The 143,272-nt window shown below is 38.7% G+C and overlaps 9 protein-coding genes across 9 annotated transcripts in view; 7 read left to right on the forward strand and 2 right to left on the reverse strand.

Annotated features, from left to right (window-relative positions):
• Nucleotides 1–19,353: 19,353 nt before the first annotated feature.
• LOC134839146 (vesicle transport protein GOT1B-like) lies at nt 19,354–51,982 on the forward strand. The gene is made up of 7 exons (XM_063854596.1): nt 19,354–19,363; nt 47,213–47,245; nt 47,314–47,405; nt 47,695–47,794; nt 47,864–47,942; nt 48,019–48,100; nt 51,658–51,982. The coding sequence occupies exons 2-7, from the start codon at nt 47,224–47,226 to the stop codon at nt 51,694–51,696; spliced, it is 414 nt and encodes a 137-aa protein (XP_063710666.1). The 5' UTR covers nt 19,354–19,363; nt 47,213–47,223; the 3' UTR covers nt 51,697–51,982.
• Nucleotides 41,083–42,331, forward strand: LOC134839145 (uncharacterized). The gene has a single exon (XM_063854595.1). It carries the CDS (start codon nt 41,279–41,281, stop codon nt 42,059–42,061), a length of 783 nt encoding a protein of 260 aa, XP_063710665.1. The 5' UTR covers nt 41,083–41,278; the 3' UTR covers nt 42,062–42,331.
• A 199-nt stretch (nt 51,983–52,181) lies between the features above and the next one.
• On the forward strand, nt 52,182–57,672 carry LOC134839144 (NADP-dependent oxidoreductase domain-containing protein 1-like). The gene is made up of 3 exons (XM_063854594.1): nt 52,182–52,638; nt 56,178–56,797; nt 57,240–57,672. The coding sequence occupies exons 1-3, from the start codon at nt 52,383–52,385 to the stop codon at nt 57,549–57,551; spliced, it is 1,188 nt and encodes a 395-aa protein (XP_063710664.1). The 5' UTR covers nt 52,182–52,382; the 3' UTR covers nt 57,552–57,672.
• Nucleotides 57,673–62,720: 5,048 nt separating this feature from the next.
• Nucleotides 62,721–76,348, reverse strand: LOC134839705 (collagen alpha-1(I) chain-like). Its single transcript, XM_063855326.1, has 28 exons — nt 76,184–76,348; nt 74,183–74,285; nt 73,599–73,850; nt 73,362–73,424; nt 73,218–73,274; nt 73,045–73,143; nt 72,904–72,966; nt 72,662–72,829; nt 72,314–72,529; nt 72,135–72,203; nt 71,856–72,057; nt 71,578–71,754; nt 71,392–71,505; nt 71,112–71,287; nt 70,342–70,548; nt 69,966–70,227; nt 69,742–69,855; nt 69,458–69,661; nt 69,223–69,387; nt 68,173–68,493; nt 67,972–68,097; nt 67,706–67,884; nt 64,871–65,249; nt 64,556–64,789; nt 64,235–64,489; nt 63,532–64,163; nt 63,331–63,456; nt 62,721–63,065 (listed from the first exon to the last, which is right to left on the reverse strand). The coding sequence occupies exons 2-28, from the start codon at nt 74,273–74,275 to the stop codon at nt 62,814–62,816; spliced, it is 5,205 nt and encodes a 1,734-aa protein (XP_063711396.1). The 5' UTR covers nt 74,276–74,285; nt 76,184–76,348; the 3' UTR covers nt 62,721–62,813.
• On the forward strand, nt 65,328–66,576 carry LOC134840751 (uncharacterized). Its single transcript, XM_063856772.1, has 2 exons — nt 65,328–65,859; nt 66,011–66,576. The coding sequence occupies exons 1-2, from the start codon at nt 65,399–65,401 to the stop codon at nt 66,462–66,464; spliced, it is 915 nt and encodes a 304-aa protein (XP_063712842.1). The 5' UTR covers nt 65,328–65,398; the 3' UTR covers nt 66,465–66,576.
• Nucleotides 74,396–75,948, reverse strand: LOC134839540 (E3 ubiquitin-protein ligase TRIM8-like). Its single transcript, XM_063855131.1, has 2 exons — nt 74,872–75,948; nt 74,396–74,696 (listed from the first exon to the last, which is right to left on the reverse strand). Exons 1-2 carry the CDS (start codon nt 75,742–75,744, stop codon nt 74,490–74,492), a joined length of 1,080 nt encoding a protein of 359 aa, XP_063711201.1. The 5' UTR covers nt 75,745–75,948; the 3' UTR covers nt 74,396–74,489.
• A 1,716-nt stretch (nt 76,349–78,064) lies between the features above and the next one.
• On the forward strand, nt 78,065–79,299 carry LOC134839587 (small nuclear ribonucleoprotein F-like). The gene is made up of 2 exons (XM_063855190.1): nt 78,065–78,287; nt 78,883–79,299. The coding sequence occupies exons 1-2, from the start codon at nt 78,094–78,096 to the stop codon at nt 78,941–78,943; spliced, it is 255 nt and encodes an 84-aa protein (XP_063711260.1). The 5' UTR covers nt 78,065–78,093; the 3' UTR covers nt 78,944–79,299.
• A 14,169-nt stretch (nt 79,300–93,468) lies between these two features.
• On the forward strand, nt 93,469–98,954 carry LOC134840225 (PHD finger protein 10-like). Its single transcript, XM_063855963.1, has 5 exons — nt 93,469–93,822; nt 94,139–94,449; nt 96,107–96,317; nt 97,404–97,682; nt 98,030–98,954. The coding sequence occupies exons 1-5, from the start codon at nt 93,558–93,560 to the stop codon at nt 98,815–98,817; spliced, it is 1,854 nt and encodes a 617-aa protein (XP_063712033.1). The 5' UTR covers nt 93,469–93,557; the 3' UTR covers nt 98,818–98,954.
• Nucleotides 98,955–104,909: 5,955 nt separating this feature from the next.
• The window catches only part of LOC134839707 (uncharacterized), a 46,199-nt gene continuing 7,836 nt past the window's right edge, over nt 104,910–143,272 (forward strand). Inside the window, exons 1-5 of the mRNA XM_063855328.1 lie at nt 104,910–104,974; nt 110,426–110,534; nt 111,453–111,590; nt 138,283–138,475; nt 140,815–141,013. Coding sequence (XP_063711398.1) covers nt 110,457–110,534; nt 111,453–111,590; nt 138,283–138,475; nt 140,815–141,013 — 608 coding nt within the window. The 5' untranslated portion in view covers nt 104,910–104,974; nt 110,426–110,456. The remainder of the gene's footprint in view (nt 104,975–110,425; nt 110,535–111,452; nt 111,591–138,282; nt 138,476–140,814; nt 141,014–143,272) is intronic.

A 143,272-nucleotide genomic window follows, 5' to 3' on the forward strand; every position in this document is an offset into this window, starting at 1 on the left:
CCAATGAAACCTATGTAAAACTAATGATCCCTATATATCGTTAATGATGTTTGACAAATGATCCCTAGAGGTATTATAATGTTGACGAACTTAAATTGGAAAGCAAATTGTGATAAAAGATGTTCCAAAGCCTGGAGAGCTTTCTAATTTCTGAAACGCAACGTATCGAAACTAGCAAATTAATATATGAAACTGAACGCATACAAAGGGTATATAGTCCCTGTAATAGGATACGCATCTCAGGCATGGTCAGCAAATAAAGTTGAAATGAGGGATATCGAAAAAATCCAAAAACGGGCCACCTCATGGATACTTGGCATATGGGAAAATTACAACAATAGATTAAAATAACTAGAACTCCTGCCTCTATCTATGTACTTTGAACTACACGGTGACCTACTCTTACTATTCATCTTGCAAGGAAACTAAAATACCTATGTTTCTTAGTGACACGGGCGACGGAGAAGCGGCACGTGGACCCGGAAAACCTAATCTTGTCCTTGACGAGATTGAGAGACTTCCTCGTGGAAAGGGATGTGAAGGAGCTTTCGCTTCCAGTGTACGACCCGAGCAGAGGACGACTGCATCCTCGAGAACTGTACGCGCTCATACACGTAATCTACTCTGATACTAATATACAAGTATACTTACAAGGGGTTCAAACGAACCGAACCATGCAAGATCTAGATGGGATGAAAGACGAGCTGGAAAAGACCAGAAAGGAGCTGGATGAGATGACTAAGACCAGGCTCAGTACGGAGGAAGATAAAGACATGTGGAAGAGATTGTTCGAAGACTGCAACAAAAAGCAGGGTGAAGAAATTGAGCGCTTGAGGCAGGATTACAAAGAACGGATAGCGTTGGCAACAGCCGTGGAGAAGGTGATACTTGCAAGGAGTGTTCCTCGTGGGCAGTCCCCGATGGAGCTCTTGACGCCTCGAGAGATGAGTCAGACAATGAAAACGCGACTCCCGACAACAACAGGTCGAGTGACAATCCCGGACCCGAGTGACACCTTGGGTGAGCCAGTCGTGGAACAAACGGTGAGGAAGCTGATAGAGACAGCTGGACGACTAGTCACCGACAAGAATGCGCCAGGTTCCGAGGTGACTGCACCCTATGGAACGATCGATGATACGGGCAGAGTACGGCTCTCCCAAAGCGTGATGACCAGACAGGGGGTTAGCGACACAACGCCACCAATGGGGAGCTCTAAGGTACCAGAAAGGAGGATACGAAAGATGCCGGCGAAGAAAGTGTCACGTGTAATAGATGTACAGAAGAACAATCAGTTGAAATATAACTTCACAGGAGTTCCGGAGGCGGATCTGAGAGCTTGTTTCAATCGAGCGACCTGGAACCCAGCAGTGAACCTGTAGCAACCACCGCTGGGGACATCGCATCTGATACTGGAAGATAGCTTAGTCAGAGTACTCTCGAACTTGAGGACCTCTTGGGTCACAACGGTGATGGTCTTCGGAGGCGCGACCATAGCCCAGTTATTTCGGTTGATGGAGTTGATGAACCCAGGGAGAATCCCTAATGTAATGATCCTAGCTGGGACAAATAACATCTCGAGAAGCTCGGATGAGGAGGAAGTACTATGGGAATCAATGATGGTGTGCTTGTTTACTACTCTCTGGCAGAAGTTCAACTGCGCTGTACTGACCGTTTGCACTGTGCCAATGAATGCGAGGAGTTTGACTGCAACAGGGAGAAGGCACAACGAAGGAGTAGTCGGATGGAATAACATCCAAAGGAATCTCGCAAGTCGGAATGCCGGAAGGATGATCCTCATGGACATCGAACATGAGTTGAGAGCTATGGATCAGGTCAGGCTGACTACGGACGGCGTCCACTTCGATAGTATAGAAGGACAGGCTTGGTTGAACAGAGTCTTCCAAGAGCGATTGGATTGGAAGTAGAACTCTTTGACACAGGAGTGCTAAAGGAGGAGGGAGCATTGAACGAACCGGTGATTAACCTAACCTGGAAACGCGCTTGGGAACGGTTCCGGCCGTGACGAACTATAGACAGCAGAATTCTAGCGAACCAGGTCAAAGAACAGACGTTCAAGATCGGTTGGGAGAAGCGCCAATGAGGAGGACCATTAATCCTAGGAGAAGACTAGGGCCTGTCAACCCGATGGAGTAGACAACCAGAACCTCTAGATCGGACAAGAGATCGGAGACGACAATGACCAGTCGAGGGGAAAGACGCCCTAACAGGAGCTCTCTAATGTGGTCGAGGCCAATACTTTCTCTATGGCACATATACAAGGATGACCTAATGAAACTGAACCTTCAGACGGTGAGCTTTGCAGCGGATGCCATGAGGATGCTGAACGGAGCAAGGTTATCGGTCAGCGGATTGTAATCGATGACAGGAGTGGACTGGTTGATAGCGGCTGGCATAAACTTCAGCTCTACAACTGCCTTGAGGTTTGCCGACCTAGAGGGACTGCCCTCTAATAACGCAATGGGCCCAGTGAATGCAAGGCCGTTAGAAGACGTAAAACTGAATCACGATGAGGGGAATCGAGAACAGAGACCTGGATGATTTCTGATGACGAGGGCACCAATTGGACACCATGTGAAGATGTTCAGGCAGCTGAAGACACCCCCAGGTCAAGTGAAAGAAAAAGTATACCCGAAGCAAGTGAATCAGGAAGGTGATGCCGAAAGATACGGCGAAATGAAAGCGATAAAGAAAGATGAGACCATCTTTGCCGCGTACGACAAAGCACAAATGAGGAAGGCCAAGATTATGATAGTAGCGAATTCAGAGTTTGTACACTTCCAAGTCTCTGTTTTGGCCGGACGTCATAATGTTGGCAGCGGCCGATCTGGACCTACTGCAATCCGTGTCAATGGCTATCGGAGTACAAAGACAGACGGAGATGAACCCAATCGCGATCGTGTTTGCTGGCATCAATGACCATCTACACAGTAGAGGTTTCCTGAGCAGACTCAGAGAGCCTACGACGGCAGAAAATGCTGTATGGCCAGCAATAAAAGACATCCTCGAGTCAATGGGTGAAGTGATGGATGCGATGAAGGAGGAGTCCATCACCAAGATGACACCGAGAGCAGTGTTCGCGCTGTCTCTGGGGTATGCACATCTCCCGGATGGACTGAAATTCATGTATGCGATCGTGGCCTTGCTTTCGGAAGGGAAGTATGATGTAATCATATCGGCCCCAAATCGCATGATAGAGATGGAGAACCTGAGACCACTCAGGGCTGAGCTACCTGCGGTGTGGTCGGATATCTCGAACGCAATGAGAAGACTCAAGGACCATGCGCTGCACATGCTAGTGTTGGACGAGGTGCTGGGGTTGGAACTGTCCAACTTCAGTCGACAGCTCAAACTGAAACCGGGAATAGGCGACGACAATCGAGTGATCGTAGCGATGTTGAACGACTTATGGTTCCGAGGAATGGAAGCAGCAGGAGAAAGAGAGAGAAGGAAAAATTCCCAGGAGACTAGAGCTCACTTGGAGGCGATGGTTTTGAGAACCAAACCAGAGGCTAATCAGTGGCTACATCTAATTCCTCGAGTAGCGGCATTGGGTGCGGATGCTTTTGAGCAACGCCCAGTAATGATCAAGAAGATCAATGCCTACTTGTTAAAGGAGGTGAACCTGGCGGAAAATGCTGAAGAAAAGACAGCCGAATTTGTGAACAGAATGTGCCAAATTACCCTGGAAACCTTCTAGACCCAGAAAGTGAAGGGGGAAGAAGGCTTTGAACGGAAAGATAGCATGCTGGAAGGGTTGGGAGCCGGATGGACCGCGTTCTTCTTGGCAAAAGTCTACCTAAAACTCTCTCGATACTTGATAAAAGAATTCCTCCAAGCAATAGTTGAAGTATCAATCGTTGAACAGCTAGCCTTGTTCGTGACGTTTGGAGCAGAGAGCTTCGTGAAGGGACCGGTGATACTGCTCACCGAAGGAGTCCAGAGTTTGCGGTTGGATGGGCTTCTAACATTGATTGCGATTACCCATGGAAACTTGGGAGGACTAATGAAACTGACACGTTACCCAGAGCAGATGAGAGAGAGTGTGAAGAAATTTGATGTGAAGAAAGCCACGGATTCGTGGAATAAGATAAGAGATCTGAGACATACTCTTATCCAGTACCTCCTGCATCAGAATCGCTTTGGAACAGGAGAGGATGAGACGATTGAGAGGGAGGAAGACGTGAGACGACATGTTGAGGGCATGCGGCTACTAACTGATCTAAGCTTGGCTATGAGGACCGATCCCTTAGCGTTGATCAGAGAAGCTACTGAGTTTGTGACAGTGATTTCTGGACCAGCAGTCACGTTTGCGTTCCCTGATGTCAAGGTGGTAGCATACAGGAGGTCGGTGCTGCACCTGAACCTCATATCAGCAGTGGACGGTAGTGCGCTGAACTAGTGTGAGCAGCATGTATTGCGGGAGCTCATGAGCGAAGATCTGTTATTTGCGAAAATATCAGAGCCAGAAATGACAGTCATCAACTTTGACGATCACTTCCGTGATCGTATGGGAGCAGTAGAGAGAGGGCACATCGAGGTGTTTCCGAAGCTTTGGAATCTAAGACCCTATGATAAGACGAATGGTGAAATAACCAGAGTTCCTCGTCTCACTGCAGCATATCACAAAGTGAGAGAAGAGACAAAAGATTGGGGTGGTTGCGAAAAGCTGCCAGAGGAAATCCCTGAATTCCGTCTGATAAGAAGGATGTTGCTCGGAGTAGTCTCTGTAGTTCAAACTCCTAGACTAGGAGCGTTTGAAACCAATGAAAGGAGGACAAGGAATTTCGTGGAAACGATGGATCCAATTTTTTATGAGGGGGAATGCCGCCGTGCTATAGTACACGCGTTTTGCCTACACGGATCCAGCGACGAGAAGGCGAATAAGCAACGCCGCGACTCCTAAGCCTGGAGCGTTTGACACGGAATGGGATGAAGATCAACGAGATGAAGATGAAATTTGGGCAGCAAAGTGATACCGAGGAGAGCAGGAAAGGCGAAGGTGGATTCGGAGATATCGATAAAAGCTGTCAATTCAGCGAAAAGAAAACGAGTCGAAGAGGTCATGGATTTGGGACAAGGTAATTAACAATTGCAAGGTGATTATCAATGTTAACTGATCTAGCAATGGTGCCACCCATTCTCATGGCAGGGATAAAGTCAACAGGTTATAAATCCAAAAGGAGTGACCGCACTCTGACTGGAGCAACCTTGGAAATGGAGATACCCAGCCAATGTGGAGAAAGTACCATGAAAGACTTTAAACCGTCTCCCAGGAACCACGGAAAGGGAAGTGTCGCAGGACAACTAGTACCATTGGAGTATAACCGACTGACAGTGTCGGAAACTCTGTCAATAGATGAACCCGACGGTAGATACATGGAGATGTTGGAGTACCGAAACTCGGCTAGAGCATATGTGATGGCTCTGGAAGACAAGAGTGCCATGGAAGGTTATCTGGAGACAATGTTGCAAGGCACCACCCTCAAGCAGAAGACGTACGGGACTCTAGCGTCGTCTGAGATGCGATCGGAAACGATTGAGCACTTAGTGAGCCTTCCATGGAAAGCAGTGGTGTTGAGGTACTTTGAACAGGAAATGAGGACTACGCCGAGAATACACGCTCTCATGGCAGTACCTTACGTGAGAACCGAATTACACTTGAGGTTCGCCTGGTGCATGATAGGATTGACTCGCGGGGAATATGACTCAGAAGAAAGGAAAAGGTCAAAAGAAGAGAAGGTATTCCTGATGACGAACCTGAGGGATCTGATAATCCAGGAGGGAATGGCAGTAGCGTGCGCGAAGCAGAGAGACGCTCTCTGTTTCATTCGATTCCTGATAGAGCAGATTTCAGTGCCAGCATTGAACACCTGTGTCAAGATGCTGAGGGAGGGCGATGAACGAGTAAAAGCCTTACTCTTGCTAGCACTGCTGGATATGCATCAGAGCAAGCCGATGAGGGTGAATATGAAAGAACCTGAAGAGCTAGAACCCATGAGGAAAATAGACGAAATCAGGAGATTCTCAAACAAGGAGCTGAGACTCATCAAAGAATCTATGGGGGCACTGCCTGCGAAATCCAGTGAGTACTGTGGACTGATCAGGAAGAAGTCATACAGCTACGTGTCCGGAGTCATAGGGATAGCGTACAACCCTTTCCTGAGTGAAGACATACGCGATTGCTTCTTTGATTACGAGCAAGCAGTGTTGCTTAGGTTCTGGACGTCGAGAATTGTAACGATTAAGAGCGCTACTAATCCGCAGACCAAGTTGGGACTAGTCTTGGAAGAAAAGGTGACTGCACCTTCCGTGCCAAAATCCGCCAAACGAGTAGAGTTTGGATTGGGTTTCTCAGATGAATTACTGAGAACGAGCTTGATGGTAGTGTGGGAACTGATGAGACCATTATGGTGTCCTAGTCCCAATGCTGACTCGATACTACGGGCGATACAAGACGTGCAGAGGGAACTAAATCCAGACTGTAACATGCGTGACCTTAACATCATACATTAGAGTAGCGGCATTGGGTGCGGATGCTTTTGAGCAAGGCCCAGTAATGATCAAGAAGATCAATGCCTACTTGTTGAAGGAGGTGAACCTGGCGGAAAATGGTGAAGAAAAGACAGCCGAATTTGTGAACAGAATGTGCCAAATTACCCTGGAAACCTTCTAGACCCAGAAAGTGAAGGGGGAAGAAGGCTTTGAATGGAAAGATAGCATGCTGGAAGGGTTGGGAGCCGGATGGACCGCGTTCTTCTTGGCAAAAGTCTACCTAAAACTCTCTCGATACTTGATAAAAGAATTCCTCCAAGCAATAGTTGAAGTATCAATCGTTGAACAGCTAGCCTTGTTCGTGACGTTTGGAGCAGAGAGCTTCGTGAAGGGACCGGTGATACTGCTCACCGAAGGAGTCCAGAGTTTGCGGTTGGATGGGCTTCTAACATTGATTGCGATTACCCATGGAAACTTGGGAGGACTAATGAAACTGACACGTTACCCAGAGCAGATGAGAGAGAGTGTGAAGAAATTTGATGTGAAGAAAGCCACGGATTCGTGGAATAAGATAAGAGATCTGAGACATACTCTTATCCAGTACCTCCTGCATCAGAATCGCTTTGGAACAGGAGAGGATGAGACGATTGAGAGGGAGGAAGACGTGAGACGACATGTTGAGGGCATGCGGCTACTAACTGATCTAAGCTTGGCTATGAGGACCGATCCCTTAGCGTTGATCAGAGAAGCTACTGAGTTTGTGACAGTGATTTATGGACCAGCAGTCACGTTTGCGTTCCCTGATGTCAAGGTGGTAGCATACAGGAGGTCGGTGCTGCACCTGAACCTCATATCAGCAGTGGACGGTAGTGCGCTGAACTAGTGTGAGCAGCATGTATTGCGGGAGCTCATGAGCGAAGATCTGTTATTTGCGATAATATCAGAGCCAGAAATGACAGTCATCAACTTTGACGATCACTTCCGTGATCGTATGGGAGAAGTAGAGAGAGGGCACATCGAGGTGTTTCCGCAGCTTTGGAATCTAAGACCCTATGATAAGACGAATGGTGAAATAACCAGAGTTCCTCGTCTCACTGCAGCATATCACAAAGTGAGAGAAGAGACAAAAGATTGGGGTGGTTGCGAAAAGCTACCAGAGGAAATCCCTGAATTCCGTCTGATAAGAAGGATGTTGCTCGGAGTAGTCTCTGTAGTTCAAACTCCTAGACTAGGAGCGTTTGAAACCAATGAAAGGAAGACAAGGAATTTTGCGGAAACGATGGATCCAATTTTTTGTGAGGAGGAATGCCGCCGTGCTACAGTACCCGCGTTTTTCCTACACGGATCACGCGACGAGAAGGCGAATAAGCAACGCCGCGACTCCTAAGCCTGGAGCGTTTGACACGGAATGGGATGAAGATCAACGAGATGAAGATGAAATTTGGGCAGCAAAGTGATACCGAGGAGAGCAGGAAAGGCGAAGGTGGATTCGGAGATATCGATAAAAGCTGTCAATTCAGCGAAAAGAAAACGAGTCGAAGAGGTCATGGATTTGGGACAAGGTAATTAACAATTGCAAGGTGATTATCAATGTTAACTGATCTAGCAATGGTGCCACCCATTCTCATGGCAGGGATAAAGTCAACAGGTTATAAATCCAAAAGGAGTGACCGCACTCTGACTGGAGCAACCTTGGAAATGGAGATACCCAGCCAATGTGGAGAAAGTACCATGAAAGACTTTAAACCGTCTCCCAGGAACCACGGAAAGGGAAGTGTCGCAGGACAACTAGTACCATTGGAGTATAACCGACTGACAGTGTCGGAAACTCTGTCAATAGATGAACCCGACGGTAGATACATGGAGATGTTGGAGTACCGAAACTCGGCTAGAGCATATGTGATGGCTCTGGAAGACAAGAGTGCCATGGAAGGTTATCTGGAGACAATGTTGCAAGGCACCACCCTCAAGCAGAAGACGTACGGGACTCTAGCGTCGTCTGAGATGCGATCGGAAACGATTGAGCACTTAGTGAGCCTTCCATGGAAAGCAGTGGTGTTGAGGTACTTTGAACAGGAAATGAGGACTACGCCGAGAATACACGCTCTCATGGCAGTACCTTACGTGAGAACCGAATTACACTTGAGGTTCGCCTGGTGCATGATAGGATTGACTCGCGGGGAATATGACTCAGAAGAAAGGAAAAGGTCAAAAGAAGAGAAGGTATTCCTGATGACGAACCTGAGGGATCTGATAATCCAGGAGGGAATGGCAGTAGCGTGCGCGAAGCAGAGAGACGCTCTCTGTTTCATTCGATTCCTGATAGAGCAGATTTCAGTGCCAGCATTGAACACCTGTGTCAAGATGCTGAGGGAGGGCGATGAACGAGTAAAAGCCTTACTCTTGCTAGCACTGCTGGATATGCATCAGAGCAAGCCGATGAGGGTGAATATGAAAGAACCCGAAGAGCTAGAACCCATGAGGAAAATAGACGAAATCAGGAGATTCTCAAACAAGGAGCTGAGACTCATCAAAGAATCTATGGGGGCACTGCCTGCGAAATCCAGTGAGTACTGTGGACTGATCAGGAAGAAGTCATACAGCTACGTGTCCGGAGTCATAGGGATAGCGTACAACCCTTTCCTGAGTGAAGACATACGCGATTGCTTCTTTGATTACGAGCAAGCAGTGTTGCTTAGGTTCTGGACGTCGAGAATTGTAACGATTAAGAGCGCTACTAATCCGCAGACCAAGTTGGGACTAGTCTTGGAAGAAAAGGTGACTGCACCTTCCGTGCCAAAATCCGCCAAACGAGTAGAGTTTGGATTGGGTTTCTCAGATGAATTACTGAGAACGAGCTTGATGGTAGTGTGGGAACTGATGAGACCATTATGGTGTCCTAGTCCCAATGCTGACTCGATACTACGGGCGATACAAGACGTGCAGAGGGAACTAAATCCAGACTGTAACATGCGTGACCTTAACATCATACATAATGTGATGACAACAGCCTCTAGGAGCAACGGGGAAGACAGAGTGGAGTTGCCCGATTGAGGACCAGAAGACTGGGTCAAACCTGGTAGCTGTCTGGCAGAAGTCTGTGGACTTGAAGGTCACGTTTGCGGAAGTCTGGATTGCGCGAAAACCCTAGAGTGACAACACAAGCAGTTGACGATATTGTTTGGGAACGTTGTGATGAAAGCAAGGACGGAAACGGAACTGATCGCAGATTGCCATGGAGGAATCGAGGTGAATCTATTGTTTGCACTCGGATTCTACAGCATGTTTGGTTCTTTAGAGTCACTATTGAATCTAGAACAGATACATGAGATGGTCACAGCCATCAGTGTAGAAGTGTTCCCAGGAGTTTTGCAAACTGAGCAAAAGCACATAGGAAAATGGAGGGAAGCGATCGAATTGGAAATGAACATCCGACACAGTGAAACTTATCGTAGACTATCAGGAGCACGATTTTTGGTGGGATCGACATTAGCTCCAATGTGCAAGAGCAGAAACCCGGTGCATTTCGTAGCTGTGGATGTAAAGAGTACGAGAAGCTGGAAGCTTCGGGAAAACGTAATTGGAGGAGCATCATGTTGACACATGACGAGTTTCCCTGCCACTGCTTGCTGCAGACCTGGTGGTATCCCGAGCGTAGTAATCTGGTGTTGATCTGGGACTCTGGAGAGCTGCTCTCCATGGGTTTACCAGACTCATCACGGCCCATAACGATAGTGATAGTGGGAGTTATGATAGCGATACGATGGCTGGAGGCTCGTGTGAGAGAAAACAATAGACAGGAGGCACCGACGAGAGAACAGTTGCCGAAATTGGATTGTCTGAAAGATTTAGATCTTTTTGAGACGATGGGCAAGATTCTAAACATTCCGATGGAAGTGAAAAAGATATGGGCAAGAAGACGATTGATGCCAGGGTTCAGAGCTAACATGACTGCATGGTTGTACGAATATGCCAAAAAGCATATGTCGAAGCACGGCAGAGTGTACAGTGGATATCAGCTGGACATTGGAGCAGGAGCTTTCAAGCGAGCTTTCGTGACTCATCGGAATGCAGTGACCAACGCTGTGAAGAGATATTCCAGGACAAGTGAACCTGATGGAAGGGAGAAAAAAGAGATGTTGAAGGAAAATTTGGAGAGAAACGTGACGTTGTGCCTTCACAATAGCTTCTGCAGAAACAGAATCTAATGTAGATCCCCTACCTTGTTGTAAACAGAGGGTAGAAGAGCAGAAGTGTTGGAGGATTGCTTCCAACAGCGTCAGAATAGCTAACGATGTGTTGCAAGACACAGAAACTGAAAGTGCAGAGTCAATGTCGCAGGAGGAGGAGATGGAGCATTGACAAATGGCCGAAAAACAAGATGCAAAAAAAGAAAATTAGAAGAATTTAGAAGTTTTAGAATTTCTAAACAACAAAAAAAGAGGAAAAAAAGAAGTGACAAAAGAGAAGAAGTTAAAACTAAATTGATTTATGTGTGTGACGAAAACTCAAGTGAGGAACTAAGCAACCAAGTTGTAATTTAAAACTGAAACATTTACTTGAGTTTTGAACATTAAAGAATTTGTTGCATTTATAATTTTGCATTTTGATTTTAGTTTGTGGCCTTAGAGACTCTTACTATTTATTTAGAAAGGCTTGCGCAAAGTGTATATTTAAATATTCCAGCCTGCATGATTGTTTTTAATCAACTAGGAAAACTGATCACTTTGTGGTTACATGAAAGACTTGGATAATCTCTTGAAGAGGGAGATTGTTTCATTGTTCTTTCTAACCACAGAGTTCCTTAATTTTAATATTCAGGACAAAAACAACTAAAATTTCCGAAGGGAAGAAGCTTAGTAGGATAATTTTAGCTTGTTGGTTGGCAGGACTGTTCTGCAAACTAACACTTTTCAGAACCTAGGAGAAAAAGTTTTAAATCAGGTCATTGACGTTGGAAGTTAGAAAAAATGTTTTATCTCAAGTCATATCCTCAAAGTGCACGTTAGTGAATAAATTTAGAAGGCTATAGTAGTGTAGTATGATGCCATTTATATTCTGCAGTGAGTCGATATAACGCGGATAAAAGTAATTTCGTGCTTTTTGTAAATTCTGTTCGATGACACTGTACCAATTTTTTCCGAACATTGCGAGATTCAATGGGGACATTGACCGGGTTGTCCGGGGAGTATGTGACATTCGACCAGAATGGACAAAACTGCAGATTGGATGGATTCGAAATTTTAGCAGCTAACCTTCCGAATTGTCGGTTTTAAGGGATTAATAACTTTATTGGGACGATTAGTTATTGAGACGTTTTTGAAATTTTACAAATTCGAAGTGATGACGTAATAATTCAGAGAAGCGTCAAAAACGGCCATTTTGGAAGAAAATCAGATTAAAATCAGAACAACAATAGTAGCGATGGCGATAACTACGAGAATTGTGATTGAAGAACAACAACGAATTGCAGAGTTAGCAGAGACCGCTCCGAGTTGCAACTATTGTGCCGCTACAATAGTTGCAAGGCCGTTCACAACAACGTTGAAGGGTAGAAGACAGCCTTCCGGAAGGAAGATAAGAACGTTATTTCCCCGGATTCAGGAATCCGGAGGGTTCTCGGGAATTGAAATGAAACTCTTTTATATAAATTTTTAGCTTCCCGGTTATGTCTTGAATTGAATTTAATTAGTATTTGGATTCATTTTGCAAGGATGAGAAGCTAGGAGTTGGGGGAAAAGGGTTGACCCATGTGCCAGTCGGTCATATTCGGAAGTTTGACCTTGAGAGAAGCAAAAAACACTTGATTTTGGAGTGAAATTTAATTTTTCAAAATTTCGAATGGAACCTGTCATGCACAATTTTCTCGCGATAACTGAAAATCAGAAAAGAGAAGTCAGAACGATTGAGTGACAATCGCGGGAAAGTTGCTAGAAAAATCAGTGGGAAATTGCTATTAGCAATTTCAGTAGCAATAATAATCGAGAGTAGAGCTGTCCCATCTGAAACAGAGACGAGCGCATTCCCACGAACTGGATTGTTGTGACTGGAGTACTATTATTAACTGGACCAGAGTGAACCTTCGGTGGAAAGGTGGACAGCTAGAGTGTCCCAATGGTTCACGAGAACTTACAGTCTAGAGTAAAAGCTTGTTCTTGTTATTGAAACTGACTAACATTAAACTCATTTTAGTTACTTTATTGATTCTTGAGTTGCTTACCGACTTATTTACTTCCTGGTTCTTGAGCGTGCTACAATGTGAGTACTAATTTAAATTCCTAGAGTGTGTTTTATAATTGTTATGTTGAGGTAAGGCGAGTTTTAGGTTGATCCATCTGAAATGGATCAAAGTTCCACTGTCTAATAAAAAGTAACTTAACGGATTGTTCCAACCCGGTTTTTAACGGCGTTCATGTATTTTGGGTATCTAGAGACCTGAGTATGGGGACGTTATTAATTCTAGAGTGGGGGGATATTTTAGTAGTAGGCTTTAAGCTGTAACGGGTCGTAGTCTCATGTCACAAGCGAACCGAATTGGCTCCGACTGATTTGAGGTACAAAAACACAAGAGATAGTGTCCCTGACTCTTGAGCCAATGGTTATAGGGCCTATTTTTCTTAAGCCTCATGTGTGACTGCAGTAGACGAATGTTACATAGTGTTTTTATGGCGCTCCTGGGTGTTTACGACATCAAGACTACGGAGTCGAACCCACTTGAGACAGCTTCGGGCTGAATGCCCATTCTAGAGTACCGGCGGTACGGTTCGACAGGAACGTGCAAACCTTCCGGTTGTACCGTGATAGCTTTTTAAGAAAACTCAAGAAAACTTCCTGGTATGCTCTCCGAACGAGGCTTAGCTAACCGAGTAAAGGGGGGCAACTAGGGGGACAAAAACACGAGCAAAAAGACAAAAAGCGAAACAAAAACCATAAAACGAAAAAAGACAGTGACTTTGACACCAGATTAGTTGGATCAAACCTTTATATTAATTAAATAGTATACCCATACTGTTTTACAAGTTCGATCGTTTCGATCAACCTAGTAATTTAATCCAGTAACCTTAATAAAGTGCCCGAGTGTGGGGCGTTGTCAAGGGTTTTCAGATTGCTTGGAACTTAGCTGGACAACAAGGAGACTTGACTGGAAGAGGTGACCAGCCGAGTGGGAAGGTTGTTCAGGAGCACTTGATCTGAACCAATAGGAGACTCGACTGGAACAGGTGACCGGCCGAGTGGGAAACTGGTTCAGGAAAACTTGAGCTGTAGGAGACTGAACCAATAGGAGACTGAGCTGGAACAGGTGATCAGTCGAGTGGGAAAGCAGCCAAAAAGGATTTGACAGTTCTCGAGTTCTCAAGTTGGGCAGAACGGGTATCGTTACAATTCACATTACATTATAGGAAATAAGTGTAAAATTGGATAAGCGATATCCCCCGGTTTTGAGAAACGTTTTTACTTGAGCAGGCCTGGAGACAGGTCTACCGTTTTCTCTTGAGAGGTTTAGCACCCGGCGCTTAAGGTAATTTTAGGTTTAAGAAGGGGGGCTAAAAAGGGGGAGGTTAGAAGGGGGGCTGGTTAAATTAGAGGTTGGCGGTAGTAAATTGTAAAAAGGGGGGAAATTAGAGTAACTAATTAGTCGACATCGTTGATTTAGTTACATTAGTCATTTACACGCGTTGGTCATAGGAAGCGGATATCCAAAATTGGAATTAGGTTAAGGTAGGTACCCTGGTCGGATCGGTAGGGGGGAACGGACATAGACAGTTTTTGTGATACCCCATAAGATCGCTAGCAGGGGGGAAGGAAACGCGTGGCATTTAGGTACCAGACATTTTTTTTTCGATAGAAGGTAGACATTTGTCACCCTTGAATTTTAGGTGGGCTCATCTTTCTGTTTTTATTACTTTTTCTTGCTTAGATTTTTGTTGCATTTTGGTGAGGATTTGTGTTAAAATTTTGTACGAACAGGTGATCACAAGATACCTGCGCACAGGTTTTGGTCTCAAGTTACTTGGAACATTGAAATAGAGGTAGCCAAAAAGAGAAATAAGAAAAAGGGGGGTCAGCATTTGGCTTTTAAGAGAGGATTTTGGGAAAATTTTACTAGAGCTTGAGTGGTGGTACAAGGTACGGCGAATCAAGAAGTCCCCATAACGAAGAGGAAAGAAGTCCCACCACCCAGACACTTGTCAACAGTCTTGGGACAGTGCCGAAGAAGTCTTAGGACAGAGCAGTCTGGGGACAGTACAGTCTTGGGACAGTGGTCTTGGGACAGGGTCTTGGGACAGGGTCTTGGGACAAGGATCTTGGGACAGGGTCTTGGGACAAGGTCTTGGGACAAGGTCTTGGGACAAGGGTCTTGGGACAGGGTCTTGGGACAGGGTCTTGGGACAAGGTCTTGGGACAGGGTCTTGGGACAAGGTCTTGGGACAGGGTCTTGGGACAAGGTCTTGGGACAAGGGTCTTGGGACAGGGTCTTGGGACAGGGTCTTGGGACAGGGTCTTGGGACAGGGGTCTTGGGACAGGGTCTTGGGACAGGGGTCTTGGGACAGGGGTCTTGGGACAGTAGTCTTGGGACACTAGTCTTGGGACACTAGTCTTGGGACACTGGTCTTGGGACACTAGTCTTGGGACACTAGTCTTGGGACAGTAGTCTTGGGACAGTAGTCTTGGGACAGTAGTCTTGGGACACTAGTCTTGGGACAGTAGTCTTGGGACACTAGTCTTGGGACACTAGTCTTGGGACAGTAGTCTTGGGACACTAGCCTTGGGACAGTAGTCTTGGACAAGAGTCTTGGGACACGGCCGGAAAGTACTGGGACGGTACCGAACAGTCTTGGGACAGGAGAAAGAAGCCTGGGACGGTACAAAGAAGAGTAGGGACGGCAATTGGAAGTCTTGGGACAGTATAAAAATTGAAGTAAAATTACAAGAAGTGTTTTAAGACAGAATTAAGATAGAACAAGACTAATTGGAACCAGGTACGGTTGAGACCACAAATAAGGAAAGTTTCTCGAAAAGTTAATAAAGAGAACTGAAACAAGGTTTTCACCACGTTGTATATATTTTTTTAAGAAATATTTTTTTTTCTCGAAAGATTTTATTCTTAGAATAGGATTGTGTATATAGTAAAATTGTAAATAAGAGCAATTGTAAATAGAAATAATGAGGCGGAGCAGGGTACCGGTAGCTGAAAAAAGACCTACCGAAGCAAAGTATAATGCGTCGCTACGCAAAACAACATCAATGGGCCCAAAGATAACAAAGAAGAACTTTTCAGTTAACATGGTCAGCACAAGGAGTACAGCGGAGAACAGGGCAAAAGAGGGCACGGAAGGGGAACGAGTGGAACCCACCATCGAGATTGATCTAGAGACACCCGATCAAAGCGTAGATGAACTGGAGAAGAAGACGACGGAGTCAACTCCAATGCCCAATGCAGAAGAACCAAACCAGAAACCCATAGAGTTCTCACCAATAGACGATGTGGAAGATGCAATAGGCAACACCGAAGAAACGGTGAAAGAAGACTCCCAAGTAAAAAAGACATCTTTTACAGAAAGGTTGGCGATGATGGTCGGAATAAAAACGAAAGAGAACGTGACTGAAGAACCAAAAGCTGAAAGAGCACGAACATTTGGGACAGTGAGCACGAAGACGACAGAAGCCAATCCGAGAGAGGAACAAACTAAAGCAGAAGCAACGGCCGAAGAAAGATCAACGGCTGACCATGAAGAGGCTACTCTTGAGCTAGGTGACTTGATGGCAAAACTGAATCAGATCGACAAAAAGCTGAAGCACAGCGAAGAGGACAGAGAAGTGATAAGAAAAGAATTAGGATACAACAAACACGAGTATCTGGATAGTTATTTTAACCTGGCTAAGGTAACAGACGAGAGACTCAAGGAGATGACAGATAAGGTAGAAGCCACCAATAAAGAACAAGAAGGGAACATCAAAAAAGATTTGCAACAGTTGAAAAACCGATATGATGATGTCAACAGCCAAATAGGTAGCCTGGAAAAGAGGCTGGACACAATGAGCAAGAATCAGGCCGAAAGTTCAGGTGCAATACAGACGAAATTGGATGCAATCTTGAGAAATTCTACCTCACAAGAAAGACCGGCAGCGGATCGCACGCAAGGCACCAGAGTTGACTTTGTGGAACCACAAAGGGGCAAACGGCAATCGACACCGTTGCCCTTAACCCGGAATACGGTGAGCATAGCACCAACGGCTGATAAAACAATCATGAAAAGTGGGAATTCAAAAACAACGAGTGGTCCGGGGGACTCAACAGCTAGCAGCAACGCAGGTCCGGATGCCATGACATGGGCAAGCACTTTGGAGATGATGAACAGGACTCTAGAGGCCTTCGCCACGAGGAACACTAACTCGAGCGATAGGAGAGACGGAAAATCAAGGAAAACTTTCAAGAAGCCAAAAGAATTCAAAGACGACTCAGATGGATGCATTGACACGTGGGTGGAAGTGATGAGATTACATCTAGAACAAGATAACTTAAATGATGAAAGGCAAGCATGCACAGCCATACTCAGTAACCTGGAAGGCACGGCATTGAAATGCGTGGTTGCAAAGAAAGAAGAAGAACGCGATACCGCGGACAAGATCTTCGAGATATTGCTGAATCGATTCGGGTCAGGCATGAAGGGTCACCAAGCGATGTTGCGATTTGAAAAGAGAAGGCAGAGGGACGACGAGTCAATAGATCGGTTCCTAGATGATCTCGAGAGCTTGAGAAGAAGGAGTGACCCAGAGGAGTCGACAAACAGAAGAAACTTTAGCATTGCCTCGAAGTTCATTGATGGGGTAAAAAATTACGACTTAAGGACAATGTTAGCAACATACTACACATTGTCGAAAGACAGCGCACCAACCCCAGAAGAAATGAGACAGAAATCAAGGGAATACATGCTGATGAAACCCAAGAAATACTCATATACAGAAAACAGGAACACACAGGGGGGAAGTCAACCCCAGAGGTCGTCATGGTACAAGCCTAGAGATGACATGGACAAGCGCAGATCATGCGCGAACTGCGGGTCGGCGGATCACCACGTGGCTGACTGCACAACATACAAACAAGGCATGAAGAGCCTAGGATACGCACCGGATGAGGAGGACATGAGCCAGATGGAGGAACACGAGTACTATAATGGCTTAATCATCAAGATAGGCGCCAGATGCTTCTTCTGTAACCAGGAGGGGCACTTCAGAATGGATTGTCCCTTGTTCTGGGAAGCGGTCAAGGACCAGAATCACCCCAAACATAAGTTGGCATTAGCGGCGGTACAGAATCAGCGGAATAGGCAAAACGAGTTTGAATCTAGGAACTTAGGGGCACCAAACACCGAATTGCCGACGAAAACAGTGTTAACGGTACGATAGAATCCGCGGCCAGGAAATCTCTAGAGATAAATTATGAGAAAGCGGCGACGGAAGCAATTGCCAAAGTGAAACAGGATCTGGCAGCGAAAGAAATAGAGCAACGACTAAAGCTGGAGATAGAAAGACAGAATTTTAACGAAGCATTAACCGGATCGAAACAAATACCAGAGGCTGTACCGGGCTCAACAAAGACCGGGAATTGCAATACTGTGAAAATGGTGACAGGTAAGCCTTTTGGCATATCGAAAATCGGGGCAAGGATAATGTCGATAATCACAGTGGGCGGCCACGAGGTAACCAGAAACTTGAGCGAGCCGAGCGACCAGACAATAATGCACATTGACGTGTATGCAGACTATTTGAGTGGTATAAGCCCACAAACGACTTCTAGAGCACTGAGAGCACTACTCATGAGAGGGGGCAGCAAGTCGGTACGTGTTGATAGCAGATATACTGAAGCTTACGGTCCACACGAGGTGATGCTAAATATAGATGGGATTAACATCTATACCAAGACGATGATAACATGTGACGAAGACCTAATTGGACAAATCTACGTAGGGAAAGAAGAATTGAAAGTGAGATCGATTGGACACTGCGCCATGCTTGAGGAAGATGCAATGCACATCGGGACGGAGGCAGATGTGACAGGGCACGTGCTGGATATAAGTGGCAAAAAGACTCAGTTGCGTGGGTTGCTTGACACGGGAGCAGTCTTGAGCGTTATACCAATCGAAACTTGGGAGAAGATGGGCATTGACAAAGGTGACTTGATAGACTCGAGAATACGGCTGTCAGCTGCAAACAAAGAGGCCCTACGGGTGCTGGGCAGGACGCCGATAATAGCCCTCAATTTGGGGGAACGTAACCTGTGGATGAGCTTTATCGTGGTAGAAAACCTAGATGAATCTGACCAATTCATTTTGGGCAGAGACTTCATCAGGAATTTCGACGTAACGATTGATTTAAATAACGCAATGTTCAGGATACGGAACCCGGATAGGAGGTACGCAATCAAACCGGTAAATTTAATAATGGCAAATGAAAACAAAGCACCGGTATTCTTGAGTAGGAGGGTGAGGCTAAAAGCTAATGAAGCGGCAATCGTAAGTTTGAGGATGAAAAATTACAATGAACTAAGTGACAACAAGCAAGTGTGCATAGTTCCGAATCCTAATAGTCAAAGTGCTGCTGTTTTAGGAAGATCATTTTCGATAACGAAGAGCGGCCTCTGCGTCAGTGTCTTGTTGAATACCCTTGATATACCGATCACGATACAAAGAGGGAGGAAACTGGGATATGCTTTACCGGTTAAAACTCGATATGAAACAATTGAGAATTCAAAACAAAATGAAGTTGTTGATTGTCCCAATCACAGGGACAAAATTTGTATCTTGAGACGATTGCAGAAAATAAAAGATTCTTCAGGTCTTATTAAATCACTTAAGTCAGAAACGGATGATGGTCTTTCGAGCTGTTCGAACTTTCCAGAGCGACCCACACTAGATGAAATGCAAAAAGAAAAACCGGTCCTGCCGGAGATTGAACATTTGAGGGGCAAACTGAAAGATGAACAGCTCGAAGCCATCAAGGACGTACTAGAGCGGAACGAGGAAGTTTTTTCGAGGCATAAGGCGGATATCGGGTGTTGTAATTTCGTTGAGCATGAAATAGAACTTGAGGAAAACGCGGTACCACACAGGGAGGGGGCGAGGCGCATGACCCCACACAAATCGGACGCGTGTAGAAAAGAGATCGAGACGTTACTAGAGTACGACATGATAGAACCATCCAAGTCACCGTGGGCGTGTGGAGTAGTGATGGCCAAAAAGAAAGGCGACCAGTTGAGGTTTTGTTGTGACTTTCGATACCTGAACTCCGTCACGGTGAAGGATGCCTATCCCATACCTAGGATTGATGAGAGCCTCTCGAAGTTAGGTGATGCAAAATTTTTTACGACTCTTGATTTAGGCTCGGCCTTTTGGCAAGTACCACTAAGGAAGCAAGACAGGGACAAGACAGGGTTTGCCTGCGAGTTGGGTCTGTTTCAATGGAAACGGATGCCGTTTGGACTTTGCAATGCCACAGCCACGTTTCAGCGGTTGATGGCACACGCGCTGATAGGCGTAACGAAGAAGTATGGCAACCTGGTAATGTGCTACGTGGATGACGTGGTAATAGCGACGCCAACACTGGAAGACCACATTGAGAGACTAGACGAAGTGTTTGCATGCATGAAGAGGTCGGGGCTAAAGTGTAAACCATCAAAGTGCGAGATACTCAAGGACTCAATAAAATACTTGGGCAGGATGGTAGACAAGCACGGCATCAGACCTGATACGGACGCCGTGGAAGCAGTCCTGACCTGGAAATCACCGAAGACAGAGCACCAGTTGATGAGCTTCCTGGGTTTCGCTAACTATTATAGAGAGTTCATCAAAGGCTATGCAGACAAGGTATACCCGATGCAACAATTAATGAGACACAAGGGCAAGAAGTTCACGTGGAACAACGCAGCAGAAGAGTCATTCCAGAGGATAAAGAAAGAGCTATGTGAGGCACCAGTACTGGGTATGCCGACTGAGAAAGGGATGTACGTGCTGGACACGGATGCGTCGGTGGTCGCGATTTCTGGGATTCTCCACCAAGAACAAGAATGGAATGGGAAGACAGTCTTGAGACCAATAGCGTACGGGAGCAAAGTCCTGAGTGACACGGAAATGAAGTACGGAGCACCGAAAGCTGAGATGTTCGCGGTGGTTACCTTTGTCGAGAAATACAGGGCATACCTGGGCAGTGAGCCATTCAAGTTGCGAGTCGACAACAGAGCACTGAGCTGGCTGAAAACGTACTCAATGGACCAAAGTTACATTGGGAGGTGGATAGTTCGCCTGGACGGATACAACATGATAATTGAGCATAGAACGCGAGATAAACATCAGAATGCCGACAGCTTGAGTAAGAAGACGGAGTTCTATGAGAGACAAGAGCAAAGAGAAGCAGACAGACCTGAAATCAAAGATGGCTTCTCATTCATGGACAAGGAAACGTACGACAGTCTTCCACTCACGAGATGGCTGGACAAGTCAGGCAAACCGATAGAAGATCATCCTGAATTGCCTAAAGAGCCTCCAGAGAAGACCATCTTGAGGAAGAGCAAGAGGATTCCGATTGAGATTATACTCAAGTCGAAGATCGCGAAGGAGACGCTCAAGGCAAAAGGCTATGATCTTAACCAGGTGGAAGCAGGAACTGCACAGATAGATGATGACTTAATGAGGTTGCTCGAGAAACTATCAGATGATAAGCCCGTGATCCAGGAGAAGGGTCAAGAGAAACCGGAATTCACTATACTTCGGAGAAAAGAGACAGTGAACGATACTGACTCATCAAGAGGAAGCGTCACTGACAGCAAAGATGTCGTGCGGTCACTAGTTGACAAAATCCCCAAGGTTAGGATAAGGTTAGGAAAAAGAAAGTGACGTTCAAGGAAGATACTGAACACCTGGGACTAGGTCAAGAGTCCGGGGAGCGTTCCAGGTTCACGGAAGAAGGAACCGGAGAAGGAAAATTGTCCGGGGAGCGTGAAGGATGGATGAAGACTCGGATGAGAGCAGCGAAAACCAGGACAGTCTGTGCATGATACTGGCGGAAGAGAAGACAAGGCACCACGACAGGGAGTTACAGACGGATCCATCTTCAGGAACATACAACATGGACATACAGGAGATGCGAGGTGGTGAGGAACTTGAGAAAATTGCGGTCGCAAGGAAACCATTCAGGGAACTATCATGCAACTCGAACATCAGAACGAATCTGGTGCCAGAAGATGATATGAAAATCGTGAAAAGGATGATATGCGTGAAACTGAGTGATGACATCCACAACCCTGGTGAGATGAATGGACAGATCATGGCGCTAAAGGAGCATGTCAAGGCAAGATATAGGCTGTCAGACCTAATAAGAGCCCAGAAGAATGACAAAATGACAAGTAACCTCTCCAATTGGATCCAGTCGGGGGTCAAGGAGAAGGGGGAACTTGAGGAAGACAGCTACAAGATCTTGAGCCAGTTCTACAAAGAAAAGAAAGACTTACTTTATCACACAGCTGATGGAGTGGTAGCGTGCAAGAGGAGAGATGAGGAAAAGATATTACACAAACACAACCTCATCATACTACCACAATTGTACCAGACAGAGGTGCTTTTCAGATCACACGACCAGATGGGTCACCAGGGGATAGACAAAGTACAACAAAGGATACTTCACAGATTTGATTGGCCAGGAATGAGAAAAGCTTGCGAGAGATGGGTGAATGCCTGCCTGGCATGTCTCCAGGTAAAAGACCCAAGGAAGATGAAGTTTCCCCTCAAGTCCGTTGAGAGCTCGGAGTTCAATGAAGTGGTGCAGATAGACCATCAAAAAATCTGCATGACAGAGTCGGGATACAACCAGATACTGGTTATAATAGATCACTTCACAAAGTTGGCGGAAGCGGTTCCGTGCCAGACAGCCTCGGCCGAAGAGACATGTGATCATCTGATAACGCATTGGATATCGCGGTATGGTTGTCCAATGACTTTCCAGTCGGACAACGGCAAAGCTTTTGTGGGGGACTTGACAAAAGAATTGATGAAGAGATCGCACATTGCTCAAGCACACTCGACGACCTATCACCCGCAGACCAATGGGTTGGTAGAGAGACAAAACAGGACACTGGTCAACATGTTAAGGGTGTACTGCTCAAGATACATGACGGACTGGGACAAATACCTGCCACAGGTAGTAGGAGCCTACAACAGTACACAGCACTCAACTACGGGCATCAGTCCTTTCATGATGTTGACGGGCAGGGAGAGAGCAATGCCTCTGACATTCTTTTACCCGGAATACGAGGGGAAAAGGACGTCGCCTCAGGCATACGTGAAAGAAGCGATCAAAAGACAACAGGAGTTGAACGAGCTATGCAGGAGGAACACGGCGCAAGCGCAAATGAGGCAACGCAGGAAATACGACGAAAAAATATTAAGAGCAAAGCCATATGAAGTGGGCCAATACGTGTGGGTCTTCCAAAATGTAATACCGCCCAAGGGAACAAAGAAACTACTCAAGAAGTGGAGGGGACCATTCATGATAACGGAGGTTCATCAACAAGAACGGTTCTATCGCTTGAGTACTGGGCGAGCGGCACATTATGAAAATCTGAAGCCTCACGTCCCGTCCCCAGAGGATTGGTGCATACCGAAGGACATGGAGGGTCTTGAGTACCTGGTGGTAGAGCCAGCGTGTGAAGTGAATGAGAAAGGTACTCGAGAGAAAAATGATGGTAATGAGAACTTGAGTTTGGACGACAATGAAAAGATAGGAGTGGGGTCTGATGCAGGATCATTTGTAGAAGAAGACTGGAACGACCCGGAGCAAGACGAGGTGCCGAAGTGGATGGAGCCGGATCGACCAACACCACCGGAAACCAGGACTGGCAATCGTAAACGCACCGGCATGAGGTACAACAGGTACGGGGATGACTTCTTGATCGATAGGATACAGCCAGACAATTTGGGCGAGGAATTACTGAAGGCAGGCGAACTGGAAGCCGGAGAGGAATGGCAGGTCATTGATGATGGTGGTCATTATCCGCAGGATGATTACTCGACGCCAGAAGTAGAAACGGATCTCGAACAGAGTGAGATAGAGAGGAGGGAGAACACGAACTTGAGGATTCTAGAGTGGATGCGTGATGTCAAAGACGAGAGCCGCGAAGGACAAAGCATTCAGCAAGTCGATGTATCAGCAGCAAATTACATGAAGACAGAGGACCCTCTTTTCGGATGGACGGCAACAGACAGGCCACTGGACATTCCTCAGGACAATTCAGACCCGACAACATCGACGGGGACGTCGATAAATATTTTTGTCCGGGGAGTGGGGGTAGGACTTACCCACACCGAAAATTTGATGATAAAGAAGCTCAAGGAAGTGAGAGAAACGAGCGAATTGGAACTGGAGGAAGAAGAGCCAGAGCCTACTATAGGTCGGAATTTCAAAACGAAATTCGAAATACCCAACGAATACTCGGAGAACATCATGATAACGGATAGCGACTTCATCCTGTCAAACAGGACCAGCGCGATCTGCATCACGGCGGACATGAGTTTCAAATCAAGATTGGAAGCTGACTTCAAAAGAGAGTACCAGAATGTAGAGTTTCTGTTCAGACAGAGACCAGGACTGGGAGGAATGGCAGCGCTTCCACCGTCAGTGGCACAAGTCCCGGGCAAATATCTGTGCTTCCTAGTAACGAGGGTCAATGACAGGAACACAATCGATCCCGAACACGTGATATTGGCACTAACAAGATTACGAGACTTCATGATTGAAAGAGGGATAACAGAAGTCTGAATGCCGGTGTATGACCCAAACAGGGGCAAACTGAGCCCGAGGGAATTGTACGCTATCCTACATGTGGTCTTTGCAGAAACTGAGATAATGGTGTATCTTCATAAGAAGTACTACTTGAGCATCTCCTGAGTCGGGTACATGGGGGTATCGAGTCGGGTGTGAGGGAGGAGTCTTGAGTTAGGTACTGGGGTGCGGCGCAGGTAAAGGGATCTTAAAGATATGATTGGCATGACAATTGAATTTTAAAAAAAGAGTTAACGGTGCTAAAACATAAAATGAATCTGCATGCTTTTAAGGAAATTCCAATTGAATTGTTTTAAGTGATATGAGAATGATAAGACTTTAACCATATTGGTAAAAGGGGGGTCCCTAGGTTAGGAACATGACATGTCAGGTTTCAATATGCTTTCTGTTTTCAGATCAAGTTTGAAAAACAAAGTTGAGAGTCCAACTATACTCAAGCGAGAAACAGAGAGAGAAACCTTGATCGAACTCGCGATAATCGGCACTTAAAGCAAGTATTTGCAAGGGAACATTTCGAGAGAATTCTTGAGTTGGGTAATACTTGAGTCGGTAAGGTAATTCTTGAGCCGGTAAGGTAATTCTTGAGCTGGTTAACACATACCTGTATACATCCCGAAGTCACAGAGAATGGCAGACAGATTCTGGAAATCCATGCCCGCGGCCCTGAAGAAGCCTACTCTTGATGAGCTGTACAGACGCCTGAGGGACCTGAATTATACCCAAATAGACGAGAGAATGGCGATAATGCTGAATGCCATCCTCCAGTTGGAAGACCAGGGTGAATGCAGGGAGTCTGCGACGGAGGCTGTCTTGATGATCGGCTACACCACCGAGGGAATATCGAACCAAGAACAGACCAGATGGTTGTCTTGGAATGTGGATGGAGGAGTAAGGGGTTTTGACTTGGCAAGGAATCCTGGCCTGAATAACAATACCGAATATGGCGCAGGGGAATTCCCACTACCGACTAGGCCAACAGTAAGATCCACAAGCCAGAGCTCGAGTAGGGTGCCATCGATGTCACGAACGCAACAGACGACCGAGGCATATCCGGATCTAGGTGTTCTAAAGAAAGAGCTCGAGAAGACGCAGAAGGAAAGGAATAAGGCGAACCTCGATCGGGATCAGGCAAAGCTGGATCGGGAGAAGGTTCAGCTGGAAAGGGACCAGGCGGTCAACGAGCGAGACCAGGCTCTGAGGTTGCTTGAGATGCAAAAAGCTGAACATCAACAGGAGTTAAGGGTGCGGGAGAACGCCGCAAATCGTGATCAACTGAGGTCGGAATTGGACAGAATAGAACAACGACAACGCGAGCTTGATGCACAGAAGGGAGCCAGGCCGAAGGAGCGAGTGGTCACCAGCTCGAGGCCAGAGTCACGTATGGAGGTGGATGAAGCCCCCAGAGCAAGAGCACGGTTCAACCTTGACCGCGAGGCCCGAGAACACATGAGTGAAGGGTTGGAAGTCTGGATACCGAATGACGCAACGGCTTCCTTGCGTAGCCTAGAGACGCAACCCATACGCCCACTGATGGATGTGGAGCTGCCGGGATATACCCCAACCTCGACCTCGAGTGACAGTCAGGTGAGCGGCGGCTCATCGCGTCTGAAAGAACTGGGCGAGAGATTGCGACAAAAGAGTCGTGAGAGTTCGGCAAGACCGGAGCTTCCCCCGACGTGGAGGGAACAGCCGGTTAGGAGTGTCGTGATCTCGAGTTATAAGAAGAATACAGAGGGGAGGTACCACAGGCACAATCGGCTGGACTGGAGTGCGGAGCAAAAAGCTAGGAGAGACTGCTTTCATGATGCGGCCTGGGTGCAGTACTTGGCGCCACCCCGGGTACCAGAAGGTGCGGTTCACCTAATCGTAGGGGACAGCCTGGTGCGGGTGTTGACCCGGATCCGATCGCACTGGCAGACAGGAATCTTGAGTTTCGCTGGAGCTGCCACGCCACAGATGTTGGCAACGCTTGACATGCTGGGGATGACCAAAGTATACACGGTGACCCTGATGGTCGGGACCAACGATGTATCAAGGGGAGAAGCGAGGAAAATAACAAGGCTGCACGATAAGGTGAGCTGCCTTCTTGAGGAACTGAGGATTCAGATGGACCCCATCCTGTTGACGGTATGTACGGTCCCCTACAACATGATGTTTGATCAGCACGCCTTGGAGATGAACGAGAAGGTGCGGAACCTAAACAAGGTGATAAGAGACATCCACCGGAAGAGTGTGCTCCCTGTCAGACTGTTGGACGTGGCAGAGCGCATGGAGAAAGAGGGATTCCCTGAAGACACCTCCAATGATGGAATCCATTTTGATAGACCAAGGGGAGCAGAGTGGCTAAACGACGTCTTCCAAGAACACATAAACGCGCTAGAGGCGGATCTGCTAGAGACAGCCCAATTCACATTAGGACCACCTCCGAACCCACCATTCCTTGCCTCAAGGGCCTTGTCTGGTCGCTTGGGACCGAGAGTTGACACTAGAGACAGTTCAAGGAGCAGCCAGACCAGATTGCAGAGTGCCACGCCAATGGAGTCTGAGGAGGTGACGTCATCAACACCTCCAGGCTCGGCGATATCCTCAGTGGTAGTGGCAGAGAGCAAACGGGAAAAGAAGTCTATGGAGACCGCTCGCTTGAGATATCCTGAGAAGGTGAAAGAACTGGATCTAGAGAGTTTGGAATGCAGGCGAGAATTGGCGGAAACCCTGGGGATCGAACAAGTGTCACACGAGGATTTGAATAGGCATCATTGCGTGGACTGGTTGAAAGCTCATGAGGCGCACTTCTCGAGAGCGAAGTTGATGGAGACCACAGACCTGACTGGAATTCCCACAAAAGCGATCATGGGACCCATTAACTACAGACCTATCAAGCTGCTGGGGAGTCCTGGACTTATAGCAGAACCTCCCAAGCACCGAACTAGCATCGCCAGGATCAGGTTGGCAACCCCGGCACAGTTAAAGGTGGTAGACAAGCTGCTCAATCCGGGAGGAACGGGATTGCCAGATGCCGCTTACGAAGGCTCGAAATTGGCGGAAGACCCCAGGTACGGGAAGCCCTGTGGGAGTACCCAGCTGGTCAAAACCCTGGCAGTTTATGATAGAGCAGATCCAGCTGCTGCGAGAGTAGTCATTGTGGCGGGATCAGACTTCGAAGGAACGTCTCCCAAGTTGTTCTGGCCGGAGACTTTGATATACTCTTTGCCAGGAGCTGAATTAAATCAGATGTTAACTCTGGTGGTGGCAATAAAGTCGGAGATGCCCTGTGAACCTGAGCAGCTATTGTTTGCAGGAATGAATGATCACCTGCACGCGATGGGACTTCTTGAGCAACTAAAGGGCGATGAAATTCCGACATCGAGGAAGATATGGGAAGCCATTCAGGCGTTGTTTGCGGCGATGAATGAAGTGCAAGAGAGTGTTGTCTCGAGATTTGGGTCCAAGACGAAGGTGGTGTTTACCACATCCCCTGGATACGCGAATATGCCACCCGCCCTACAGTTCGTGTACGCGGTCTTGATGCTGATAGCAGAAGGGAATGAATGGCGGATTCTAATGGCAGCCCCCAATCGGGAGTTGGAGCCATCGAACCTGAGGCTTCGCAAGTCAGAATTGGCGGCGGCATGGGCGGACATATCTCATGCACTGAGGGGCTTTTATGGACTAGCCGACATCCTGATCGTATTAGACGAGGTGCTCTTGCTGGAGATATCGAACTTTGCCAGGCAACTCAAGTTCAGCCCAGTCATCGGGGACGATCACCCGGCGATAAGCAAATTAACGGCCAGCTTGTGGTTTCGGAGTATGGATGTGAAGATCACAAACTCCACCAGCTAGTCTAGAGGTCCCAGTAACGAGAGAAGAAATGTGGCCGAGACGGAAAAGCAATTAGAATCGATGAAATATCGTTTGACTCAGGAGAATGGCTGGTGGCCATTTTTGACACCAAGGCTGGAGAACGCCACGAACAAGACAAGGGAGGAAGCACCACCCCTCGTGAAACAAGTCTGGAGTTTTCTGGAGAAACAACTGGAGCTGGCCGAAACAAGAGACATGACGGTGGCTAGATTTGTCTCGGCCGCCAATGAAGTGACGATTGGAGGGTTCTGGAGAGAGCACGCCAAAGGCGAATTGAAGACTAGGAGGGATTACGAGATTCTCAAGTTCTTGAGTCCTTGCTGGGAGAAGGAATTCTTGGCAGGAATATTCGGTACCACGGCGACTATCTTTGGAGCCTTCGTGCAGGAGATACTGGGCATGCCCATCAGCCTGCTCTTGGCCCTGTATTTGGTCTACCCCAGATACTTGTTCAACATGGGCCCAGCATACATGTTTAGTCGAGGAGTGGAGACACTTCGAGTTGATGGGTACCTGGCACTAGTACTCTTGACCCATGGGGAATTGGTGTCGTTTCATCGATTAATGGAATATGGAGAGCCTCTGTCCATGGGGAAAGTCCACACGAGCATCGAAACCAGCTCCTACAAGTGTGCCGCAGGGTTGAAGACGTTGCTAGTACAATACCTCATGATGCAAAATCGGCACATCACGGGTGAAGATGAGAATCCAACTTCGAGAGAAGAATGGAAGAAGACGAACAGAGGGATGCCTCTGTTGACGGACCTATGCCTGGCAATGAGGTCGGACCCAATGGGGATAATCCGGGGCCTAGAGGAGGTGGTGACCTGCATTTATGGTCCAGCAGTGACGTACGCGTTCCCAGACCCCCTGGTGACAACGTATCGTCACTCTGCAACGCACTTGAGTCTTATCAGTATACTGGATGGGACGGCGTTAAACTGGTGTCAGCAGGAGGTGCTCAGAGGGCGAATGAGCAACACGGTACTCTTTGGAAAGGTGAAAGATGCCGAGCTAATAGTGTACAACTTCAGGGGGCAAATGCAATGTAGAATGGGAGGCAAGCGAGAGGGTCCCATCGAAATGTATCCCAAATTCTGGAACTTGAACCCATTGACGGCAGACGGACGAGAAATCTTGAGAATTCCTGCCTGGAAGGAGTGCTTCGCACTGGTGAAGAGGGAGCTGGAGACCATACTGGAGAAAGAAATCCTCCCAGCCACCATGCCTGAGTTCCCAATAGTCAGGAGGATGACCTTAGGAATGAATAGTCCCTTGGTAGTTCCCTCCATAATGGCGAGGATGACGACGGAGGAAATGCAGAAGGATTTCACTGATGGCTGGGACCCCCTGCTCATCGGCTACACGGCGGCGGTCTACTTCCATACCAGCGAGACGAAGGTAAATTCGTGGACGACGCAAGCGAAAAAGAGTAGAGGTTCGCAGCCCCCAGGATATGAGGTGCGGAAGGTCTTGAGAACTCTAGAGAAGGAGGGACTTGAGAACATGTTACCCATATGGGATGATGGCAGGATGATGGTGATGGAGGGGCACGTCGCATTGGTGGACGACATGAAATTTGCCACGAGAAAATATAAGGCACCCTATGGCTTGGAACAGGTGGAAATAAGACAGGAGGGAACAGAACTAGATGCAGCAGGTCAACTGCATGTAGCACTGACGGAATACAAAAAGCTGGATCCTACGACACCATCACCACTGTCAGTGGACACGCCTGGAGACAAGAGGAGTGGACCCGTCGAGGACCGATTTAAGAAAATTCTCGAGAGAAGGAGACATGAGTCAGAAGAAGAGAGTATGGATGAAACTTTCAGTGAAGCCGGTGAAGACATGGAAGTGGGGAATACGCCTGAACCAGGGCCATCAGGGGAGGAGCTCACCACTCAAGAGCTGTTGAAAGACTTGAGCGAGGAGAATTGGGCAGATACGGCCACCCCATCCTTGAATCCGTCCCCCCGGAAGAATCTGGAATTGCCATTGGCAAGTGAAACCTTCAATATGGGGATGATACTCTTGAGCTCGGAGGAAAGGGAAAGGAACACTTTCGAAGGGAACAGGGACATATTCCTGGCATCCCTGAAGGACGATGCTTGGCAGGAGTTCTTGGAAGAATTCAATCAAGAAGTGGGCAGCGAGACGACGCTGGACAAATTCAAGGAGGAACTGTGGGACACAGTCGTAAGATTTGGAGAACCGCTTCTGATAGGAACGGGCCTGGATGAGAAGGCGAGAAAAGAGCTACTGAGCAAGCTGGTAGAGCTGAGGAATTCACGATCGAAGACTAGAGAAGAAAAATGTGAGGACAGCTCTACTCGGAGACAAAAAACTGTAGATAAAATGGTTGATGATATAAAAAGGGATAAGGTTGGGACTAGTAATATGATTAAAAGTACTAATATCCTTAAGGCTCGAGCAGGGGGAGGCAAGAGTTGGAAGGAGTGGATGGAGAGGTCGAATCAGTGATGGTAGCCACAACACCCTCAAGTAGAGATGTGAAGACTCGCAAGAGGAAGAGAGAAGTGGAAGGATTGGGTAGTCCTTCAGTGGATGCTGTTTCGGAAGGAAACTTGAGAGAGACGGCGCCCATGATTTTGGCTCGATGCAAGACGGCGGCATACAAGAGCAGCTCGGAGCTCAGAAGACCACTTGAAGTAGAGAGGGAGATAGAGGTTTCCACCAGTTCGACATCGGAGGAAGACTTCAAGCCTCAGAAGATAAACGTGAAGAGAGGTTCAACGAACGGACAGACATGGGAGTAGATGTCGGCAAAGAATGGATCTCGAAGGCACACCAGGCCACGGGCAAGCGAGTGACAAGTGATCCATTGGAGAGGAACAAGACGAGGAACACCTCCCGGACGTGGTGGGTGGCCCTTGAAACATTGAAAGAAATGGAGGACTGCCGGAAGAAGTTGGACAGTGGAGTAGCTCGCAAGCGACGCAATTGGGCCACCCAGCAAAAGGCCGAGGTTAATGGAATAGAAATGGCAAATCATCTGAAGAGGTCCTGGCAGAGTTTGTTGAAGGATCATTTTGAAGAAGCAATGAGGACACCCTCATCAGCACCACCATTAATGGCGAATCCCTTCGTTAGAACTGCAGGACAATTAATGTTCACCTGGAGTCTGGTGGGGATAGAGTTGGAAACGCTGACCTCGTATGACAGGCTGAAGTTGGGAAGCAAGAAGCTAGATGTGTATCAGGCACTGATGCAACACGTAGCCAGGGATAATTCAGGCTTGAGCCTGGCTAGAAGAAAGGACGCCACGTGTTTCTTGAGATGGATAATGTCGATGATGTCTGATAGCACCATCCTGGCATGCCAACAGAGAGCAAGCGTAAGCAAAACCATGGAAAAAAGAGTCTCAACGGTCATCTTGAACGTGTATCAGAGCACAGGAATAGAAAAGGAAGAGGGTTCCAGACTATCCCTAGAGAACCATAGGAAGCTAGACGAGGTACGGAGGTTTTATAATAAGAAGTTCGAAGAAGAACATGATGTTCACCGTAACCTGGCCTCGTCAGAGCAGTACTCGAGGCTCAGCGAGAAGGGGGAATACCAATATGTGTCTGGAGTGATGGGAATGGCCTATAACCCCTTCTTAGACTCGGAAGCTGGAGGCGCCCACAGGAACCATGAGGTAGCGGAGCTACTGAAGTTTTGGACAGAAAGAATAATGGAAATAGACGCGGTGGAAAAAGAGGGGCCGAGCCTGGGTCTGATTCTTGAGAAAACACCAGAGGTGGTGAGCATACCGCGTTCAAACAAGAGAGTTGAAGTGAACATGGGCGATGGAAATGGCTTGTTAACCACGAACTTGGGAGTGGTATGGAAGCTATTAAGACCCTCCTGGTGTCCACATCCCCACGCGAGTCTGATCGAGGAAACCACCGAGCGAGTGAGGTTAGCACCAACGGAAGATGAAGATCTGGCAAAGTTGAGTGTGCTGCATAAGCTAATTTCACCTCAGATGCAAGAGCCAGGCGAAAAGACGAGTAATCCCGGGTCAGCAAAAAAATTGGAGCCGGGTAGCTGTCTGGATTCGACGTGTGGAAACGGAGAGCACACCTGCGATGGACGGTCATGCGTTAGAATACTGTCATTTCAAAAAGAAGACCTGGTGACTTGGTTCGAAGACATAACAGAAAGAGAGAAAAGTGAAGTGCAAATAGTAGCGGAGTGTTACGCGAGAACCACGGTGAATATAGCGACAGCTCTCGGATTCTTCTCGAGAATGTGTAGTCTGCAGTCACTGGAAAGACTAGAATCTGAACATCATTTAGTGACGGCGTTGAGCGTAGAATCATGGCCCGGGGTGTTGCAGGTGACTCAAAAACACATCCGGAGCTGGAAGGTTGGTCTCGAGGCGGAAATGGGATTTCCCATGAGCGAAGCTTATGGCTTGCCATTGAACGCGAAATCGCTGATAGGGTCAATGATGGCCAACTTGTGCGGAAGTCACTACCCACTGCACATGGTGATGGTGGAAGCATCCAGCCAGAGAGTACTGGTGGACAAGGCCTTCTCAGTGCCCAAGTGCGTGAGGTTGGCTCGGATATCGCATCACTCGCACAAGTTGTTGAGAAAAATCAGAGGGACAGTACCAAAAGAATTGAGAGATGACTTGAGTGAAATCTGGGGAGAAGAACTTTTGAAGTTGGAGAGAGAGAACACAAGCGATCACGAGAGACAAAACGTGATCGGAAAACCTGTGGGAAGTGCTCCAAACCTGGAAGATAACGACACGATGCATGAGAAAATGATGGAGCTTGAGCCTCTCTTGGAAGCCTCGGGGGAGCGTAACCTCAGGAGCATTGAAATCACCCATGGAGAATGCCCATGCCACTGTTTAGCGCAAACGGTGTGGTATCCAGATCATAAGAACCTTTGCCTGGTGTGGGATATGGAGGAAATCCGGTCGATCGGACTACCGGATCACCGACAGAAGGTGACGATCTTGGTAGTGAGTACGATCTTGGCTCTGAGATGGATAGAAGAGATTATAACGAAGTATCGGGAAGCGGGGACGCCAACGGCAGAGTCAATATACGCGATAGACTACAGTAGGAGACTCGAGTTGTTTGAGACTGCGTGCAAGGTATTCGCCATACCAACGGAAGTCAGACATGTCTGGAGCCGTTTGAGGTACTTCCCATGGTTTCGGGCGACGCTGACGTCCTGGTTGTACATGACAACGAAAGATCACATGAAAAAACATCAAAAGGAGTATCGACAGTTCCAGGCCGAGATTGGGCCGGAAGCTTTCAAGAGACCCCTGTTAACCCATCGTAATGCAATCATAACAGGATGGAAGAGAGTGGGTAAAATGTCTAGAGACAATACCAAGGCGAGGGAATCGATACTAGAGGAGGACCTGGCGAAGAACGTGAGCTTGAGCCTGCACAACTCCTTTTGTTTGAACCGGGAATCTAGGGTGAAGGCACTACCCAACCAAGCAAAGAGGTTGCAAGAGCAAAGAGAATGGATGCGATCCTACGAACAGCTGAAGGCTTGGGAGGAGATTGTGATTAGCTCCGATGATGAAGAGGAACTGTTGAGACAGTTTGCCGTATCTAGTACTTCAGGGTGTAGTACCTCCAAGGCGAAGAGTGCGAGATGAGTGGGTGGCTCGTATGGATCTTGAGTCTTGAGAGGGGAAAAGGGGCTTGAGCGTGGATCCGGGTGAAACTTGGATTCACGAAAAAGAAGTTTTAACAAAGCAAATATTGTTATTAATATACTATATTTATTATATAAATCAAAATGCTGCATGACAATTTCCTGATTGAATAGGACAAAAGAAATTTTAAATGATTGGCTTGGAAAGCAAGAATTCAAGGGTGCAGGTGTGTGCAGATTTTGATTGCTGTTTAGCGATAGTGTGAAAATTTTACATGGCTGTGAATTTTGGGGTGTAGATAAGCTTAAGTCTGCTGCAAACTTCTGTAAATGACCACTGGCACTGTATCTTGAGTAACACTCGGTTTTCTGGGACTCACTGGCAGAAGACAGCACGCGATGAGGACATCGATCTCGAGTCCGGGGAGTATGTGCCAGTCGGTCATATTCGGAAGTTTGACCTTGAGAGAAGCAAAAAACACTTGATTTTGGAGTGAAATTTAATTTTTCAAAATTTCGAATGGAACCTGTCATGCACGATTTTCTCGCAATAACTGAAAATCAGAAAAGAGAAGTCAGAACGATCGAGTGACAATCGCGGGAAAGTTGCTAGAAAAATCAGTGGGAAATTGCTATTCGCAATTTCAGTAGCAATAATAATCGAGAGTAGAGCTGTCCCATCTGAAACAGAGACGAGCGCATTCCCACGAACTGGATTGTTGTGACTGGAGTACTATTATTAACTGGACCAGAGTGAACCTTCGGTGGAAAGGTGGACAGCTAGAGTGTCCCAATGGTTCACGAGAACTTACAGTCTAGAGTAAAAGCTTGTTCTTGTTATTGAAACTGACTAACATTAAACTCATTTTAGTTACTTTATTGATTCTTGAGTTGCTTACCGACTTATTTACCTCCTGGTTCTTGAGCGTGCTACAATGTGAGTACTAATTTAAATTCCTAGAGTGTGTTTTATAATTGTTATGTTGAGATAAGGCGAGTTTTAGGTTGATCCATCTGAAATGGATCAAAGTTCCACTGTCTAATAAAAAGTAACTTAACGGATTGTTCCAACCCGGTTTTTAACGGCGTTCATGTATTTTGGGTATCTAGAGACCTGAGTATGGGGACGTTATTAATTCTAGAGTGGGGGATATTTTAGTAGTAGCCTTTAAGCTGTAACGGGTCGTAGTCTCATGTCACAAGCGAACCGAATTGGCTCCGACTGATTTGAGGTACAAAAACACAAGAGATAGTGTCCCTGACTCTTGAGCCAATGGTTATAGGGCCTATTTTTCTTAAGCCTCATGTGTGACTGCAGTAGACGAATGTTACACCATTTTCGATGGAGATGATGATTTTTATCCACTGAAAAAAAAACAAAAGTAATATAATAAGTAGTAGTAGCCCTGTTTTTAGGAGTGACCTCGTGGTCTGGGGATACTGAGACCCAGCCATGAGCTCACTATTTCTGCCTGTAATTAAGTTAATCTGAGTGTTTTGATCGAAGCCGAAAGCAGTAACTTTTTTGTCGACCCGATATTGGAAAGACCACCAAAAGAATTGGCTTTGGTAGAGACAGTGAAAAGCATGTAGAGCTCTTTAGACGTTGGCCAGTCGTCTTAGGACCTAGCTTCATTTTCCGTCGATATGTACTTCCAGGCGAATGTTACATTTTGGGGCTGGACCATTGGGAGACTTCGGTTGTCCACCTTTCCACCGAAGGTTCACTCTTGTCCAATACTGATTTGCTTTCTTCTCCAATCACGATCACTCTGTCTTCTCTTAAGAATGAGACAGCTCTACTCTCGCAAAGTCATATATCAGGAAATGGCGAATAGCAATTTCCCGCTGTTTTTTGGACTTCTATCCCGCGATTGTAGTTCGGTTCTTCTCATCTTATTTTCTGATATTTTCAGTTGTCGCGAGAAACATGAGCATGACATGCTCAATTCGAATTTTGAAAATTTCCACTTCACCCCAAAATCATGTCTCTTGCGTTGCTCAAGGTCAAACTTCCAAATATGACCGACTGGCACACCACTAACTAGCACCCATAGCACCTGAAATTGGAGGGGAACTTTATCATCTGTTGTGTTAAAGAATTTTTAGCGGTTTTTTCACTCAAAATCAGTTACCTCCAGTAATCATAGGTTTGGATTGAGTGATAATCTACTAAATCTATGCAGTTGTGATTATTGTGCCTTTTCTGAAAATTTTCAGAAAAGGCCAAGTTTTGTTTGGTGCCTTTTCTGCATTTTTTGAAAATTTTTCAACAGATTTTTTGAGGACAACTCTGGAATTTGCCTAAGTTGCTCTAATTTTCAAAGATACCTAAGTTCTAGGATTTCGTTCAAAATTCTATGGATATTATGGAGGAAATTCGAGAAATACGATTTCTATAATTTCGAAAAATTCATCGAGAAATTCAGGAAATGTTCAGGATGGATAATCCAAATGAAATTCGATTGTGGCAAGCAGAACAAGTGCTTCTGGGAGTTGCGTGTGACTGCACCCTAAATGACCATCGAAGCAAACTAAAATAAAGAACAGAAAAATGACGGGGGAGACCCCTTGTGTCAAGGCACGAAATCCATACTACAAAACAAATTCGAATTTTTTTCAGGTTGATATTTTGTGGTCGGAGTTTTCTATTATCTATCTATCTATTATATATTAAATTGCGGGCTTCACTATCTCGCCATGCTTAAGCTTTTTCAACGAATTATTTTTGCATGTTTAAGAAAAGAATTTTTTCAGGTTTAAGCTATATCGTATATTGCAATGGTTAAGATTTTTTCGAGTTTGAATTCAGTGTTTAGCTCACCAAGTTTGAAATTAGCAACCCAATATTGGGATGCTGTCAGGGCTTCCCAGGTGTTTCGATTTTGGCCTCCATATATGAATAACCAAATCCTTTTAGTGTACGAGATACGGCAATTTTCGAGATTTTTCAAAAATCTCCTGAAACCTAAAATTTTGAAAATTTTTACAAAATTTGAAATTCTTTTCACTGTAGTTGGGTGATGCCAGGGTACTCTGAGGGGTTGCGAACCTTGCAGCCAAATCTCAAATCTCAAATCCTTCGGGTTTTCGAGATATGACGTTTTTAATGATTTTTTCAAAAATTTTCAAAAATCTTTGGTTTAGAAATTTTGAAAGTCTTCAAGCATTTAGTTGGAACTGTGAGGGTAATCATATGCGTTGCTAATCTTGCCTCTGAATATGACTTCTCAAATTCTTGTAGTTTTCGAGATATGACGTTTTCTCGAATTTTTTCAAAAATATTCCAAAAACTTAGATTTAAAAAATTAAAAGTTTTGAAGATCTCAATCCTGTAGTGTGAAACTGTGAGGGCACTCTGAGGGATTGCGAAACTTGCCTCCAAATATGACTGCTCAAGTTTTCGAGATATGACGTTTTTTGTGACTTTTTCAAACATTATTCATTAAAATTATATTTAATTTTTAAATTTGATTTTCTCATTTTTGTAGTGGGGACTGTCAGAGTACTCACATGGATTGCGAATTTTGCCTCCAATCTTTGTAGTTTTCGAGATATGACGTGTTTTATGTTTTATTTTGATTTTTTCAGAAAACTTAGATTTTAAAAACTTTAAAATTTAATATAAATATAAATAATTTTTGAAAAGTATAGAAATTCTCAACCTTGTAGTTGGGTACTGTTAAGGTATTCTCAAGAGTTTCATGTTGCAAATTTTGCATCCGATTGCGACTGCTCAAATGCATTTAGTTTCCGAGATGTGACGTTTGTAATCTCTCTTTTTTTAAATGTTCAAAGAACTTAGATATAAACATTTTCTTTTAAGTTCTTATCTTTATATTGAGGCTTTGCCAGGGCACTCCTAGGGGTTGCGAGTTTCTCCTGCAACTATGAGTTCTTAAATCCTGTTAGTTTTCGAGATACGACGTTTTTGTGTTTTTGTTTTCAAAAAAGTTTTCAGAAAACTTAAATTTTTTTTTTTCTAAGTTTGGAATTCCTAATCTGATGTTAGGGGCTGTCAGAGTACTCTCAGGGGTTGCAATTTTTGCCTCCAAATATGAGTTCTGAAATTTTTGTAGTTCTGGAGATATGTCACTTTAAAAAAAAATAGAAATTTGATGTTCCCAACCCTGTAGTTGGGTGCTATGAGTACTCTCAGAAGTTGCAAACTTGGGTCCAAATGCGATTGCTCCATTGCTTTTAGTTTCCGAGAACTGGCGTGTTTCTGTCATTTAAAAAATTTTCTACGAACTTAGATTAAAAAATCACAAAAATGTATGGTTTTTCAAATTTTGAATTAAAAAAACTTGATTAACTTTACAAAATTTGAAATTACAGACCCCAGAATTGGGTGCTGTCAGAGTACATTCAACGGATGGAAATATTGTTTCTAATATATGCGGTTTTGAGAGTTGCCATAAATTCGAAGCACCGAAGGTGCGTTACACGGTAGTTGCATATAACTGCATAGCAACCGCTATCCTGGTTAGAAAAAGAACTCAATTGCTATTGGTAGTAGAAGTAGTAATATAAAAAAGTTTGAAATGGTAAAAATAAGCACCAGAGTCATATGAAAAGCAACATTTTAAATGGAGATTAAAACAGTTTGAACTTGTTTATCGCCGGAAGTCGGCGCCAATCGGGTCATCGACTTCCACCACCAGAGTCTCGCGGACACAAGCTGCAGTGCCCCGCTGAACAGCAATCCCAAGTCTCTGCCGCAGAAAAAGAGTCGTTCTGTCGTCCCCGGTAGCCTGTGTTATTCTCTTGCCCAGGCTAGTGACGAAACGCAGCGTATCGGTTCCCAGTCCTCCAAGGGTTTCAATTGCAATTGGTTGGAAGATGTGAGACTCAGATATTGATTCGTATTTTGACCGTTTACGGGTCTCGGCCGCATCTGCCACAGTTGGTCCCTCTTTACCAGCGAGTTGCGTGTAAGAGGAGGCTAGCCTATGGACACATGTAAAGTCCCATGCCAACGCTCGCCCATGTGACCATGGCACCAGTGTCAGTCCGTCGGGTCTCTTGCGGTCAGACCGGAATAGTCCTTGCGGCTCGAGTGTCGATGGAATATTGGCTTGGATGAACGCTCTATGAATGATGTGATTGCCCATAGAGTGTCTGGCATGAACTGATCTACTCTTTTTGCAAACTAACGCATGTTTGCCGTAGGAATCGACTGTATCGCCACAAGAGCACTTGTGTGGTGTACAGACTGGTGCGCCAAGTCGAAATCCAATGGCAATGCGAAATTCATCATCACTAAGTTGGAGTGCGAGTGATCGTGAAGGTAGTGCGTTGAGCCAGTCAGCAGCTCCGGGACACATTAATCCATTCAAGCGGGCACTGTCTCCTGAATCCTTGAGCAGTTCGGCCTGTTGAAGCATCATTGGTAGTGACCACTTTTTTTGCTTATATTTGCGTTCTGGCAAAGGCACGTCGGTGCTCACGTTGTTTCGCCAACGTTGGATAGCATCTTGAATTAGTGATTCTGTAGTGGGTTCGCTAGCATATATGGTATTACAAATGTCGAGAGTGCTGAATACAGATGACGCATATGCTGCAATGGCGAGTTTGGGTACTTGCATAATTCCCATTCCGCCCAGCTTGCAAGGCAGTGTCATGAGCTCCCATCGGGGATCGTCAATCATCACATTGAAAATAGCCTGCAATGTATTTCGAATGCACTCGTCAAATCGGTGTAAAGAAGTAGTTTTAAGGAAAAGAGTTGAGGTTCGCAGTATGTACATCAGTTTCGGGATATAAAAGCAGTTTTTTAAAAGAAAGAAAGCAACATGGGAAGGTAGGGATCGCAATCGACTGCACATTCGACTGAGTTCATCAAGTTTCTCATTAACAACGGCTTCTTGTGCGTTTTCGCCGATAGGAGCACCTAAGAGGACTAAATCTGTGGGTTCAGTGATGGTAATATGAGGAAAAACCGCCAGGAAAGATTGGATCTCTCTCGTGCATCATCACAGAAAACGATGAGTTCGGACTTGTTTTTCAGGTTCAATTCCATTCCAATCTTGACCCCTTCGGTCATCACCATCTCGAGGTCTTTGAGGACGTTTTGCCACATGACATCACCAATGCTTGCCACCAATGAAGAAAAAGAATATTTGCTTCACAGAAATCTTAATCAGAGGCAATGAAAAGATAATTTTTTTGATGATCGTATGATTAATGGGGCATATCATTGTAGGACCTGTTGCTATGAACTTTGTATTTGGGTGTGGTTTTTCTTTATTTTTTGCTTTCCACGCAAAATCAGCTACCACAAATAATCATCGGAGAGAGTCGAGTGATATATCGTTTTAAAGCCCCTACTGCCGTGGTTCGAAAATTTTTCCCAGTGTCGAGAAAACCCGGTTTGAAGTTATGAGTTTTTCATCTTAATTCCAGCAAATAAAGCGTACGAGCAGGCTAACAAAAGCGTATTTTAATGGCTTAAAAGATTACAATATCTTAATTTAAAACGTAAAAACTTAGTTTTGCCCGAGTAACGTAAGTTTTTTTTTGTATTTTAGCGCCTTTTTGGAGTCGAAAATTTAAGAAAATGCACAAAAAACTTTTTGATTTTTTTCCATTTTTGTCAGTGTTCTACAATAATTGTTTTTTAAGTTGCGTATTTTACTGTAACTGTCGAATATATCTAATCTGTAGTTTTTTCGTTCGGCTCCTTTTATCACACCGCGCCGAAAAAAAATGACATAATACAGAGGAGTGTAAAAACAGATGGGGGTAATCAACAAAATTACAATCACAAAGCTATATCAAACGTTCTTCCGAGAAAAGCTCAACGAGATTAACTCATGTACATGGCGAGTGCACTTGTGGAACCTGCAACACCCTGAAAAAACTCAATTTCGTGCCAGATGAAAACTGAGGGGTGAAAACCCTCGGACAATTGTTCTAAAGCCTATACTATTACTATTACTAGTAACTGGCTATCCCTGTTTTTTTATTTCAATTTATCTTTGTGATTCGACCTAAAGTAACCTTTGTTGGTTTATACCGTTGATATCAGGAGTGGTAAAATGAACTCGTAACTCCAAGCAAAAATTGTTGCTCAAATGTAGAACTGTCCGTTTTGAATATGCCAATGGCCTTTTTCCATAATCTGCTTTGTTCTTAATTCACATCAACGTGTACTTTGAAGGTATAGAACTAACACGAGCTGTTTCCTGTTCCATGTCTCAACCCATTGAGTTTAATGGTTTAATTTATATATCAATGCGTTTGGTTATCGGTTCAGTGAAGTTCATCCTGTTCTTGTATTGTTTCAGTCAAAGTGACTTTTAACAAGGTATATAGTTGAACTATATTCGTCTCTTTATTTTCTTGGCTTTATGAATTGTAACTCTTACTTTACTTTATTTGACTGTACTTTATAGCGATCTGGTCATCTTGTTTTCAGAATTAGGAATGGGATTTCCCGTGATCGCCATTGTTGCGATTGTCGACGTTGCAATTCAATGGTTCTTCTTCGTAATTTCCGCTATTCTGAAAACCGAGAAATTTTTCGATCTTGTTGGAGGTTTCTCGTTCATAACATGCATCTCTATTTCGTTCTTCATGAATGACCAGTACGATCATGTGCTTTCAATTGTCCAGTATGTGTGTATTTGCGTTTGGGCTGCTAGACTGGGACTGTTCCTCATGTACAGAATCTGGAAAGACGGCCGTGATAGACGTTTCGATGACATCAAAGTCAACCCAATCAAGTTGTTCATCACCTGGAATGGGCAAGCTGTGTGGGTTTTCCTGACTCTTTTCCCAACTCTGTTTCTCTTCGAATGGGCAAAACTGGACGGCAAGGATCCATACATTGGACAGTTTGTCGGATGGGCAATCTGGCTGCTGGGGTTCCTTTGCGAAGTAGTCGCAGACCAACAGAAGCTGATTTTCAAAGGGAAGCCGGAGAACAAAGGCAAGTTCATAAACTGTGGACTGTGGAGCATCTCGCGTCATCCGAACTACTTGGGAGAGATCACTCTATGGTGGGGACTGTACATATCGGCAGTCACTGTGTTCAGTGAGTGGTGGTGGATTCTAGTTGCGGCTGTCGGACCCATCTGGGTGACGTTCCTTTTAGGATTCTTCTCTCTCCGAATGTTGGAGAAGTCATCTGATGAGAGATATGGCGAAAATGAAGGATACCAGGAGTATAAGTCAAAGACCAAGATTCTCATCCCATTTATAATTTAATAGGTCAATGCGCTACTTAAACTTAATCTACGTTCAACAACCTCAAGGACCGTAGGTCACTTCTATTTGTTCCTATATTACCTATTTGCTCGCATATTACCTATTTGATCGTATATTACCCAAAATCTTAATAGCATGGACAATATGATTAGAAAATTAGACGAAATTAGAAATTAAAATATCTGTATTCATTATTTTTATATGCTTCCTGTCATGAATGAACTAAATGGTGAAAATTTGATTTAACGTTAATTAACTGTTATAGCTTCAGTTTTCAGTTAAAAGAACATTGCTTCGCGTTAAACTCAATTATAAGCTGAAAGTATTTACTCGCTGCAAGTTAAATTTGATGTAGCATCGGATTAAACTGTAATTCTCTTCGCTAAAGCAATGTTTATATAAGTCCCACGATTGTTTTTGGGCTGTTAGAAAAGAAAAAATGGCCTAATTGACTAATTTCTCGAGGTCAATTAAGGACAATGAAAACGTATATGACCATTTAACATCCAGCTTGAATTGCGTGATTTAACCAACAATTAAAACGAAGGTATCACAACTCCTGCTAATTCTCCGCTTTATTTGGATACGAAGTTATTAGAAGATTTTAGATTAAGTCGCGATGTTTTGGTTCAGATTGTTAGATTTCCAGCATCAGAAACTTCTCTTTGAAATAGTTTAGTTTTAATCAAATATATCTTTTGATATTTTTAATTAGCAACTTGTTCAAAAAATCACTTGAATCGTTGGTAACAGCACGTGGTCTTTTATTAAGGTGCTGACATGCTCAGTTTTATGAAAATTCAAATTGAACTTTTGGATTTGTGACCATTTAGAGGTAATGGCATCATTTGGAGGTTTATGGTAAATTTTTAAGTGGGTATGTGCTTCGGGGTTGATGGCGACATTTTTTGGGACAAAAATTTTGTTTTCAGATCAACGGGCGTCTACCTAAGTATTGTCGTCCTAACTACCGCTAGCTGCTGTTTGCCTGAAAGCTAATTTGTGCGAAATCAAATTGAAATTCATGCGTCGAAAGCCACATAAAACTTTGATAGAGACAGTTTCTTACGCTCGGAATAGACTTTTTGGATTAACAGTGTTGGATTAACTTGTTTAACAGAATCACTTGTTATCTTGGTTCGTAATGAATTCAAATTTCTAAGCGTCTTCAGCGCATTTAGTCTGGAGTTAACGAATGCGCCTGGGACGACCAAAGTCCTCAGTTTGAACCTGACCCGGAACTGTTCATTCGGTGAACGAAATATTCAGTTTCCAAAAAATTGTCGGCTTATTATGTCTGCTTATGTTTTGTCGGCTTAGTTGCCACGTCTTAGAATTTTTTTGCTGCATGTAGTTTTTTTTATTGTAGTTGCTTTTTATTCTTGCGATAAGCAAGGCTATTGCAATCGGGTACTAGATTTTTTTTTACCGTAAACAACTTTGTTCACAGAATTTTCAAAATTAGAAATGATAATTTTAGGTTCCGTTCATGATTTCAATTTTTTTGCATCTCCGATTCACTTTTTCTGGAGGTAACGACTGGGTACACCATCTTTCAATGCTTATTTCACATTCTATAATCTTGGCATATTTTTGTTTCAAGACTAGCCTTAGTCATTTTGATAGATCTAGTTTCGACCTTGTGTTTATTTTCAATTTTTTCTTGTTTTGGTGGTGCTAAGTTCAGCAGCGCCTATGTATTGAAAATCAATGTTAATCAAATTTTAGTGCTTAATGTCTCTTGGCTCCTTTTATGTATGCTAGCTTGCCATTCTAATTTTGTGATGTATGGCAAATGGTGCGAAGCTCCGCTTCGTCTATGTTAAAAGTATTTTCCTTTGAATACCCTTTTGTTCAACCAGCTATTTGCATGGTGTAATTAAAAAACTGAATTTAGACCGTGTGTGGGGTATCTAAAAACAGCAACAACTGTTTATCGAAGTTAAACGTTTCCAACGCTGAAAATGTCTAATTTTTTCATCCAACCGCGAATAGGGAAGGAACTTTGCGTGGGTCGTTGACCGAATACCGAATGGGTAAGGAGCGCGGTTCTTAACGAGGACCGAGCTTCGAATCCTGTTCGGCGGGTTGCCAATGCATCCGCCGCTTCATGGTGCGAACGGCCGGCACAAAAGACGACACTCTTCCTCCTCCAGGAAGGCACTGCAGTGAAAAGGGACGGAGACTAATAATGATTTGTTTTTTCTTAGGACAAATGAACATCAGATGTAAAAGTACGGCAAATCAAGTACGGTTAAATTACGGCAACCCACGCAATTACAGCAAATGAACATTAGACGTGTTAAAGTGATGTATCATATTCAGGCCCGTTGAATCGTTAATCAATCGATGTTTGAAATTTCAAAGCTTACTTTAACTGGTTATTTTTGGTTTTCAGTTCAATTTAGACGAGTGAAGCCAGCAAGTAGACCTAGACTAGATTTTTCATTTAAAAACCCACCCGAGCACAAATATTCCGTTTCGAAAGTCGGAACAATAACGTTAACTTCTCAAAGCTGGGAACAATAATTTTGTTTTAAGGTAATATATCAAAACATGAAATAACAAGATTGCTAGTATCAGGGCGAAGTCCTGAGTGTTCCGTTTGCCTCTTAAGGTCTATGGAGCAGTAATAACATGAAAAATTTAAATGTAATAAATAAAAATGAAAATTTTTTATCGAATTTCTGAAGAAATATTCCCCCACACGCCATATAAAGTACAAAGTGATAAATTTCGCTCCTAGTAACGAATTAATTATGGCAAAAAGCTTCCTTCAACCTATTTGGAACGATTTCTAAGACGGATTAAATCTCCGCTTCTGCGTTAATAGCGCAAAATATATCGCGCGTTAATTGTCACAAATTGGCCAAAATGGCAATCTTTAAACCCCCATAACTTTACGAATAATGATCACAGGTAAAATACCTTTTCAAATTTGACTTCAGGACAACAACTTATTGAATGATAAAAAAAATTTTGTCAAAAATGGCTAGTTAAAAAGTTGAAACTTGTCTGAAGAAAAAAAAAACGCACCCCGAGCACAAATCTTCCGTTACTTTCGTATCGAAAGTCGGAACAACAAGACTGCTCGTATCAGGGCGAGGCCCTGAGTGTTCCGGCTGCATTTTAAAGTCTATGGAGCAGTAATAACATAAAAAAATACATAAAGTACAAAGTAAAGTGATAAACTTCAATCCTAGTAACACATTAGTTATGGCAATTAAGCTTCCTTCAACCAATTTGGAACGATTTCTAAGACGGATTAAATCTCAGCTTACGCGTTCATATAGCGCGAAATATAATCGCGCGTTAATTGTCCCAAATTGGCCAAAATCGCAATCTTTAAACCCCCGTAACTTTACCAAAAATGATCACAGGTGAAAGTTTTTTCAAATTTGAGCTCAGCATAATACCTCCTTTTGAATGATATTTAAAAATCCGGCAAAAATGGCTTGTCAAAATGTCGTAATTTGTCTGAACAAAAAAAACCACCCCGAGCACAAATATTCCGTTTCTTTCGATTCGAAAGTCGGAACAATAATATATGTTTTCCAGGGTTCACTGACACATTTTTAACTGCTGTGAAAAATGCAGTTTCTGTCGACTTGAACCCTAAGTTGTTCTGCCGGCGTAACGAAGTGTTTTGAAGGGACAAAGGCGTAGGGTTTTTTGTGATCGCAATGTTGTATGTGTTCAGAGTCATTTATGCATAGGCTAGCTGAAATTGAATCTTCTTTTTTCGACATCATTTACATAATATTTTTCAAGTTGCTTTTAGTTGTACCGGCCATTTTAGTTGTTTAAGTTTTTTCTTTTTATTTTTTCACTTTTTATTTTTTCATTTTTTTCCAGTTAGAACAAATAAACATCGCACAGCGCTGGGTGATATATCACACTAAATCACTTTCAGTCGTGATTTGAACCTCATCAAAAAAATTTTCAATAAGACTTCCTAGTGTCGAGAAAAACCGGTTTGAAGTTTTTGGTTTTTGGTCTCATTTCGACCGAATAAAGTGAGGAGAATTTGTAAATTTTTTATTTAGGCTTAAAAAGCTCAAGTTTTCCGAAACGGAAACTAGTTTTGAAAGCTATATTTGGATCTTCTCTGGCAAGAATTTTTTTTTAATTTATAAAACATTGATAAAAAATTAGAAAACATTTCGATTTTTTTAAAAAATTTTCTTCATTCTTTTTGTTTATTTTTTTTAAAAGACAACTGTTGTCCATTATGCCTAAGTTTCTAATTTCTTACGCGTGTGTATAGTTTTGCCATCACACCACGTACAAAACATGACACTAATTTGAAGAACTATTAGCGCCGAAGCGGAGATTTAATCCGTCTAAGAAATATTTCCAAATTGAATTGAGGCATGTTGTTTGGCATTGGCCTATTTAATAATTCGTTATATGCAAAATTTCTCACTTAGTATATTACATAGCTCGCGGTGGGGCAGTTTTCAAAAAAAAAAATTTGTTTACTTTCATTAGTTGCGTTTAGAGGGAACTTTACTCCATAGACCTTTAAAGGCAGTCGAAACATTCAGCTGATACGAGCAGTCTTGTCTTTCCTTTGTTTTCGTCATAAGTTTGAGCTTTTAAAGAGTTTTTAAAGTCTTGCTAAAACTTTTTAGAATTCATTTAGAAGTTTTTTTTGGCACCGTTTGAGTGGGACTTTGTGCAATGTAAAGCTTAAGTGCCGCAAAGAAAACATTGGTATCATAGTGTGGTATCATATTGAAGCGGCAATGGCATTGATTTCAATCGTTTTTGGGATTTCGAAAAAATATATATATAGTTATGGAACTAAGTTTCGAGAAAAGCCGGTCTGTTTGTTTTGCTATTCAAGTCAAATTTGATCATGATTGTTGAGTCTGAATACCAAAAAGTTAGATCAGTTTTTTTTTCGCTAGAGGAGTGAGTTGATCTTAGGTAAGTATGGATCACATAACATTTTTTGAAACTTAAATTTGTCCTGCGTGTTTCAACAATATTACGGTTTTTTGAAGCTTAAATTCAACAACCCCTAGAACCCAAGAAAACAGCAGATAATTCTGAAAAAAAACCAAGAATTTTCTTGTTTGTGTATTGCTTTGCTCTAAGTTGTATAATATTGAGACGACGTCGAATTAACGACTATTGCATATTTTCAGGTTTGGTTAATGATGATATCAGATTTTCAAAGTAGGTTTTTAAAAAGCTTTAATTTTACTGTTATAAGTTAATGAATTGACTTTGTTCTTATAATTTAGAAATAGGAATTGGCCTGGTCGGATTCGGCATGTTCTTCAACTTCATGGGAGTCATGATGATGTTCGACAAGGGTCTGCTCGCCATAGGAAATGTGAGTACTATCTGTGATAAAACTTGGTTGGAATTCGATACACGATTCCCTTAAGTCATTTGGTATCTGTCGATTCCAAGCTTGCAAAAACAGTATACTAAATAAAATTTAAGTTTTGTTGATAAAAAGCTGGGATTCGGATCAGTTTTAGATATGCCAGAGGACTGCATATATGTAGTGTCGTACCATCCATAGTGGGGATTTTTTGTCATGGAAATATTTCGTCATCGTAATGAGTCATTTCATTCATTTTGAAAATCAGGTTATTGTTGTTGTTGTTTTGTTTCAGCTACTGTTTTTGGCTGGTGTTACAATGATAATCGGATTTGAAAGGACCATCAGGTTTTTCTTCCAGCGTCACAAGTTAAAAGGAACATCTTTTTTCATGGGTAAGTTAAATGCATGTTCAATCAATCTGAAATAAATATTTTATCTTACAAAGTTTTGACTTTTCACAGGAGGAATATTCATAGTATTATTTGGTTACCCAGTGATTGGAATGATTCTTGAGACGTATGGTTTTGTATCATTATTTGGGTCAGTTACTCCTTTAAATCTTTTGATAATTATTGCAATCTAAAGGCGCAGATTTCAATGAATATTTCTGTTTCAGTGGTTTTATCCCCACCATAGTGGGCTTCGCCAGAGGAATTCCTGGTCTCAATCTAGTATTCGCAATCCCCTTCATAAACAGAGTAAGTTCTTGTAGTCAATTTTGGTCTTTTTTCAACCTTCTGCGTGTTTTTTTGTAACATATTTGTTTCAAAAATGATTTTAATATCAGTACTATACCGAATTTTAATAATTTTAGTTCTTCGAAAAGGTGATTAAGAATACTTCTCTTTCTTTCTGCTCTATATGGTCTCTAGTGTCTATCTCGTTGGGTTGTGGGACAAAAAATGATTCGTGTCAAAAGTCATACCACAAGTTGGCAGAGGGTAATTTGTCCCGACTGGCGAGTTATCAATATTTACCAAAGCTCATTTCCGTCTTGATAGGAAATCCAGTGTGGACTTACGGCGTGCTGACGCGGTTTAAATTAATGGGGCACCTTTTTCCCCCTAACGTCCTCCAAATTTGATACTAGGTTTGAAATTGACTGAAAAGGCTACCGACAAAAAATAAGATCAATTGATAACTTGTGGTCAACCGAAATGGATTGTATTAAAGTCATTAAATTAAGATGATGACAAAGAGATAAAAGGATTCAAAGTACGGGTGTCTTTGCACACAGAGAAATAATATAAGGAATTTGGAGAAATAAATCTTATCCTCCTAACAAAATAAGGTTTTCGGAGAATCGGTCCAATAGGAGAACTGTTGTTAAGACAATTTAGGCAAAGAAAGTTGGAAAATTAAAATTTAATGTTCAGCAATTGCAGCCTCAAATTTTTAGGCTTTTCAGGCCAACAATTCGATCGTTATTCCAAACGACCCTAATCCGCCAAAAAAGGAAGGAATTTTTTTTCAAGAAATTGCGCGAAGTTTAGTAAATAGGCATTGCCAAATTTCTGAGAAAAGCGCTGTAAATATGTAAAAAGTTGCCTATTTAAAGATTGACTGACTTTTCTTAATTTCTGATTTGGTCGATTTAAGGTGGAGTGAATAGAGTAGTCTGGTTCTTTTGACGGGGTGTTAAGGCTCATACGAGGTGAAGTCAGACTAATTGAAGATGAAAATATACTAAATATTTGTGCTCGGTGGGCCAATTTCGCTTTCTTAACTAGCATTGTTTACAGATTTTTTTTCTGTCGGAAAGATACTGATGCCATGAGCTCAAATAAAATATACTTTTTGCCTATGATCGTTTTTGTTAAGTTATTGGGCTATGAAAGTTTTTAATTTGGCAAACTTAAGATAATTAGGGCGCAATACATAGTGTTCTTAAAATTGCTAATTTGGAAAACTTAAAATAATAAATGCGCGATACATTGCGTTCTTGTATTCTTATAACGGCGAACATGACTGCTCGTATATCAGGGCAAAGCCCTGAATGTTCCGACTGTCCCCTAATTCATATCGAATAGTTTTTGGGGAAAATATTGAAAACCTATAAATTTTGGACAACATCTAAGTGTGAAATGTTGAGTCGTACGAAATAAATGGGACCGATCTGATAAGCTAGCCTCAATTCAATTTGGAACGATTTTGTTGTGCGGGATTATTCGCCACGCATAAATTATTCGCGTTACGCTCTCAGCCATATGAATAAATTCTTCAAAGCGCGCTTTATTTAGTCCAGAACACGGCAAATTTGGCAATTTTCAAACCCCCAGAACTTAAAAAATTATCGGATGTGAAATATCTTTTTTCATTTGAACTCAATATCTTCAATGGGGTATCAAAATTTTTGCCGAAAACTATTATTTCGATCGGCGAAAATTCACTGAATAAAAAACCATACCGAGCATAAATATTCGTTTTTTTTTCGAAAGCGGAACAATAAATACTTTTCCGAAGCTGTTCCGAATTGAATTGAAGCACTCTGGTTGATACAAATATTGTGTAAGTAGATGCAAAGTATAAAACTTGGTAGTTCGTATTTTTAGCCAACATTTATTTCAGACAGTCGGAAGATTCGGTGTTTTTATGATACCAGCAGTGTTTTTGGAGTTGAAATTCTATATGAAGTCTAAAACTTACGTCAAAATGATCATCTATCCTTCTCTAACTAATATATATTTCAAAAAGTTTGAATTGATAATTTATATCATTCGAAGACATCACGTGGAAAAAAAACGTTCTGAGAATAAAATTAGTTGAACCATTAAGAGTATGCAGCACAAGACTGCTCGTATCATGATAGAGCCCTGAGTGTTCCGAATGTATTGTAGCTAGCTTGAATAGGATTTGGCAAAGAAGGTTTTTAATACTATAATTTTTGAACTTCGTTTGTTTTCCTTCCCCAGTAGTCAATGTCAAATAATAAGCGTTATGTTTTGATCTGTAGATGCAATTAATATGACCATTTAGCTTGCCTCTACTCAGTTAAACAAAATTTTTGATTGCGTTGCAATATGCCGTGCTAATTTATTTCGCGCTGAAGCTTTCAACATCCTAGATAAATTCGGAAATGCGCTAAGAAATTAGTCCAAGTAAATGACCAAATTAGCATTTTTCAATTCCCAGAACATTATCTTTTTTTATTGCAGCTGAAAAATCTTTTTAATGTTTGATCTCAGGGAGTCTATCTTCATTGCACGATAAAAAAGTTTCCTGAAAATATTAACTTATCGCTGAAAATAGTTCGAATAAAAAACAACCACAAGCATTTTTTGTCCATTTATTTCTTGTTTTCTCCGAAAGTTTGTTTTCTCGGAATAAAAAAAGGTCAAATACAGTAAGAAACGCTCCATTATAGTAAGAAATGCTCGATAACTGCGAGAAATGCTCCAATACTTCCAGAAATTTTTTTGCTATAAAAAGGCTTTTTTGTAAATTCCGAATTTTATCATTCGAAATGAGTTCTTGAATCGTTTGTGTGTAAAATATCAGGACGCTTACAATTTTTGTTTGACAACCAACCATAAAGTTTTTGTCTCATTATTGACCTGCATCACTCAAGATTTTGTCTGTAAACAGGGTCTTTAATAGTGTTCTGGGAGCGTTCGGAAACATATAGCATTTGATCAGCTAATGATAAGTCGACAAAATTTTTTGAAAATACCTTCTCCCTCAAAAGAATCCTTGATCCGCTCCTGAAAATACTATTAGGATGTTACCCGAGGATTTTTTTGTGTTGTGTAGTTCTTTAGGCATTTCTCTGTGTTCGAAATTCATTTTAACACAAAATTTTGTTACCATATCTGATGTTCAATTTTTATTCAAACCAATTTACTATTCAAACCAAGTTTTCAGTTGTATGTTTTCGGAGCCTGGCCTCTGTAAATTTTTACATTTATGAAGAGCGTAATCTCATGTTCAAGTGCGAAGTCTCATGTTAATTTAACATGTTCAAGTGCGTAGGCTTTTGTCCAGTCGAACACATTTGACGTCTCAGTTTTCTACTTTTTAAAAACTAGCTTTTTTGTCCGCATTCATCGTCGTTTGAGTTTCCTGTCGTCTGAATTACCCAGTTTTTTTTAACCAAATGTTCTCAAATTCTATTCTGATTATCTACATTTCGTACTATATTTCGTAACATTTATATTTCTGATTATTCCAAATTTCGTAATATTTTATCTGGTTCGCCTTCATGAATGGTGTGGTTTGTGTCTATTTCTTGGTTCCACCTGTTATGACTCTGTTTCAGATAGCAACAAAAGTGGAAAATTCCAAGTCAATGGTCTAGTGCTCAACGCAAATGCTATCGAATAAGCATTCGGTGCCCTGTCAGGCTCTTAGCATCAATTTTCTTGATTTACCATCAGCTGAAGTTGCTGTGGAAAATGTCGGGAGGATTCGAGAGACCCTAGTTCAGAGCACAGTCCTTATTTTATTGTATTGCTTCAATTTGATCTTTTAATATTCCTATTTGCATTGTATTTACTGTTTATTATGAATCCAGCAGTTTGTGGTATAAATACATTTTTTATTGTAAATCTCAATTTATGTGGCTCTAGTGTGTAGTCGATATGTTCCATGTTCCAATAAAATTACGAAGTCCATTTTTTCCTCCTTTAAGGGTACATATTTGTGTTTTTGCTAGCCTAACAAATGTAATAGAATAATAAAAATAGTACCAAGTATTTATGTATACCATCGATTTAGAAAATTATAACGTGCGTCTAGTCAGTAGCGTTTTTAATAGTTAAAAATCACGTTGCATATATTTAGCAAATAAAAAAATATTAGTCAAATATCTTTGAGCTCAAATAAAATTCTTTCACATATAAAAACAACAGATAAATCAAAATCATTATTATACGCGCAACAACAACCAGCTCACTTTAATTTTTCTTGATTGAAATTTAAATGTTTGGGTGTAAAAAACGGTTTTCTGCTTCCATTTTTTGAATTCGAAAAAGATCGGCCAAAATGTTGAAAGACAAAGACAACTCTAATGGACACATGGACATCTCAGACAGCCTCCCCTCCCTCCAGTTCGAGACTGCCCTGACAGCTGAACAAAGTCTCCTCCTCCCCCTCAGATCCAGAGCACACTGTAGCACCACTGGGTGTCTAGTCAGTGCCTGTTATCTGGTCAGTGTGATGAATGCCACCAGGAAAGAAGTGTTTGTGGCCAAGAACAAAACGAGGGCCGCTCAGAGAATCATGCAGATGGGAATAGATGGTAAGTTGAATGTTTTATTTGGGTTATTCAGCCGAATAGTTTGCTTGCTAAACCGAATCTCAGTACAAAGTATGTGCGAACAATCATTAAGCGATCCACAATTTGTGGATTTTGAGGAATCGGAAAAAGTGAAACTTTTCACTGATAATTTAATTTGGACTAATTTGTCAGAAGTTTCGTGAAACGTTCAATATCGAAGCCCAAGACCGTTGAGGACGGCCGTTTGTTAGCTCATCAATTTATTTCAATTGTTTTTTTCTTTGTTATGGTGCAATTTTTCTAAGATCATAGGCACTTCAAGCCAAATTCATTTTTACAATTGCGATCACAAGTGTGTTGCAACCTGGTGCAAGACTTTTCCTTGGTCACATCAGCTGTACGCGCGCGTACTTTTTTTTCTGCTGAGTCTTTAAATCAATTATACTGTGGTTCGTTCAATGGGTGTTTTTTCTAATACATTTACGATAAAAAAAAATTACTTTCTTAGCAGCTGTCCGTCGTTTTGCAAAAAGGTAATGGGACTTTACTGCTGGCCAGGTATTGGTGTTAACGGTCCAACTCCTCACTGGCCACTCACTATTTTCTCACCTGAATTTTGTTAAATTGTGCAGTTATACTCGGGTTACTGATCTATACAATTTTTAAATTCCTCATACTTTTTCCAATTTATTCTTATTTATTCTTTCTGAATTTGTTTTCGATTTCATCGCTTTTGGTTTAAGTTTAGTCGGCTTAGGGTAGGTTTCCTATCTTTTTTTGTTGCAAGCCAATTACATTGCGTAGTTGAATAGCTATTACCCTTGTGATAAGCAAGTGTATTGCAATCGGGTACTAGACTTTTGTTCCCAGTAAATAATTTTAAGCACAGATTTCGTGCGTGAAAATGTTTCACGTGTTTTACTGGAGAGGTGAAAATAGTGGGTGCATATTAGGCATGGGCCTTGTGTGCCTGTTATGAGTTCCTTTAATAATATTTTCTGTGCCGCGGTATATTTTCGGCACTTGAGTGTCGGCTTTAATTCCGTCGGCTTATTTTACGAATAATTTTTTCCATTACTTTGTTTTTTAGGAATGTTTGAAGTCTTAGATTTTGTTTTGGAAAATCTAAATCAGTTTCCCAGACCCTTTTTGAGAAAAGTAAAAAAGTTTAAACAAAAAATTATGATTTTTTTAGTTTGTTTTTAAAATTGTTTTTATTTTTTTTATTTTCGTTTTTTTTTCAGCTTGCACATTAAATTGAGTTGAACTGATTGTACACAATGTTTTTGATTGTACACTCTGTCAGCTGTTTTTTTTCCTTTTTTCCTGGTGTAATTAATTGCATTTATGAGATTTCGCCCCTTTTTTCGTTTCTTCCTGCGATATTTTTTTCGTTTATTTTTCTGCTAAGTTTTTCTACATCAAATGAAATTAAGTGGTCATCGCTTTTAAGTCTATATTGTTTTGAAAAGAAGTTATTTCCATTGAGAAACGAGAACCTGAATTGCCAGCAGATCAAAAATTATTAAATTCAAAACTTCTAATTTCCAGCTCGACGAGTTCATCGTTTTGCAATGTCTAGTTGAGTTACTGTCTGTTAAGTTTCCTAATGCATTTGCTGAGTTTCTCCAATTTTGATAGTTTCAACAAATTTAAAAAATTAGTGAAATAGTTTTATCTGCTTTCTGTTCGAGAGTGGAAAAATTCTATTTTTTTCTACGTCTAGCTAAGTTTGATCGGTTTTTGGGCGTTGATCCGTTTTCAAGTGTTGTTCTTTGTAGGTTCAGGGAGGTGGACTAGAAACTTTTTTTTATATTATTTTTTTTCGGCTTGACAGGTGTCGTCTTGACTTTTTTCTAAGTTATTTTCTTGACTTTTCTCTTGTTTCCACATCCTCGTAGTTGAAAGTGCAAGTATTGTTCACTCTAGTCTCAGGTGGGACTTGAAACTAAAGTTTTTTTCTATTAAATCACTTTTTGTGCTGAACTATGTCTCCTCAAAGATTGCCGCCTTTGTTTCCTTTTCGTAAGTTTTGTTCCGTTGCTTATTTAATACTGAAATTTCCGGCTTGTTAGCGTAGAATGAACTTCTATCGAGACATAAAAAATTTAATTTTTTGGAAGAACTGGTTTTTATCATTGTTCTCCATTTTCTCGACTTATGTTTCTTATGTTTGTTCAATCGGAAGTGGTGCGAAGCTCAGCTTTGCCTCTGTTTGAACTGTTGAACGCTGGTTAAATTTTCGAATGTAAACTTCATCAAAATTTCAGTTGTCGGTTTTTTTTGTTTGAACAGTTGTTCGGCTATATTTGTTGAATTCAATGCTCGCCGTTTTTTTAGTTTAATTTACAGTTTCATAAACTAAATTGCACAGCATTTTGTTGGAAATTATTTCACGTTTACTTCGCACAATCTAAATACCTTTTCCATCGTTTCAAAATTATGTCAAATGTTGGAAAAGTGCCGTGTTGGTCATTTCATTTGGTTTTTCTGCAATTTTGCTAATTCATTTTTCTCAGTTGCCAGTATTAGGGCGTTATTTTTTGGTATCGACCTCAGGGTAGTTATTTGTGTGAATGTGTGTGGATAATGATAAACATAATTTTTTTTTGTCAAAAACATCAAAAATTTGCCATATTATTTTGATTGATTGATAATAATGATAAGCCTTTTTATGACATTGTCTAACAGCTACAAAAAAAATTAAAGAAATTGAATGATTATCAAAACGATCAAATTGCGCGTTTTTAGTATTTTTGATTGCTTTTCCAGTTCATCTGAAAGTATTTTGTATTCAAGTTTTTCTAAATATGTTACAATAGGTGGTAATTTTGAGTATAGTGCATGTATTAAATTTCAGAACTATTATGCATAATATAGTCATTTCATTTGCAATCAATTGGACTACTACTAAGATAGTTTTAGTAAATACATTAATCTGCCAAATGAAATGCTATTCATAAATTTCAATTTTACACTTCTGCCAAAAAATTTGGCTTTTGAAATAAATTATAAGAAATGTGCGAAGTATTACAAAAAGCGATCCAGCTATTGAAATTGAACCTTCCACCTATTGTAAAATATCACTGTTTTTTTATGTATTCAGGTTCAAAGATCCGCTTCGCCTCTGTTTTATTTCGTGTTTAAATGTCAATGAACAAAGTGAAGACACTTATTTAGGTTTGTTTCAAAAGACTAAAAACGCGAAAAAGTTTTACTTGTACAAAGAGTTTTAAAGGGAAATTTTTATTAACGATTTCTCAGAATAGAAAATTTACCAATTGTTGCAATTTAATTTTCTCAAGTTAGGTTAGTTTTATCAAAACAATTGTCCATCATCATTCAAATTCTTGAATTTCAAAAGGCTTCAAGGTAATATATTTTCTCTTTGAAATTGATTCAAAACATTCAGTTGTTTTTTTATTCTGAGTTCCTTAACTCCTGTTCAACTGTCTGTTGGCTATATTTGCTCTTATGATCTTCAAGTGAGATGGTTTTATTTTAATATTCCCGAAAATTTTGTAGGAATTGGTGCCCAAACTTAAATGTTTTTATTTTAGGAGATCCGGCTAAAATTGGAATCATCGGCTGTGGACGTCTAGGTCGGCAATTGATCAAAGTTCTCAAAACATACTCCAACGTATCAAACGAGCTCATTTACGTGTCGACTCGTAGACCCGAATCGCTCTCGGATTTCGCCAACGCAGGAATGAATGTCGACTTCAACAATGTCTGGGTTGCTTCAAAATGCGACGTCATTTTTATCTGTTGTTTACCAGCTGTGGTGAATCAAATCTGCGCCGAAATCAAAAACCATCTCACGCCTGACAAGCTTATATACTCGTTTGTAGCTGGATACACAGCTAAGAAAATGGCGAATATCATGAATTTCACAAATATTATCAAACCGGATTTCAATTGGACAGATTTGTCTTCGAAGTTACCGTGGAGTGTTGCAGTTTTGCCGAGTGATTGTCTTGGTAAAAAACAGTTAGTCGAGAAATTCTGCCCTCTTTTTGAATTAACACAGCCAATTGTGGATGATGAATCGGAAGAGAGATTGCCAGTGTTGCCTGTTTTTCTTGACATGCACTGGTTGATGAGGGTTGTGTATGCGTGTGTTAACTATGCAACTAGCCAACAGGTGATGTCTGATGTAGCTGTTGATATCGCAAATAAGGTAAGCTTTCTCCTTCTTTGTGTAACACTGCCTGCTAAGTTTTCATTATAGAGTCTAATTAGCCGATTTTGTTTTGAACGAAGCAAAAATTCAAAAAATAGCGTTTAAAAAAGATTAAATAGCCAAACGCTTTGGTTACATACATGCTAGATATATATTTTTGGATTGGAGGCGACAATTGTTAATGTTTTATAAGCGCTACCTTAAGAGCAAAAAATGGGTGTTAAAATCATAAGAGTTTTAAACCTCTTGAACTTACAATATTTACTTCTATGGTTAAAACGATTTGGCGTATTAATGGGTACTAGCACGAGAAATGCTTCTTGGTGTAGAAAAGACTGGGTACATAGCATGAAAAATAGAAGTAGTGAACTTATCTCAGTGTTCATCTAATTTAATCGATTGAGAGCTGAAATGTTCGAATTAAAAATTATTTGTTCAGGTATTCTTCCAAAGTGTCAAAATGGAAACCACGATGAAGGAAATCCTCTTAGAAGAACACTTCCATCTGCCGCCTGAAAGTGTAGCTACACAGCTGTTCGAAACGACAGAAAGTGACCACAGCACCTACTTGGAACAGACAAACATCAGCATGCACCAGAGCACACCAGCTGAAGCCTATTTCCCCTATTGGGATCTGACAAGTGTCGGCTCGAAAGTTCAATTAGCCGATGTGCTGAAAGGGAGCAAGAGTTTGAGGAGAGCGTTCATAAAAAGATTTTCTGCGAGTTTTGACAAAGTTATACAGTTTTGAGGAGTTGAATTTTTCTAGAAATGATTTTATGGAAATTAAGTTTTCAATTATTGATTACACTTGCGATTAAATACTTTCATGATTGCACGAGTCTAAGCATTAGTGTGATTTTTCGTGTTTTTTTTTTGTCCGCTAAATTTTATATTTTTGTGTTTGACTCTGATTTCTGCAATGAGTTCACCTTCGTATTCATGTGCCCAATAGATGGCAAATTAAAATGTCAATGACAAAAGTGCACAATGCGAAAAAAATGTACATTAACTTGTTGCGTCAAATTAATTTTCGAAGTTGAAATGAAATGAAAAAGCTACTAAATGATCCAGTGTTGCAAACGGTTTAATTTATCATAAAAGTGTCAATCATAAAAGATTCTGGAATTTCAGAGAGCTATGCGGTAGTATATTTTGACTCTGAAACTGAAAACTGAATAAAAGAATTCTGAATCCTTAAATTCCTGAAAGTTTTTTAAAAGTTTGAAAAATCCGCCCAAGAAAAAACTAATTAAAGCAAAATGAGGCGACAAATCAGAGTTTAATGCAAATACCTCTAAATCTTGAGCTTCGGTGATCGAATCCAGTAGTGGGCAGAGCTTTTGGTTATCACCGCATGTTTTTTTATGTGGCTCATTTTCGCATTTGCCTACCTGTTCGTGCCTTAACCCCTTTTTTTAAATTGCATTTTCACCTGTGTTGCACTTTTCAAGCGTTTTTTGATGTAGTACGAAACCACTTCTCAAAACAACTCACATTAATTTCAAGTTAACCCTTGCTCGAAAAGCGGGAAGGATCTATGGAACGGGTTGGAGTTTTCTGGAAACTTATTCGAAAAACGTTGGGCTATTTTTGGGATGTTCTCGATGTTCAGACTCATTTTCAATTTACCGCGAAAAGGTTCGACTAAGAAGTGATCCCAACTTTCTTCAATAATTTATTTAAGCGCATTTGAAGAATAACAGATTTCCTGTGGTAAAACATCACTTGATGCAGCTTTTCACTTCATTTTTTTTGGGATCAATTTCACTAAGCAGATTAGCTTCTATCGGATAGTCCAAATAACTTAAGCTAAATTCGCTTTTTTATATACCCTTATCGGTGCCTGGCAAATACATATAGGGTATCTGTGTTATCAGAGTAGGAGTGAGTTAATTGATAACCACATGTGTTCAGTAAATTTTGGTGCCATATTTGAAAAACTAATACAATATTTGAAACAGTAGTGTAATATTTTGAAAACTAGTGCAATATTTGAAACACTAGTGCAATATTTGAAACACTTGTGCAATGTTCTTCTTGAAGCAATCAACCAAAACAAATTAGAAAGAAAAAATTGTGTGTTAAAGTGAACATTTTTTCAAATGAATGTTTGCAATTTTTTCACGTGTGTCATACCAGATAAGCAACAGATTATTTTGCATCTCGAAATTTGTTCACATCTCGACACTACGTGTCTCGATTTTATGGCAAAGTTTCTCGATGCAAAATATAGTTGTTGCATATCTACTAAAAAAGGCAATTGAGTGTCTTCCTTCGCTGTAATGTCTCATTTTTAACAGCTGCTTTTTGCCCTTTTTGTTTGCGATAAGCAGCTTTGCTTCTTTGTTTCTCTTTACGTTTTATTAGCAACGATTTATGAAGCCAGTATATATACTTTTTCATGGTAACAACTTTTTTGAGTATGTATGCGCTTTAAATCACCCTTCTTTTCAATTTGAATGTCAACCAACTGAATGAAATTTTTTTAATTTCCATTTTTTCGCTTATTGTTTTTTGAGACTTTTTTCAGCTTTAATGGTTTTGGTTTAATCGTTATATCTGTTCAGTTGCATCATAGTTCGTTGAATGCATGTGTACTCGGTGAGGAGCCTAGAAATTATAGCTCAAAAAAATTTTCTGGCTCAACAGTCGCCTATTTGTTTATTGCTTACTTAGTTCTCGCTTGATTAAACAAGCAAGCCAGTGAGCTTTGTGTCATTTTACGAAGTTCTTTTTTCCCAATCCAGCTCGCAAATAAATGTGCTCATTTGCGGCTCTTTTCCGGTTTACCATTGACAATTAAATAGCATCTGTTGTATCTGCTATAAAGGTGGCTAGTGTTTGAGTATTATCATGCAACAATGGTGCACATGCGACGACGTTCAATTTCTAGCTTTTGAGTTGGATTTCGGCGCTAGTCAAAAGTTTTGTTTTTCTCGTTATTACTTTTTTCACTTCACTTTTTAGAGCTGCTTTTTGCCGTTTTCTCGCTGTGCTTGCGAAGTGCGGCTTTCTACAGAGCAGGTTTCTTATAATCGTGAACTAGATTCCCCCAAACAATTTTTTTAAATTGTACTTTCTTTACTTACTTGCTTTATAATTGAATCTTAGCAACTAACTACGAGACTCCTTCTCACTTGTCCTAGAGGTAACGTGGTCGGCTAGTACGCTTGGGTCTGGGGTTGAGCTTATGCTTTGTGTTTTGTTGACTCAGTTGCCACATCGAGAAAATGTTTGTGCCGTTAGCAATATTCATCGTAGATGCACGTTGTTTTTTGTTTGCTCATGTATTTTTAAAATTTTAATAGCCCTGTTGTATAGTTTCTTTGGTTTTTTTCCACTTAAAAGCTTTATTTGGCGTAAATGGTTTTGTGCTTATGTTTATCTGCTTAGTTACCTTTTTGTGTCGCTTCAAAGGCAAATAACGATTAAGGTAGCTTGTCTTGCTAGAGAATTGCTCAAAATTTTTAAGCACAATTTTCTATGACAGTTTTTAGCTCAATGGGCGTCTACCCATTTGTTATCGGCTAAGTGGCCGCTCGGTAAATTCTAAAAGCTTAATTATCACTGGTAGTTGTTTTTCGTCTGTTTTTCTGATATTAATTTCATCCCCCCATAAAAATGCTGGCAGTGAAAAAAATGCTGGCAAAAAAATGCCCTTACAGTGTATCGCAAGTGATGCGACTCATTGCTATGCCTCTGTGTTAACACTTGCAATTGAGCTCTCATCATCTTTCTTCAAATTGAACAGCTTTCGAGACTTTCGTTCTATTTTTCGGGTTAACGCTGTGCCATTTTGGGTCGCATGGCAAGCGGAGCAAATCTCAGCTTCGCCTCTTTATTATGCTTGCGATTAGCAATCGTTATCAAACTGGAATATATACTTTTTTTTAGTTAACTGCTAGTTTAACAAAATCACTGAATCATTTGTGCAGCATTCAATTCTCCACTGCTCATTTTCTTGAAAATTTATATTTTACTACTTGGTAATACTAAAAATAAAAGTTAAATTTAACTAATAGACGGCTGAGGGCCTGCGCTCGAATCTGGGCAGCGCTTGTTTTTTTTAAACCAATAATATTTAATATCAAAAAATAATCGGCCCATAAGCTGTGTGTTTATGATATGTCGTTTTAGTTGCCACATTTTTATAAAACTTTTTTTGTGTGTTGTAAGGTTTTTCTATTTTAATTGAAAGCGTTTTTTGATGCTTTGATGTAATTTGATGCTTTGATGCGTTTTTGATGCTTTGATGTATTCTTAAAAACTCTTGGTGTAATTTCAATTTTTTTTCGATTACACGGTTTCAGATTGTGATATTGGTTTTGACGATATATGATGCGTAGTTTTGAGGGAACAAGGTATTTTTTTTGCTTTTAGGTGTTCCAGATCGGTTGGGTCGTGCCATAAAAATTTAGTTTTATGGCTCAGTATCAGTTTTTTTCTTCTCCTTTATGATTCGGCTTAAATGGTTTTGGCTATTTATATATCAAGTTAGAGGCCTCTTTTGGAGTAGATTGAGAGCAGTAAGGTTTCATCTATATTTTTTGAGGGGGGAGGGGGCTCATAATCTTTTTTGAGGCTAAAAAAAAACCATTTTTTTTCGGCTCAACGTATGTCTGCTCAAGAATTGTCGGCTTTCATACTGCTTCGTTAGTTTTGTTTTGATGCATATTTGATTTTCAATTGTCTTACTTCTTGGCATATTTTCCTGAAAAGAATTTTTATTCAAGAGAACATTAAGAAAAATTATAGAAGTTTTTTGATAGATCAATTTTTTCGATATTTTAAAAGAAATCTTTTGATATTTAAAAAAAAACTTTCGTCTCTTTCTGTCGGTTAGGTTTGTCATGCTATGTATGCGTATTATCGCATGTAATGCGAAGCTTTCCTTCGCCTCTGCTTGTAAGTTTTCTTAAGGTGCAGTTACTTCGGTTCCAAGATCGGTTTTTTGCTATTTTTGTATTTTGAAATAATTTTTTGAAGTTTTTTAATATGCAGAACATAATCCAGAACATAATGAGAAATCTTATACAAGTTTTGGTAAAAGTTTTTTTTCCAGAAGAAATCTTATAATTTGTTCAAGGTCAGTTTTGATTTTTTCTGATTTGACATGTGATTTCTCTTTAAGCTCAGTGCATTTCCATTGTTAAAAGGAAGGCAAACTCGATTATCGAACAGCGAAAGTGTAAAGATCACGAAAAACGTGATCGACTTATTTCGAAAATGAAAATTAATGATCAGATTTCCCAGCGAAATAAAAATTTTACCTTTTGGTCCAGTTTCCTCAAATTGGGTTTATTTTCAAACAAATGTCCAACATATATTGTTCTACAAATCCAAAGAGCTTTAAGGCCATCTATTTTTTTTCGAAATTCAAAATTTGAAGGTTTTTTAAAAAAATCTGTTTTTTTTTTTCAGTTTCCTTGATTCATTGCTTTTCCAACTGTCAGTTGGCTATGTTTTTATTTGTCGGTTCATGTGCTAGTATGATATTTATTCATTTTTCCATTGCAAGTGGTGCGAAGCTGATGAAAATTTTTTCTGAAACTTTCATCAGCGTGTTGGTAAAGGAAAACTTTTCCTTGCAAATTCAGTTGTCAGTTTTCTTTACTGATTTTCTAACAGGGTTGCTTACTGATTTTCTTGAAGTACTGCTAAAACTTAATTTAATGGGGCTCAACGAAATTTGGGCATTATTTCAACCGCAAGCATAGTGAGAGGTATACAAAGATAGTTCTGGAAAACCTATCGTCAGTTGCGAGTCCGTCGGCGTTTTCACCTTTTTTGGTTGCAATTTGAAACTTGGTTTCGTGTTAAAGCGTTATTCATATGGCAACTGCGAGAAGCTGATTATGTCTTGCTATCTATCATCGTAATTGGCCGTAAAAACTACTATACAAATCAATTTGCTAGTTTTATTGAATCAAATTTAAAATAATTTGAGTTCATCAGTCGAAATGGGTCAAAGTTAATGCAAGTGTTTGATGAGATCAGTCGATAATTTCTGTCAAATAGGTAAGCAAACTGAACACCTGGAAGCTTTCATTCTGGTCTCAGTTTCCCCCTCTATCATTTGAGGCGTGATGGGTTGGAGGTGCTCGGTGGCAATGAGCCAATGCGACATTCGGGTAGCGTAAAAACCACACGATCCCTGGTTACCATTACATTCTATGATGGGGGAAGTGGTGAATTCCCGGAAACAACTTCCTGTTGACGAGAGATCCATGCCACCCCCTGAGTGTCGCGAAGTGTCCGTGTGCTAAATAAGTGGAATTGGGGTTTGTATAAAAGTGGGGTATGTATGAAAGTGCCTTTACTGAATACTGCAATAAGTATGAAATAATGTAAATAAGTAACGAGTTACAATAAGTACCGAGGTGCTTCTTTTCAATCTCGAAATTTTGAGGCCTGAAATTTTGTTATTTTTGATAGGTCATTAAATTTTGAGTTAAACTCCTTGAGTGACTTAAAAATGAGTAAAGATAAAGACGATAGAAGTTCGACACTAAATATTTTTGACTCACCATTAGAAAACTGTAACCAGTCCATAAGCTGCTGTAGCCTCGAGGGCATTGTGGTGGTTCTCTATCCTGACTGTGCAATGTTATCGGTTTTCGATTCAAATCGCAAACTGCGCACCTGCTGATGTGCTAAAAACATTTTTTTTTCTAGAATGTTCATTTGGAAAAAGTTCCTCCTGTTTAATCAAGTATAGATATACCAACCTTCAATATTTCTTGACCTTTGACAGGTTGTGGCATTTTCAAAGGATCTGTATCAATTGTTGTCAGCCAGTATGATCTCTCGTTTCTACCTGCGTGTTGACACTTTCCATTGAAATTGCAAAATAGAAAAGGGTTCACATTGAATTGTCTCAAACACGACCCCGCTGCTCCCAAATTTTGTCGCTCTGATCGTAAGTTGCCTTCTAGTTTGAACATGCTGTAGCCATTGAACATCTCAGTTGTGTCATCGGGACATTTCGGCACTTCAGTTGTCTGACTATGAATCGATGTTATTGAAGCGAATCGAGGATTGGGCCCTGTTGGTCCTTGGAACCCTAGAGGGCCCTGCATGCCTTGCTGTCCCATTAGTCCCACTCTACCTCGCATCCCAGGATTTCCCGCGACTCCAAGGGGTCCCGGAAAACCATTTGGACCCGGAGGGCCAACATTGCCTGGAGATCCTTGCATTCCAGCTTGACCGTTTATTCCCGAATCTCCTATGCGGCCTTTTGGACCTGGTCGTCCTGGAAATCCTGTGTCACCCAGTTTCCCCTGAACTTTCTCGTCGAAGTACCCTCCAAACCATCCAGTTTCGCCTACGTCACCTTTTGGCCCTGGCAAACCAGGAGCTCCTATAATAACACAGCGAATTTTGAATTTTAATAAACAACATTTCTTGGAAATGCTGAATTTTTGAGAGAACCTGGTAGTCCATCAGTTCCTCGAGGGCCAGTATCTCCAGATTGACCTTTTCTTCCAGGTGCACCAGGCCGGCCTTGAATTGATGATCCACTATCGCCTGGTTGACCAGGACGTCCAGTATCGCCTCGAGACCCTTTTGGTCCTGGCATTGAGATTCCTATCTGACCTGGCAGCCCAACTGGTCCCTGCTCGCCAGGTTGTCCTTTGGATGAAAATAAAGCCGGACGACCTTGTGTGCCCGGAGGCCCTGGATCTCCTGGTATACAAATAATATAATTCACAAATGAGTTTTAATGTAGCTTTACGATTCTTTGATACTTACCGTCTTGACCTTTTTCTCCAGTATATCCGCGTTGTCCCTTAGATATCACAGTCTGAATTTCTTCAATTTTCAATCCAGGATCACCTGGCAGTCCTTTTCCTCCAAAGTCACCTCTCTGGCCTTTTGGACCTTGGAATGAGGGCCCGATGTCGCCCTGAGGGCCTCTAGCGCCAACGGGTCCTGTCGAACCAGGCTGGCCATTCTTTCCTTGGTCTCCGGGAATCCCTGGTAGACCTAAGTTGTCCATTCGGTAAATACGCTGTTTTCGATAAGGAATCAATAAAAATAAATTAGCAATTAGCTCATTTAAGTTACCTAGCGATCCTATTGTCGCCTTTGTTCCTATTTGACCTTGCGGTCCACGGACACCTTGAGATCCACTGGGACCCGGGAGACCTGGTGCACCTGGATGTCCTTTTATTCCAGGGTATCCATTGAATCCTGGATCACCAATTTTTCCTTTTTCGCCAATGCTGCCAAGTATGCCTGCTACGCCTGGAGATCCAGCAGGCCCTATTTCCCCTTTTTCCCCAGGGCGGCCCGTAGATCCCTGTAGTCCATTTATTCCAATTTCTCCTGGGGAACCTGCCAATCCGTTTGTGCCTGGCAGCCCAGGTGATCCGTTCACTCCTGGGTTTCCGACAGAACCAGGATAACCAATTGGACCTGGGGTTCCCGGATCTCCGAGTGGACCCTAAATTAAAAGCAAAAAAAAACGAAATCAGTCGAAGAACTTCGATTTTCAATGTTTTTTGGTTGAACGCTTGAAAAAGCAGGAAATACATAGAACTGGCTAATAATGTTCAACTGTTTTCAGATAGTTGTTTTTAGTAAATTTCGAAAATGGATTTGCTATCTGAGGTAGAACTTCCAAGTTTTGTCCCAGACCGCTCAGCTGAAAATCTTCAAGCACTGCTTTTTGAACCTTCTGAACTGCGAACGGAGCTTATCGAGTGGTTTTTGGCGCAAGCTGAAGAAGCTCTACGAATTCCTTTGTTTCCTCAGAACCCAGAAGTTGTATCCAAGATAGAGAGACTTAGGCTTGCATGTGTAAATTTGCAAGTTTCTCCTGGTCATCTGATTTTACCATTTTTACAGTGCAACTCAGTAGGTCAATCGACTGATGTCAGAATCTGGGAGCAGTTAATAATTTTGGCACACTACAGCAGTCATCGTAATAGAGGCAACTTTTACAGTGAGGACAGTGCGAAGTTGATTGATCAGGTCTTGAAGCAAGATGGCTTCAGTAAACTCAGAAGGGCTGAGGTCAATTTTGAGCCGTTTTTTGGCGGAGGATCGAAAAAGTTAGTTTTTTTTGCGTGAGTTAGGCTTTTTTTTCAACTACTATCATGAGCCATGTATCAATATTGAGTAGTGAGAATTTTTTAGTCATGTTTGTGGAAGTTGAGAACAGTCTTTTTAAAATCGAATTCAATTATGTTATGCTATTTGAAGGGCTGACAAAAACAACGATATGAATCGTTCTAATTCGAGTCTCAATGGACGAACGTGTGACGAAATAATGAAACTTGCAAAGCATCAAGAGGAAGAGTTGAGACAAAAGGTAGCCGCTCTGAAAATACATAACCAGTCATCGGATTTCGAAGAAAGAAATGTCGAGTCCCTGGTTGAAAACATGACATCTCATTTTGATAAATTAACAAAACAAATTGAAACTTTGACCAAAAACGTAGAGCAATTTCATCTACAATATGGTAACAGTGAAAGCATTCAGAAGAAACAGCCGAAGCAAAATAGAGCCTTCTCAAAATTGGGACCAACTGCGTTGACGCTTTCAAAAATGCAACAGTCCTTGAAAAAGCAGTTGGAGCTCAATCGAAGATTAGAGTCTACAGTAGGCATTGTGAATGAGAAGTTTTCGCTACAAGAAGAATCTTTCACTGATTAGTTTGATATTGTCAAAAAATTAATTGAATTTGAATTGATTTTGTTACTTGTTGAAGATTGTAGTCTGATGGCTAGGGAGCGGAAAAAAAGTTAATTTTTGGTCGTATAAAGTAAAAAAGGTAATTTCAGAAAGATTCGATTTTCGTCCTTTAAAAGCTTAAATTGAAATTGAGACCTTTTATCCACGGGGGAAAGGACCAACATACGAGCTTGTACAGCTCATCACGGAGAACCGCTGTTGTGCCCCTGTTTAAGAACTACATGCAATTTTTTTTTGGTTATTTTTCTGGGCTAGGTAATGTTGCTTCACCCTCAAGCAACGAGAAGGGACAACACTTTCGCGCCTTTTCCAGCTTTAATTTCCGACAGTCAAGAAGTTTTGGCTTCAGAATACTGAAAAGTCTTTCGGGCTTAAGTCATGATAGTCGCGCATGAAGGAGTTTGGCAGGATTTTCGTCACAAACTAGTTTCTTTTCAATTTTTTTTGCTGTTTCTCAGGACTAGGCCAAATTATATGTTTTTGCTTACTTTTTTTGAGTTTAATTGAAAGCAAAGAAGTAAAAAAAAAAGTATTTCTTTTTTTGCGCTCCCTGCTGATGGCTAAGAATATGTTCCAGATAAATTAGAATTAGATAATGTTGATTTTGAGCTGTATAATTTAATGACTTTGTGGAAATTTTATCTGGGCATTACGAAATGTTTTCTCATTGTGAAGAAACGAACTTAAGTCTGCTTTATTTTTAATTTAGAGCAAAGAAGGCCCCTCGTAAATCACTCCTTCCGGTTAGCTAAACCAACTTGGATGGTTGAGCCCACCGTGAAGCATCTTAAGAGCCACGTTAGCCGCTTCTCTTCCCTTCAAATGTAACAAAAGATTATTGTGGTTGAAACATTGCTATTTGCACTGCAACCGCCCGTCCTTGTTTAAAAAGACTTTGTCATTAAGAATTCCTAGTGGAATTGAAACAATCTATCTCAAAAACATCTAAAGTTGGCTTAGTTTTAATTTAAAAAAGTCTCAATTATGATGTTTTTTGAAGTTGAGAGAGCTTTTTGGCGATGTATTGTGTTCATGTGAAACTCGAAAGCTGAAACTTTTTTTGTTTCCTCGAGTTCATCTCGAGCACAAAAATGCAGCGATATATGGCACGTAATATAATGTTTTAATTTAATATAATGGCACGTTGAGTTTGTTTCTGCTCTGTGTTAAATTAAGTTTTAGAAATTATTTTAAGATCTCACATCTAATCCATTTTGGCCCCTGACTCCTGGGCTTCCAGTCAGACCTCTTTGACCCTTTGCTCCTGGAGCGCCCCTTGGACCCTGGAGACCAGTGTATCCACGCTCTCCTTGCGACCCAGTTGGGCCCATAGCCCCTCTAGTTCCGACGTCTCCAGGGTAACCACGATAGCCGGTGTTACCTGCAGGACAGTTTAAATAAGTGCCAAAATATTCACCGGGTTTTGAGCGATTCAATTTTTATCTCTTTCATTTGTTTCGATAGATACCTGGAAGTCCGGTAGCTCCACGGTATCCCTGAATGCCAGGGTCACCTCTCGAGCCTTTTTGTCCCGGAAGACCAAGCAGACCCGGAACTCCATTGTCACCGGGTTCTCCGTTAACCCCATGGATTCCTTGAAAAGATAAAATTTTAAGATATTTGATAGTAGACTATGACGTCCTTTTTTATGGTATATTTAAAGGCGTACCTGGTGTTCCCAGCATTCCTGGGAATCCAACAAGTCCAGGGTAACCAGAAAGGCCTGGATCCCCAAAAGGACCCATAGATCCAGGTATTCCTATTTTTCCAGAAGGGCCCGACATTCCTTCTGCACCCATAGGTCCCGGTTTTCCGTTGACTCCTTGAAAACCAGCAGGTCCTGTTTGTCCCTTTTCTCCTTTTACTCCAGCAAATCCTATTGTTCCCCGAGATCCGGGCATTCCAGGATCGCCACGCTCTCCTTTTGCACCGACGAGGCCAGGTTGCGTATCACCTTCTTCGCCTCGTCCTCCCTTCAATCCCGGTCGACCTTGTCAAAATATCGAAGGATTTATTCATTACGCTTGCGATTAGCAAGCGTTCTCAAATCGGAATAAAGACTTTTTTCGGGTTATCGACTAGTTTAACAAAATCAGTTGAATTACTTATGATGCTGCTGGCATCCTAAATTTAACGAAATTCGAATTTAACTACAGGGCACTAGTTACTAATCGTACATGCTATGTCTAGAACTCAAACGATTTTTGTTCAATTATGTAGTTTCGATATTATTTTTCTGCTGATGATTTTTCGGCTTCATGGTTGCCGACTCAGCTCTGTCGGTTTAGTTTCGAAATTCTGCAGTCCACTTTGTATACACTACATATATAGATATCGTGGATCCTATATAGGCGTTGCATGCAATTTTGTACAATATGATCCTTTCAGCTTATTGGCTGTCCGCTTCTTTACCGAATTTTCCTTTATATGTCCGGTAGTACTTGCGAGATCGATAAGACTTTGGCATCAATTTTTGAACGTCCAAAGTCAGTCCCACTAGGACCTCTTTGAAGAACTTTCTGTTTGCATTTTTTTGTTTTAATTTCTTTTTTCATTTTTCTACTTCTTCAATTGTAACATCATTTAAAGTTCTGTTTGTAATTTTTTGAGCTTCATGATGTTTTCATCCTCTAATTAATACATCGCAATTGAAACGAAACTCAGCCTCGCCTCTGTGTTCAATATCAAGTTTTCGAAGTATGCTTAATGTTTTTTTTACCAGGTGCTCCTTGTCTTCCGGACGGCCCTTGAGCACCCATTGGTCCTTTCGCTCCGACTACAGATCCAGGGTTTCCTCTAAATCCTTTCGGTCCTTGTTGGCCTGGGTATCCAGGCCAGCCAGGTGGTCCTTCGTCGCCTTCTTGACCAGCGTGACCTCTTTGACCTGCAAATCTAATTCATATAATTACATCTTCAGTTTTTCAATTCCATAACTTGGATTATCAATATTTTGCCTGGAGCGCCAATCATTCCGATTGGACCTGGGTATCCGGTGTCTCCCTTAGCTCCTGGGACACCCGGTGGTCCAATTGGTAGATCGCCGATGGGACCCTTCATGCCTATTGGACCGGTTGGTCCTCTGAGTCCAGATTCTCCTATTTGACCTTTTAGACCCTGATATCCCACTGGACCAACAGCGCCGATTTCACCAAGAATTCCTAAATGGAAATGTAATTGTTAACTTTCATATTTGTTTCGTACGACCTTCCATGTTTTCTGATGCATTTCAACAACTTACCCTTCAAACCTATAGGTCCTTGTTGATCCATTAACAACAATCCTGGGTTACCTCGAATTCCTTTGGACCCTGGGTAGCCTGCATATCCAACGTCTCCCGTGTCACCAGTAGGACCTGAACATATTTTGAAGCAATTTTCTGAAGCCGAGTTTACGAAAGTTACTCAATGGAAGTTTGTCAAAAAATTTTTTGTTCTGGCTTTTGTAACTTTCGGCTTAACTAACCTTGTTGGCCTTTTCTCCCCGTGGAACCCATAGAACCCCTGCTGCCTTGTGGTCCCACAATTTTTGAAGGAGAAACATAAGTGCCGGGAAACCCTTTGAAACCTTCCATTCCTTGGTAACCTGGATCACCTTGCTCTCCTTTGACACCTCGAGGGCCAATCGGGGCATTAATTACGTCCCCCGACATTCCTCTGACACCTTTAACTCCTCGGTCGCCTTGAAGACCAGGGTAGCCCATGTATCCAATTTCACCTGCCTCGCCCTGGAATTGTTATTTTTAACCACGACCTTTTCTGACTTGAGGGCTAATTTGAGCGAACGTAGGTAAACATTTTAAATTGAACGCTAGTCAGAAAACTGAAATTGCGTAATTTACCTTTTGTCCACGTTGGCTCCCAAAACTGACGCCTACATCTCCGATTTGCCCTGAAGATCCTCTTGGACCCGGATCTCCAATGCAACCCTGGTAACCTTGATCTCCCCTTTCGCCTTTTGGACCCTGTTTTATTTGGGTAACATCCACAGTTGCGGCATCTCCCATTGGACCATCAGTGCCTGATAAACCTTGAGAACCAGTGATGCCCTGTTTGCAAATGGAAATGTTTTTGATCAAATTTGCATGGATTTGACGTGATCAAACTGAGTTGTAGTGATTGATTTAGCAACATTTTCTCGGCTCTTTTTTCTCTCCCCCACCTCACATAAGCATCAACATTATTATGGTGTAACGAGTGGTTTTACAAGGTTAAATACGAAGAACAAACATGCTTGCCATGAACTAATTAGTCTGTGTCAAATTTTATGGCAATCGGACAATGTGAACAGAAAAATGCGTAGAAAAATTTGCAAGTGAGGTGGGGGGGGGGGGGGGGGTTAGGGGTTGGAAAAAGCATCAAAACCTCACATAAGCATCATTATTATGGTGTAACGAGTAGTCTTACAAGGTTAGATACGAAGAACAAATATGCTTGCCATTAGCTAATTAGTAATCGAATTAGCAATCGGACTAAGTGAACAGAAAAATACTCTGAAAAGTTTGAAGATGGTGGAAGGAAAAAGAGCCGTTCTCTCTTACTTAATTGCATTCACAAAAAAAGTCAGCTGCGGGTTTGACCTAACTTTAAAATTAAATAGTAGTTGAGTTACTTTGACTCCCTGAGGCCCAATTTCTCCTGAAGGTCCTGGGAGACCGGGAATCCCAGGCACACCGACACATCCGGGGATTCCTCTGTCTCCAATGGAACCTGGCAGACCAACTGCGCCAGCGTCTCCTGTTGGACCTTTTGGAGGAGGTGGGCAAGTATTGCAATCGCCCTTCAGTCCTACAAGCAAGTTTAATTGTGTCCCTGATAGTTAAATCAGTTGATGGCATTAATCTCGCAAAAGCTAAAAAGAGTAGCAATTAAACAATGTTTTTGATTCCTGCCTTTTGGTCCTAAAAATCCAGTAGGACCGATTGGTCCTGGATAACCGGGAAATCCACGATGTCCTTTTGGTCCAGGGATTCCTCTCAAACCCATCAGTCCGCTGCCTGGTGCTCCTAAAATATTAGCCGATGCTATAAAGTTTTAGGTATTAACTGGTTTCTGATCATTTTTGAGCTGTTGCTAACCAGGATTTCCAGCATCTCCACTGATTCCTTTGAGCCCCGGAGATCCAGTCCGTCCTATTGGGCCAGTTGGTCCTTGAGGTCCAGCGAGAGGTATTCCGGGATCTCCTTTATCGCCTTTCAAACCCATTCCACCGTCTGATCCAGGTAGCCCTGGTATTCCAGGGAGACCCATGTAACCTATAGAAACTGCAATTTCTATTCGGAGTTCTTATTACACAAAACCACCGCTTTAAAAGCAATTTTCTGTCGTAAGAGTTTGTGTAATAATATTTAAAAACCTGAAGTTCCCGCGTCTCCTTTCGGCCCTTTGAAGCCTATTCCAGGGTTTCCATCAGCTCCAGGTCTCCCAGACGGTCCCATGAGTCCCCTGGGTCCAGTCTTTCCTGGCCCACCTGATGCTCCATTCTCACCGGGAGAACCCGTAGGGCCAGGTGCACCAACTTGTCCTGGAGGTCCTCTGATTTTAACGACATCATCAACCTAGAAGGGGGGCTTGTGTTCATTATTAGCACACAGTAAATCGAATTGAATAGGTTCGCCGAGTTTGAACAACTCACATTGAGAGGTAATCCTTGCGGACCTGGTAATCCAACTGGACCGGCTAAACCCAGTTCTCCGAAGTCTCCCTAAAAGTTTAACATATTCAATCATTGTCCTCTAGTGAGTTCAAACCTTGAATTGCAGTATTACTCATGTAATTAGTTAGGTTTATATTTGACCATTCGAAGTAAATTGCCTTGTAACCGGGTGACCCATAGCCCCCGTCTCTTCCTGGCATCCCATCGCCACCTGCATCTCCTATAAGTCCCTTTTTTCCAGGGGCACCAGACCTTCCGTCAGTTCCCCTCGGACCAACATCGCCTCGTTTCCCTGGCAGTCCAGGTATGCCACTCAGACCAGCAGGTCCGGGTATTCCGGGAACACCCAAGTATCCAGGATCACCCATAGATCCCTGAAGTTAATCAAACTTTTTGCGAACTAAGAAATTGTTCTTGTAGGGGTTATTTGTAGTTTTGTCAATTGAGAAAATTTGATGTTCAGAAAAATTCAAGCTGGTGGTCTCATCATAAAAGGTAGGCGATACCCTTGGTCCGTAGTCGCCTGGTGGCCCTTTAAGCTCTAATCTTCGGAGGTTTTCCCAAGTTCCGTCTATGCCTGGAGGACCAATGTCTCCCATTTCTCCTTTCTGTCCTTTGTAATTGTCACCTGGGTACCCAGGCAATCCGACAAGTCCCATGTCTCCCCTCGGTCCCTTGTATTTTTGAAAATGGACAGCAATTGATAATCACAACTTAGAATTCAAAATTATGATTCGACAATGCTCACCTTAATCCCTGGCACTCCTGGCTTACCGGCAACTCCAGGAAGACCCCTGGGGCCTGTAAGGCCCTGGTAAAAAAAGTGTAGAATGATAGCTGTTCAAATTTTCATAAAATACTAGACTGTGAACATTTTTGCAGTGTTTACCTGTGGTCCACTTCTTCCTGGATCTCCGTAAGCTCCTCTTTCTACTTTCATGGGCATCATTGCCGGTTCTCCTTCAGGGCCTTTTAATCCAACTGCTCCCTGTTTTTTAAATGAAAACGTTTCAGTTCCTGGTGGAATCCGCATATTTTAATCAAATCTGTTTACAATCTCACCGGAGGTCCGATATTGTATCCATTGATAGGTCCTTTTGCGGGAATTCCAGGTTCTCCCTGCATTACATAAATTATGTTACTCATCATAACGTTGAATAATGTATGATCAAATAAATGCAGATCGCATATTCTATTCTAACACACCTTTAGTCCTCTGAGACCACACGTTCCAGGGTCGCCTTGATCTCCTTTGCTTCCTGGTATACCCTAAATAAAAAGAAAAAGTTGTAAATTGCTATTATTGATATTATTTTTGAACAACTGAGTCGATGAAGAACGATATAAAACGAGACGTTTCTAAAAAACGAAAGGTTAATGATAAACTTATTACAAAAGTTTCGAGTCGGCGTTTAATCTTCATCGAAATATTATTTATCTTACTGGAATCCCAGATGGCCCTGGGTGCCCCGGAAGGCCGTGGGATCCCTCGTCTCCAATAATGCCTCTGTTTCCGAGGTCACCAAGATCTCCCTTCGCGCCTTTTTCTCCTGGTATGCCAGGATATCCTGGAGCTCCTCTGGGTCCCGGGAACCCGAGGGGGCCCAGACGTCCAATGTCACCTTGAGGGCCTCTGACACTTTCGCATCCACATTGGTTGGAATTGTAGCAACCACAAACTTGGTTGGAAGAGTTCTGTAATACGGTCCAGTTTATAGCGCGTTTACAGAGTGGCTGCTCTAATTATTATGCCAATTGACGCTTGTGAGTTATCTCTCACACAGATATAGTGGATATTTTTGACAGAAAGTTTGATATGATTCAGTGATTTGTGAATCAGGAAGTGAAAGAAACAGACTAAGTAGATATTTGATACATCTTTTGTGGAATCGGAAAAAGTGTTTTCATGTTGATCAAAATAATAATTGAAAATATAATCTAAGAAAAACCCAATGAATTCTAATTAAATGCCCCCTTAACCGTGATACTATCAACAACACATATTGAATTGTCATGGGAGTACGTACCATGAATTGACTTAAGGTCATGTGTGATTTGAGTAATATACTAATGATAATAAATCTCTGCAAAGTGGGCCATTTTGGAGCCAGCCTCGTCATTTCTTTTTTGCTAAAATATCAAAGAATATCCTGTAAATGCTGCTTTTGGATGTTCTCGACTCACTGTATTATTTGATGTGTAACACATCTCGATCTTATTCTGTGAAAGAATTGGTGAGCAAAAGTTAAATTTAGATGATAATTTCAACAGCAATATATGTACGTAGAAGTTAGCACCAAAAGTCAACTGGTTAGTGTTTCCAAGCTCAATGATCTAAGATAGTCGTGCAGTATTCGATCTCTCTCGGTAATTTTTAGTCTCTGTCAGACTGGAAGGAGAGTTGAAATCCGCCCCACCTCCCACACGCACTCCGGAATTCCTGGCTGATAAAGGTCGTAAAGCAGCTGGATACAATGGTATGTGAAATCCACGCAAGCAAGGCTTACCGACATCTTTATCTTCGCCACACGCGCCACAATCCTGAAGCATGATTTTTATTTTCTCTAAGTTTTGTAACACTCGCAAAAAACTCATTAACAAATGCCGGGATTTTTTTTGTGAAAAAATTAGTTAGTCCGCATGTGTAATTGAATGGTGATAACAGAAATACTAGACGCCTTACTCTGATAAGTATGAAATTATCCATGCTACTTGCCTCGAACAGATCCAAGAAAGGTTCTCTGTGGTATCTACACGCCTTGTCATGGTTCTTCGTTGGTTTGAAGTTCACGTTGCAACGCCTGCAGTTCCTCGCGTAGTCTGCATTGCGACTTGAGCTCATTGAGGTGGCCGGACGAGACATCAGCTCGTCATATATTGATGCATGTCGAGGACTTGGGGTCCCGTAGTTCGAGTACAATCTTCGGTACCTTAGAGGATTCAATCCTTTGTACCTTATCTCAGCATTGTGATTTTCTTGGGATATTTTAATCCGATCTTGTTTCATTGATCGACTGTAGTTGACTAACATGTCATGATTCTTCTTAAGACTCTGGACGTACTGTTTTTTCAGCGAGTCACGAACGCATCGTTTCAAAACTTGATGTGCATAAAGGTTGACATACAAGCATCTGTGACCGCAAGCTTCGCATGTTACCTCTCGGTAGTGACAATGATCCAGATGGTCAGCGACATGCTTGCGCTCTGTTTTACTCCGACAGCCTTTGCTAAGATTCGGACAGTCGAGTATAGTGTTGGGGCAGTATTTCTTGAAGTGAGTTTCTTTTTCGTTTAAATGCAGCTCGGCTCCGCATTTATGAGGGCAGTGGAATTTGAGATTGCTTAAAGTAGATTTGAGCTCATCGGGAGCCTCTCGGGGTTCGGGTTCCCATTCGGCGTCACAAGTCGGACACTTTCGAGCCGCTTGAGTTGACGAAAGTTTCCGTCGAACACATCCGAAGCAGAATATGTGCGGACACGTGTTTAAAACAGGGTGCAATAAGATATTTCCACAGATTCCGCAAAAAATGTCCTGGGGTATTGCTTTTCCTTTTTCAAGAATGACACTTTCCTTAGATAAGCCTGGCATTTTTAGTGTAGCTTTTGACGCCGATAATTGAAAATTTTAAAGCATTTTGAACGTGTTTTTATGATTGGAAAGTGCTGTGTGTTTGGTATTAATAAAATCATCTTAAATTGCTCATTGCTATGACTGTTGAGTGGCTGATTTTTGTCTTAAGCGTCTATGTTTTATCAAAACTACACGTTGTCGTAAAAAATAACTGGCTGATATTTGAAGCGTCTTTTTTGATATTAAATTATCAAGATATGATTCTTTTATCGTTTTTTTTTGTTTTGTATTTTGAATCGCATTCTCAACTGGTTAATCTAAGCAATGTAAGCAAATATAAGCAAAATAATCTAAGCAAGTGTAATTGATTAATCTTAGCGAGGTTTTATATCCAGTTGAATGGGTTTTCATTTGAAGTTCTCATTTGTAGTAATTATGCAAAACTATAGTGGCTTACCAGATTTTTTGCTCTATCCGAGCAATGATCCCCTGAATATAAGTTTCTGTGGAAAGTTAAGTGTGGCTTCTTTTGCGAAATAAATTCCTCTAGCCTGTTTTGGAAAGTAACGAAGATGATTTTTCCCAGGATGTGCTTTTACTTGAATAAACATAATTTGCTCAACAAAGTTAGTTTTGAAATAAGTACACACTGTTAAATCTTCAAACGTTTGCGCGCTTGGGAAGATGAACTGCCTCGTTTACCATCAATATGTTGCTTTCACAATGATTTTGAGCTTAACTTTTGAATGATTTGACGAAAATTATGAGTTAGGACCGATGTGGTTAACTCATAGAGTAATTTCCGATAGGGTACACCGTCTGCTCGTCACGCTATCTTATTTTCGGCCGGATAGATTCGTGCAACTTCTTAGTCTAATACCGATCCTAATCTTACTCTTATACTTTCTAGTCTCAGGGTGTTTAACTAGTCTCTGCTAGGCTCAATAGATCTAGGGTATACTGGTTTATTGCGGCTGCTGAAGTTCTCTTGGAGAGGCAACTAATTTCTAAGTTAAATTCAAATCTCTCTGGTGCTGAAATTACAAGTAATTTCAGCACTTACAAATAAGTGGGTTGTTAGTTAGATGGATTATGATTGGTTAGTATTAAATACTTTACAGTGGTAAAATATCCAATTTATCCAATCATAAAATGTAGTTTAGATCAGGTTCCAATTAATTGAAAAAAATAACGTTATAATTAGAACAAAAAGTGCGAAGTTAACCCTGCAGAGGTGAAGAGTCCTTCATGGTAGAAGGACAGATAGCCCGAAAATTGTATCAGCTGATACGAATTCAGTGTTCATTAATCTACAAGACAAGCGTGAAAAATCAGTCACTTTTGGCCCATTTGAAGGTCGATTGGTTTAATTTCTTTTTGCATAATTAGCCCCTCTGTAATGAAAGTAGCATAGCAGAGCAGTCAAAGTCTCAGTATCAAAGTCTGTTCGGTTATTTTTTACATGTATTGTGACCCTAGCAGTTTTTCGATCGAGTCGATAGATGTATTGCGTTGAAGCTATTTCAGGTTTGATTCTGATTAAAAAAAAGAAACTTCAATAAATTTGCTTACCAGTTGAGAAAGCTTCGTCTCAGTTTTTTTATTTGTATTACCCGTGCGATAAGCAAGGGTATTGCAATAGGGTACTATACTTTTTTTCCGTAAATGACTTAGCTCACAAGACTCACCTCCTGGGCTCACTCATATACTTCCTTTATTATGAATTTAAATTCGTTCAATCAACCGGTGCATCTGGTGTAGAGGTAAGACACCTGCTCGAGACAAAAAAAAGCATCTGGTTCAAGTCCGGCCGGGATTTTTTTGCAAATTTGTTTGTTTCTTTTTGTCAAAAAAGTTCGACGTAGTCCGATTTTTTTCGAAGGTTCACTTTATTTTAAGTTGCTCTAATACCCATGCTTGACGACAAATTTCAAGTTCGATTCCAGTCGGGATCTGTTTTTTTTTGCAAACTGAAAATATTAGCCGGCTTAGTTCCGGCAGAATGGATTTTTTAAAGAAAATTCGGCCTTTTTCTACCCTTCCGAAAGCTCCTTGTATAGTTTCTAATTGTGCAGGTAATTTTGTTCGGGACGTTTTGGCTTGTTTTGCTATTTATGACAAAAACAATTTTTGAAAGTTTTTTTTCAATTTTTGATTTCTTTTCATTTCATTTAAATCACGGTCATTCATTTTTGTATCGCAAATGCTGCGAGGCTCTGCTTCGCCTTTGTGTTTAAAACTTAGTTTAGGTCATTTTTGGGACTTGGTTGATTCTTGGTTGACTCGGTTTCGTTGATTTTAACTTTGTGAGTATGCTTGGTTGGTTCCTTTTCAGATCTGTACTGTTACCATCACCCTTCCTTCATCATGTCTATGCCCCTGAACCCGAAACCCTTCCTGAACAACCTGACAGGCAAGCCAGTGTTCGTGCGTCTGAAGTGGGGCCAGGAGTACAAGGGATATCTGATAGCAGTGGACGGATACATGAATGTACAGCTAGACCAGACCGAGGAGTGGATTGACGGAAACTGTGCTGGTGCATTGGGCGAGGTTTTAATCAGGTTAATAACCTTTTCCTAATTTTTTGAGATCATTGAAAAATCCGAACTTATTGTTTTATATCAGCCTATTATGTGGTTACTAAAAGTCCACTTTAGAATTGAGCTTTCCTCGGTATTATCTGTTGGCGTGCAGTTAAGGTTTCTCACATTCATCGTTTGACACTCTAAATAATTGTAGTAGATTATATGTCAATTGCTTTGCATTTTTGTGCCAGTCTTGCCTCTACTGTATAAGAAAAATGACGAATAGACGCAGGGGCTGATCTAAGAATTTCTCGAGGGGGGATTTAGGTTGACCAAATTTATAATTACTATAAAGTCCTCATTTTGTCAAATTTTGAAAATAAACAGACCAGAAAAGGCGTTTTTTGCGTTTTTAGGCAATTTTTGAAAAATTTTGACGAAAATCGTGTTTTTCGGCGCGCGCTCTGCCTTTAGAACATTTTTTTTAACTAAGCCAAAAATGGATATCTCAAAATAGTACAAAGGGGGACCCTTTGGATTGTTAGGGGGTCGAATCCCTGCGATGGGCGTCCGCATCCCCTAAATCCGCTGGTGAATAGATGTTATTTGTTCAATGCTATATATTTTAAAGGTGCAATAATATTCTCTACATCAGAGGGGCCGAAGACGAAGATGGAAAAGCAATGGATTAAATTGAAAGGAAAAGAAGCTAGATTGAAATTCTTGACTGTTTTGGACAACGAGGCAGCTTTTGAGAGTGACGAAGAGCAGCTGAACTCTTCAATGGTGATAATTAACTGCAGATCTATCGTACAAAACTGAAAACTGATGAAGTTATGTAATTTAGCGAAACCGGTTATTCTATTTCCAGTGAAATCTGGAATGCAAAATTTGGAATGATTTATGCCTATAGTTTTATGTTTCTGTTCGTGAGGTTTTTGTTATTTATCAGCCCCCATACTGTATTTGTCAAATGCTGTTTTGTTTACTCGTTTAAAATTGAATTTTCTCCAACATGATTTCTTTGAAATAGAACCCTTTTTTAATATTGAATTTCCCGCGTCGCGTGTAAGCAAAAATTTTATTCAGATGAAATGAATAATGGTTTAATTGTTGCCAGCCGTACTACAAAATTAATGATCATTTCGAAAACTCAAAAAAAATCTTTTCACCAATTATTTACCCTGAAATAGCGAAGTGCTGATTTGACATCTATTTTGGCAGTGAATAAAACAGTGCATGGATTCGGTGCCAGTGCCACCAACCCTACCTCCACCGGTACCCATATCGAGCACTTTGACTCCTAAATTGAGTGTCCAGAAAAATGACAGCGAGGGTCCAGACGAAGATCTCTGGACTCTATTTGAAAGATCTGCCAGAATATTGCCCGATCCTTTAAGAGATCGAGCTTACATAGTGTGGTTTAATAAATCAGTTAGACCTCAAATACAGGTAAGGAATGACTGATTGATGCACGCAAGACTTCGACTATATTCAGCTTAATCTGCTCGGTGGATGGAAATTGCTATATGGGTGAAATATGGTGGAACTTAATTCTATGTGAAAGTATAGATTAGTTTTTTATCGCCTTATGACTTGATCTTATTTTCTGTCCGCTAGCTTAAATGCTATGTTTGTGTCGTGTCGCAAGTGGTGCGAAGCTCCTCTTCGCGTCTGTATTATTGACTAAAACTTTAATTCTGTATGTTAAGACATAAGTAATTTGTAAGTTTTGTTAAAAAATAGATTTTAAAAAAATTCTGTCTTTCTCTGATTTTTTTCTCGGTCGATCTTTTTGCAGTAATAGAACATGCTATTTTCTTCCCACCACATTACAATCACGAAAGGCTTGAAGTATTTTTTTGGTCGATATTGTAGTATTGAGAAATACTACACAGACAAAAGACCATTGTCTTAATTGTTTGTTTAACGACCCAATTCTAAATTGGAGCGTGCCATTTAAATTAAAGCCTCTTTTCACTAAATCAGATATTGACTGGTTTACTCTTATTAGGACTATAAAATCTTGTTTTGAAAATCCACTCCTTTTTAAATACTTGTCCAACTTTTCTCATTTTTTCATGCTCAATATTTTAAAAGGGCGGCGATTATTAATACGTCCCTTTTAACTTAACTTGAAACAAACTCGATAAATATTTAGCAGTCTTGCGGGCTGCACTGAAATTCTCCTTGCTTTGATTAAGCAGAGATGTACCTGCAATATGATGCATCAGAGAGAATAATATGAAATTTTAATCAGACAAACTGAAGGCTGCGGTTTTTATCAAAGAGGACTAATAAGTTAAAGATATTTGATTTGAAAAAATCAAATAAAAACTAATTGAAAATTCCCTTATAAGAAAGGGAGAACAAAGGAGCAGGTGAAACCTGAATAATTAAAGATTGAATCAGCCGCCGGTTTATGCTTACGAGCAAAAGGACTGGCCTGAAATCTTCAGTGTTTCATTTTGCTCAGTTAGCAGCAAGTTAGATATCTTCAATTAGACCTTTTAAAAAAATAAATAATTTTCCTTTTCTGCATTTACAGTAAAATTAAACTAGTCTTTTTTCACAAATAAAACAGAGAATAAATTCTCATTTCAAGTTCGATAAAATTATAAAAACGAGATACTCGAGATAACCCCATCTGAGAAAGTCTGGACTACGAGTACCCAAAGGACTACGGCAAGACGAAACTGACAACCAAACCAGAAGTGCCAAGTGGACAACATCAAGGCAACCCAAGAAATACTACTCAGTCATCGACCTTAGTAAGAAGATGAAATATTGATGAACAAAATAAGATTAACTCAACCTCCCCTCATAGGTATATTTCTTTAAGCTGTTCGATTCGCTTATATAATCTAATTACCCAGTGCTCTGTATTTAACCAACTAATTAATTCATACCTTTTCTAACTATTGTTTCTACTCTACTTCTTGTCAAGACAATTTGACTATTTAAGGTGAGACTTATAACTTAGGATAAAATTACTAAGCATTCAACCAGCAATGAGCGCTTAGTAAAACTGGTGCGACCGCAGCAGAGAACTACTCCTTAAGAAATTCCTTTTCCGACAAAATAGAAACAGCTTTTAAAATTCAAAAAATATATTATTATTAGGATCTGTGAGTATTTGTCAGATTAGTTTCCAACCTCAAAAAGCCAGAGACAATGGGTATCTTTCGATAGAAACACAATTTCATTGTCTTCTACTTGACAGATATTCCTAGTAGGGTTCTTGCGAAAGCATCCCCTGCGCTAGCAGTCGCCCACGATATTCCTCCATCTCGAGGTCTATTATACGGCTTTCTAACTGACATTAGCTCATGAACTTAACTATTATATATTATTATAACAATATATAAAATTTCTGAAAGAATCGTTCTCTGCCTAAGTCCGCTAGTAAGTTATACCCGTTTTGTCCAGTAATCCACTAAATTTATGCCGAAACTTCATTTTAAAGTTATCATCACTAAAATTAACGAAATTCTGTATTAAACTAAAGTGCTCAAAAACTTATTAAATATCTTCATTTATTTTTCGAGGGGGTTAAGTGATCATGTGTGCGATCTAAGAGTACCCTAAATTGTATGATAAATTGAATTCTTCATCACATTATCTCAAACCATCGACGCTTGTTGCTATTTATTCTAATCCTTCATCATTTCTCGAGGCTTATCCTCATTTTTTCTTAAACTAATTTTAATTCTATCCACCTTAACATAACTTAAACCTAAATCATCCATCAGTAAAGCTACCAATAACTGAAACTAAGGAAGAAAATAACAAAAACCACGAAGGAAGGAACGGATTTGGGTGTTTTTTAATAAATCATTAGTTTTTTATGACACAGTTTAAATCTACACCTAATAAACAATAAGAATATGCACTAAAACCAATCTTAAACGTTAACCACATAACACCAAACACCAAGTTTTAGTTTCAGCGCAAAAATATCAGGTTTCACAACAAAAACTGAGTCTAAAACACTGACACATCCACTTTATATTGATAAACTAGGTTTCATAAGACAGCCTAAGCACTAAAAAATTGATTTTTACTAGCCAAAATTTTTGGTTTCAGTCTAGGTTTCAGTTATAGGGTCAAACGCTTCAGTTAAAATAAGTATAGTTTCCGGTCAAAGTTTTAAGTTTCTGTAAACGAATTCGGGTAAAACAGCAAAAGTTGAACTAGTCAAACCCAACTTTGGATACCATAAGTCAAAAACCTGGTCTTAAATGGTACGTTTTTGTTAGTTTCAGGTTTCAGAACACAAAAATTGAGTTTTTGGTTTCAAAATTGAGCTCCGAACGCCGAATTTTGACTTTCTAGAGAAAACTAACGGTGTTAAAACCCACCAAACCAATTTTAAAATTTGGTTCCTAAGGCTGAAACGTACGTTTCAGAATTGGTGTTTTTAGTTTCAGACCCAAAAATCTTGCTTCCCAAGTGAAATTTTTGTGAAATATTGAAAGATAATAGGAATCCTTAATGCACTAACTAATTTTTGAACTCAAAAAACTTCTAGAAGGTGTTAGTTTGAGCCCTCAAACTTATAGTTTCAGAAAACTAAAATCGTCGTTTTAGGCTAAAATTTTCATCTTTTTGTTAATTTTATTGCTGGAATAGAAATATATTAGAGAGAACAACCTAAATTTTCAATCTCAAAACTCTAAAACCAAGTGGTCAAACCATAGTTTCAGTTCTAGAAATCATAGTTTCAGCCCCAAAAACTTAGGTTTCCGCAAACAAATTTTTAATTTTGAAGTTGCAAACCTGTTCCAAATTCTAATTTACACTAGACCAGCTATCAAAAACCAACTTTTTATTTTCATGCATCGAGTTTGAGAGAGTTTAAGAGTTTTATGTTTGAGATTTCAAAAACTAAGTTTAAGATATCAAAAGATTCGGTTTTCTCGAATTTTTTTGCAAGATAAAGCGAAAACCAAATATACTAAAGCTTCTAAAAATTTTCAAGATTAAAAAAAACTCAACTTCAGCTACCATAGTTCAGGTTTCAGATTATCGTTTCAGTCAAAAATCTTTTGTAAAATTTTTTAACAAAAAAATTAAGTTTTCAGCCAATAATAATCAAAAAAGGCATATAGTTATATTGTTAACCATACCATAGCATCAATAAAACTTCACTTGAACAAAGTTTCAGGTTTCAGTTAAGGTTTCAGCGAATAAAAACTTGAAAAACTTAGAAAAAATTTTAGAAATTTTTTTTCCAAAAAAAAATAATTTTTTTTTTCTTATTTCATTATTAATAACCTTTGTTAATATTCAATAATTCCAAGGAGGTTTTCATTACTTTAAAACATACTAATCAAGTAATACAACTTAGCTTAAGAAAAAGAAAAACAAACACCGTAAAAATTAATGTCAACACATTTTAAAAGTGACGTCAGTACAATAAATTTAAAACTCAAATTAGGAAATAAAGTCTCTAACATCATATGGTATATCACTAACACTGAAAAAGATCATATTAGTATACTAGCAAAACACTCTAACGACGATAAACACGAATTATACGTCTTTTTTTGACGATACACTCCAGAAATTGACACAATTTTTGAGCAAATAAAAATACCAAATAATATAATTTATATACCGCAAGAACGATTAATTGCTTCACTCCCGATTGCTTTTTGATACCATAATATAGCTAAGCACAAAACTACTTGCATTTTAATCAGTTTTTATTAAAAACACAAATTTGTCCTTAGCAAAAATTAAAAACTTAACAAATTCATTCCAAACTCATTAATAACATTTAAATATTCTTTATATTGCTTATCACTCCCTAAATAAATATTTATGTCCCTAAAATGTAAAAAATGCTATGAACAACTTTTATCAAGTGAATACAACAGCATTTAACTTAAAACTAAAATTAAAGAATAAATCCACAAAAATTATTTGGTATATCACCAATATCAAAAAAGATCAAATCACAATTTCGTCCAAACACCCACACAAAAATATTCACGAATTAACCATTCTCTCCAGCAGCAATACCCCAGAGATAAATTCTATCTTAAAAAAGCTTAAACAGCCCCATAGCACTATTGATCTATCTAACAAAAATTCGTATTCATTGAACCCAGCAAACTTCATTGTAACTTAAATACAATTATTTCAGTCCGTACAATTAATCAGTACACAACACATCCAAACCCATTATATGTTGTTAACAAAACATTGAGTGATTTAAACAAAGATGGCAAACGTAGTAGCATACCCAGATTTAGCTCTCGAAAAATTTACCGGCTTAGATCCGAATGAAGATGCAAGAGATTTTCTTGATATAGTAGAGAAAAAGATAGCATTTTCCCTAGGCACTAGACCAGGAGACGCAGGTGACGAACAAGACGCATATGATAACAGACAAAGAACCTTATTTGGTTCAATATTAAGAGGTCCAGCCGCTCAATGGTATCAGGGATTAGCAGCAAACTTACCTTGGAATGAGATAAGAGATCAATTCATAGATAGATTCACTGATGATAAGGATAAGTATAGGAGACGAATAGAAGCAGATAACATAAAAAGACAACCTGATGTATTCATTAAAAGCTACATACATAGATTAAGCACCGCAGTAGACCGTGGATGGCCCAATCCAACTTTTAATGATGATCAAAGAACAGCAAAGAAAATGGAGTTCTTTGTACGCGGCTTAAGCCCGCCAAGCTTGAAACAAAAGGCTCATCAATTCCTAATTGAGAATCCACCCGCAACATGGCAACAATTGAAAGATCATATTGCCACAAAAGACTTAAGTTTTGCAATAAGTAGTGAGTTTATTGGAACAGCATCCAGTAGCATAGATAATAAATTGGAAATAAAGGGAATAAAGGATCAACTTAAAGAGTTAACAGGACTAATGAAGGATCATAAAATAAACGCAGCTTATACCCCAAAGGAGCATAGAAACAAACAAAACAACCCAATGTTTTGCAACTGGTGTTGTATGTCAGGCCATACGATAAGACATTGCTTTAAATATAATGATCAACAGGAGCAAAATTATGACTCGCTTCAATTAAGAGAGAATTCGAACAGAAGTTACCATAACTATAGTAAGAGTAGGTCAAGAGTAGACAACAAATTCAATGACATAAATCCCCAACAAGAATTCAGGCATTTGTCAAATTTCAAGGAAAGTTCTCAATCGCGTGACATGTCGAGCAGTAAAAAATCCTTCAACGAAAATAACGATTGTCATTGACCTTACCAGATCCACAACTTTAGTGATGATGACATTCCAGGAGACTATACCGATAATGAGTGTGAACTTGTTAATTTAAACTAGATCAGTCTCCGTCCGAACAAAAAATACAATTATATATTAATTTATACCAACATCCCGTCGGAGACAAAAATAAAAATAACGGTCTGGAAACCCAATTTCTACTAGACACTGGAGCAACATGTTTGGTTATTAATTTTGACTGTTATGAACAATATTGTAAAGTACAGCCTCTACAGCTGAATAAATCTAGATCAAACACAGTTGCTGTTAATGGAGAAAAACTTAAATTTATAGGTTATACTAATTTTGAATCAACTTTTGGTACAAACACTGATAATCCGGTAAAAATCGAAGCATGGATTTCAGCCGAGAACGGATGCGATCTAAATATATTAGGAATGGATTTCATTTCTCACAACTTTGAATCATTAAATTTTCCAAATTTAAACTTAGAATTAAAAAAATATCCAGATATAACAGTTCCTATCAGTGTTATAAGAAGCAAAAGTTATCCATATCTAAGCCTTTATCAAAATGTACTTCTTGATAAAAATATAACTATTGCACCAAAATCATCCCGCGTAATTTCAATTTCTCCAGCAGGCATAGTTTTCAAATTAGGAACATCGTTTAGAAATGATAAGTCCTTAGAACAAAAAGGCATTAATGAAAAAAGCACTTATTGTAGGAATGAAATTAAGTCAATGCCTATCGTACTAAAAAATTCCAGAGAATCAAAAGTAAATATAAGCAAAGGTGTAGTAGGCCAAACGTTTGAAAACATAGAAATAATATAAACCCATTTTTTCCTGCTTTAAAATATTTATAAATGTGAAGTTTTCAATAAAGCTTTTATAACGCTTTAAGTTTGTGAAATTTACCTAACGTTTTGAATACTGAGCAGTAAATCTAATTCAATCTTACTAAAAAATAAGATTAGAATATTATCCTACAAATATACTACAATGAGTAGCGGTTCTGTATGACACCCAAAAGGATATGCCAAAATGCATGAACACGGATCTAATTCTTAACCGAGATCGAAAACAGTCAAGTACGCTAACAATTTTGGACCATCCTCAAAATCAAATAAAGATAGAGGGATCGGAACCCAATGGCTCAGAGAGAAAAGTTTTTCGACTTCAACGTTTTTGCAAAAAAATTTGCAAAAGGCCAGGAGTTTCAAATATTACAGTTTTACGAGTCTATAATAATTTCATTTTCAGGCGGTTTTATTAACTGAAAATTCAGTATTACACTTAAGGGAATGTCAAATTACCCTACGTACAATAACGAGAATTAATAGAGTGAAACCTTTGATGAAAGAACTAGCCAATGTAAAATTGTAACAAACTCATTCTGCGAAGTTAATTTGCACCATCGGTTTCTTCTTAGGGCCCAAGTGGGGACCGATGACAATAATTATTATCTTTGTAGTTTTCAAGTTACAAAATGCAAACTAGAATAAATTCATCAAAAAGGGAAATATCACCTTCTTTCTTCTCAACACATTGAGTGAAACTTTCACCAATATTCTTTATCATAAAATGGGCGAACAATGTTTTTCGACCCGACCCGCCGCAGATTTATGCCAGCATTTGTTGGTGGCTTCATGTAGCCCTTCAATACCCATGGTACCAATTTCTTTTAACCAACGCAAATGATTGTTGGTGGCTGTATGCAGCCTTTGAGACTCTTATGATTCACTCCTCAAAATTTTGGCCACATTACTAATTCGGTAGTTTTGAATCCACAACACGCAGGCATTTAAACCCTTAAATACAACAAATTTTCAGAATCAACACTTTGAAATTTGGACCGCATCATCCTCAAAGTTGTTTATGTTGAATTTTTGCATCATAAAGTTCAGGACGACTTTTCTGTACTAAAGATGTGAACATGGATTGGTGCAAGGGATTAAAACCGAAGAAGAATTATTACTCTTACCTTATCGAATATTATACCGTTTGTAATTAGTCTTCAACTTTCATTACCTTTGATATTTCATTTTTTTTTATTCCTTAATCAAATCTTTTCCATATCTTATCATAAAATGAAACAAAGATTTCTGGTTATGACAAAAAATGCTGTCAAATGAAATATTATATTTGTTTATACCTGCCTTACAACTTTTACAATTTTTTATTCGTTAAAGTTTGCATCTAGTAAACCCTAACCCAAAGTTTATAGCTTTATAATTTGTTAAGGACCCCATGGTAAGCCTGTGGATGACCCCAGGTGGACATACATTTAAGATTAGGGGTTAATTAATGCCCAAATATCCAATTTTGCTTTAACTACATAAGTTTAAAATCTGAGCTTAACTCAGTCTTCTAAAGTGCTTCATTCCTGTGGTTAAATAACACCATGATCGTTTTTCTTCATTTGCTTTCCGTGGTGGGTTTGTGTGAAACCACAAGATTATCTTTTCCACCTTTTATATATATACAATTTTACACTTTGTCCTTCATTGTTCAAACAATTGATATTAGCCTTAATATCCGAATGTAATTCGGGATTTTGAATATTTGGTCATTTTATATTGATGTTTAGCAAAATGGAATATGACCCAATTTTAAACTGGAACTGCAGAAATGCAGACCCAGCACCAGAGGAGTTCAAAAGAAAGCTGCCTCTCAGGAAGAAACAACGGAAACCTGTAGCAGTTCAATCTTTGTCAATGGACGACGGGTTAAATAAGAACCCTCGCAATTTTCCCAGTTTAACCCAAAGATTGGAACTGCAGAAGTGCAGAAAAACCAAATGGGATACGGAAAATCCAAAATATATAACGAGTTTTAAGTACTCAATAAAGGAAAATTATAACAGATGGAAACTGCCATCGTTCATTGAAGTCGTCAACTCAACGACAATGGAAAAGGCGATGATGCCTATCGATTTCATAACCCAGCCAGAAGTGGTTATAAAGAACGAAACCAACTTCTGGAAATTAAAGAAGAGGGACGAACACGGCTATATCCTCAAGGCAGGAGGCACGCAAGTCACCATCCCGTTTGAGGGAATAACTGCTTTTCCGAACCATGTAAAAAACAGACAGGAAGAACAGGACGACATTCAAGAACTTACGGATGGAATGAGCTTACTACGAATCAAGAACAAAATCAAAAAGAAGAAAATCGTGAAGTTGCAACAAAAACTCGAGGCTTCACAGAGGAAGATAGCGATCCTCAGATCATACAACGTGGAGCTAGAAGCAGGAAGGAAGCTCTAGATAAAACCTAACTTATCTTTATAACTTTTTCATTTGATGTTCTTTTTAAAATTTTATAACTATAGTATTTAACCATTAAAGTGTTTAAATTTTCACCATGGTAACTTTAAGAATCGAACAACTTAATTTTCTAAAAAAAGGGGTGAGTTGTAGTATTGAGAAATACTACACAGACAAACGACCATTGTCTTAATTGTTTGTTTAACGACCCAATTCTAAATTGGAGCGTGCCATTTAAAATAAAGCCTCTTTTCACTAAATCAGATATTGACTGGTTTACTCTTATTAGGACTATAAAATCTTGTTTTGAAAATCCACTCCTTTTTAAATACTTGTCCAACTTTTCTCATTTTTTCATGCTCAATATTTTAAAAGGACGGCGATTATTAATACGTCTCTTTTAACTTAACTTGAAACAAACTGGATAAATATTTAGCAGTCTTGCGGGCTGCACTGAAATTCTCCTTGCTTTGATTAAGCAGAGATGTACCTGCAATATGATGCATCAGAGAGAATAATATGAAATTTTAATCAGACAAACTGAAGGCTGCGGTTTTTATCAAAGAGGACTAATAAGTTAAAGATATTTGATTTGAAAAAATCAAATAAAAACTAGTTGAAAATTCCCTTATAAGAAAGGGAGAACAAAGAAGCAGGTGAAACCTGAATAAGTAAAGATTGAATCAGCCGCCGGTTTATGCTTACGAGCAAAAGGACTGGCCTGAAATCTTCAGTGTTTCATTTTGCTCAGTTAGCAGCAAGTTAGATATCTTCAGTTAGACCTTTTAAAAAAATAAATAATTTTCCTTTTCTGCATTTACAGTAAAATTAAACTAGTCTTTTTTCACAAATAAAACAGAGAATAAATTCTCATTTCAAGTTCGATAAAATTATAAAAACGAGATACTCGAGATAACCCCATCTGAGAAAGTCTGGACTACGAGTACCCAAAGGACTACGGCAAGACGAAACTGACAACCAAACCAGAAGTGCCAAGTGGACAACATCAAGGCAACCCAAGAAATACTACTGAGTCATCGACCTTAGTAAGAAGATAAAATATTGATGCACAAAATAAGATTAACGCAACCTCCCCTCATAGGTATATTTCTTTAAGCTGTTCGATTCGCTTATATAATCTAATTACCCAGTGCTCTGTATTTAACCAACTAATTAATTCATACCTTTTCTAACTGTTGTTTCTACTCTACTTTTTGTCAAGACAATTTGACGATTTAAGGTGAGACTTATAACTTAGGATAAAATTACTAAGCATTCAACCAGCAATGAGCGCTTAGTAAAATATAAGGAAACTTCAGATGGGTTCAAGTATGGTATCATATTAAAGCTGTTTTGGTCGTCAAAAAGTAACGGAGTTGCGTAAATTTAGCTTAGAGCTTTTTTTTGTTTCCTATGTTTTTTTTGTTTCTAAGGCCTATTTGTTCTTTCTGTTTTTCATCGTATATTTGTTGTCAAGGGGGATCTAGGATTTTCACGAGGGGGCGGATTTTCAAAAAATTTTGAAAACTTTTTTTTTAGGTCGACCAAATTGATTTTTGAGCTCTCCCAAAGCACTGTTTTTACCCTATTTTGGGCTAAATTTTCAGCGCCGCAGGAAAATTTTTAAAAAAACAGTCAAAAAAAACGTTTTTAGGCACTTTTTGAAAAATTTTGACAAAAAAATCGCGTTTTTTTGGCACGCGCTCCCCTTCAAAGTTAGTATATATTGGCGCCAAAGGGGCCTTTAGAAAAATTTTAGGGTCGGTCGGCCAAAAATGGATTTCTTAAAAAGTATCAAAGGGGGGACCCTTTGGGTCGGCAGGGGGTCGAATCCCTGAGGGAGGCAGTCCGCCCCCCCTCTAAATCCGCCCCTGTATGTTGTTGTGTCTAGGAAATAAGGTAGTAATGGCTAAGTTATCTATTTAAATGCATCTCTAATCTGCTGGTCTATCATGTCAAGTGACTAAAAACAAAACAAGTATAGCCGGTTTACGTTGCAAGTAGCACAGAGTTTTCGGACCATAGTCTTTAGAAAACTACGGTTCAGAAAGTTTTTTTTTCAAGTTAGTGTAATTTTTTTCTGCTTTGTGCGATAAAAGGATCTGACATAGAAATATCATTTAGGCATATTGGACAGTCATGGTAATATAGGCTAATTGGACAGAAATGTTTGCAAAAATTGACTAGATAAACTTGAAAACATAAAAAAAAATTTTTTTGAAGTGTTTGGTTCGAAAATGAAGCTAAGAAACTCCAAAAACTAGTTTTACTTGCTAAAGATTGAGTTTTAAGGTCTTAAATAAGGCATACTTCTTCAGCTGTTGTAAGCCTGCTCGCTTGCTTTATACGCTCGAATTAAGAACTCAAAAATTTCAAACCGATTTTTCTAGAAACTGGGAAAATTTTTGGAAATGTTTTAATGTGGTTCGAATCACGACTGAAAGGGCTTTAGTATGATAGATCACTCAACCTAGTCCGATGATTATTTAAAAACAAACAAAGATAAATGGTCTTAGAAAAATACTAACATTTTTTTGATCAAATAAGTCTCGTTTTTTTCCGCGTGGTGTGACCCTAACTGGGTACTAGATTTTTTTCCGTTAAAAATTTCGTCCGCAGATTTCAGCATGCATGCAGTACACTAATTTGAAAATACCGGGTACTAGACTTTTTTCCCGTAAACAACTTTGTCCACAGATTTCAGCATGCTTGCAGTACACTAGATGCATGCAGTACTTGTAGATTTGCGCTCAATGGTTTTTTACTCTCACTGTGCTTTCTTATTAGTGTTACTCCAATAAATTAGCAGTTGAAAATGCGAACAAAATGCTAATCATCTTTATAGAAATTATAATTCAATTTTTTCATCGCCTTTTTGTTTTTGTTTCTTCTTTTCGGCTTGATAGGTTTCGGCCGATATTATATCGGCCTCATAATGCGTTCTCCGACAACCGAAAATAGTGTACGTGTGCGTGTCTGTATTTTGAGGGCGACGGGGGCTTAATAACATCTTATTGGTCTTAACTTTTTCATTTTTTTTTTTCGTTTTTTTTTCCGTCTTCTTAGGTTTCTGGTTATATTTTATTCGCTTAGTGGTCTTATATTGTTTCATTTGGTGAGCAAATAATGTGTTTTGAGGGTTACGGACGGGGACTTTTCATACGTCCTAAATCTTGTTAATTGTTAATCGGCTTAAAAGTTTTCTGCCAAGGTATTTGTTACCGCTTGGTAAATTATCTTCCAATGCTAATTTCACGTTCTATTGTCTCTGCATGTTTTTGTTTCAAAACTAGCCTTACTCTCTATTGTAAGTCTATACGCTCACGCCATATTAAATCGAAGTTGGACCAAAAATCAAAAATTTCAAACCGGTTTTTCTCGACACTGAAAATGTTTTTGAAATTTTCTTATTTCGTTCGACTCCCAACTAAAAGGGCTTTAATATGATATATCACTCCACCCATTGCGATAATTTTTTTTGGTACCAGATTTTGCGTGGAAAACAAAAAAAAACTAAAACACCCAAATATAAAGTTCCTCCCCATTTTTAAATGGTCGGAACAAAAAAAACTACTACACATCCGAATACTAATTTCTTCCCTATTTTCAATAGTCGGAGCAAAAAATGCGGCGGGAACAATTCGCGGCACCTGTGCAGGATGTGGCTACCTTTGTTAAGAGTCGATGAACGTAGTTCAGACTCTAATATAGGTCGCGATGGTTTTTTTTTTCAGGAAAAGTCGGTCTTAAAATTTATTCCGGCTCAATTTTTGCGGTTTGATTATTGATTTCTTCCCAGTTCAGTTCATTTCCTTTGTTAAAAGTGCCTATCATAATTTATTCTTGAATTTCCTTTATGGCAACTATTTTTTTTCTTTGAAATTGGCAAGTAGAAATTTTTTCCAAAAACAACATTTTTTTTCTGTTTACTTGCGTTCATTGACTCTTTTCCAACTGTCTGTTGGCTGTTTTGTTTTGGTAACCACTAATTGCTGATTTAGGATGGGCCCAAATGTGGTTTAGTGGCATTGTCGATCGCAACCAAAATCCACGTTGATATTCTCTTAGAAGCCAGTCGAGAGATGAAATTCACTCAATTCGGGGAAATGTTTTCCGCTTCGTGGATCTGCGATGTTGCGAACAATCCAAAACTCCATTGTCAGTTTCCAGCTTCGTGTCTTCAAACAAAAACACTTTTAACTTGGTCTAATTTGCAGATTTGGTTCGAGCAAGGTTGCTCTCTTCTGGTACCTTATGACCTTGGTGGAAACATGAAAATTGGACTTCTTAATGGAACTAAAGCTCACTGGGTGTTAATTGTCGGTTTCATGTCAAGCGAAGATCAGCAAACAGAAAATGAGAATGCTGAACAAGTTTTAAAGTTTTCACATGAAGGACCGAAACATGTTTGTGAAGGAAGTACGAAATTATTGCTCGGATTTCACGGGAAAAGTCGAAGAATGTGCACATATGAGTGGAGTGGGTTAATTGAGAGTAATATGCAATTGAATCAGCCGGGAAAAACTGCAGATGAAGGATTTGTAATTCCGACAGAGGGCATTGATCGGACTCTAAGTGGACTGTTTGTGTTATTGTCGCCAAAAAATTGAGCACTTTTTAAAGTTGCGAATGTTTTCAGCTCAAATTTCTATACGAATTCATTGAAATAAAAAATTTTATCATGAATTATTTTCGACTGTTTGAAAACTCATTAACATTTATTGAAAAATAAACAAAGCTCTGCTTCGCCTATGCTGAATTTTGTTGAGAATTTCAGTTTAACATAGTTTAAGCTGCAACTTGATTTAAAATGTTCAACTGGTCATTCAACTATGTAAGGCCAGACGATCATCCAATTTCGTCAAAAACAGCGCTCAGCTACCCTTCGCAAAAGAGAAAGGTACTCTTCGATGACAAAAAGGAAGATGAAGAAGACACTACCAACTTTGGACAGGGGATTCCCTTGAAGCCAATAGACCCAATGGCTGCTTCTGTTCTGGTCGACTACAGATGGCCACTCGGGTCTCCTCTGGCTAAAGACTATTTTGTACAGGAACATCTGGCCGCGTTCTTGGGTTAGGTTATATATATTAGAAGCACACGTGAAGCTAAATTAAATAGTTCAGGCCATAAGTTAAACATTCTTTATGTGCTTTTTTTGCTACTGTTTAGTTCAATTTTGTTTGGCTAATTGGAAAAATAAACAGTTTAATAGCGATAACACTGACCTCTACCTAATTCGGAAATTTTTTTTTTCAGCCAATTTCAATTTTGTTTGAACTCATGCTTTTGAAAAATCATTATAGTAACGTAGACTGTAGAGTATTTACATCTGATTTGATCCCCGAGGAGGTTGGAAATATTTTTCTAATTCTGTGACAAGATTTACAGATTGTCCTCTTTTCCACCGACGGTTCAGTGACACAGTGTTTTGTCGACCAATCAGATGCAAGGAACGTGAATTCCTTCTCAAAGAGGGAATCGTGAAGCCAGTTGACGATTTCGAAGGCCTCGGTCTTCAAGCCTCCCTCTCTGCAGTAGATGCGGACGATGCAGTGTACATCATGCAGTGTTACTTCCCCAGACATTTCATCGCCTACAAGAAGTACTGGCTGCCTGAAACTAAGAGGAGAAGAGTCCAAATGTACCTGGAAGATTCTGCGAAGACTAAAAATGCAAAATCAGATATTTCTGAAATTTCGGTTCGCCAATTGTTTTTTTTTCGATTTAGAGTATGAACATTCGGTTGTTTCACATTTCAAAGAGACATCTTTCTATTTTGATTCAACAGAAGCAAAAATTGATGGGCATTGATGACTTAAAGGGCACCCTTTGTTACTATTTTACATTTCTTTTAGTCGTCAATCAACCTTAAAATTTTTGGCGTCAGCACTTTTTGCCCCAGAACAACTGGCCATTTGCCAACTTGCCGTAAACTAGTTTGCCCCACATGAAAACTTGTCATCTGCCAAGTTGCCCCATTTGACAACTTTTCCTATGCCGTTTTCTCCAACAATTAACACTTCTAGTTAATTATTTGATGTTGAAATCGAGTATTGTTAAGGAACAGCAAGTGCTAATGTTAAATTTAACTTTTTTTGAGATAAGAAGGGAAACTAACTCAAAATTGTTTAAGTTGAGCCTGGAATATCACCTAAGCCATAATTTTTGTCAATCAAACGCAAATGTTTTGACAATATTCAGCAATTAACGCTATTGAAACAGAACAAAACACTAATAATATTATTTTGCGTCTTTATTTAATTGACGCAATTCTCTGCAAATATACAACTTAATTTTTATGAGTCAAATTATGTGGGGAATAGCTCAACGAAACAAACGAACGCTGATTTTTGACGGACACAACTTCACAAAAAAGCAAACAGCAAAAACAACTGAACACTGGAGATGAGCGATTCACAGTTCCCAAAAATGCCAATGCTCACTGTAATAGCTGGAGATGAACTGGTATCTGCCATAAACGAACACGGCTGCGGTGTTAGACCTGGAAAAATGAAACAAACCAGATCATTCATCTAATGAGAAAAGAGGCATTGCAGCAAATGGTACCTGTTAATAGCAGAATAAGTTCCACTTGCCTCCAAGAAGCATCCGACAAAAAAGCAGTTCAGTTGTCCTTGCCCAGTCGAGCACCAATAAACAGAACTCTCAGCCGACTTAAACAGAATCTGGCTCCATCTATCCCAATTATCCAAGACAGACATTTTGTAATTCCAACGGAGTATACTGATTTCTGTTGAGTATACTGAAATCCGCAATCAATTTTTTGATATGTTTAACTCGACACGAAAATTGCGTTGAAATTTTGCGGCGTTCAGTTTGTTCATGCATGCTTTGAGTTCATTTCGATTCCGCAAGTGATTGAATGAATCCGCATTTTGTTTCAAGCTTAATTGTTCAGCGAATATGTCTTTCAGGGTAATGCCGACGCTATGTGTTACGAGAATATCAAAGAATCTGGGGCAAGTTTTAATTATTTTTTAACGGGACAAGATCACATAGGACAAGTTGTCTTATTGGGCAAGTTGGTGTAGGACAAGATGGGCTGAGTCAAGTTGACTTGGGGGCGAAATGACATGTAACCAAATTTTTGTACAGGCGCCAACATATACTTAATAAAAGGGGAAGTGCGTGCCGAAAAAAAGCCCAAAAAGTGTCTAAAATTTCTTGAAAATCAGCTTAGATATGCTCTTGGTTTCTAATATGATTTATGAAGCAAAGGAAAGAAAAAAATGCTCAGATCTTTTTCAGAATAACCTAGAAAGATATCATTTTTTTGCTCGTTTTTATCTGTGTTTTGTCAGCTTTCGTGTTTGACTCAATTTGTTATAATTCTAGAACTTGACTGATATCACATACGAAGAGTTGTATTGGAACTCAGCCTTGACTTTGAGAAACGGTCACAACCGATCAATCAACAGAATTCGGCATGCCAACCATGAACAAGGAGTCATGGACTTACAGACGATGATCATACACAAACCTAAAGAAGTATTGAAAGTTTCAGCATCAAAGAAGAGAAACGATTTCTCAGTTCCAGAACATAAACGTTGGTTTTTGATTTCCAAAAAGCTAATTTAGTATTCGCAATTACAGTTTTGGAATTTTTTTTTGCGAAAAAGTCAGAAGGAACTAGTTTTAAAGTTTTCCACTCAAAATCAGGTGTCTTGTGGTCTCGTATCATCCCCCGTCTTTAATTCTGGTTGTCAAATTTGTCCAAAGGGCCACCCTTTGGTACTATTTTAAGGCAGCTATCCATTTCTGGCTGACAGCTTTTTTCGTAAGTCACCTTAAGTGCCATTATATACTTATTCTGACGGGAGCGCGCACCAAATGGCGCATTTTTTGGAAAAATCCAAAAAGCGTTCATCGCATTTTTTTTTCTTCAAATAACTGCTTTTGGCGCGGAAAATTCCTGACCATATCACTGGATTGAAGACGCTTCTGTTATAGTTTTTATACACTTATACTTTTCTTTCTTTTCTCGAAAAACTAATTCAGGGTTGTCAGAACATTAGGGCTTTGTCTTGGCACGAACAGACTTTGAGTTCATCTGTATACTGCTCAGATTCGACGCGCGATTTAAAAGCATATGTTTTACCCGCTTCATTATGGCGCCTACAGTGCTGTTCGGGTTTTAGTATTAGATGATGAGTTAACTAAATGGAACAACAAGGCAGCTGGATCAGCGGAGAAGACAAATGACTTATATCTGGTGTTCTGTTTTTCCAATCCCGTTGTCGGATATTAGAATTTTTGAAAGCTCATTCTTTTTCCAGACGTATTTTTTGTAAGTTCTTACAATTTAAAGCTCCTTTTGGTCTTCTTTGCTGGTGTATTCTACGCAAATCTTCACCTGTGTCTAGTTTCAAAAAGACTTTATTTGCGAAAAATACAAATTTTGGCGGTGTCTTGATTTCTTCATCGATTTTCGCTTTCTCTTGGCCTTCGTTTACGCTATGAAGTCAAAATGAACTTTTTAAAACAGCTTTTCTGTAACTTCTGAAAAAAAAACTCCTTTTTACAAAGTTTGCCGAGTATTACTAGTGCTAATATTAGGTGCTCCATTAATTGTCATCGCAATCGAGCAATCCACGTCGCATTGGTCAGTTTTTTATTGACCATATCTGCTTAGGTTTTCCACTTGCTCTTACGACTGATCACTACCAGTGCAGCTATCCGAGTCGTTCTTCTGATGAACTGCAGTACTTGCCTCTCTTCAAGGTCTCCAAAGCAGCTGCTGTTCTGGACGACTTTCACACGAACACCGAGCCGAACTTCAGCGTGATTGAGTCAGACGAAAACCACAACGAAGTGGAAGTAAAATCGGAAGATATTTCAAGTGTTGACTTTGCGAATGAGAAGGTGGTAGGGTTGAAAAATGAAATGATGAAGCGAAGGTCACAGAAACAAGGCAAGTTGTAAAAGTTTAATTTCTAAATATTTTGGGTCTTCGGCATTCAACTTAGTTAACCCGAATGAGACTCGAATTGGAGCCCGACAGTTGTTAATTAGCTGTTTTTTTTTATGATTGTTTTTTTTTACATTATAAATTGCGCTTTCTGTGGAGTATGTTGCAGTTACGAATGTGGTCTGAAAAAAATGTTAAAAGTCTTTATTCATATTGTCTGATAAGTTTGACAAAGCTTTTCTTTGTTAAACCTTTTAATTTGATAGCGCTAGTTATCATGTCGACTGATTTTTGCACTTTTTTGACACATCGCTCCAAATTATATATTCCAATTATTATTTTTTGTTTAGGTTCCTTTTTTGTGACAATTGGTCATCCACAGTTAGAAGACATTTGCTACATCTGTTTTTCCTCATCTGAAGTCAACAAGTTCTCCAAGCCAGAATCTCTCATCGCTTGTTTCACCTGCAAAGGGTCTTACCATCTGAGCTGCTTAAAGTTGCCTTCTGATCTCCGAAACCATTTCTTAAGCATTAGTTGGACTTGTTTCAAATGCAAAAAATGTCAAATGTGTGAACAAAAAATTGAATCATTCCAATTTGCTGACTATCATTTCCAAAATGAAAAAGTGTTCCGATGTTGTAATTGCGACAACGTTTATCATTCGGAATGTGTTTCTGTGAACAAAACTGAAAATCGGTTTGATTCCTTTAATCCGATTGGTCGATGGGCTTGTCCGAGATGCGGTAATTGTGCTTCGTGTCTCGCAAGGTGGTCGTTTGAATGGAAAATGGAATTCACCCGACCACTTGAAGGGTCAAAGCGACCGCGATTTTTACAGACTCATTGCGTAGACTGCTCGAATAAGTTCAAAAAAGGTCATTTCTGCGCTTTATGTTTAAAAGCCTTCAATGATGATCGTAAAAAACTGATCAATTCTACATTGCAATGCGGAAAGTGTTTTCTACTGGGGCACATAGAGTGCGACGAACGAATTCCGACTGTTAATTTGGCCCATATTTTGAAAACTAATTCCTACATGTGCCCAATTTGTCGGGAGGAAGCTGAGAATTTGATCAGACAATCAGCATCTGGAAGTTCGGAGGAGAAAAGTGAAATAGCAAAAGCTGCAGTCTAATGCCTATGATTTCTACTTTACACAACAGCTAAAACTAGAATACTTCAACTAAAACTTACATTTTGATGAAGTGAAAAGTTTTTCGAACATGAAATTTCAGTGTAAAATGTTCGAAAATTTAGATAAGGATTCTTTAGTTTACGAAGAAGCTATTTGTAGTTTGAAGTAAAAAATAATTACCTATTTTTAATTTTAAGTTAAATTAATTACAAATTTCAATACAGAAATTTCACTGTCACTATTTTGAGCAATTTGCGTTAAGCAATTAAATTTTCATTTTAACTCTAGTTTAGAGGCTCCTTGAGACGAAAAGCAAACGTCCTAAAAATTCCAGGACAAAATTATCACTTTGGGTCTGAACTAGACATTACTTTTGGAAAGGATTATGAATCTTGTATCAGATTTGATTATCTAGTCTGGAAGATAGTTACTGAATAATTCTAATGAATGACATTTATAATGAAGCATAGCTGAAACTATGCTTCATTAAGCTACAATAGGCTTCAATAAATACGATAAAATAGCCGGGTGCTTTGCGTGTAGAAAAAATATTTAACGGAAAATTAATTCTGCCACGGCACAGAAGTCAGTTCTGCCACTGCTTAAAAAAATTCAATAGAACTGAGGCATTTGCGCAGCAGAACGCTTCCTCGACTGATTTTCCACCGATTTCATAATAAAAAGCATAGCCTGATAAATGATTTTAAGTACCTCAAAGGTGAGTCGCGATGAGAAGCTTCTTTTTTGCTTGACACTAGCCTTGTAATTGAATCAGTTTTAAAGTAATTACTCTCTTTCATGCTGGTGAATTCTTTGATTGCCCTTCCGATAAACAAAGGTATTGCAATCGGGAACTAGACTTTTTTCCCGTAAATAAGTTAATGTACAGATTTCACACTAGAGGTGAGTGTAGTGGGTGCATATTAGGCATGTGCCTTGTGTGCCTGTTATGAGTTCCTTTAATAGCATTTAAGAGTGACGGGCTTAATTCCGTCGGCTTATTTTTCTAAGGATATTTCTCAATTACTTCTTGTTTTTTTTTGTGAGAATGGTTGATGTTTTACGATGTGATTTTGAGAAATCTAAATCAGTTTCCCAAACCCTTTTTAATAAAAGTGATAAACTTTAACAAAAAAAAAATTATTTGTCTTTAAAAGTTTTCAGTTTTTGTATTTTTTTGTCATTTCTTTCAGTTTGCTCAAAAATATTGGTTTAAACTTCTAATGTTTTTGATTGTTTAATCAGCTGTTTTTTTTCTGGTTTAAGTGATTGCTTTTATGAGTTTTCGCAGTTTTTTTATAGTTTAATTTTCTGAAGTTTTTCTTCAACAATTGAAAATATGTGCTCATCGCTTTTTAGTCCATATGGTTTTGAAAACTAGCTATTTCAATTAAAAAACGAGAACCAAACAAGCGTGAATTTCCAGCTAATCAGAAATTATTAAATTCAATGTTTTTGATAATTTTAATCAAAATTGCTCGACGAGTTCATCGTTTTGCAAAGTTAGTCAAGTTGAGTCACTGTCTTGCTAAGTTTCTTAATTCATTTGTTGAGTTTCTGCATTTTTGGATAGTTTCAACAAAATAAAATTTCAACTGAGTAAAATAACTTTCTGTTTCTGTTCGCGAATGAAAAAAAAATTCCTCCTACTTCTAGCTAATTTTGATCGGTTTTCGGGCGTTGATCCATTTCAATTGTTATTCTTTGTAGGTTCAAGGAGTTGGGCTTGAACCTTTTTAAATTTGTTTTAATCAATTTGTTTTTAGACTCAACAGGTGTCTGCTCGAAGATTGTCGGCTTAAGTGCCTTATCACAGATTTTTCTTTTCTTGTAGTTGTATTTATAATTTTTCTTATTTTGCTTCCGCATCCTGGTAGTTGAAAGTGCAAGTGTTGATTATTCTAGTCTCAGGTGGGTTGTAAAACTGTAAAGGTTTTTTATGAAAGCTTGTTTTATCTGCTGAACTTGTGTTTGCTCAATTGTCGGCTTAGTTTCATCTTGTAAGTTTTGTTCCGTTGCTAACGTAACAATCGTTTTTCTGGCTTGTTAGCCTACAATGAACTTCTATTGAGACACAACAATGTTTAATTTTTAGTATAACTAGGTTTTTCAATGTTTTTTTTTAATTTTTTCGACTGAAAGTTTTTTTAGGTTTTTGTTTAATCGCAAATGGTGCGAAGCTCACTTTTGCTTCTGTTTACTAAATTTTGACCGAAGTTATGATAAAATTATTTAATTTTGAGGAAATTTGTTTTTGAGTTTTTGAGCAAAATTAGAATTAATTATATCAAAAAATAGAGTTTTCCTCCGGCGCCTTATCCTGCGCCTCGAAATAAGTGTACATTAGCGTCTTCGGAAAAATCTGTTAGCCTCACATTCTGTCAACGAGCATGAAATAAGTTAACATCGAACCACTGACATTCCGAAGGAGGTGCGGAGACCTAAATAATTTGCTCGCGAAAGTAACTTAAAAGTTGAACCCTACGGAGCCTGGATAAAACACGCAGTTCTCTTTTGCTGTGTTTCCACGATGATTGTAATGAGTTCCAAGTGCGAAAAATTCTTAATGAATATTTTTACCTCTGCTTCTAATATTTACAATATTTACAAACTTCTAATATTTACAAATTCCACAATAAATGCTTGCAAATAAGCCCTCAAATAACTATTTTTGTATCTAATGAGGAAAACAATTTGTCTCCAAGTTGGTTAAATAGTTTCGAAGCCAACATTGTAAGGTGTTTGAAAAATTCATAAATTGCTATAATGTGCTTTATAATCGTTTTTATGCACTTTTAATTGCATAAAAAGGAAAAAGATTGCTATTAAGACAATGGAATAGACACAACACATATCACTAAAAATGCTTGATTCGATTTCAAACGGGAGTAGTTTTTGTTCTGATCATTGAAAATGGGTAGGAATTTTATATTTGGGTGCGTTATAGTTTTTTTCTTGTTTTCCACGCAAAGTCAGGTGCAACAAATAATCATCGGAATGGTTAGAGTGAAACATCATATTAGAGCCCTTTCAGTCGTGGTTCAAATGGCTCTAAAACAAAACAATTTCAAAAAGTTGTCCCAAGGTCGAGAAAAATTGGTTTGAAATTTTTGAGGTTTAGTCTAATTTGGAGCGAGTAACGTGAGTTGTATGGAAATACAATGAGGACAAGAAACTAGATTTTACTATAAAAATACTAGGTTTGGTTGTTTCAATTAGCGCTTGTCTGGCAAAAAAAGTTTTAAAAAATTAAAATATTGTGCAAAATGTTAGAAAATTTTAAATTTTTTATTTAGTTTTTTCTTTCATTCATTCTTCATTTTTGGAGACGAACGGTGTCGATCACGCCTAATTTACTTTAAGTCTACGCGATCGTATATTTCTCGAATCATATGAGACTAATTTGAGGAAAAATCTGTTTTTATGAATATGGCCGAATATCCTGTGCTACTTGCACAGCAACCGGCTATCCTTGTTTTTAAATGAAAATTTTTGTTGGAAAACTCTATTGTCTGTTGGACTGTCGCGTTAGTTTGTTTTATTGTCTTACATACCAAAAGATTACGATTTCTTTTGATCTGAGCAGGTTGTACTATAATTGTTGTTCTTTCTGGATTACTTTTTCAATTTTTAAATTTAGTACTTATGTTTTGTATAATTCGTTCAACTTTTCATCTTTTTCCGTTTTTTAGAAGGTCTTCTCGTGCATTTTTGGCCTGTTTTTATTTCTGTCTCAGAGTCATTTGAAGGGGATAACTGTTTTTATGCGTTGCGCTTCGAGAAGGGTGTAAAAAATTGATTTTTCTAAACCTTTTATCGCTTAAAATTTTCTATGCAACTTTTGGCTCAGCAATCGTGTAACTAAGTTTTGTCTTTTTGATTTTTAATTTCCATTTAATTCTAAATTATCTCCAGCGTTCGAAATTTTGACATTTTAACTCGAATTGACATATGTTTCCCTCTAGGCCAACAAATGTTGATTTTTTTTCCAGATTTTCCTTCCGCTTTGTTTTAACCGAGTGGCTTATGTCTGGTTTCGTTTGGCTAGCTGTCGTAAATTTTTGTGTTTTATCAAAACTAGTGCAAAACTCTGCTTTGCTTCTTGGTTAAGAAAATTATGGGTAACTAAGGTTTTAAATAACTATTGCACTGAAACCTCAAAAACTTGGTTTCACAAGACTGTGTGGATTGTTACACGCTGAAATGCGAACGTTCTGTTGGATTTCATTACATAACGGGAGAACAGAACATAGAGACACACAAAATGTATGGTAATATTTAACAATATGATACAGGTTCAAGTTAAATAGCTGGATCACTTTTTGTTATACTTCGAACAGTTTTTATAAGTTATTTCAGAAGCCAAATTTTTTTTTTTGTAAAAAAAGTGAAAAACTTAAATTTTTCAATAAAAAGCACGTACAATTGATTTAAAATGAAATGACTATATTAGGCCTTAAAGTTCTCAAACTTAATACTTCCATAATACTCAAAACTACCATCTATTGTAACATATCACCAAATGTATTTTCAACGGTTTGAATTTTTTGCTTTAAAAAGTTAAATGAACTTTTCTGCGATTAAAGAATCCAATTTTTTTACCGGAAGCTTTATCCATTTCTAACACATCAAAAATGAAGCCGCCTTTTATCATCACTGAAGAAGAAAATTGAAGTTTTGATTGTATTTCTGCAATAAGTTTGTCGGTCTTAACTTTTTATTTTAAAAGAAAGTTCAAATGTTTCGCTGAAGGCGAGGGGGAAAATGTTTCATAAATTTATGTGATTTTTACTGACCCGAGGTGTTCTGATACTTTTCTGATTTGCATTCAGCAATTTATTATAGATTTAAACCGACATCTGAGGATAAAAAAAACTTTATAGATTTTTTATTGCATATCGACTTATTGATTGAATTAAAAGCAGAGGTAATGCAGCCGAGCACTAAATTTTACCAGTAATTAACTTTCTTCGAAGGTTGACTGAAATTTTTTGTTATATCCAAATCTGTACTTAGGTCATCCAACAGTCATGTAACAAAAACTTTTTCAAAACGCAACGTGTTGGTTGTAAATTTATCATCTCGGGTTTCAGTATATTCAGTATATTAGTTTTTATCATTTTTTGTTCGGCCTTTAATTGGTTTAAAAAAATTCGGCGTGTATTATATTGGCTTATTGACCTCATATTGCGTCGTTTGATGGGTCTTAAAATTTCATCTAAATGTTTTGAGGTGAGCTTACAACTTTTTTGTGGGCTTAAATTTTTTTTGAAACATAGTTTTATGGCTCATCCGTGCCTGCATCAGGAGTGCCTGCTTTTTTATCCCTTGGAAAGTGTTGTTTCAATGCTTATTTTTCATAATTTTGCTTTAATTGACATGAAAAGAAAAGTGTGAAAGTTTTTGTACAATATACGAAAAACGTTGTCTTATATTTTTTGGGAATACTGCTGAAATCATAAATCTTTTTTTGTACTTTCAACTGGTTTTTCCATTAATTGGACGCTTGTTTGTAAAAATGAACTACAGTCCTTAGTTTATAGAATAATTTTTTTTAAAAAGGTACTGTTTTGTTTTTATTGGGGTAAATATGATGTAAGTTTTTTTAAAGGCAATTGTGACCTCCTTATCAAAAACTCGTAAGGTATCAATTGTTTTTAAAAAATCTAAATAGCTCTGAGCCTCAGGAAAGACGGGTCTTATGTTTTTCGGTTTGCAGACTAATAACTTTTCTAACTAGAATTCTTTGACTGAATTTATAATCTAATTTATAGGGATTTGTTTTCAATGTTTAATTCATCATCATCTGAATTTCATGTTTCAATAACCAATGCAGACTTCTCTCGCTAATTATAAATTAAAGAACAAAAAGCTCTAAAGAAGAAAACAACAAAAATTCAAAAAAAAGAAAACTTTTTTGCTCGTTATTTTCTTGCGTGGTCTGAAAAAATTTTGCGTGGTCTGTAAAATCTAAGCTAGAAGCACAGCAACCACCTATCCTTGGTAGCTTAGCCTTTTATTACAGGAACACGATAAGTTACTTGGCTCAAACTGGTGAAACGTTTCGATTTGAATCGAACTCCTCTTTTTGACGGACAGAAGGAATCAAGTCTGACCTGAATTCAGGTGGGAAACGGTGCAAAAACAGTCATAAACTGTAAATGATTCAAGATGGCAATCAAAATGGCAACCTGAAAATCTAATCATTTAAAAAAGTAACTGATCTATTATCATTTTTGGTCCAATCTAATGTCTTACTTGTCTATGTCGTGCATTTATTCTTGCGCTGCAAGAACTTCCGCCCCTACAGACTTGAGAACCCGAGCGAGTTTAACGTTCCGTCAAGTGAGTTTCTAAGTTGTCTTAATGATGAGTTGCAACTTGTGCGCAATGGTGTTTTCCATAGTTAAGTATGAAAAATGTATCGAATGGGTAAAACCTAAATGGACTATGGGATCGTATCACCTAGACACGGGAAACAATATCAAACCTGCGGACAGCAAACTTTTGGACAACAAACTTACGATTTGCTTGCTGCGGCGTCAACTGTTTGTCAGATTCAATTATCATCTGCCCAATTATTTCCCGCTGACTGACGGACACAATCCTGTTTAACTGTGATTTCAAGAAAGCTGGAGTCTCTCTTATCGGCTGATAATCTGGCATCAATGGTTTTGTTTGATGCACGATATGATTTCTATTTAAACTATGGCTTTACTTGGTTGGCTGGAGTTATATCCTCGAAGCTACATTTGAAACAAACTGAGACCTAACCAGCTGTTGAAGGTAAACGGCCACCAAAACTGAGGGCCCCTAGTCCAATCATGGGTCGATGCGTCAAAAATGTGGCCGCAATCTTCTCAAAACTAAAATAAATTATTGATATAAAAGAAATTAAATTCATGTGAAAAACGGCATGAGTAACAGAATTTATCAATTTTTCAATGTGTTTAAGCAATTTCAAAAATGACACATGTTTGGCTTGAACGTGTTTATTTTGAAAAAAAAGTTTGCAAACACAGTAAAACACAAACAAATAGCAATAACCTAACAGACATATTCAAATATTTTTTCTGAACTGATTGGCCAACCGGTGTTGATTTTAATCATTAGACTGGCTTTTCTTTTCTCGCTTTTTTGCGCGGCCTTATCTGCAATCCAAAAAAAGCGAGAACCTGCGTGAGTTTCACCTCTGGAGGATAATATAACATTCCAACGTTTTCAATTCCAACGGCGGTTTCGGCTACTCCGTTTGTTTCAGAAATTTAGCGTTCTAATGTGTGCTTTATTAAAACAAGCTTGCTGATTCGTGGACTCTACTAATCTAACTAAATCATTTGTCTTAATTTTTCGTTCTGAAGATGGTGCACCAATTGCCTGGTTTTAAACCTGGCACAAACTCGACGTGCTATCGCTATCAAATTGCGTTTACTTATGCCCTTTCAAGCTATCCAAATGACTGTTAACAGAAATCAGTGGTCACCCATTGAAAAACTGATAGACCAAACAGATTGCCGTTAAAAGTACTTCTGTCATTAGTTTACGTAATCGCGTTCAATGTCTTGAATAAAACTGGCATTTGCAAACTTTACCAGATGCTTCCATAGGCCAATATATTTGTTTTAAATACCTTTATATTGTTAACGGGTGTGAGCCTGTTAATCCCAATATTCAATGCACGCCATGAGTTCCTTCTGGGCGTCCGAAAAATTTGTACCGTTTATCAGACTAGATAACAGATGGACAATGGATCTCTATGTTTCAATGACACAAGAATTGTCATCCTTAAAAAAGGGTTTTGATATATACCGGTGGTGTCGTCATGCTACCAAAGAGAAAATCCCACAGTTCTCCGAGTTCTTGATGACAGTTACATGAAATGGGCCAAATTATTGAATTGCGCAATACAAATTGCAAGTCTTCTGCACTATGAACGCTCTAGAGGGAGATATGACATCAAGTGGTTAGCAAATTCGGCTTTGAATCTACATGGAATGGACTTGTTTTAAACTTCACACTGGATTGATCTCCGTTTCAAGCTGGCGCGCCGAGAAAAAATATAGGCCCGTATAGAAAAACAATTGATGATGCTTGAGCTGCAGATGGCGTCAACAAAATTTTCAAACAAGACAAGGATGGTCATCAAATATCACAGAACATTTTCTTTCCAGGCTCGTTTCAGCGAGACGCCGAAAGCGCCCCGTTGAGCCTAAAAACTCATTAGGTCTTATTAAATGGAAATATAGCTTTAGACTTGGTTTTTTTAACACAGTTTTTGATAGAGGAAAAATATGCTGAAAATAATTAACATGGGAGAACTGAAGGAGATTTGACGCTGCTGCTAAATCAAGCTCAGATAATTTGCTTATAATTTCTGTCAGAATTATCAAATTCGATATTAAAATTGTGTTTAAAAGAAGGGCTGATTGTTTCCATGTTGAAGTCAGGTTTGTGCACTGCGGTGTCTGATTCTTAAAAATTGGAAAGTATATTTTTAAATCAGTCATCGATTTTTTAAACTGTTTTTTTTTCAAGATCTAGACAAGTCTCAAATAACCAGAACTTTGGTACCTAGATTCGCAGCTTCTAAGATCTTCGGCTGCAGTTTTTTGTGTACCTCTGGTTGCTATATTTTCAATTGCTGCTACACAGTACCACTCATCAAGGGTTGTTGGTTTTCAAGTTTCTCCACTTGTTTTTGGCTACATTAGACAGATTTCCCAGTATGAGACTAGATCGACTGTAAACAATTGTGCTTTTGGATCATACAATACTCTGGATTTTCTCAATGTTCAAAGCTCTCTCTAAAAACTTTTTTAAAAGCAGCTTGCAGTTCAGTTTTTAGTGTGCTCACGGCCCTCCTTGGTAATAAATGAATAAGCAGTCAGTTTCGTATTTTAGAAGATTCCTTTTTATCAAAACAGAAGTCAGCCCAGTGTAAAGCCAATGGAGGCTCTGTCCATACTAAAACTGAAACCCAAAAAGCCAAATGACATCAAGGTGTATATCACTAAACTTGTATTTTTTTACCATATCTAAAAGCACAATGATTCAAGCCCGAGAGTTTTTTACCTTTCCAAGCAATGGTGAGCTTGAATGCGGTTGCAAAATTTGTATATTAGTTGTTCTGTTGTTAGATCGTCCCATTTTGACATGTAGAACAATTTATTTTCAACAGTTGACGGGAGCGTACTGCATAGTGTGCAACCAAACCAAAGGGTTCAAACGCGGATGACACGAAACTAAGAGCAGTTCATTTTGTGATTTCTTTCTTAAACTCGCGACTCACTTATCAACTAACTACCAGACTGTTTTTCATAGGGACACATTTTAGGCCGAAGACATGCGACAAGTTTTAGGGACTTACACTTTCCCTTTTACATTTTCGGTTTTCTTTCTTATTTGGATTCAATTTTCTGAGATTTCGAAAAGTTACTGCTGAACATAGTTAACTTTATGAGTTCTGTACTAAGTGTCTCAATTAACCTCTTTAGCGACTTGTTCAGCGTTCGGCTTAGAGACCAAAAAGTAAACCGTGATTTTTTTCACAAACAGCTGATGCGACTTTAGGCTAGCCGGCCCCACTATCCCTAGGCGTCGGCTCAAGTGCGTAGTGCCACGTACTCGTTGCTGAGTCACGTACTCCAAAAAATGTTGGATTTTTTTTTCATAATATCGCTTCTGATAATGGTGCCTCATGCCAAAAAACGCAAGCACGATTGGTTTTCGAGATTTACAAGGAGAAGCGTGCCCTCATTCTCGACCGATTCATCATTTTTTGGTAGATTGAAATTGGCGCAGGACATAAAGTAACACGTACAGCAAAATTGGGCAGGCCAGTAGCGTTTTTCTGCGATAAAACTCATGAGATTTGAAAATTTTGCTTAAAAATTCGTGGACTTTTGAACTGTTAGGGGTAAAGACAGTATGGTGATGCAAGTACCACTTGATATCATCTTAAAATTTGGCTTCATGATGTATTTTTTCAAGATCCTCAGATAATTAATTCTGATAATGGACGCGCAGACATTTTTATTTAGTTCAGCGCTTATCTATTGACTCAGTTTGATCAAAGGAGGAAAAACAATTGTTTAGCAGCTTGCCGCTATCATTTTCCCGCGATTTACTGCTGAATAACGGACACCATCTTGATCATAAGCGCCTCCAAGATTGCTACGGACTCGCTTGTTGGCTGATGTTCTGGCGCCAACGGCTTTGTATGTTCAATTTGACTCCTTTTTTATTATGACTTGACCTGTTTTTGTTACATCCTCGTTGCTACATTTGAATCAAGTGGAGACCGAGTGGTTCTTCACCTTGCAAAACTGATTTAGTCTCACTCAATCTACAGGTCCCTGGCCTAACTCCGGGTCGCAGCAACAAAATCAAACATCGTTACCTTTTAATTACGGCGTATTCACAGCCTTCAAATATTTTATGATACACTGTAAAACAACACAATTAGCTTTCAGACAATTTCTAGAAATTGTTATGGACCGCTCGCCCTGCCGTATCCTATAGTTAGTTCATCAGAATTGGGTTAGTATTATTGCTTACTTACGTGGCAACACTTTTTTATCAAACTTTGTACAGTGTACAAGGCCTGAAGAAGAAATACACTGTAACCTCAGTTTTGACAATTGGAGGCTTGAAGTTTGATTTTTGAAATTAAGTTCAAATTCATTGCCTAAAAAGGGAAAAAACGCTATCCAATTTTAAAAAAATGGAAAATGTGAATGTTTTTGAATGAAATGTGAATGAGTTAGATCAATTTTATGAAAAAAACACCAATTTTTCTTGAAATTCAAAGAACTTTAACGCAATCTTTCCTTTTTTGAAATTTGAAGCTTGAAGTATTTTTCCGAAAAACAAGTCATTTGTTTTTTACTTTAATCATTGACACTTTCCCAACTGTCTGTTGGCAATTATGTTCTGATTGAGGGTGGTAGCTTGAAAATGAAAAGAGGGTTATGCATTAGAGATTTGACAAAATTATGTTCACGAACTTTTAGAAAGTGAACACTTTGCAACAGCTGATCGCATAAAAATAGAGAATAAAGGGGGATGTGAAGGTGCTGATTTTCCGTGGCTGTAAGCAATTTTCTGTGAATGTAAGAGCGCCCCAACCAAAAAACTTTACGATAATTTTGCAAAACTTTTCCCCTTACCAATCCACTCCAAAACCATGTAGTTGGCAAGGAAAAAATTGATATTGATAAAAGGTAAGCTACACAAAGATGTTAAAAATCTGATTAACAAAGAAACCAATTAAAGATGAAAAGTATTTTAAGAAAAAATGATAAGACTGATAAACTTTGACGCTAAATTGATCGGTGGATCGAAAAATTGCGTAAGTAGTTTGCTAATTTTGAGTACCAATTAAAACTTATCTCTTATCAGAAGAATAAACATCCAAACATCACGCGAGCAAACATCTAAAAAGAAAAAATTTAAAAAAATAGAAAATTCAATAAAAGCGAATTTGGTAACAAGATATCGTTAGCAAGAGAGTAAGTGAATTTAATTACTGCCTTCAGAAACTGTAAAAATTAAACTACCTGGTCATCTTTTTGGCTTATTTTTATTTGAGTTTCTTCATATTTTTTAGTTTGGGCCAGATAATCGTGGCAGCTATATCAATGGAATTTCTGTGGTCTTTTTTGATCTCGCTGTGCTTAATGTGTCTCGCGGTCGAACTCATCGAAGCCCAGCAGCCTGTGAGTGATAGAAAATAAACCAGTAGAGAATTTAGCCACATTTTAGCAATTCGATCTTTTCGCCAGCAAAAAAATCATCCCTTAGTTTTTACCAGGAGCGGATCTAAGATTTTCTCGAGGGGGTGGCGAATTTTCAAAAAAATTCGAAAATTTAGTCGACCTTTTTTTTAGGTCGACCAATTAGATTTTCTGAGCTGTACCAAATCACTGTAAGACCCTATTTTGACCAAATGTTCTGGGCCGCAGGCGAATTTTTGAAAAAATAACAAAAAATACTTTCTTAGGTTCTTTTTGGAAAACTTAGACCAAAAATTGCAGCTCCCCCCTCAAAATTATAATATTTTGTCACCCACATCGCCTTTAGAAAACTTTCAGGGTCAGTCAACCGAAAATGGATTTCTCAAAATAGTACAACGTGGGGAAATTTTGGGCCGACAGGGGTTCGAATCCCTGAGGGGGGAGGTCGTCCGCCCCCTCCCCCTTAAATCCGCTGGTGGTTTTTTACTGTTTTAACTAAAATCCAGTTTTTACTTGTTTCGTCCGTATATTGATTTTATTAATTTTCTAATAGAGCCTTCAGCACTAGTGTATCCTAAATTATGCCGGAAAACTAACTATCTTATTTTTTCTGAAAGAGCCTTCAACACTAGTGTGTGCTAAATTATGCCGGAAAACTAAAAAGCAGGGCTTTTTCTCGCCGATTAGACTCTTTAGTGTTCTAAGATACTTCAGATATGATATTTTTCAATTAAACAATTCTGGTTCCTTTTTCGTATAAATTTAGGATACCGCTCTGTTATAAAATCATTACAACTAATAATACATCCCTTCTGCTTCAAAGAGACCATAATACAAGCGTATATAACATTTGTAAATAATAATGTTTGTAATTGTATTGTTTATTTATCATCTATGCAGGGTGTAATCGCTGAGCTGGAAGAGCCGTTTGTTCTGCCGTTTGGACCCAGACATCTGGATCTGTTCATGAACAAGGGGTCGGACCAGTGCGCACATATGGACAACTTCACTTACCCATTCCAATACGGAAGTATTCAAGCAAGTGACCTATCTGCCTATCCATTCTTATTAGGATTTGGGTGGAGGGCTAACTTCGAGTTTCCATCCCACCCTAACTTCTTTTTCAATTCAGGTAACTTAAAATTCTTGAATTTTTGGAGCGATAACCCTTCTAAAAAACATGTCAGTTTGAACAAAAGAACATAATGATAGTAACAAATTGACATGTTATTATGTGCAGACCAGTTTTGGAGAGGAGTTGGAAACTGGAAAAAATTCGAACATTGACTTCTAATTTTCAAAATTTGATGAACACAGATTAAAGTTTTTTGTTCCGGAAGGCATTACAAAAGTTAATCAAGGTTTACAACTTCAAAGATATAAATCATCCCATGTCAATAATTCTTACATGCCTAAGCGCGTCCGATCTCTTTAACTATATCCTCCCTTAGTACCTAGAAACGAATACTACCCTATAAAAAATAAATCAACGGTTAAGCAAGTGAGAGTTTTATATCTAGTAACTAATCTTTCCCTTTTGGATGTAGTTAAAGGGATTAATTAATCTCGACTTTGTTTCGGACAGATTTAATTCTCATTCAATTTAGTTAATTTGCTATGACTTTTTTGAAAAATTGACTTTTTGAAAGTTTTTTAAAACGTTTTGAAACACTGAGTTTTCTTTGACCGATTTTGCGACGCTTACTAACAAAAACTTTTTTCAAACTTAGTATAAACCTAGTCAAAATTAGAAAAGATAACTTATGTAAAATAATGTCTGCTGATAATTCTAACAATCCCTCTTTTACAACTCCCTCTATTCTGACTGCCTTGTTATGTTTTACTATGATTAGTGACCACGCCAAAAAGAACCATCTTAGAAAAAATACCTTGATTTCTATAAACAAATCAAAAAATGCATTATTGGAAAGGTTAATACTAAGTATCAGCAGCACTTGGAATGACATGAAGCTGGATTTGGAGTGAATCGCGGAGCGTCGTCGTCGTCATCTCAACAGGGTTTGTTTGCTAAGAAGATAAGGGATTTCGCCCAATCCCGTTTAGTGATGACCAGTGTAATCTGGTCTTAAGATCTAAAAAATATTGCTCAGGACTGCGCAGTTCATGGATACCGGAAAGCTACGGTCAAATAAAAACCTAATGTTGTGACTCAATGCAGCTCAAAAAAAAACGGGAAAATATAATTTTGCAAGATGGTGCAAATAATGTCGTCAAACATATCAAATCTGCGATGGAGATTTTTGATGAGTTAACAAATCTGGTAGAAAATTATATGGAACTGTTCGAATCTAATGTCCTCCTATTTCTGAATTGTTATCGTTCAAAAATGCACCCTGAAACAATTCCAGAACTGATGAAATTAATAGCGCTTGATGGGAAATTTGATAAAAACACATATTTTAAAAAATAAATGGGCTGTTGAAATACACACCCAATTTTTACTTGAAAATTGTCCAAGATATTGAAATCTATCGAGATAATTCGGACTTAACTAGTAAAACATGTATTCCATACCATAGGAAATAGTTTTTGGGTCATTTATTGAATAGTTCTCATGGTGTCACTCAGTCCGATGTTAGTTGCAAAACTGCGAGCCTTAAGATGCAATTTAGACAGCACAGAAATCAACAGCGCTATTTTCAACCTTGTTACTCGCAATGATACAATTATACAAGTTCGTATTATTTTTCAAGTGAATTTTTTGTTGTTCAAATGCTGTAAGCCGTTGATAGGTCAATTTAAGTGTCTTTGTCTCTGAAAACAGATGCGTCGAAGTGACGTAATTTTATTTAGTTTATTGGAAGCTCAGTGGTTTTAACTACTCTCACGTCACTGCTGTCGAATCATATTGGTCACAATGACTAATAGAATACTTTTTCTCGAAGCAAGATGAAACTTAAAGAGGGTCAGAACTTATTGCTTGAAAATACTTTTCTTTTAAATTTTGTTTTAGTTAAAATTAATTCATATAATCCAATGTTTAATTTTATGGTCCAGTGATGTTGAAAAAAAGGTTTAATGTTTTAAAACAAAAATTTATTCTTCAAAAAATGCCTAATTTTTCCATTAATTTAAAATTTTTTCATGTAGACTGTCAATGTCTCAAAAAAACATCTTCAGACAAAAATACTGAGTAGTATGCATATAGTGCACTAGGATCGGGGGGGGGGGGGGGGGGTTGTCATACATGGATGACCATTAGGTATAAATCATAATGGTCACCATGTATTAAATGATCAGCAATGGTCACCATGTAATAATCCTAATTGTCACCATGTATAATTTTATACCTAATGGTCACTATGTAATAATCCTAATTGTCACCATGTATAATTTTATACCTAATAGTCCTCATGTAAAACTTCGGTATATTATTGAGTATTCCCACTGAACGTTGTGGTTACATGTTTGGTGCGGGAAAGGATTTGCCAAATCTTCGTTCTGAAACCAGCTGGAGTGTTTAACTGCGCTATAGACTGTTTGCTCAATTCTTCTTAAAACTTTGATTCAAACTCAAATTACATACAAATACATACAAAAGTATGCTAAAGACACTATCGCTTAAATGAAATTGTTTATATCCCAGATTAATTGAGTTCCAAAGCTGAACAAAATCTCGCACTTAAATACACACTAAACACGGAATAGCGGTAGGTCAAATTTTATGTACAGACAATTCTCATATTAAATAACTGAATTTTATTTACTATACAAAAGTTAATGTGGTGTTTTTTTGTGTTTTAATCTATTCGTCGATTTTTTGACCGTGGTTCTTCTACTTCAACTGCTTCATAATCGAAAAACGAATCGTTGAAGAATGACGACTCGTCCTCATCGGAAGTATTGGCCTCCAGATCCGCGATATCCCCGCTATCAATATCACTGTCGTTGGTTTCTGCTGCCCGAATCAGACCGGGGTCTGGAGTTTGCCAACTGCTATTGACCTGGTCCATCAGTTGTCGAAGCGAGCGATGTGGTTGTGTGTTCTCAACAGCAAAACTATCCTCAGAGTATTCATCATCAATTTCCGGATGGTCCCAATCAACGTTTTGAGTGTTAGCGAATTCTTCAGACACCCCATCTAGGAAATCGTCACAATCCCACGACACTGGTTGTTGACGATCTTCAAAAAATGGCATCCATTTTTCCAAATCGTCATCGTCAGTTGGGTCAGAATTAACAGCGGCTGTGTTGTCATCACTATCATCAATGCCAATCACAGTTTGACCCACGATGTTTTTGTGACCGTAGGGAAGAGTCTGCTGACCATCATCGAGGATGTAGCGTTTGTCATCAAAAGCTGATAACGATGTTTTCGTCGAAGTCACTGTTTGCAGATTGTGTGACTCGGATGCGATTCGACTGTTTTCAGTTTTGAATAACGAGCCAGAGGTCAAGGTGTCTCGATATCGCTGATGACTCAACATCTTCTGAGCAGCTTTGGATACACCTTTCGCCGATAATTTTCTGCAGTCTAAAATTTTTTTTATATGATTACTAATCAATTTTTTGATGATCACTAATGTGTGGTGGTAAAAAAACCAAATACGATGTTTTTTTTTAAGAGCTACATCATGTTAACTTGAAGGCCAGGTGCAATAAAAAAAAATACATGAAGGCCAGGTGTGACCTTAAAAATTAGTCATCATTAAAAAAAAAAAACAACAATCAACCAACAAAAAAAAAATCCCCGACAAAAAAATTTTTTAAAAAAAATTTTTTGCCGACAAAAAAATTTTTTTTAAAAAAATTTTTCGCCCACAAAAAAAAAAAAAAAAATCGCCCACAAAAAAAAAACCAAAAATTTTCAAAAAAATTATTTTTTTTCGCCTAAAAAGTTTTTTCCAATTTTTTTTCAAAACAAAATACACTTTTTCGCCCGAAATTTTTTTTCGAACAAAAAAAATTTTTTTTTCCAAAAAAAAAAAAAAAAAAATTCGCCCACAAAAAAAAACCGCCCACAAAAAAAAAATTTCAAAAAAAATTATACTTTTTCGCCTAAAAAGTTTTTTCCAAATTTCTTTTTTTTTTGATAAAATTACATTTTTTCGCCCACAAATAAAAATACCCTTCCGAAAAAAAATCACAAAAAATCAAAATTTTTTGAAATTCGTGCTCACAAAAAGGCAAATAGAAATTAATTACCTCTGGACAAAATGGAATAAAGCTTGGGTTTGAGGGATATAAACTCGGTTATAATGTCTCCTGGAAACTCATCCTTGAATTTTAAAACAACCATTTTGTTTTTCGGGTCGTAGAGAGGGTGGTTCTTCGGGTAATTTGACAAGTCAAGTTCATTCAAAATATTCCTTTTTTCGGAAATTTCTCGGTATAAATCTTCACTTTTGACTTGGTACAGGAGACTGTCTGTATCAGAATACAATAGTTGACATTCAAAATTTGGTTTCATTATATCGTAATGAAATTTATACATGTGAAACTTTGCTAACTCAAGAACACTAGCTCCCACAATTGTTGGGACATCCCAATAGATTTTTTGTTGGATTCGAAGTGAACGCTGCCAAGTTTTCTCCAAAAATTTTGTAGGATTTAAATTCGAATGCACTAATTTCTCGCAAAGCGGCACGATAATCTCTAACTATCCGAACAAGCATCCGTTTGCGCTTCGACTCGCATGTTTTCCCATAAGCACAATTGTTCAGTAGTTTGTACAAATCCTCCTCAAATTTATTTCTAGCTTGTTGTCGTTTAGTCGTGTTCAATGTGATGTATGGTTCTAACCATGCTTCTTGTTCAAACTTCAGCACACGGTGCACTTTTTTAACTTTAAGTCCCAACCTAACAAACAATTGCAATAGTTTGTAATGAATTGTATAATTTGACTTGTCATGCAGCGTCTGCAGTAACTTTTTGGTCTTTCCAATTGAACGTCTTGCAATGTCTTGATTTTTCATCTGCTCGAGTAAATTTGTTTGGTAGGGACTCAACCAATCCTGGGGTACACTTTCTTTAGTAGGAGCTAAAGGGTAATCTTGATGATCCTCATGCAGTTCTTCTGGATACTCGAGATCAACTTCCAATATAAATCCAATCAAAGAGTCTTCAGTCATGTTGAGGATTTGGTTCACAATCACCTCGTCTTCTATATGCTCTATTAGCTCAAAGTTACGCACCGGTAATTTCTCCGTTTGCATGACGCCGCCATAGAGGTTATTTGCATCGATCATAAACCCGTAGGTGCTAGGTTGATCTGGGTTGAAGTCGGGGCATTCTTTGTTGTTGGCTTTGAAAAAGCGACTATGGAACACGGATGCAGTACCACCTCGCATCATATTCTCGACCAATTCGAGATGCCTGCGGTCTGATAAAAGCTGAACATTCGAGTCTTTGCAGATACGTTTGAAGGCGTCTCCAGCTAAGTTTGAAGCACTAAAATGGTGCGCGAAGTCCAGACCATAAGTTTGGTGACTAATTTGTCGAAATTCTTCAAAGACGCAAGCAAGAAGGAGTGTATCACACTTGAGATACAAGTTGTGATAATCCTCCAAGTTTTGACATTTGAACACTCTAAAAACTTTCTTTGCATGTTCCAGATCCGCTTGTGAAACTGCAACTTTTCCTCCATTCAAAACATCGGACCAATTTTGCAAAGGAGGCAATTCTTTTTCTGCAAATTTTTCTCTTCCGGTCATGTACGAATAAGGGTAGAAACCTTTTTGTCGTATCAGACACCGTTGCTCCTCCGTCTCGTTTGCAAAATACTTGTTCAAAATTGACATTTTTTCCGCTGGTAGATTATCAACCAATTTTTGCAGGGAAGAATTCAAAAACTTGCATGTGTCAATAAATCTGAGGTATTCAAAAACTTTTTGCTCAGATCCGTTTTTCCTTTTTATAGTTTTAATTAGGACTCCAATGCTTAACGATATATATTTTTCGTCGGTGCTAGGTATAACACTCATTGTACTTGTTGGCTCGCATTCATGCAATGCGAGACAAATGTGGTGAAGGTCATAGTTCTGGATGTTATGTCCAATGACTGGGGTGAAATTTACAGTTCGTCTTGCGAGGTTGCATTTTTCATGTGCCCATCCCAAAAATTTTCCAGAAAAATGGCAATGGTCAAGACATTTTTCGTGCTCATTGGTAAAATGTATACAGCAAATCCAACATGTTGATGTGTTTTCTTTGTTCAACGATTCTTGGCTTTCTAGAAATTGAGGAAACCGTCGCTTTTGATCATATATCTCTCTCGCTAATTGATGCAACTGATTGAGAAACTTTTTCATGCATTGATCAGAGCTGTCATAGTCAAAGAAGTAGGGCTGTGAATTTCCGTGTTCAATTACAGCCAATGAATACCCACAAGCTTCGTGTTTTTGTACAACTCGGGTAGATGATCGTGATGGATTATCAGGACAAGAATCTACAGGTTTCAGAAATGATTCAAAATCAAAATAAATCACAAGTGGTACAAACCACAAGGCCTGGAGGTTTTTGAACTCGTATCTGTTGGTACCTTTTTCTGCTGAAGGCATGACTACTAGAGCAGGTTCATGATCCTTACAACACTGGATGTGTTGCTCGTGAGTTTCATCACTCCAACTAATGTGAAAGCAGTTTCTACATAAACGTGCAATTGTGCGATACTTACACCCTTTGATTTCGCAGATGAACTTTAACAAATCGATTATAAGTACATAGTGATGCTTTGCAGGCTCATACAAGAGAAGCAGGTCCACGTCAAATATTTCAGTTTGGGTGATGTTATCTTGGTTTGGTCGTTTTGATATATACATAGGCAACAAATCTCCCTTGTGGTACTGGAACACATTTACCCGGACGTCGTTAAGTTGTTCAAATTTTCCAATTGAAGCGAAACTCATGGGTGAATCAAAATTACCTTGGGCTTTGTGTGCACTTTCAGCAGTGTATGTATCAGGTTGTGTCCGCGCAGCTGCTGGGTTCGCTTTTTGTTGATCAGTTAGAAGTAGGTCAACACCATGCTTCAGACTATAAGCAGCGGTAAAGCAAAGTTCGAAGCAATTATTATCTTCGTGATTTCTAATGTTTATCAAATTCTGGGACATTCGAATTCGAAAAGGCAAGTCAATATAAGATGACCCACGGATTGGTGAAAACTTTGCAAGTTTAACAAAAACTTGAATTACGTGTTGCAAAACCCAACCGCTTCCATAAGATGCAAAAGTCTCCAAAACTGCTTGCATTTTTTCGACCATTTCAAAAAACTCATCATCTTCTAATCCTAAGCTCATCACAGGTTTCATATCAGAGTTTGCATAAATGTCAATCCGCTCGTCGTGCTCAGTTTTACTAGAATCATTTATTACTTTAGGTTTTACCAAACCTAAATTAGCGCTGAACTGAACTTTTCTAGGTCCTTCTGCAACTCGATCGATTATGAGACTTTGAATTTCATCTTTTTTCTCTTGCATAAATTGCAAAAGGTCAATCGGCTGATTTTCATCCATGGGTTGGTTTCCGCCGATCACATACGTTTCAAGAACACCGAAAAAAGCAGACTCACTTTTTTGAAGATTGGTGCCGTTGATTTCGTCTTCATCGACAGCATGCACATCACCGAGAGCAGCATTAGCAGCGGCACTTGTAGTGGCTAAATCAGCAGAGGCAGCTCTCATAACAGGAAGACCATGGGTTGCTAGTAAATGAGCTGATAAGTTTTTGGGCGAATGAAATCCCAAATGACAATAATCACAAACACCTCCAAGTTGACCATGAGTGTGAAGAATATGTTTTTGTAAATTTGAAAGCATTTGAGCCGTGAATGAACACTCATTGCATCGATAAACAATAAGTCCTTTTTCAACAAAATGTTTGTCACGCTCATGGCGACTTCTATTGCTCTTATTTGCATATTTCAGTGGACAAAAATTGCATTTGAACATTTTTTGAAATAAGTTAAGCTATTGATTTTAAGAAAGAAAAAGAATCAAGTGATCTCAAATTACACTCAGAAACAACAGTAAATGGGAAGCATAACTGTTCGTCTACCAATTGCAGAGAAAACGGTTTGTGTTTTGCGCGCGTAATTTTGAATTTGAATTAAAGTTCCCGCCAAAATTTGAATTAGATTTGAATTTCCCGCCATAACTGGCAAACTCAAATTCGATTGGACGAAACAGATAAATTGTTGTTTGAAACGTTATTAATTATTACAAACGATAAAAATTAATCTAAGCCAACCAAGTTTGGGCTAAATTTTAATCCAAAATGATTTTAGAGCCAAGAGAGAAAAGTTTTACATTTATATTTTATCAATTCAAAATATAAATTGATGAAAATTTCGAAATTGCGAATAAAAGTTGAGCATGTCACAACACATGATAGATCCTAAATATCCCAGTTGTCATGGGGACAGAATATCCTATAAAAATGTCAAAATTAGTATCAAAAACAGTTGAAATGATGAATAAGTAAAGCAAAAACTGAAAAATGACAGTTTTTTAACTTTCCAGGCGCATTGCTATCAATGATGTCAATCACGGAGCGGTTGCACGGTCCATGTCATCATGAATTTGTCTCAATTGTCTTTCGATTTGAAAAAAAAGTCCGAAAAAATACTTTTCTGTAAAGAGAAATGAGTTTGTTGTTTTAGGGGGGATTAAGGGGATTAGCGTTTTTCTCGAAGACTATTGAAAAAACATCAACTCCCACAATCTCATTAGTCGTGCCCCTCAATGCACTTTCATAATAACACCACTTGCTCATAATAAAAAATTGCGTCTTCTGGTTGAAAATTGATTTTTTCGTAAAAATGAAAAAACGATGAGTCATCAATTAAAAAGTTTGATTTTTATTATTTTTCTCAAATATTTAGCATGATGATGAATACTTGTATTTTTTTCAATAGGATCATTTTTGGAGACAACAGTATCAATGATCAAATGGTAACTCCAATTTGTAGAAAAAGAAAAAAATTAATGCTTTTTTTTCCTTTTTGTAATTAAAAAATCAAATTTTTAACTAAAAAATATTTAAAAAATAAGTATTTTTATCAAAAAGTTGGTTTTAAACATCTTTTATACTATTTTTCATAATGTTTAATTTGTATGATAACTATTTGAATAAACATATGACAACATAAGTTTTCATCCAAAATTATTTTTTTCCAGTTTTTTTTTGACGTTAATTATCTTTTTTCAAAAACGAAATTGATTTTTTTAATCTTGTTTTCTAAAAATTAGCATATATATGGATGCTTTTCAGTTTTTTCTCAAGATCACTATTGTAAATAAGAACTTCAATGTTAATATGTTAAATCCTAATTGTGGAAAAAATGAAAATTTTACGGATTTTTTTTTTGTTTTCAATTGAAAAAAAAAATAGTCAATTTATTAAAAATAAATGATTTTTTAAACTTCAATTTTTAAAGGCTTTTGAAATAAATTTTTAATCAGAACCCAATCGTGTGATAATTAAAGAACAAATACAAGATACAAACTCAAACTCAATTTTAAAGTTAAATTATTATACACAATAAATACAAACAAAAATCAATAAAACTCAACCTCAGTTTCAAAGTTATATAAGGTCCAAATACTCCTGCGCTTTCTCTAGTGTTGTTAGTTTCCTTTTTTTCTTTGGCGCTAGACAGAGAGAAGGGGTTAAGTTTTCCATGTGGTTGCTCACAGTAGCCTCAGGGGTACGCTTTGGAGTTGAGCAACCCGGTTCGTCAAGCCATGGTGATACTACAGGGGAAGGATCAGCTTTCGGGGTAACTACTGATGGTGATTCAATCTGTTCCATTCCCCATAAACGATCAAAAAATTCAATTTCTTCAAAGTATTCTAACTGGTTTTCACACATCGGAGTAATATCACAATCGTATTTATACAAAAAATTTTTTACTGGTTTTGATAAAGTTGAAATATCAACCTGAAGAGCAAGAGGCTCGTCAGGATCCGTATATTTACCAGAATTTGTAAGGTAACTCAAATACTTTATATTCAGTTCTTCGTCTTTCTTTGAAATTTTTAAGGAAAGTTTACTGAATAAATGTAAAAAATTTTTGGGAACCATAACGTGATGAGTACAAGTCCACTCATCAGAATTGAAACTTTTTTCTTCGTTAATTATTGCTACAAAATTACCGTGAACGGTTTCATAAAAAATGGTTCTTTCGTGATTGGAATATCCGGCAATAATATAACAAGGCATTTTTGAAGAAAAGTTGGAAGAAAATGACAAACGTAACGCGGAGAGAAATGAAACTGAAATGAATTGTGAAAACGCCTCAAGAGATTAAAATAGGGATTGGTTCTTCTAAAATTAGAAATTTCAAGACCTCCTATGTAGTTTTTAATCAGTTTAATAAGGGAGGGCGTGTAAAATATTTATGTTACCTTGCGTGGTATTCTATGTTTATCTAAATTGCATTCAAACAAATAGCTTGTATCAAAAATAACGTTTAAACATTGTGACCTTTAACACCCATTAAAATTCTTATCAGTTGTACATGCACAAAATACTTATCCATTTGAACTAAATTGCAATCCAATATCTTTGCGATATAAAGTACATGTGTATATAAATTAAAATAGATACAACGCTTTCTTTTGCAGACATATACAATCAATCGGAACCATTCATTTCTTTCTATTCAGTTTTGAATCAAGTTACTTTGAAAATTTACTCGTTACAATGAATAAAACCAAAACAAGCACCACAGCAAATGCAGATAAAGATTTTGGCGATTGCTATTTCGATATTTCGGAAAACAGTAAAAGACTAGTGCGTGCTACATTGAAAACATATGACCAAACTGGAACTTATGTATTCCTGAAAGTTTTCAAAAAAGCAACTGAAGGCGCTGAATTTGAATGTGTACAAAGACTTTCCTTAAGCAGCGAAGAATTTTCAAAATTAATAAAGTCGGGAAAGTCAATCCGAGCGCAAACAAGTGAAATTTCTGATACTGTTGAAAACAAAGACAAACCACAATCTAACTGTAAACGAGCCAGGAAATCTCAACTTTCCTCGAACACAAACGATTTCAAGCACGACTCGAATTAATTTTCCTTTACAAAATGGCAGAAGCTATGTTCGAAGTTGTGTTACCTGATTATTTCAAAAAATTTCAACCAAATTTCAAATTTGTTATCACTGAAAAAATTCCTAATTTATCTACTTTTAAAAATTATGCTTTTGGAAGCCACTTCAAATCTGAATATTGCCCTTTTTCAGTCGAGAATGAAAAAAAAATTCATTACCATATATTGATTCAAGTAGATTCAGAGGAACAATTAAACCAATTTTTTCCGTCCCAAAAATGTTTCAGTGTTCCTTGTATTTTCACTTGCTTCAAATACTTAATTTCTCCTGCTAAAGATGTCAAAGGAAACGGTGAGTTATTTGACAAGCTTAAACTAGCTCTCACTTATTCAGCACAACCTGTTGCAGCCAATCTCGATTTGTTAGATTTCACTGCAATCAAAAAACGTTTACCCAATTTATTGCTTTCTGCAACATCATCTAACAAACAAACTTCACCAAATCAAAACGTTTGCAAGAAATCTCCGGCCGTTGGGGGACAGAAACTAATTGATAATACAGTTACGCCTGCTGCATCGTCGACGTCAAACAAATCCGTAAGAATTTCGACTTCAGTTTCAAAGAAACATACAGAAAGCAGACATGTTCAAACAGATGAGATGAATACAGAAACTTTGAAAAGATTTGAAAGTTTAATTAATGGACCCCATTCTGCCGCTTTTTGCAAAATAATGGATATTTTGACAAGTGGATATGGAAAACTTGATGTAGATACTGATGTGCTATTTGTGAAATTTATTGTTGAAGAGAAAGTTAAGTTTTAATTGATACTTTTCATTATTCCATTTTTATTATATTGAGTTCAGTAAACATGATTTCAACTTTCGATTTAAAACTCATTCATGAAATTTTTATAGACTTAAAATCACAATATCCAGACAAATCAGTCAGATTTCAGTATTTTTTAGCCACTTGTTTGTATTTGGATGCTGATGTTAATTTGGATTTTGTTTTGAAAAACAGACCATATGGTGGTTTAATTGGAATAGACAATTCGTCGCTCGACAAACACTTGAAACATTTCAAATTTCTTAGAATACATGCTATATTGCATGACGCAGCGGGATATTTGCAAGAAAAAAATCATACCGGTCCTGGGTACACATATGTTTTGCCTTGTCCAATAAAAAACTGTTACCTGGGTCACGTGACAGGTATTGCGTTTTGCTTATTTCTTAAAGCATTCAAACCAAAGTTATTTCGTTTGTTGGAATGTTGAGTGAAAGTCATGTTAACCCAAAGAAAGAAAACTAAAAAATTGTTTTTCAATCATCTCATTATTTTAGATATTGAGGGATTTAAATGTGGCAAGAAACCTTTGATCATAAAGGAACTTTCCGTTTGCTCTGCTAATACAATTGATACAATTCATTTTCTGCCACCAGTCCAATTCAACAATTTATCAAAAGAAGAGAAAAAAGCGTACAATTGGGTATCTAAATTTCTACACGGGCTTCGTTGGGACGAAGGTGAATACCCTTACTCATACTTGGATCAAATTTTTGATAGCATTCGTTTGAGGAACCCAAATTCCCATTTTTTTGCTAAAGGTACACAAAAATCTGTTTTACTAGCTGAATACTTGAAATTACCCGTGACAAATTTGGAAGATTTTGGCTGCCCAAAGATTGAACAGTTATTGGGTCAAGAAAAACATATTTGCAAACGACATTCTCATTTACTTCCCTCACATCAATTATTAAAGCATTGTACCCGTAGAAAATCCAAAGTTTTTTTCGATTGGTTACAAAATGAACTGTCCAATGATGCAAACAACCTTATCTCCAAATTTGTTGGTTTACGCTTCAATGACTAATCAGAGTCCTGAAAACAATTCAACACCAAGAATTAAAGTTACTCTTACGCGGACAGGCATATTAGATTGTCGAGGAAAACCTCTCCTGCAAAAACTCGAACAAATTACACTGAACGATATCGAAATCGACAATTTACGGAAATTTTTTACAGTTTTTGACTACTTTCACCTGTACAATGTCCAGACTCCAGGAATTTCGCCAGTCAATTCCGTTGTTCAATCTCAACCTGGAAGGGCTGCAACCTCAGCTGGGAGAGAGAAGACAAATCCATTTGCATGACCATCAGCTTCCAGCTGAACTGAAAGAATTAGTCAAAACTGATAACGTTGAGGAAATACATTTAGTTCAAGCCACTATCAGAGTTGCTGCTCATTTTGTTGTAAAGTTCAAATCTAATTGTAACCATGACAAATTCACAAAATATGAGTTTTTCTTCATTGAACGAGGAGTTGATTTGCCTGTTGAACCGAAATGACGAATCACATACATATACCAAGTTTTGTGAATCATAATAAATATATTTATTGATTGTCTTCATTTTCTTTTGATCTTGTGTGATTACTAGTTGCTAACATGTCGTGTTTGAAAATTCAAAATTTCAAAAAAATATTTTTGCCAAAAGAAAATGTGAGTTTAACAGGTGAGAATTTACCAAAAGAGTTATTTGACGAAATCAGTACCGGAAACGTAGAAAAAATTGTTCGGATACTTCTGACAGACAAAAACATAGCAAGATATATAATAAAATACAAACCAAACGGCAATAGATCAGAGAGAAAAAAAGGCGATTGGTATGCAGTTGTAACTATCAACCTTGATACAAATAAGCAAAAAAAAGTCTTCCAGTAAACATGGAAATTGAAGAAACCACCACTGTTGAGAACAATGATTGCGACTTTGTAGACATTGGTGGTGCCGAACAGTCTTTATCTCACGAAAACAGATCTTGGAAATTTTGTAATTCTGTTTCTCTTCCGTCTGCAGAAGTTGTCTTTTTCACACAAGTCTGTTTCATTTTCATTTTGCTCTCTTTATCTATTTCAAAATTGTCTTTTTACAATCTTAGTTGTGACGAAACTGCCATTTGGCTTTCAATACTATCCAGTACAGTTGGTTACATGTTACCCAATCCCAAGTTATAATAATGAATAAGATCATTTCAACAAAAGATCGTCTGTTTATGTCCGTTTCAGGTCCCTCGGGATCTGGCAAAACTGATTTAATTTTTCAAATGTTTCTCAAAGGTACATTCTATCCATCATATAACAAGATATTTTATTTTTATCTTCACGATCAACCCAAATACCGTTCCTTTGTTTCTCACAACAAATTTGATATTGAATTTATAAAATTGTCCAGCTTTGAAATTGTTAATAACTTACGGGATTGTATGATTGTCTTTGATGATACCTGTGAAGAAATTTTTAATGAAAAAGATTTTGTTAAATTAGCTACAGCAGGCCGACATAAAAATGTTCATGTTATTTATGTCAAGCACAATTTATTTCAGCAAAGTAAGCAATCACGTACAATAGATTTGAATACAACTCACTTAATTTTGTTCAAATCACCTCGAGACATTCAACAAATTGATTATTTAGGCAGACAGTTGAATAATGCAAAATTCCTCCGTCATGCGTATCAGTTGGCAACGAAAGAAGATTTTGGTCATCTGTTGATAGACTTGGATCCCAAAACTTCAGAATGTCTTCGTTATTCGTCAAACATAGTTCCACCATCACCAACCATATTCTATTTACCATCCTCAAAAGCAGTTATCACATCTCTCGAAAATGAAAGAGAAAGAATTATGTATATTGAAGCAAATGCTCAATAGTCGCCATTGTAGATCAATTTTGACAGGAGCTGATTCAAATTTTATTAGATTTCTTTGCGATTGTTTTGTGAATGTTTTTCTGGGACATGTTCCAGCTAACAAAAGTTTCATCGAGAGTAAGAAAATACCATTTGGAAAAATTGTTGACCCTAAGTTTAGTATCCGAGAAAAACGAAAAGTTTTGGCAAACAATATTTCACTGGTTAAATCAATCGGAGAATCGTGTTACATTTACCTGAAAAACTAGAACCTCAGGCATGTATGCTGAAGAATTCATCCTCATTCCTCGAAAAACATATGCTCCAGATGAAAAAACTGCACCACAATCTCAAATCCTTCATAATCCGTTAATTAACGACAAACCATCTCAACTCAATTACATACAACGATTTCGAGAACGAAATATCAGCCGTGACTCTCCACCATCATTAAACCCAACATCTCCTATTCCTTTAACCCCTAATAATGTAGTACCAAATCTTCGAAAAAGAAATTTATCTGCACATACTAATTTCAGTGATGATGGTGATGATGAAGCAGAAAAAAATTTTGAATCAAACAATTCACTGCAGCAGACAAGCTCAAAGAGAACAGAAAAAAACGATGAAAAAAGTAATGGAAAAACCGCTGAAGTGTTTCGAAAGGTTATGGAATCCATTCAAGAGCTATTGGAAGCTAATAAATTGGAAAGGGCAAACATCGTGCTAAAGCAGTTGTTCAAAGTTGAATCCTTGACTTTAGACGTTGACGGATATGTTTTAATTCAAGGAAAACCAACACTCGTTAAAATTGAATCTTTTTTGTACGATACACAGCAAAACACAAAAAAACTTGAGGGTGTTTTTTATCCACAAATTTTGAAAGAACTGAATCTTGATCCTAGCTTAGTGTCCAACACTTATGCCAAACAGATTCTCCGCTCACTTAAGAGCGAAGCAGCTAAGCCCTTCTCAACTTCTTCCTCCTTCGTCTCCGACGACAACCCGACAACTGAGTACTCGAAGAGATCTAAACCCTCCTCTTCGAAGACTCGATCGACAACTCTCAAACCCAAAACCAAGCAATCCGACAAAAGAAAAACACAGAAAAAAGAATTTTTCCCCATCACCAACGACGACGATGACGACGATGATAAAAACTATGAAAGCAGTAAAGAATCGTTTGCGACGACGTCAACAAAAGAATGGAAATCCTACTATCAGTGAAGAAAAGAAACTCAAATTACTCTACACGAAAGGTCCAGCTGCATTTGGTAGCGTTAAAAATTTAACAAATGCTAGTCAACTCTCACCAAAAAAAGTTAAAAAATTTCTGAGATCTCAATCATCACATACAAAGTATGGATTGTTTCGCAAAACATATCCTCGGCTAAAAGTGATTGTTAACGATATCAACGAAATTTGGTCTCTTGACTTGGCTTATGTTGATAAATTGGCTAAATATAACCGAGGGGTACGATATTTGTTGGTTGCTGTCGATTGTCTCTCTCGCTACTTACGAGTGGAACCCCTGAAGACCAAATATGCTAAGGAAACAACCGAAGCTTTCAAAAAAATGATCAAAACAAAACAACCAAAAAAAGTTTGGGTTGACAAAGGCACCGAGTTTAAAGGAGAGTTCGAAAAGTTATGTACTAAACGAGAAATCATCAAATACAATACTCACAGTGAAAAAAAATCAGCGTTTGCCGAAAGAAACATTCGATCGCTGAAAAGTATTATCTACAAATACTTGGAGTTTGAATGGACTTACAGTTATATTGAAAAATTACAAAGTTTTGTTCAAACGATTAACTCACGCGTTAATAGAGTAACAAAATTGGCTCCAAACAAGGTCACAAGAAAACATGTACCTGCTTTAGTTTCATTAATTGCAAACAGTTCATCGAAGTTGGTACAGAAACCAAAATTTTATGTTGGTGACTATGTGCGAATAGCGAAGACTGACTTGCCTTTTAGAAAAGGTTACAAGCAGATTTTTACAGACGAAGTTTTTGAAATAGTTGCCATTCCTACTGTAAACCCTACAACATACAGTCTCATTGATGCGGAAAAGGAAGAAATCAGCGGAAAATTTTATGAAAAAGAACTTAGTTTAATTGGAAACAAAGCTGATTATAACGAAAATGGGCAGTGATGAGTTTACTGTACATTTGATTTCAACAGCATCAATGGATTATTTCCCAGACAACACTTTGGCCAGTTTTAGAAATTTTTGTAAAGAAGAAATAGCTTTAGACGGAGATTGGAGAGTTGCTCTCTCAGAAATAATTTTCCCAACAAAATTAAACAATGTTACTGATGAGGAATTTACGTACTTCAGAGCATCCGAAGTAGTAGCCAGTAAATCCAACGCTGGCAATCGGAATACAATTTCCAGACCCTACTATGGCGAAAAAGTTTTTATCAAATCAGGAGAGTACACTTTTATAGAACAATTGATTAATGAGATAAAAACAAAACTCAAAGACAAAATTCATTTTGATGCGAGTCCTCAAGAAATCACGAATAGCATGAGCATTTGGATGAACGCAAATGAAGGAATCTCATTCCCAAGTCCCCAAATACCCAGTCTGTTAGGCTACAATGCAAAACTTGATGAGAACGGTGAATATCACATTGGTTACAAAATGATACCCTCCTTCGATGCATCTTATGAGGGAAACGAACTGTACGAATCTCATTTCCCATATGACTTATCAAGTGGGACAAGTCTAAATTTTGTCTATATTGACATTATTCAATACCAAACTATTGGTGATGCAAAGGCCCCATTGTTACGCGTCATTGATTCAAATAGACGCATCAAAAACGGTAGTGCCTGCAGCATTGAACCTAATCATCGAAAAAACTTCACTAATTTAGACTACAAAAAATTATTCACTTCATCTGTACAATCAATATCGGTACAGTTGCGCACAGAAACTGGAAGACTAGTGCCCTTTGCAGGAACTGGTAAAGTTGTGTTGACTCTAAAATTCAAGCGCTTTGATTGAAAACCAATGGAACAATATTATGCAAAGCAAGCTTCACTTCCTCATTTCTCTGGACACTACCGACAACGCGGCAGTGGATTTGGCGCTTTGGCTGCTGGTATTGGTCGTGTTGCTATACCGTTTGCACGACGGGTTATTCTACCGGCTGCGAAAAAACTGGGCAGAGAACTTTTGATGAGTGCAGCGCCAGAACTAATTGATGTCGCTATGAAAAAGAAGTCTCCTAAACAAGCATTGAAAAACACTGTCACAAAATCTGCAAGAAAACAACTCGGTGGTGGTAGACGACGTCGTCGAAAGACACCAATGAATGGATTACGAAGAAGAAGGTCAGTAGGGGCTCGAAAAAGAAAAACAACCATTCGAAGAAAAACCAGACCAGTGAGAAGTCGAGCAGATTTTTCTCAAACATAAAAAATGATCGCTAATTTGTTACCCAATGAAGCTACCCATAGCTCTCTAGATTTGTTTGAAAAACAACCTCTTTTGATTACTTTTGAAAACGCTTTGATCAAAAAATTGGACCTGTCTATTCACCTAATGGACCAATGCTTGAATTAGAAATCACCGGTGACCGTAATAATTTTGTTGACCTGCAAAAAATTTATTTGGAAATACGATGCAAAGTAACGCAATCAAATGGAGCTGATCTGCGATACGACAACACTGATCCTACTGTGTCTGATTCACCGTTCCTCATAAACAACTCCCTGTATTCCCTTTTCTCTGACTGTACCCTCTCTGCTAATGGACTCAAAATCTCAAATGCCAATAGTAATTTTGCGCATAAAAGCTTTATTGGAACAGAATTTTCTAACAGCAAAGGAGCCAAGGACTCATGGCTTAAGTGTCAGGGATATCGTTTTGAAAACAATCCCGCTGCAATAGATGCAGCTGATTTCACATCTCAACGAGAACTGGTCCGTGAATCGAGGGAAATTTGGTTCTATGGACCCGCTGGAGTCGATTTTTTCACATGTGACAAGCATTTGTTGAGCGGTGTTACCCTCAGACTTTCCTACAGACGTTCTCATGAAGACTTTCTCATTATATCGGAAGATGCTGCCAAGCATTACAAGCTGCAAATACTCGAAGCGAACCTATATGTTAGAAAAATGACTGTGACTGACCATGTGCTCTCTGCCATTGAATCAACTTTGCTCAAAACTCCTGCGAACTACCCATATTAAGAAGAAATTACAAAAACATTTCTTGCAACAGCTGGTGAGCGCAGCTGGCAACAGGAAGATATTTTTGCTCGTGAACCGGTGAGACAAATTATCATAGCATTGAACACAAATAATGCATTTCTAGGAACAAACCGAACGAATCCTTTTCATTATCAAAAATTTGGATTGGAGCAAGTTACTTTGAGACGAAATTGTTTACCAATAGCAAGTACACCAATCAGTACACAAGATCATAAACGTCTCTTCTTCAACACGCTATCAGCGCTGGGTTTGTTGCACTGCGGGCTGGGAATCACTCTGGATAACTACCAACAGCACTTTATTATGTGTTTTGATCTCACTAGCACACAGCAGGCAGCTCATGACTTCTTGCATCCAGAACTTACTAACTGCTCAGTTTCACTCGATCTTCAATTCTCAAACGCTTTGACAGCAAACCTGGAAATTTTTGTTTGGGGTATACGCTCATCCAATGTATTTATTACCTCCGACCGCAAAGTTACAAAGAACGTCCTTCCCATTTCGACAGTCTGAAAATGGATGAAATCCAGTTGCAGGACCTCATTCAGAATTGTAAACATCTGAAATATAAGTTTTTTGGAGTATTTGCAGCCGACAATTTTCCACCTCACATCCCAAACAACATCTTTATGATTGTGAACACTTCAAAATCAGATTCTCCGGGGACACATTGGATTGTGATATGCAACAGAAGAAATGTTTTATACTTCGCTGATCCTCTCGGTCTCCCTCTCTGGCAGTACACCAATCTGTATAAGCGATTGAACGAGAATTTTCATCAAGTGACTAAATTGATGACAAACTTTCCCATGCAAGACTCAAACTCTACCATGTGCGGTTCTTTTTGTATTTATATTGCACATTTGATTTTTGATAAAAACTTTAATGGTGATGCTTCTGATTTTGTTTACATAACTGATCATGTTTTGAAACGTTTCCTAACTCACATGCTTACCCATTAACTAACCATTTAATATTGTTGATATATACATTTTACAATTCAATTTTGAACAATTCATTCTTTTAGTAATTGAAATTTTACCCAATTGTTAACTGAATAGCAGTAATTCGAGAAGTTAAGTTTTTTATCAAAGTGAGAAAAAAAGTGCGAAATCGATCTATGGGGGGATATCACCATACCAGCAACTGTTGCCTCCTTTCAGTACAATTTCCGGACGGGTTTCGAAACGCCGCCTTTCGGCTGAGAGTCGAGCGCCATGCGTTTTCCTCTACTCGGACCCCAAGAAATTTTGTTCCACTTCAGTTTTATAGTAAAAAGTTAGGTACAAGTCTTAGAAATGATTGCAGCAAAATTTATGGGCACTTTTGGCTTTCATCAGTGTTCCCGTTTTTCAAGATCTTTAGCCACTTCAACCTTTTAGCACTTTCAATCTTTCTATAAAATCAAAGCTTTTGTCATAGATTTCAGACGTTTATTTTTCAGTCTCCTGTAGACACGGAAAATGGAAATGTCGAAATTTTCAAGCCAATTTCATTATTTTAGAGTTTTCAGTGTTTCGTAATTTTTCCTTATTTTTTAGCTTCATTTGGCTTAAAGTAATTTTTCATTCTTATTTCGGTCAAATTGATTTTTGCCTAAATAGAGGTGGCGGCCGCCGCACTTGACGAATTTTCTTTTCTTCGAGATTCAGCAATAAAACATGCATTTTTGAAGGAAATCGTTCACCGCAGCCAACAGTTAAGCTACGCTGCCAAAATCTTGTGCTTTCCTATATACCATATAGTTTGGTCGCATATAATAGGTATATAACGTCATTTACATGTAAACAAACCAATACCCCCAAACTTTAGAAGGGAAAACATGCACCGACCAAAACTTAATTCCATTCCCGTTTCCACAACGTTCAGTGGGAATACTCAATAATATACCGAAGTTTTACATGAGGACTATTAGGTATAAAATTATACATGGTGACAATTAGGATTATTACATAGTGACCATTAGGTATAAAATTATACATGGTGACAATTAGGATTATTACATGGTGACCATTGCTGATCATTTAATACATGGTGACCATTATGATTTATACCTAATGGTCATCCATGTATGACAACCCCCCCCCCGATCCTAGTGCACTATATGCATACTACTATACTGCGAAACGACTCAGGCAACAACATTGTTTTTGAGTTTAGTGAAACATGGCTTGCTTCTAAAGACAATTATGACACATACAACCCCAAAGAAGAACAATGTCAAGTTTTTCATTGTAATGGGTACTCGGATAACCCCAACAAAGATAAAAGGACATTTAAGGTATGATTTTAACAGTTTTGATTTTCAGTTTGCAAATTTGTGTATCGATACTCAAGTTGATCGAAGCAAAAACTTTTTGAGTAAATTGTGTTACTGTTCTTTGAAAAAGCTACTTACTGACCTTCTTGAACAAATTACAAAAAGCATTGTTAGTTTTAATTGTCTGAACAAAGATCAAAAGCAAGAATGGATGAGATAATATTTCCTTATGGTTTATCAGTAGGCCAAAAGTATTACACATACAAGATCTGCTGATAATTAAACCTTTGACTATTTTATTGATACACCAATTGAAAAACAAAAGATCGCTTCAGCTTTAATGGTCGTATAAGAAACTCGTATTGTTTTGTTATCACTTATGTAATTCAGCCTAAACGAAAAAAACGTGTGAAAATTTAACACATTTTGTTAAAAACATCATATTGATCCAATACTTACCTGCAAATTGATGCTCACAATATATTGACTGTTTTTGAAAATTATTTCACAAAATAGTTTTGAAACATGATCTGATTAAAAAATCTTCATAAGAAACGAAAAATTGGTCTTTTCACTAACTAACCAAAAGGTATCACAAATCACGCACAGTTTAAACAATGAACGTGAATACTAAATGACAAAAAAATTTAAAAAAATTGGCAAACCTATATTTTCTAGTGTCAAAAAATAAGAGAAAAGTTGTGGTAAAGCTGTCAATCAAATTATTTAATCAGCCTCATCAAGTAAATTAAAATGGAACCTTATAAGCAAAGTTAGAAACAGCAAATAAATCTGATACTATTTTGATTAAGGTTTCGTCTGGCAATTTTTAATTGATAGGAAACAAATAGTACGTTTTCTAATCTAAAATTCGGTAATTCAGGCGAGTCTTTTGGAACTTATTTCCTCAAATTTTTGTACAGCCAAAACATCTTATCAGCAGGGGATCTTTCTTTTTTAGGTTTTTACTAGACATGAAGTACTTAAACTATTTTTTTGTGCTTTGAGAGTCCATATTCCCTTGGTTCTTCTAAAATACTAGCATGGGCTTTAAATGATGCGGCCAATGAAATAGCTTCTCCAGTAACCGAAACAATTCATGAACTTCTGGCTCTCGAAACTTATCCGGATAGATTTAATTTAGTTATATAATATCTTTGTTCAAAACCAGCGATAAAAAACGATGCTAAAGCGATGCAACATACTACAGACAATTATCTATTAATCCCGCACAGACAAGTTTTCTTGAAAAAAGGTTTTCAACAACAATTATTCGAAAACCTAGATAGATTTCATTTGATGAGTAAACATCAATTTGGCTCTGAAAACATTTTTCTAACACAGAAGCCTTAAGGTTTTTATAAGAAACAACCAGAACAGAAGTCGATCATAAGACTCTCGTTGCAGGTGCACTCCTTGAATTATCTAAAGCTTTCGACTCGAATGATCACAATTTATGCTAGAAAAGTTGGATTACTTAGACTTTGGTTCACATATCTTACGCCTCATTAGAAGTTATGAGACAAACAGACACCCAAAGTGGTCTTAAATGGAACAAAATCAGATGGGCTCACAGTCGTAAGAAGAGTTCCTCAAATTAATTTCCTAGGATCCCTTTTGGTTACTTTAAATGTAAATGATATGTTCAAAACGATAAACTGTGATATCAAGAAACATGGAGCTGATATAAAGTTGTTGAGTAATGGTCAGAAAAAAAGCCAAAGGAAAGAGAGTCTGAAAAATATCACTAGCTTGTTGAATTGTTTTAATCAACACTCCTTGAAAATCAATCAGGAAAAAACTGAGTTTATTGTTTTCTAGAATAATTGAAACAAAGGAGCAATTTAAAATGGTTATAAAATAACAAGCGAGGTCAATGAAGTTAATCATTGAGGGCTCCTTTAAAAAATCTTACCACAATCAAGTAAAAAGAATTTAGAAAAAAAACACAGGAGAGCAAAACCATCTACACTCTCTATCATCCACTAGAACCATCTATCATCCAAATTAAACATAATGCTTTAACTGTATTTTTTTCAGGCATTTAAAATTTTCGCCATGTAAAATTTTTGTGATTTTGAATACGATATCACAACATTCAATCGTTCATTGAAAAACATTCAGCTGGACCGCTAAAGCCTGCTACGGTGTCTCCAGATTTTAATCTTTGTCAGAAATAAGACTCGAAAATAAATTTTACCTGTTTGGTTTTTGCTGGATTACAGATCATCATATAAATTCGCCAATTTCTAAAGTTTTTCTGCTTTTCTGGTTAGTAAAAGAGGGCTAAAAGCAATGGTTACCAAATTGTTTTGAAAGATTAAAAAATTATTCACACCGTCTTCTGCAAACGCCAATACGCAAAAAAGTATATTTAGAAAAAGCAATTATTATTGCATTTTGATCACTAATTAATTAAGCAATTTCTTGCAAATGTGAATTCTTCCACATTAAAAAAAAACTTATTTTTCTCTGAATCAAATTAAGAAGGACCCAAGCCAAGTGTTGTACAGAAAAATATCAGGGAAAGCCTTTAGGCTCTTCTAAAGCATGCCTTTGTGCAATAAATATAATTTTTGTCTCTGTCAAAAGTTGTAACATTCGCCAGGAAGATACATATCGACGGAAGACAAAACTAAGTCTTAAGACGACTGGCTAACGTCTAAACAGAGCTTTGCATGCTTTTCACCGTCTCTACCAAGCCAGTACTTTTCGGTGGTCTTTCTAACATCGGGTCGACAAAAACGTTACTGCTTTCGGCTTCGGTCAAAACACTCAAATTAACTAGATTACATGCAGAAACAGTGAGCTCATGGCTGGGTCTCAGTATCCCCAGACCACGAGGTCACTCCTAAAAACAGGGCTACTACTTATTATATTACTATTGTTTTTGTTCAGTAGATAAAAATCATCATCTCCAACGAAGATGGATCAACCCTTTCCCCCAACTCCTAGCTTCTCATCTTTATCAAAAAATGAATCCAGATATCAATTAAATTCAAGTCAGGACATGACAGGAGGCTAAAAGTTTACGTAACAGGATAAAAGTTTCAGTTCCTTTATCCTTCCGGATTGATGAATCCGCTGGATCAAGCTCGTTAATCCTGATTTCCCCTTAATCCGGAAGGCCGTCTTTCACCCTTCACCGTTGTCTGCAACGGCCCTGCAACTATTGTAGCAGTACAATAGTTGCAACTCGGAGTGTTCTCTGTTACTCTGTAACTCGCTGTCGTTTTTCAATCTCAATTCCGTAGTTGTTGTTAGCGCAGCTAATGTTGTTCTGTGTGTTTTTCTTTTACTTCTTTGCCAAAATGGCCGTTTCTGACGTTTCTCAGAAATGTTACGTCATCACTTCGAATTTTTAAAATTTTAAAATACCAGAATATTCTAGCCCTCACCGTTTGGCCAATCGTTCCAATAACGTTCTTAATTCTTAATAATCATCAATCCGGAAGGCTCGCTGCTAAAAATTCGAATTCTGCAGAGATTGCATTTTTCACATTCTGGTCGAATGTCACAAGTTTCTCAGTTTCTGGAATGCCTGTTTATTTTGATTAATATTTGCTAAATTAAATCAAATTTCAGGAAATTCAGTGTTTAATTTTTAAATAATTCTGGCTTTTGAGCGGACAGAACACCCTTGGTTTTATTGTTAATGGCTTATAATGTCATTAAAAAAATTAAATCTGACAAAAATTTATTGGACTTAATTTTGATGTCAGTATTTGTTTGAGCTTTGTCGAATACTTTTAAGTTCAGGTCACTAGTTTTTTTTAAAAAGCGGCTCTTTTTTGTAATGACGCCTATGGGAATTCAGAATATTTAATTGCCTAATTACATTCCAGAATCATGAGTATTAATTTTGGTTGATCAGTTGTGAATGAAAGTTAAGAAAAAACCTTTGCGCACTGAACCATGGTTTTGAAAATTCACAAGACTGAAATAATAACAAGATCTTTCTTATCAAAAAAATGTCCAGTTTAACTATGAGGCCATAGTTATCATTCGAAAAACCAAATTTCTCAAATTTTGTACTTTAGATAACTATCCAGTAAACCCGTAAATTTACTCCCGTACTTTTTCGGTACAACTTTTAGCATTAATTTTTAGCTCCATATTTGAATTTTTATTTAGAAAATTTTTAAACATTTTATAAGCATCGCGATATCTTAAAAACTAGAAGAATTTGGAAGGTCATACATGAAGCTGAAATTGCAACTACCTACCTTAACTTGATTAAACCCGACAATGAAGATAATAAAATACTAATTCTTATTTAATTCTTTTCCTTCATTCTACATGTTTTACAGCTATTTTTTTTAAAACAATTGTTGCATCTTTTTTGTTTCAAAAAATCCCAATTACTTAAAAACTGGAAACTGGAAAATTCGGGTTTTCAATTTTTGAAGTATAATTTACGCTTAAATGCAAGAAGTTTGGGCTCTTTTCCAGTTTCCCACTCCTTGTAAAATTACAAAACAAAGCTGTTCATAGATTGTTCACACTGCAATTTGCATGTTAGAAAGGTCGTAGAAATTTGTTCACCTGTTCACGCTGACACGTTTTAATGCAGTTTATAACTTTCATTTTAAATAGACTTTCATTTAATGGATTTCAAAAAAATTAAAGGGGGGGGGGGGGGAAACTGGAAAAGAGCCGAAGTTTGCTAATAGTCTGCGAAGAAAAAAATCTCAAAATTTAAAATCCAAAAGAATTTTTTTTCTAATTTTTCAAAACTTTTAAAATTTTGATCAAAAAAATTGTGCTATCTCGATATTTAGAAGGAATTGGAGAGTCATATTTTCATGCTGGAACCGCAAATCAAATTACGTTTCCTGACATACCAAACCAATTGTTTTATAAGGCAAAACAGTATATTATTGAACGATGAAGTTGGTTGGTTCTGAGCTTCCCAGTATATACGTATCCCTAACTCTGTGCACAAAATTGCATTCTTTCTTCGTACTTAAGATTTTCTGGCAATATCTTTGTTTTCACTCATGACAATCAAGAGCCGAGAACGTCTGATCTGTATATAGGCTCTTTGAACAATATTTCACAAAACGTTTTGTTGTAAAAAGGCAGGCAACGACCTCTTGGTGTTATATGTAAAAACTTTAGCAACGAAAAATGGTTAAAAAATCAAAAATTTAGAGAGAAGTTTATCATTAAATGATCACAGACAGAAATTGAGAAGATCATGAACATAAAGCTAGTAAACGGAACAATTTTGTTCTGCTGAACATCCACAACTGTCCTATTTTTACTTCAAAAAATGTCATTTTGATAAATTTTTCTGCAATAGAAAAAATAAATTGAGATAAGAAAAACGGGTGCAGCCATATACCAGGAGGCCATTTTGAATTATTGGCTTACTAATATTGTAAGACTTAATCATCACCCCTCTGGGTACATAATGTCTCGTTTTGGAAATCACTCCATAAGGGCGTTACATGAAAATAGTTTTGCTTGTTCTGGGACTGCAGTTAAAACATTAAAATTTTTCACATCAAGATTTAAAGTTATTTGTTGCAGGTGTCCAAAGTATCAGTTTGCAATGACGCATATGTGGACTTTGTGAGCAGGAGTAGACTGGACAAGCCTCAGGACTTCCTGGCGACTGACAGCTTCCTAGTGGCAATGGCACTGCACGACCACGAGATAGAGGACGGACTGTTCGACTACATGTGTCTGCTCAGCAACCATCACTACGAATTCCAAGATCCAGGTTTCAAAAATCGAGGCATTGTTTCCTTAAAATTCACTAACATCCCCCATTAACACTTAGCAGAAAAAAAGTTTTTTTTTGTGTGTGTGTGTGGGCGTGTTTAAAGTAATGCCCCATTACACACCTTTACGCAGACACACTTACGCACATTCACTGACATTTTGCATAAAAAATAAGTTTTTTTGGCGTTATGTAACTTTTTGCTTTTCAAATTTTTGCATGAGAAATTCGTGTGTTTTAAAATGATGATTTTTGTCCGAATCTCGAAACGAAAAATTTATGCTTGGGGGTGGTTTTTTATTCAGTCGAATTCCGACGATCGAAAAAGCAGATTTTACCTAAAAAGATTTCTATCCCATTGAATATATCGACTTCCTGATTTCAACAGTAAAACATAACGAGACTGCTCGTATCAGGGCGAAACCCTGAATGTTCCGACTGCCTTTTATGGTTTATGGAGCAGTAATAACATTAAAAAAATTAAATTAAATTTTTTTTTTAAATGGAATTTTTTTTTGAAAATCATCCCCCCACACGCCATATGAAATACAAAAAGATAAATTTCGCTCTTTGTAATAAATCAATTATGGCAAATAAGCTTCGTTCAACCAATTTCGAACAATTTTTAAGACGGATTAAATCTCCGCCTACGCGTTAATAGCGCGAATTATATCGCGCTTTAATTGTCCCAAAATGGCCAAAATGGCAATCTTTAAACCCTCATAATTTTACGAAAAATGATCACAGGTAAAATGTCTTTTCAAATTCAAGCTTAGGACAACAATATCTTTCGAATGATATAAAAAAATTCCGACAAAAATGGCTAGTTAAAAAGTCGAAATTTGTCTGAAGAAAAAAAACCCACCCGAGCACAAATATTCCGTTACTTTCGTATCGAAAGTCGGAACAATTAAACTTCGATTTTTTGATAAATTTCTGGTGGTTTGAAAGTTGTCGAATTGGCCTTGAGTTGAAGCAATTTAAACGCTATGTGAAAAATTTTTGTGGAGCTTTAAGCGTAACGCGAGCTATTTGTACGTGGCGAATTATGCCACATTACGAATTTGTTCCGATTTGAATTGAGGCAAGCTATTGTCGTATTAATTTCGCGCTTCTCAAGTTTTCACTCCTTGTGTTTGATATTGCCCGAAGTTAATTGTTTTCTGATATTTTCTCTACCAGAAACTATTCAATAACAACAAAGAGGCATTCGGTTCATGCAAATCTTTGCCGTGATAAATACGAGCTTCTTCCAGCTTTGGAAGAAAATGAGGAAACCATATGCTTGTGGTGGTATTTTTATAATCAGACCAATTTTACAAAGAACGTTAACAACGTATGGGTATCGTGACAAACTTTCTATACTCATAATTGTTTCAAATTGAATTGACGCCAACTAAAAGGTCATATTAGTTTGATCAGTTTACATTTCATATATGAATATATTTAAACAAAAATTATTCGAGACCAGTTGAGAGGCAAGGCAGTCCAGGAATTTCTCAAGGGAGAGCGAATTTCATTTTTTTGATATTATTTCTCGACTTTTTTAGGTCGACCAAATTGATATTTGGAGTGCTCCCAGAACACTATAAAGACCCTATTTTGACCCTTTCTCTGCGCCGCGGGAATTTTTTTGAATAAAAATTTGTCATAAGTGCCGTTCTTGTGCATTTTTTGGAAAAATTTTGACCAAAAAATTAAGTTTTTTTTTCGCGCGCTCTCCTAAAAAATTAGTACATTTTAGAGCATGAGGCGCCTTCAGAAAACTTAAGAGTTGCTCGACCGAAAATGGATAATAAAATAATACCAAAGGGGGAAACCTTTTGGTTGGTGAGGGGGTCGAAAACCTGAGGAGGGCATCCATCACCCTATATCCGCTCTTGCGAGAGATATGAATTTTCATTCATATAAATTGGACAAACGTTGCTTATTTTAACATAATTTGTACGTACTAAAAATCGCATGTAGGTAGAAAAAGTTAAAATACGCTCAAATATTTATAGCCAGCTAAAAACAACTTAACTCGCAAAAACGTTTTGTTCAGCAAGAAGCGGCTGATATTTTCATTAAAATTTGTCATAAGATGGGAAAATTGAAAAAAAAAATTGGTTTAATTTTTTGAAACCTATAAATTAAACCGAAGCGTATATTTTGGTTCCAATTTTTTGATTTTAGTACAAGACTTTGAAAAATCTGTTTTGAACTTTATAGTGTTGCAGCTGTTGTATTGGTTTTTATTATCCAATAAAAATTATTAAATCATGCATTTGGTTTCTTTCAAACAAACAATTATAACAGTAGTATTTTTTATCTCTTGAATTTTCTTCTCTCCTTTTCAGAGGTATTTGACTACGACTACGAGGACGTCTGTGGGTTCTACCTGGAGGCACCCGACTTCGTGGGAGACACACAATGGAGTGTGGATGTGAAACTGAAGCCGGGGTTCAACCCTGTAAATGACGCATACCTCCAGCAGTGGAACAGCCAGTTGCTTCAACGAGACCAGGTCACCCTGCACCACGATGACGTCATCACCAGGTTTACATCTTTTGTCATCATTTGAGTTTTCTCCTGACATTTTCCCCTAAGGCTTACTTTGAGGCGCTCTCGAGGTGTACTTGAAGGTGTGATAATGTTATGCTATGAGTAGGTAAGAACAAAGGAGAATAATTGAAACATTTAATTTAGACTTCTGATTTACTTGGTTTTGTTAGAGATCCAGTTCATGTGTCTCCTAAGATCGCAACCGTCCAAATGACTGTTACGTTTGGCCTGCATGGATGGCCTTGAATAATACTAACAATACATAACAGAATTTTAATAACACTTTCTCCAAGGTTACTGTGGCAACAGTACTACACGGTACCACATTCCCCTGAGGACAACAAAATTTTATATAATACCCTTATAAAATTTTATAAATAGTATATAAGTCTCAGTTTACTGAATTGTTTTCATTTTAGCTTAGTTTTCCTTGGTTGTTTTCTTCATCACTTCCGCTTTGTTTCTTGCAGCGTTCCATGATCCCGACTCATCCAACGATGTAGCTCCGAATTTCCTTTTGAACAGATGTCTCTCTAGTAGGTCAAACGTGTTGTTCTCCAATGTTGTTTCTTTGTTATTGATGTTTAACTTCGCCAATCTCAATCTGTAGGCCTCAAGTGCTGCCAAATTTAGCTCTGTCATATCGTCCTCACAACTAATCAACTTTACAGAGTGTGATACTGGGCTGCCGTATCTCTTTGGTCCCTGGTTCTTTGTTTGTCGACTAACTTCGTCTAACTGTCGTTGTATCCCGTTCTTTGTCCGACTCGTCCGCAAATACTGCCGGGCTAATGTCGACTGATTCCGCTTGTTGAGTCAGTAGTTTTTCTGCTTCGTTTTGTACCCCTCGGGTCAAAACTTGGTTTGTGATTTCTTCCCATTCTTTTGTTGTCATATTGTTATTCCGGAAAGTTTCCAGAATTTCCTTTTCGCTAGTTTGCCGTGTGATCCTTTTACTCACTGGAGCTTCTTTCGGTGCAGACGACTCTATGTAGACGGCTTCATTGCTCGTATCCCGCTTCTTTGATTCTTTTGCTGTTTTGACAGCTTTCGTTGTACGTGGCTCTTGCGTTTTGGCCTTTGCAGCTCTTGCATTTTGGACTAGTGGTCCTGCTCTATTTGGCTTAACCCTTTTTTCTCCTAGATTTAGCCCCCCGCCCGTCTTTGTTTCTTTCGACGTAACTACGTTTGGCGAGTTTTGAAACTTGTCCATTACTCGATTGTCTTCTATTTCCTGATCGGTTGGCCCCTGGTCTTTCGCATTATGTTCTTCAGCCGACTCACTGTCTACGTCTTCATGATGTGATACTGTCTTCTGTTGTTTGCTCCTAGGTTCTTCCCCCGTTGGGCTCCTCCTCCTCCTTTTCTCCGAACTCTGTGCTTTTGGCTGTGTTTGCAGTTTTGATCTCGCTATATCACTCTTTCGATATACTGCACCAGCAGCCGTTTTGATTGTTGATGGTGTCTCTGCCACTATTTTGCCTTTCAGCGGTATTGTTAGGGCCTTTCCACTTTTCCTTTTGCTCATGTTTGCGGAGGAAGCTTCCTGACCAGCTATCATTCGATGTAGTCTGTTTGTCTTTGATAAATCCTCTTTCCCATGAGTATAGGAATTACTTTCTCAGTTCGGAATTTCTTGTGCTCGTTTCGTCTACAATTCGTCGTAGCTCGCTATCTGAGATATCCCGTCTGGTGACATTCCATCTCGCATTGGCCTCTAGTAGCTGCTTTAGTTCCTTTGCCCTAGCTCTTTCTTTTGCCGCCGCAGTGTTGCGTAGAAACAGTGGGCTGACGTCCCGGCTATTCTGACCTTTTCGTATGATTTTTACATTGTCCCTGGATTGATCGATGCGTCTCTTCAACTGCGATGCTGTTAACGCCGATCTCTCCAAATGTTCTTTATCTAAACGATCAGATTCCTTCAGAAATTTATCCCTTGCAATTTTAAACTCAGTTTTTGGTAATCGACCAAAATGCGCTTCAAACGGAGACAAATTTATTGTTTTCTGTTTATTCCATCTTAGGTCCCTAATTATTGTGCTCAAGCACAGTTTAATAGATTGTACTTTTTCTTCGAGTAGCATTACTCCCAATCTTCGTTTAATAGTTTGTATTGTTCGTTCGACTAGTCCACATCCTCGCTGATCACCGACTGGACAGAATTTTTGAGTAATATTGTTTTCGGTGCAAAATTTTTTCATTGATTTTCCTGTAAACCCGGAAAACTGATCCCTTTTAAGCGATTCTGGTATT

Source organism: Symsagittifera roscoffensis, chromosome 2, assembly GCF_963678635.1.
Source record: "Symsagittifera roscoffensis chromosome 2, txSymRosc1.1, whole genome shotgun sequence".
NCBI lineage: Eukaryota > Metazoa > Xenacoelomorpha > Acoela > Convolutidae > Symsagittifera > Symsagittifera roscoffensis.

What these genes read in the sequence shown, in the direction of transcription:
- LOC134839705 (XM_063855326.1), bottom strand. Translation starts at nt 74,275, where the DNA reads ATGACGAGGCTGGCTCCAAAATGGCCCACTTTGCAGAGATTTATTATC. An exon ending in CAGGGCCATCTGGGATTCCA is followed by an intron (nt 73,425 to 73,598) that starts GTAAGATAAATA and finishes CTTTTTATTTAG; the next exon opens with GGTATACCAGGAAGCAAAGG. An exon ending in GGGGCCAAAATGGATTAGAT is followed by an intron (nt 65,250 to 67,705) that starts GTGAGATCTTAA and finishes CTTTTAATTTAG; the next exon opens with GGTCCACTCGGAGATCCGGG.
- LOC134839146 (XM_063854596.1), top strand. Translation starts at nt 47,224, where the DNA reads ATGATGATATCAGATTTTCAAA. An exon ending in GATGATATCAGATTTTCAAA is followed by an intron (nt 47,246 to 47,313) that starts GTAGGTTTTTAA and finishes CTTATAATTTAG; the next exon opens with AAATAGGAATTGGCCTGGTC. An exon ending in GGTTTTGTATCATTATTTGG is followed by an intron (nt 47,943 to 48,018) that starts GTCAGTTACTCC and finishes TTTCTGTTTCAG; the next exon opens with TGGTTTTATCCCCACCATAG.
- LOC134839145 (XM_063854595.1), top strand. Translation starts at nt 41,279, where the DNA reads ATGGGATTTCCCGTGATCGCCATTGTTGCGATTGTCGACGTTGCAATT.
- LOC134839144 (XM_063854594.1), top strand. Translation starts at nt 52,383, where the DNA reads ATGTTGAAAGACAAAGACAACTCTAATGGACACATGGACATCTCAGAC. An exon ending in CATGCAGATGGGAATAGATG is followed by an intron (nt 52,639 to 56,177) that starts GTAAGTTGAATG and finishes TTTTTATTTTAG; the next exon opens with GAGATCCGGCTAAAATTGGA. An exon ending in CTGTTGATATCGCAAATAAG is followed by an intron (nt 56,798 to 57,239) that starts GTAAGCTTTCTC and finishes TTATTTGTTCAG; the next exon opens with GTATTCTTCCAAAGTGTCAA.
- LOC134839587 (XM_063855190.1), top strand. Translation starts at nt 78,094, where the DNA reads ATGTCTATGCCCCTGAACCCGAAACCCTTCCTGAACAACCTGACAGGC. An exon ending in TTGGGCGAGGTTTTAATCAG is followed by an intron (nt 78,288 to 78,882) that starts GTTAATAACCTT and finishes TATATTTTAAAG; the next exon opens with GTGCAATAATATTCTCTACA.
- LOC134840225 (XM_063855963.1), top strand. Translation starts at nt 93,558, where the DNA reads ATGTTCAACTGGTCATTCAACTATGTAAGGCCAGACGATCATCCAATT. An exon ending in CTCAGTTCCAGAACATAAAC is followed by an intron (nt 96,318 to 97,403) that starts GTTGGTTTTTGA and finishes ATATCTGCTTAG; the next exon opens with GTTTTCCACTTGCTCTTACG. An exon ending in GCGAAGGTCACAGAAACAAG is followed by an intron (nt 97,683 to 98,029) that starts GCAAGTTGTAAA and finishes TTTTTTGTTTAG; the next exon opens with GTTCCTTTTTTGTGACAATT.
- LOC134839540 (XM_063855131.1), bottom strand. Translation starts at nt 75,744, where the DNA reads ATGCCAGGCTTATCTAAGGAAAGTGTCATTCTTGAAAAAGGAAAAGCA. An exon ending in CTTTCTTGGATCTGTTCGAG is followed by an intron (nt 74,697 to 74,871) that starts GCAAGTAGCATG and finishes ATCATGCTTCAG; the next exon opens with GATTGTGGCGCGTGTGGCGA.
- LOC134840751 (XM_063856772.1), top strand. Translation starts at nt 65,399, where the DNA reads ATGGATTTGCTATCTGAGGTAGAACTTCCAAGTTTTGTCCCAGACCGC. An exon ending in TTTGGCGGAGGATCGAAAAA is followed by an intron (nt 65,860 to 66,010) that starts GTTAGTTTTTTT and finishes TGCTATTTGAAG; the next exon opens with GGCTGACAAAAACAACGATA.